This window comes from Furipterus horrens, unplaced genomic scaffold (assembly GCF_987537825.1).
Source record: "Furipterus horrens unplaced genomic scaffold, mFurHor1.1.pri manual_scaffold_6, whole genome shotgun sequence".
In the NCBI taxonomy this organism is placed as follows: Eukaryota; Metazoa; Chordata; class Mammalia; order Chiroptera; family Furipteridae; genus Furipterus; species Furipterus horrens.
Genome location: NW_028327176.1, coordinates 100,211,450 through 100,355,628, shown reverse-complemented (window position 1 = coordinate 100,355,628; position 144,179 = coordinate 100,211,450). Strand labels below are relative to the sequence as shown.

The window sequence follows — 144,179 nt, the reverse complement described above, 5'->3', positions numbered from 1 at the left end:
GACCCAAGAAATCCCATATTTGGGTAAATACCTTAGAAAATCTTTCACAAAGAAATGAGGGTAAGGTGATTATTGCATTATTAACATCTGTCAAAGCAAAGATTTGGAACCAATCTAAAAATTCATCAACTGATAATAGATGAACATAGTGTGGTATATGCATATTATCAAATACAGTGTATCAACCAAAAAGATGAAACTAGTGGCTGTGGCTGGTTGGCTAAGTTGGTTAAAGCATTGTTCAATACACAAAAAGGTAGTGGGTTTGATTCCCAGTTGGGGCACATACTTAGGTTGCGGGTTCGATCCTCAATCCATGATAGGGGCATGTAGGGGAGCCAGCCAGTGTTTCTCACATTGATAGTTCTCTTTCTCTCTTTAGTTCACAAGTATAATATAGAGTCTAAAAAGTAAAAGTAAAATGAAATACTTTATACAGTGCAATTGATTTACAACATAAAATAATACTTTATATTGTTCATTGTTTTAAAAAAATATTTTATTTATTACTTATTCTTCAGAGACAGGGGGAAGGGAGAAAGAGAGGGAGAGAAACGTCCATCTTGCCTCTCACACACACCCCTAAATGGGCACCAGGCCCACAACTCAGGCACATGCCCTGACTAGGAATTGAACCAGCGACCTTTCAGTTCACTGGCCAGCACTCAATCCACTGAGCCGTATCAGCCAGGGCATACGTTGTTCGTTGTTACACAGATGTGCGGCTAGAAGTGTGGATGGAGGAACAATATACATTAAATACATGAGCATGAGTATGATGGTGGGAGAGGAGAAGGAGAGTGACACTGAGTGTGAGAGGCAAAGATGACAGGAAAAAAAAGGTGCATGAAATTGAATTGAAAAGAGCCTCTGCAGGTAGTGCTGTCAATAATGCACCACAAATTAAGACATCTGATTTTCTCATCATTCTGATTATGTGTGCCAGAGAGCCTCAGAATATTGATGATAAAATAAGATAATACATGTGTAAGTGACTAGCAGTGCAACCATCCATGGCTAATTCTCCTTTCCTTTCTGACTACCTTAGCGCCGGAATTAGGGAGATAAATATTCAAATAGACTTCAAAAATTCTCAGAAAAATTTTAGTTTGAATTACTTTTGCAAATTTTAGGCATGAGTTACTATAATAAAAATTACTATTTATTTGTTTAAATTGGCCAGTGGCTTAGTCAGGTAGAAACCAACTGGGAGTGTAGTGATAAAAAAAAAAGTGTTTCCACCAGGCAAGGTGTCAAGGCTCATATGTATTACACACAGAAAAGGGAAATAAAAAATTCCTGGACAAAATCTGTAAGTCCTGAAATGTGTTCCAAATGGTACCATCTGTTCATAAAATTATGGAGAGGCTGTTGGAACTTTGCAGCACGGTGTTGGACTGTCTCCACAGGCCTGCCTAGGCAAAATTTTGTGGCACCGGATCGTCAAGAGACTTTCCAAGGGAAGAAGGCCACTGGAATATTTTCACTCTCCTGTCTGATTTATGCGCAATTTCCAAAGTAAAGAAAATGAGGATTTGCCCTAATAAAACATGAGCCTAAACCATACTTCCTTGTACTTGACCACCCTTTCCTTATTACTATCACCCTTTCAATTCATAATCATTTTTTGATTTTCATCTCAAGTCTAAGAAAGAGTGGAATTAGAAAGGATGCTTGATACAGACAAACCTGGGTTCAAATCTAGACTCAACTACTTACTAGCTGCATGAGTTTGGGCATAATTTTAAACCTCATTGTGCAGCAATTTTATGAATAAAACAGGGAAAGTAATACCAAACTTTCAAGTTGTGAGAATGGAAAGATTTGAGCAGATATTCAGATCAATATTTATCCCCATCTCCCTGTCCCTATTGATCTCTCCCTTCCTGGAACTTCACCGACACCTGTAGGTGCAACTTCCTGTTTTGATGATTGTAATCGGACTTCATGGTTTAAGTGTCTTATCACTGCTCCTGAGAAAGCTTGTTATAAGCTTTCTTTTCCTTCTTCAGACCTTGCCCTCACCTCTTCTCCCTACTTTCTCTCTCCTGTGCCTAAAGAATTGGTGCTACCCTCGCTGGGTAGCCCAGTGGGTTGGAGTATTATCCTCATAGGCCAAGGTTGTGGGTTTGATCCCTGGCCAGCGCACTCACAAGAAGCAACAAATGACGCATAAATAAGTAAAGCAACAAGTCGATGTTTCTCTCTCTCCCTAAAAATCAGTAAATAATTTTAAAAATTACCAACCCTTGTAGACATCCTGACTCAAGTGCTCCCAGCCCTCCTAAAGCCTCCAGGAAGATATCTCTTTCAGGTGCCAAATGTCTAGCAGGTGTGTAGGAAAGTTTATCACTGAAAAGTGAAGCAAAATGTTACTGTTGGGCAAACAATTGCAGTGCACAGGATAGTGCTAAGTATTTCTGCGTGTGTCTAGAACCTCCTTGTGGTCAACCTCACATAGGCACCAGAGGCCTTTTCCAGTGTGGTCTCTCTTTTCTCCATCCACACCCGCACCCATTGGCCCCTCCCAACTCTTCTTTCATCTCTGCACTCCACAGGGCACCCCAGGGGGGCACTTTCTGGGCCTCTGTGGCCTAAGAGTCACTAGTGGCTCCGTTTAGAAGTATCTTCACCTTCTCTGGGTGTTGCTGATAAATGCTTTAAGTTCTTCAGAGTCTTTGGAGGTGGGGGCACTTTAGAGTCATAAGCAAACAATATTTCTTTTGTCAATGGAAAATTTTGTTCAGAAAATAACTTCATTGCCTCACTCTGCTGACAAAGCCTCTATTTTTATATTGCCTTATAATAAAAATACTTCCCATTTGTTGACTGCTTAAGTCTTTGAGGTATAAACTCTTATTACCTCCGTTTTACGAATGAGGAAACTGAGGCAGACAGAGTTTTAATAAGTTGTACAAGGTCTCTATTTATTGCCTGATCTACTCTGTTTCACCACCACCACCCTGGAGTTAAAGAAGGTGGGAGAAGAAGAAATTCCCATCCTGCCTTATAAATCTTAATGTATGGAAATGCTTCCTCAGAAGTCCATCAGTCTTCCCAGTGACTCAGTGGGTGAGCGGCAATTTCCATTCTTTATCCAAACCCCTGAAGAGGATTTGAGGGGGTTAGGACTCAGCCAGCAGGGATACTTCTCCAGGCCTCTCCTGGCCTTACGTGGTTAGTGGGGAGCCCAGGAATCTTGGGAGGGGAGGGGAGCATTTTCATAAAGTTGTCAAGAAGCTTCTTCATAACCAGGGACCCGGACAATATTAACCTGAGAAGCAGGATCACAGAACTACAAGAGGTGTTAAGAAAACCCCACTGCCCTGGCTGATGTGGCTCAATGGATTGAATGCTGGCCTGCAAACCAAGAGGTCTCCAGTTTGGTTCCCAGTCAGGGCACATGCCTGGGTTGCGGGCCAGGTCCCTGGTTGGGAGCATATGAGAGGCAACCACACATTGATGTTTCTCTCCCTCTCTTCCTCTCTCTCCCTTCCCCTCTCTCTAAAAATAAAAATAAAAATAAAAATGTAACTGTGCAACATTATTAAAAAGAAAAGAAAACCCCATCTTGTCAGAAGGAAGAGGAACAAAGGAGGATGTATTATGAATCTGGCCTGTGTGCATTCCTGTGAGGAAATCCAACTCATTAGCACAGGAGCCTGACTGCATTTGCCAAAGTGCCACGAACAGGTAAGAACCAAAGGAGCCCTGCATTTAACTTAAAATACCCTGCTGGTGGTCAGTGATAGGAAAAAAAAAAGTCTGAAAATCCTCATCAGTAAAGGGTGCTTTAGGTAAAACAAAGGTAAAAGAAATATTTCAGCCACAGAGAAGCTACACTCACTTGTCTTTTTGTTTTTAAGGGACCCCAGCAAGGGGGAGCCGGATGCTGTGCCTCAGCCTCTGCAAATACAGCAGTGACTCAACTTCTCCTTATTCTGCTGCCACACAGGGAAGAGGACAAAAAATTATTTTTCCTATAATAAAGAGTCATTCTTTTCTCCAAATAAAAGGCAACACTCACAGTCTAAAAAAGATTCTTTTTCTAGTTCTTTTAAACTCAGAATCTCACATAGGCCTATAATAATACACCAAACCACAAAAGTAAATCACTTTCATCCTACAGCCCCCAATCAGAGAAAATATATAGTTTAATTGGGAAAGGAAGACATTGACAGCTAATTTCATATAAAATCCTTAAGCATGTGGATGATTCCATAGCTATATAGCCAACCCATTTCCCCAACATTCCCTGGGAAAAGAGATGCTTCCTATTTTTCTGAGTGCAGGAAACCAAGTTCCCTTGCATGGTAGGATTTACATGGAGTGTCCTCTCAGGTGTCACGTCACAGTCACAGTGGTCCCCAGGAAGCCAGTCACTCAACTAGCTCCAGGGTGACCAACTGCCAGAGTTCTTGGGCCAAAGAACTTGACCTCTTTTTAATACAATGCAATTTTCTATGAAGGGCTTATAATTTTTAAAGGAACTTAAAGTAATTAGCTTCTAGCTTTGATATAGAGGCCATTTGTTCTACACATTTAAATCAATTTACATTTCAATTTAGTTAATATTTGTTGAGTGGCTACTACAAACAAAACACTATATACATGCTTAAGAATAGCATTTCTCACTCACTGCAGGAAAATAAGATTTGAGGCCCTTTCATTTCATTTATTTATTTTTTTGTAACAGCTTTGTTGAGGTTTAATTTACATATCCATAAAATTTACCTATTTTCAGCATAGAATTCAATGATTTATAGTAAATGTGCAGAATGTTGTCACAATGAGATTTTAGAACAATTCCATCGCATCAGAAGTTTTAAATATACTGATGCCCAGGCCTTGCCCAGACTAATATAGTCAGACTTTTGGGGGTGATTCTGGTTGTGAAATGCAGCGTGTTGAGAAGCACCATTGGGAAGAATAGGAATACGACTGGGTGGCACCTGGCTCCTGCTCTCAGGAGGCTTGTAGTGTGCAGCTGTCTAATCCTCGGCAGTTGACAGTTTGAGCTGGATAATTCTTTCTTGGGAAGGGCTGGCTGTTCTGTGTCCTGTGGGATGTTCAGCAGCATCCTTGGCCTCAACCCACTAGATGTTAGTAGCACTGCGCTCCCCAAACCGTAAGGACCAAAAATATCTCCAGATATTGTTAGATGACCTCAGGGGGAAATTGCCCCCAGTGGGAAACTACTGCTTTACAGAGGTGATAAGACATGACTACAAACAAGTTGAAAACTTGACAGGGACAGAGTGATACCATGAGAGAAACCAAAAAAATGCTACAGCAATCAAAAGAAGGAGAAGAGATCTTATATGATTGAGAGTAATATAGTGGTGAGGCAGTGGGCTTTGAAGCAAGAAATAGAGCATTTTCATAAGGACATTGTCAGGCTCTGCTGTTGGTTGACTTTATGATTGTGGATGAGGTAGCTAAGTGCCATGACCCTGTTTTCTCATAGTAGCCATTCAGTAAGTGTAAGTTATATAACTTAGTATTTATCTACAAAAGAGATGATATCTTGGCAGGGGGAATAGAGGTGGTGTGCCAAGTGTTAATTCGCTCATAGTAGGCACTTGCTATAGTCTTACATTGACTGAGCATTTACTCTGCCAGGCATTGGGGTAAATGTATTATATAATATCTCCTTTCGTTCTCACTATTATCCTATTAAACAGGTACAATTATTATTCCCATGTTACAGATGAGGATAAGTCTCTAAGTTGAGGCTTAGAGAAGTTAAGAAACTTACCCAGGTCTTAGAGCTTGGTAAAGAGGGAAAATTCAAAAGGCAGATCAGTCTGACTTGAAAGCTGGGGAATTTGAGAACTATGTGATATGACAAAGCTTCTTAAAGTTGCTCTTCTTAAAATTGCTCCTCATAAGGACCACCTGGTGCATAACTAAAATGCACATCTCAGGATTCAGAAGTTCAAGGATAGGCAGTGACTCTGTATTTTCTACAAGTTCCACAAATGATTCCTATGATCAGCCAAGTTTGAGGATAATTGTTTTGGTGCTTCTCATAGATACTGGACAGATGTTAAATTAAATATAAAGTTAGCCAAAAATTCTAGTTTGGAAAATTGGGGACATGTGTGAGATTCTGACAGAAATAACAAGGAGAGAATAGCATGCATTCAAAGGCAAGAGGCTTAAATGAATGGGGGCTTGCTTAGGTATTTTAGTAACAAGAGGTAACGCTTAGTTTGCACTTAGCATATTTCATATATCATCTTATTTAATCTTCGCAAACAACTTTGTGAGACAGGTACCATGACTTTCTCATTTGCCGATGAAGAAACTGAAGTGCAAAGAGGTGAAGTAACTTGCACAAGATTCCCCAGCCAGCAAGTGGTCAAGCCAGGATTTGAAACCAGACAGCTTGCCTCCCATCCTCATAACAACCAGATTGAGGTGGTACCCAAGACTCAGGAAGTGGATGGAACTTGTCAGGCACAGCTCCTCAGTCACAGGGATTAGATTGAAATGTGAGTTTATGTATTCACAAGTCCTTATTTTTCTACTACCACACAGTTGTGTCACTTCAAATTAGGAGGTGCTTTAAATACTGTAGCTTCCTCATTATTTTAAAACCATTTACTTCATGCTCATCATTCATGCAAAATAGTCATGGTGTGTGTGCATTGGGCCAGAGCCCCAGAGCTACAGAGAAATAAGATGTGGCTGTGTTCTAGAACATCCCAATCTTGAGTGGAAACAGACACATGAACAATTATTGCCAACAGTGGGAGAGTGTGAAAAACATTTTGTCTAGAAAATAAGATGAACTAAATTCTTCCCAACAGAGCAGAAAGTTGATGAATAAGTCCTGGAAACATACTAGGGCAGAGCACTTAATTCTTCACACTAGGGCACAGGTAAGAACAGAATGAAAAGAAATTTTAAGATTAGTCAGAGGTAGGATGGAAATCGATTGAGAGCAGACAAATTGTTAGTCCAGGCAGGAAGATATGCTGGGAGCCTGGGAATAAAGCAGGAGATGCCGTGGTCCTAAATTAGGGCCATGACATGGGGAAGGGGAGGGGAGGGGAGGGGATAGAAGGGAAGGGGAGCTGGTGGAGAACATGTACCCAGCGAACATGCAGTTAATTGTTAAGTCCTTTTATGTGCTCTGTGCTGGGCATGAGGGTGCAGGCTGAATCTCAGTAATTACTCCCTAATCCAGTGGGGAGCTTCATGGACCCAGAGAAAAGAATAAAATTTCTTCATTTAGAGGTCCTTTACTGTTAGAAAGTTGTCCTTTGGCACTGCAAATGCTTTCGGGAGAGTGTCTGACATCAGGGGAGGAAATGAATGAGAGGTCAAGAAGTTTCCCAGATTTTTAATTTTGCCAAAGCCTCTTCTGACACTTTGTGAGTGAAAATTCTAACTCTGAGCAGTTCTTATTACTACAAGGATGCTATTTTCACTTCCGTGTTTGCACTAAGTAATCAGGACTCAGTTCTCTTCACCATCCTTCCTCTTCCCCTGCAGCCACAGCCTTGAAGGTCAAGCTCTGCAGTCCTAGTGAGTAAAAATCTACCCTAGATAAGGGAGGCTCTATGCCAGGATGGACTGGAGGGTTTCCCAATTTCTTAATGCAAAATGCAAGTCAGCATTCTTTTCCAAGAAGAACTCTTGGCAGATAAACTGGGCTGTCCCGTACAGAAAAGGGACGGCTCAAATACATTCCAAAGAAAAGAACCCACTGTGCAGGCAAATTCCAAAAGAAAATCACTGGAGCATCTCTTGCTGATACAATAGCCAAAAGAAGTCAGAAAGGCTTGAGGAAAGGCGAAGAAGATAGAGAATATGTAAAATGAAGTCACTGTAACCAAGATGCTGAAATTATTAACATCATGACATGAGGAAAGACTCCTTTCTTGTCTGAACCCTAACTTTTTTGAACTTGCCAGTCCTGTGTATCAATGCCTGGATACATATACATCTGGACCTCCAGATAACCCTCTAATGATTCCCTGAAGGACTCACTTATGCATCCACCATACATCCATTATCCAGACCACGGGACACGACCAGACCTCCTAGAGCCCTTCTTCCAGACCACCCAGCATCCCCTCCTGACTGCCTGACAGCTGAGTGGTAACCACCCTGGACCAACCCCAGGGTGAAAAATGCAGAACTACTGTAATACTCAAAATGTACTTTTTGCTGTAGGAACTTTTAACTTTTCTTTCTTCTTTGGAATACTTCTAGGTTTTTGCCTGTGTTTCTGAGACCCTGGAATAAGTTTTATTTGTAGGAAAGCCTCCAGACTTTTTGAATTTTTTCAATAGGCTCAACTATAACAATCTAACAGGGCTACCAAGGAAAGCAAAAAGACTAAGAAATCATCTAAAAAAGACAGCAATGGCTGCTGTTAAGGCTCCCACAAAGGTAGCACATAATATGCAAAATATTTTAAAGCCTGTGACAGCTGCTGTTCTTAAGTTGGTGGAAAACAGCAAGTTGGCAGATCAGATTTTAAAATAAAAATCTGAATATTAAAAAAAGATTCAGTCTTTAAAATTGGGTACATGTATTTACATTTTTCTTTGTTCTTTATTCTCCTTTTCCCTCCCTTGTATTTTGATTTTTTGTTTTTAAACAAATTTGTTGAATGGCTTTTATAAATTAGCCATCAGCTGGACCTTCCCTGGTCCTGAACATGTAGACATAATTATGTTGCACCCCATTCCAATGCCCGATGCAAATTCAAAGCCCACCTTAAGGTAACTGTATTTGCAGGAGGCTTACAGAGTGTTGATACAAGCTCCTGTTTTTCCTGAGTTTCTTAGCTTTCTGATGAATCACCTGGCAAAATTCTGGGTGCCATGCCTTCTTCCTGCTGAACTTTCCATTCCAAGCATGTGATATAGAATTCACTGAAGACTTAGGGAGACAGAGGGAAGGTTTACATTGCAAAAAGGCAAATATCTTCAAATTTTGGGGGAGGAGAAAGCTTTTTCTACCCTCAAGGTTCTTTTAGCTGGTCTAATAATTAAATAGACATGAGATGGGCTAGTAAGAGAAAATAAGCAAATTTAATTATATACACATGTATGGGAACTCTGCATAAATGGGAGAGCCAGAAACCCTACATACATGAGATGCTCAAAGACAGAAAGGGAAAATGAGGTATATATGACATTTTGAGCTAAGGATCACTTTGGGGTTGGAAGGCCATTGCAGGACAGTGAGAAGAGCAGATGCTTAGTAATTAGAAGTTTGTCCTGCCCCATAGATAGGTTTAAAAATGTTATCTTCCATTATCTCTTATTATAAGCAAAGCTCCTAATTCAAATTCTTCTAGGTAGTTGGCAGGGCTGGAGGTGGGGCAGAAGTTTATCTTGAGCCCACAGGACCTTGGTTGCCTTAAACTCAAAACAATCTGCATAACACAGAGGCAATTCTTGGAGCGACTCATTTTGTACAGAATCTATCACTAACAGCAAATTTCCATCGTCCTTGCCCAGATTCCCAGTTATACCAACTTCCTCCTCTTTCTCCTGCCCCTCAAAATTCTCCTCCTTGCTCTTGGAGAAAATATCCAGGTGCCAGGAGCCCATACTCCGAGACCCATTGGATATTCAAGAATTTAACAGCACAATAAGGCTCTTTACTTAACAGAATCCAGCCTTCTTAGATGGAAATTTATGGTTGTAAATAGCAGGTCTCTTTCCCTTCCAACCACTCCCATCACTTGCTGCCTCTACCATTATAGATATCTTCTCTTTAGGAGATTTTAGCCTCTTGGGAATAAGGCCTTATGAAGATATGTACAAAGTGCTGAAAAGACATCAAGAAAAGAGAGATTTGCACCCAAAGGTACTTGTGGTAATTAAGGGAAAGCTTTATGAGTGTTCATCTGTCCATCCAACCATCCATCCCTCCATCTATTGAATAAGAGCTGTTAAGTGTCAGACACTGTTCTAGCCATTGGGTATATAGTTGTGGACAAGCAGCAAGGTCTCTGCCTTATCAGTGTTTATATTCTAGTCAGGGATATGAATTTTGACACACATCTTGCAAGGAGAAAAGGCGTTCACTGCATCAGTAAGGGAATCAAGACTTTTCCAGCAGAGAGAACACAATATACAAAGGCACAGAGGCAAGGAATAGCAGGATATCTAACTAAACCCCTAAGAAACTACATATGGTTGGGTCATAGGACGTGCAGTGGGAAGGCAAAGATGGAGACATGAGACAGGGCCAGTCCTGTGCACAGCTGGGAGTCTGGGTATTATCCTGTGCTGAGGGAAAGTTTGCTAAATTGTACAATGTGTCTGCCTTCCTTTTTCCTGTCACTGTGCCCTCTCCTTCTTTCTGTTCCAGTCAGCATGTATGCCTGTCATTCCCACAAAAGAGTCAGTGGAGATGGGAGCATTAACTTATTTGAGCAGACAGGTGTCAACATTTTTTTGAGAAATGGCACCAGACCTATTACATACTCTCAAAGAATGTGATTAGAACTGGTTTGAAAGCAGCAAATCTCAGGTCCTCCTAATTCAGTCCTGACTGCTTCAGCCCATTCTACTTAGACTATATTTTTGGGTATTCTATTTTCCTATCGCCCCACTTCTCATATCCCCCAACCCCCCACTTCAGTCTCTCTCCTGTTGCCATGATTCTTGTTATGGAAAGCTACAATATTCAATAAATTTCTATAACGAGGAAGGGGTAAGTTCTTAGAATCTATCTTCCTTAATGTGGGGGGAGCTAAAGCTACAGTAATAAAAAAGATGTTTCAGTCCTCATCTCCTCACATCTTTATTAGATTCATGAAATTCCAAGGCATGATCTGGATGGGACCTTAAAGATTGTTTAATGACAGTCCTTCATTTTAGAAAAATCAGTCCTTGACTATCCCCACCAGGGGGACATTTAGCCCTGCCTGTGGTTTGTAGTTGAAATGCCAGAGGGTTGGGGTGTTTATTTTATGAGAATATGGAAGATGAAAAGTGGGCCTTGAGTTTGAAATTCAGTCATTACACTGGTCAAAATTGAGAACTTAAAATGCACCCTAGCTGTTGTGACTCAGTGTATTGAGCATGGACCTGAGAACTAAAAGGTCACAGGTTTGATTCCCAGTCAGAGCACATGCCTGGGCTGCCATCTGGGTCCACAATTAGGGGCATGAAACTGATCGATGCATTGATGTTTCTCTCCCTCTCTTTCTCCCTCCCTTCCCCTCTCTCTATAAATAAATGAATTTTTAAAGAGAGAGAGAGAGAGAGAGAGAGAGAGAGAGAGAGAGAGAGAGAAAGAACTGAAAAAGCAAAACTCAATATTAATGTGAGAAATGCTCACACTAAAACACCAGGACACAGGACTTGAGCAGCAAAGCAAGGCATTTATTCACGAGTCTGCAGAGTCAGACACACAGCCAGCCAGGAGCGTGTGAAATAGACAAAGAAAACTGGTTATACTAATGCGATTAGCTCCCCTTCCCCTCTCCTCCCTTCTCCCCCATTTCTCCATTACTGGTTAACTACTTAATTCAGGGTGTGATTAACTAAGGGTAATCTAGTTATAGGTCTATCTCCAACTTATTTGCAAAGTTATCTAGCTACATCTTTCCATTTCTCTGTGTTTGGTGACAAAAATCTTCCTCCTTTTGATCCCAGAGATATGTGTGAGGAGCTGCGGAATGTCATTTCCTCGCCCCTTTTCCATGATTCATGTGTTAATCATCTCCTGTTGGTTTGAGAATCACTGGCTTGCTTCTTTATCCCTAACATTAATAACAAAACCAAAAATTAAAAATGGAACTGGTTTCTGACCCAGATATTCCACTTCTGGGTATATATCTGAAGATATCCGAAACACTAATTCAAAAAAATATATGCACCCCTATATTCATTGCAGAGTTATTTATTGTACAATAGCTAAGATATGGAAGCAATGCAAGTGCCTATCAATAGATGAGTGGATTAAAAAGTAGTGTACATGTATACAATGGAATATAGCTGGGCCATTAAAAAGAATGAAATCTTACTATTTATGACAGTATGGGTGGACCTAGAAGGCATTATGATAAGTGAAATAAATCAGGCAGAGAAAGACAAATACCATATGATTTCACTTAATGTGGAATCTAAAGAACAATAGAAACAAACAACCAAAATAGAAATAGACTTATAGATACAGAGAACAGACTGATGGTTGCTAGAGGGGAGGAGGATTGGGGGACTGGGTGAAAAAAGTGAAGGAATTAAGGAGAAATTTGGTAGTTACAAAATAGTCACAGTAAAGTACAGTGCAGGGAATTAGACTCAATAATATTGTAGTAACTAAGTATGGGGCCAGGTGGGTACTGGCAATATTGGAGAGAACACTTTGCAAAGTACATGATTTTCTAACCATATACTGTACACCTAAAACTAATATATAATAACACTGAATGTAAACTGTAATTAAAAAATAAAATTATAAAAATGTAGCTTTTTGACAAATTTCATCATTCTGGTATATTTTTAAAAGGAGTACAAAGAGTAGGCCAGTTAAACAGGCCTGAGTTCAAATTTTGACTCTGAATTAATAGTTGTGTAACTTTAGTATATAATTACATTTCTTTACACCTGAGTTTTTTTCTGGTGTGTAAAAATAAATATAAAAATATCCAGTTCACAAGTGCATGAATTAACTAATGGAGATATATCTAGCAAGGTGAGCGCCCGTTCTCCCTCTTTCTGAACTCTCCCTTCTTCCTTCCCTCCCTCCCTCTCCCTTTCAATTTTTAAAGAAAGAGCTATATACATTCTAAAGATATTTAAAATTTTAATTAAAATGTTGACATTTTTCTAAGAAAATATTTCAGTGTTCATAGCAGGTGTCATACCAAACCACAGCAATGGGGAAAGGAGAAGATGAAAAGGTAGGAAGGAATTTAGAAAGGAAGGAAGAAAAAGGCTACAAAATATTCTTTTTCTTCTCTCCTTTTTTCTTCCCTTTCTTTCTTTTAGAATGCAAATTCCTGGAGGGTAAGTTTCCCAAATATATTTTTATCTTTATATCAACTTAAGGCAACTGTATTCCAGAAAAAAGGTTAGATGCTGCTAATCTTGAATTAAGTGTGCAAATATTTATCAAGCCTCTGTATGGACAGCTTTGTTCCAGGTTTGTATCACTCCAAGAGGGGATTACAAACATGAAAAGGAAAGATATCTGCTTTCAGGTAGCCTGCACTCTAGCTGGAGCACATATAATCTTATGAAAATGACTATAATAACTATAATGCAAAGCAGACATTCACGCATAAAAACAGCATGTGTTTAGAACTGTATAACCTAATAGTTCTTTCTATGGGTACTTGGGGTTTGTATATCTAAGCATTAGGATAGGATGGTGTGGGGCAAGGCTGGCACCTTGACTCCAGCCCTAGTCCAAACCACCATCCTCCCTAGCCTGGGCTTTATCAGTCACCTCCTAAGTGGTACCCCCATTTCCCACAGTCCATTCTCAACGCAACAGCCAGACTGATTCAGATAAAATACAATCTGATTATGAAACTGCTCAGCGACTTCCTGACTCAGTGAAAAAAGTTGTCTTAACCCTGGCTCACAGGGCCCTCCGGAACCGGTGCCCATTGTCTCTCTGGCCTTATCTCCCGCTACGCGCTGCACTTAGGTTTCTTGGGCTCCTCAAAAACAACAAGGTGCTCTTGCCCTGGGCTTTTGCAGCTGCTGTGTCTCTCAGATATGGGCATGGCTCCCTCCCTCAGATTCCTCAGATTTTTATGCAAAAAACATTTTCCTTGATTACACTATTTAAAATTGTAACCTCTCTTTTCCCACTCTGATTTGTCACTATTATACTATATTACTGCATTACTTTGCTGGGGCTGCCATAACAAAGTACCACAGACTGGGCTGATTAAGCGACAAAACTTTATTTTCTTACAGTTCTGGAGGCTGGACTCTGAGATCATGTTGTCAGCAGGGTTGGTTTCTTCTGAGGTTCCTCTCCTTGGCTTTCAGGGGTGGCCGTTCCCCCGTGTCTCCACATGGTCTTCCTTCTGTGCAAGCTTGTATCCTCCTCTCTTCCTAAGGATACCAGTTATATCAATTAGGGCCTATCCTAACGATCTCATTTGACTTCAACTATTTCTTTAAAGGACCTACTTCAAGCGCAGTCACATTATGAGCTACTGGGTGTTGGGACTTTAACATATGAATATTGGCAGGGGACACAATTCAGCTTGTTAAAAATAACTGAAGTACTTACTTTTATCTTTCTCTTAGCAAGTTTCATGAGGGTAGGAGTTGTTTTCTGTTTAGTTTATTGCCATGTACTCAGAACCATGGCTAGCACATGGTGGGTACTTGAATCAATATTTGAAATGAATAGGTAGTAAAGGAATAAAAAAGAAAACAAAAGTAATATTTCAATAGTTTGGATATGCATTAATGGGGTGGGAGGTGGCAAGAAACATAGTGAATTTAGAGAGCTGTCTTCAGCAAGGGTCAAATTCTTCTCTGTTTTTAGTTGCATAATGCTGCATTTCTCAAACGGTGTCATCCGCAAGCAGCTGAGTAGGACTTGGTGTGTGATCTTGAGCCAGTTGCTTGTCTCTCTGAAAATTTGTTTCTTCATCTGTAAAATATGGTTAAGGATTCTTGCCTCACAGGATTAATATATTTGTGGAAAGTTCTGGCATACATTAAATGCTTATACGAAAAGTTTCCAGACTGTGAAATTTTAAGTTACATACTTCTCTGGGCTCGGCAGAGACAACACTTCACGCCTGCGCTCTGGCTTCCCTATCCTTAAACTCTGTTCTCTGATATGCAAATCCTGACAGGAGAATCTGAAAAAGAAGCAATAGAATTAAGGTTGTTGTTTTTTTTCCCTTCCATTGCTTGTGAACAGATATAATTACTTTATTAGGGAGACAGTGATTTAATGCCGTAAAATGAAACTCATTTTTACAATTACTCATAACAGAAAAATTGCAGAAAATGCCAACTTGGCAACCAATAAAGGCATTTTCTTTTCTCTTTTAAAAATTGTTTACTTATTGATTTGAGAGAAGAACATCAATTTGTTGTTCCACTTATTGATGCATTCATTGGTTGATTCTTGTATGTGCCCTGACTGGGAATCAAACCCACAACCTTGGTGCATCTGGACAATGCTCTAACCAATTAAGCTACCTGGCCAGGGCAATAAAGCCATTTTCAACCCTTCCTTTTAAGAATGGTAAACAGCTCTTTATTAAAGACAGAGTTTAACTGATCTGAGGAGTAGACATATAAGTAGGATGGATTTTCAAACAACACTGTTCATAAATCAGTTAAAAGATCAATTGTGCTCATCATTTTGAATTATTTATTTAGCAATAGTTTTAGTGCTGTGAAAAGAGATAGATGGCTGGGAACTTTGCAAAGTGACACCACACTGGTGATTAATCTAAGGCATTTAAAAATTTTAGATATTTTGGTAAAATTATTTTTTGAGCAAACTTTGGGTGTTCATGTTGCTTGGGAAGTGACTTGAGATATAAACAATTACTTTAATTTATTCTATGGCATAACATGTGCAGGACATCCTAAGATCTTAATGCAGTTTTAAGTTTTAATTTCTTCAAAAGTGTATACATTACAAACACCACCAACACCACCACCAACAGCAAATCTTTTGAAAGTGTATTATTTCAAATTCTTTATTCATTTTGGTGAATTTTGAATAATTAATATTTAATTTTAATTTTTTTTGTTTTGGTTAACGTTTGCTATCTTCATTTAGAAAGACCAAAAATAAAATTAAATGTGTTATTCCAAAAAAAAAAAAATATATGTAGTAACTGTACAAAAAAGTTAAAAAATTAAAGTGATAATTTTTTTTGGTAAGTTTATAACACACATTCTTATGAAAGTACTAAAGTTTCAAATTGCACTAAGACCTTTGGGTTACCCCTTGTAAAACACTATATATAGTAAGTGCTGTGGGGAATAAAAGTGAAAAGTTTTAATTAGAAAGAAAATTTTCCTCTTGAGAAAAAGATCCTTTTGTTCCTCAGATTAGTTGCTACAGGCTAGTCATCCAAAAAAACTTAAAGCCCCTTGAAGGGGTGAGGCAGGTTGTGTGTGGGGGATGGTAAATAGGGGATTATGTGATAACATTGCCTCAATTTCCATTGTGTAAGTCAGTGACTCTGGATCCAGTTTTTCTCTGTCCATTTGTCAGAAGTTTTGCTGCTTTTATAATTTCCAGAAGCAAAAGAATGGCTCAAGAGACATACTGGTGTACCTACTCATCCAAAAATCTGCAATCAACAACCTATTATCGTGAGGCTGTCTCCTGTGTATTGACTAAACAGGTAAGCTATGAAGCCAATGGCTGGGCATGTGACCACAGGTGAGTTTCAAAATCTCTATAAACCTCAGTCTGCCCATCTTTAAAATGGGGGTGATGATTCCAATAATATATAATCAAAAAGTTTGTTGGGTGGATCAAATGTGATAATGTATATAAAGGACTTATATGGTGACTAGTTCATGGTAAATGTTCAACACATGTTGTTCTTAGCAACAAAAACCCTTGCCGTGCTATCATCATAAATAGAATCAAGTTTCTTCATTTGAAGTTAGCAAAAGGAGAAAACTATTCCTTTGTTTCTCAAAATGCCTAATTAAAAGGCAAAGTCCACTGGTATCAACAAAGTTCTACAAAACAAAGTAAAATATTTCTTCTCTAAGGATAAGAAGGTTTTTCTATGCAAAATAGTTTGAGATTTCCTAGGGCCAGACCCCAGGAAGGCTTTGGGAAATGTAGGGATGCTAGGAAGAGGAAAGATGCAAGAAGGGACTGTGCAGAGAGGGCTGGCTCAAGAAACAAGGTGGGAATTTTCAGGAAAGAGAAGGCTGTTTGTCCTAGGCACTCTTTAACTGGCATCTAGACTTTCAGAACAGCAGCATCTTATCTAGCTTCCTGTTGTGCCTAGGATCTTAACCACTGACACTGTAGTCTGTTCCTCTGATGGAAACCCAACTTCTTTAGGCCTTCCCAGATGGGCCCTCAGTTGAAACAAATCTTTATTTCCCATTTTCTATGCATTATGCATAACATGAACTATGTTTACATCTCACATAACAGTTATTCAGTCATTCAACAAATGTGCATTGCATGAGCTGTGTGTCAAGCTCTAGCTAGGCATTTTTATATGGAGTGTCAAAATCTGAACATATTTATATATTCCTAATAATATGTCTTTTCAATAATATTGCCAGCCCCTTGAAGGCAGAAGTCACCAGTGTATACTCATACTGCCTAATGTAATGCATTCAACGTAGTCCTTAGAAAATATTTGCTGAAATTGAAACCAAAAAACTGTGTGCACTGCCTGTCACTACAAGAACCAATAAGTAGAGACAAGGATTGAATCTTTATGGGCACTTTATCCAGGTGCCTGAGATTAGAGAAGACTGTGGGTTATGAACCCTCAAAAACCATCTTAACATCTCATCTCAAGCTGACCTTTTTTATATGGAGAAGGAAAGGGTAGGTATGGAGTTTGGAGAAAAGGTTAATCAGATAAGGGTTGCAGTCCTAGGGCAATTTTCCTAGTATTTCTTTATCTGCTGATTAAGAATTCTTTATCTGAGTCCATACTTCCCTCCCTGGAACACAATGGCTCAAATACCATCTCCATCACTTGCAGATCCCTGGGGCACACAGGTTGAATTGCTTGTTGACTTCCTGGAGTCACATAGGTCATGAATTCCAGTTCCTGGAATAACAACTTTCCACATGCCTTAATCAGTAAAGCCTATCAACTATGATTGAAGTTAAAAAATTTAACTCTTGAGTTCCCCTATAAAACTGAATAAAACTAAGTAGGGGTAAAATGTTAAGATGAGTCTTGACTGATGATTTCAACTGGTAGAGATTCCAGGCAGAGAAAATGGACTAAACACAATTGCTTAGTAAGAAAATGCATGCTATGCTCTAGCAATGGTGAAAAACTCATGCTCTCTATAGCTAAGGAAGTGGTGGATGATGATGCAGTAAAGGGAGGTTGAGACCATATTGTGGAAAGACTTGAATGTCAAAATGAAAATTTTATATTTCATCATCCAATCAATGGGGAGCCATTGAGGGTTCTCCATCAGCTCTGAGAAATAATCAAAGTTGTGATATAGGAAGCATCATTTGGCCATACTACATAGGAGTGTTAGAAGGGATGGAAAAGAAAGAAGTAGCCCAGTAGTCAAGCTAATTAATCAGCTAAGGAAAGATGGTAAAAACTTCAATGAGATTGCCTGTAGAAAGAAATGGAAAGACATACAAAGTAGATTCTGGGATTGGAAGGTATGGGGTGTTAGAAGGCAAAAAATGGCAGGGGATTGTTTTGAGAATCAGGCCTGTGGTCGGGAAAAATGTTTTTATTAAAAAAAAAAAAAACAGCTGGGAAAATAAAGCCTCATAACTTCTGGCTATAAAAACCAGTGGGGTTGGGGAGGCAAAAGAAACTGCCCATCTCTTAGGAGAGTTCGTTTAGAGAGTCCTAGAATGTAAGCAAGCTCACCAGCTATAGGAACCATCATCAGGGCAACAGCTAGAGGGGTGCCAGTTGCATACAGGAAGTGGGTAAAGTGACTGGAAAAGGGGTGAGCGCTGAGCAAATGGCATTGTTCCCACTCTGACTTGTCCCTCACATACAGTGCCACAAAGTGGTGAAACAGGTCACCTGCACTGATGAATAACTGAGGCTCTGCCCCTTACAACGTAACAGGTGCAGCAGCTCTACCTACTTAATACACAGAAGCAAAAACAGGAGGCTGTCCAGTTGAGGAGACAGAGAAGTGTGGCCCAAATGAAAGAACGCATCAAAACTCTAGAAAAAAAAGAACTAAACGAAAAGGAGATAGCCAACCTATCAGATGAAGAGTTCAAAACACCAGTGATAATGATGCTTACAGAAATGATCAAGTATAGCAAATGCATACGGGAAGAAATGAAGGCTACACTAAGTCAAATAAAGAAAAATCTACATGGAACCAATAGTGAAGGGAAGTATATGGGGATTCAAATCAATGATTTGGAACATAAGGAAGAAATAAACAGTCAACCAGTACAGAATGAAGAAACAGGAATTCAAAAAAACAAACAAACAAAAAAGAAACAGAGAGTGAGAGAGAGAGAATAAGAAGACTCTGGGACATCTCCAAAAGTGTCAACATCTGAATCATAGGGATGCCTGAAGGAGAAAAGAAAGAGCATGAAATTGAAAACTTATTTGAAAAAATAATGGAAAAATAAATAACTTCTCTAATTTTGCAAAGGAAATAGACATACAAGCCCAAGAAGCACAGAGCATCCCAAACAAGTTGGACCCAAAAAGGACCACACCAAGACACATCATGATTAAAATGCCAAAGTTTCAAGATAAAGAGAGAATCTTGAAAGCAGCAAGAGAAAAGAAGAGAGTTACCTACAAAGGAGTTCCCATAAGACTATCATCTTATTTCTCAAAAGAAACTTTGCAGGCAAGAAAGGACTGGTAAAAAGTATTCAAAGTGTCGAAAATCAAGGATCTACAACCAAGATTACTCTATCCAGCAAAGCTGTCATTTAGAATGGAAGGACAGATAAAGTGCTTCCCAGACAAGGTAAAACTAAAGGAATTCATCATAATCAAGCCATTATTACATGAAATGTTAAAGAGAGTGGTTTAAGAAAAAGAATATCAAAACTATGAACATTAAAATGACAATAAGCTCACAACTATCAACAATTGAATCCAAAAAACAAAAACAAACTAAGCAAAAAACTAGAACAGGAACAGAGTCATAGATGTGGAGCTCATATGGAATGTTATCAGTGGGGAGGGGAAAGGGGAAGGATGAGGGAAAAGGTGCAGGGATCAAGAAGCATAACTGGTAGGTACAAAACAGACAGGGAGATGTTAAGAACAGTAAAGGAAATGGAGAAGCCAAAGAACTTATATGCATGACCCATGGGCATGAACTAAGGGGGTGAGGGTTGCTGGGGGGAAAGGGGGGTATTGGGCAGTGAGGGGCAAAGTGGGAAAAAATGGGACAATTGTAATAGCATAATCAATAAAATATACTTAAAAAAACAAACCAGTAATAGCAAAAAGAGGTGTTGGTTCATTTAGGAAAGAAGTGGAGAATGGTAAAGCATTAGGGTTTCTTTTGTTTGTGTTACTATTTATATATTTAAGGATGAAGATACTTGTACATCTTTAAATGGGGGAAAAGAAAAGTGATATTTTCTAAGATGCAAGGAGAAAAGGAGCTGCCATTTTAGAGAAGACAGGAACAGGGAACTCAAGATCATAAAAGAAGGCGTCAGTCCTGGCAAGAAATAAAAGTAAAGAAAGAAAAAGTGAGGAAAGATAAAGAATGACTCAGACCTTTGAAGAAGGAAGTAGAGGGAGCTTTCATTGCAGAACCATGATGTCACGATTATCTGATGAAGGTGAAGGGGCCAAGGTGGGACAGGGGATTTGAGGACATTTTCTATTTTCCTTTCGAAGTAAAAGAAAAAAGCAAGAATGCCACTGAGCAGCAAGAACCAAGCTGAGGTAGGACAGCATGGAGTTTTGTTAACACAGACAGGACTTCTTTATTAACACTGGTGTGAGAAAATGGAGACAGGGCTTCTGCCCAAATTGATAAGTGCTGTAAGATGAAGATGGTAAGTCACAGGGTGAGGACTTTGGGGATGACTCTGAGACAAATGAAGTGACAGTGAGAGGAGGGATGGCAGACTGGGAGAGCAGAGAAAGGTAGATCAATCAGAAAGCATGAGGAGAATACAGGGCAGGCTCAGCAGGGCTCAAGGAGAGAGAAAAGGACAGGGTGTTTGGTCTTAGAGTCTGAAATGGCAGTCACATCTTCTTTGTCTCTGTGCCTTTGTTTGTGTAGCTTCACTGGCTCAGAAACCCAACGGATCAATTTCAATACCAATTTCCCCATTCAGAAAATATTCCATCCAACCTTCTCCGAATACTCAAACCTTCAACAGTCTTACTTTCATCTATACAGGTACAGTTTGGGCCACACTTCTTGGCATTAAATTACAGTCTGAGCCTGTCAGCTTTCATGTATGTTCATCTCATCTACCAGACTTCATCCAAAGATTCTGGAAAGCAGACAACTTACTTGATATTCTGTCTGCAACCCTGCCTCTTAGCACAGTGCTCAGCCGAAGCCTGCCCTCCGTAACTACTTGGTGACTGAGTGGATGAAAGGAGAACAGTCAGAGAGTAAGTGCGATAAACTGAGAAGCCAATGACTTAATAATTCCCAAACTAGACAAACGACTCCTCAACAGAAGCTAATTGTACTCCATGCTTCTGTTATGGGAGAAACTCCCAGAAACTCAGTTCTTCTTGCCTACGCAGTAAAGAATTACAGATCAGCAAGCCTAACAGCATGCAAGCAAAGTTTATTAGTGCTAAGTTCTAATGGGAGAGCAAAAGCCACGGTGGCAAAGCAGGGTGGCCGGAAAAAAGAGTGAGTCCTTTGTTCTGAGGACTTATATAGTTGGTGGGATGGGGGTGAGGGAGTAACATTTTGATTGACAGGTAAAGATGGTGTCAGCTTCCCTGGGGGAGAAGTGACTACCCAAACATAGGTGTGTGTGGGGTTCTGTTAGCCTGAATCCTTATCTTGCTCCAGACTCTTATTTGTTCATGTTGTATACGTAACAGGAGGCAGGCAATTAACCAAAGTTGTTTTATGGGTTTTTCTTTGGGTACTGTAGACCTCCTCCCTTTCCCTCTCCCAGGCCTTGGGACAAATACAGAGTCTCAAGGTTTTCCTTTCCCAGCTGGTGGAGATGGCACACACAGACTTCCAAGGGCTCCCCCATTCCTGCACTCTCATAGCTTTGCTTGTTGTTCAGAATGCCTGGCAGCCTTATTGAACCAGGCTCAGGACTACTAGGTCAATGAGTGAGACATGTCTTCCTTTGCTTTTAACCTCCTGTATTAAGTTCTTTGTTAAAATGTAATGGTGAGGGCCCTGCCTTTATTTCCCCTCTTGTCGTTCATTCCTAGCTGCTACCTAAACACTTCCTTCTATACCTCCCAGCATCTGCTTGGATGTCCTCCTCCCAAATTCTTCCGTCTTCAATTTTCTTTGCCTTCCTACTTCAAACAATTTGAACTCCCCCTGGCCTGGAGAAAGTGTCCCACATGAGCCAGTGAGAATCCTAGAACTTCAGTCATAGAAAGGATCATAAAAGATCACTTGGTCCATGATCATCATTTTGCACATCGGGAAGTTTAAAAGAAAACCTAAACAAATGCAGAGAAGTGCAGTGACTTGTTCAAATTCACACTGCTGGCTAATGCCAAAGCCAAGATCAGAATCAGATCTCCCAAATATTATACTTTTCTTGACACTATATTGCATCATATCAGTGTAAGCAATTTTCTATTCATCTTAATGCCAAATTCTAATGCATTTCTTAAGAAATTTTAAACTTTTCAATGTAATGTTTCTTCTCTAATTAAAATAGTTTATGAAAGATTGTCATCTCAACAAAGAGATTGGAAAAAGGGAGTTAATTTATTGAGTACATAGTAAGGGACAAGCGCTGTCCTGGGAATTTTACGTATTTTGTCCCATTTGTTCCTCATATCACCACTATGAGATAGTTCTTACTGTCTTACAAATGGAGAAACTAAAATAACTATAATAATAATAATAATAATAATAATAATAATAATAATAATAATAAAGGTTTCTCATAAAACTACCCAATTAAGTGGTACAAGAGAGATTTGATCCATATCTAGTGGCTCCCCAAACCCATTATCTTTCACTTAAATGATTAAAAGAAGTCTATTTTCTCATCAACTCTCCCATCAAGTGAGAATGATTCAGGATTCTGAGTGAAAAAGCTTATGTGGAAATGAAAATATTAGAGAGGTGGACTTCTAATGTACATGGATAATAGGCAATTCAAGGTGAGTTCCACTTTTCACAGTACTGCAGCTTCTCTCCTTCAAAGAAAGAAATTTAATCACCTCACTGTTCTTGAGAATGAGACAAAGGTGTCGCACCTTCAAAGGATTGGATATTTTAGTTTTCAAATTATCCCTCTCTTATCATCCAAGAGAAAAGGAAGCCTCTGAAACCCCGCCTGATTTGCAATTCTGTTCCCATTTGATCTTCCCCAAGACTGCTTTCTTGTCACCATGGAGACTTGATCAAACTCCTGCTCTTGCACTTAATCTTGCAACCTGCTACTGACTGGCTGATTTTCTTTCTTAGGCCAAATAACAGCAAGTTCTTAAATGAATTCTTCTCAGGAAACAGAGCTGCAGACAACTTGTTTAACTCCGGTCGAGGATATAGCACTCTGGTAACATACAAGATTAAACCTGTTACTGTTTATATAACACAGCTCAGGATGTTTGAAGTAGGACTTGGAATGAGAAAAGGTATACCAGGTGTGTTAACTATTCCACTGCTTGTCAAACTTTTCCAAGTTTGTTTCATTCAGCAAATATTTATTGAGCCAGGTAAATACCTTGACTCTCAACTAGGGAGATACGGAGATGATTAAGACATGAACTTCGGCCCCAAAGAACTCAAAATCTGCCAGGGACACAGAGAGGTAAATTAACTCCAGTATAATGTCATACATGCTATAACAGAACCACATGGGGGGAAAGGACTATTGGAAGGAACAACTAAGCCTTTTCAAATGAGGGTAGAAAAAGTGAAGAGAGGACATTAGACATTAGAAAAGGCTTCTCAACCCTGGCCTGGTGGCTCAGTTTGTTGGAGTATCATTTTGTACACCGAAAGGTTATGGGTTCCACTCCTGGTCAGGGCACATACCTAGGTTGTGTGTTACATTGCAGACCTGGGCGCACATGGGAGGCCACTCATTGGTATTTTTCTCTCATATTGATGTCTTTCTCTTTCTCTCTCCCTAAAATCAATAAAAACATATCCTCTGGTGAGGATTAAAAAAACAAAACAAAAAACAAAACACCTAAAAAGAAAAAGGTTTTTCAGATGACATACCATTTGAGTTTGGTCTTAAAGGGTGGATTCATGGGAATTCAATAAGCAGAGGAGGGGGAGTGAAAAGACAAGCACCTAACAAAGGCTTGGGAGGATAATGGGGACCAGGTAGTTGAGAAACGATGATCTAATGGGAGTAGCATATAGAGCCTGAGGTTTGTATGGATTGGCAGGCAGTGGAGAGGGAAAACTAAGCTGCAGATGAAGGAAGTCAAAGCTCTAAGTGCCACATCTGTACATGTTTACTCAACCTTGTAGCAGTGGGGAGGGTTAAATTATAAGGAGTTCTCTTAGGACTTTGGACTGCAAATTATGAATAATGAGAAAAAATTTTTGACTTTTGGCAACGGGAAGGACATGATCAGATATGGGTTCTAAAAAGTTCACTTTCTGTAGGGTGTGAAGAAGAGATTTGCCCTGCTGGTGTGCCTCAGTGGACTGAGCACTGACGTGTGAACCAAAGCGTCACCAGTTCGATTCCTTGTCAGAACACACACCTGGGTTATGGGCCAAGTCCCCACTTGGGGGCGTGTGAGAGGCAACCATGCATTGATATTTCTCTCCCTCTCTTTCTCCCTCACTTCCCCTCTTTCTAAAAATAAATAAATAAAATCTTTTTAAAAAGAATAAGAAGAGATTTATTGCCAAATTGAGAGGTCTAGGTAAAAAGAGAGGCAGGGATGCCAGTCATGAGGTTTGTGTGATCATCTAGGTAGGCGGCCTTAGGCCAGAACAGAAGGGACATAAGGGAGGGGCAAGGGGGAAAATGATAGAGATAGATTAGAATTGATTAAGATAGGATTAGCAGGTGTTAGTGACAGATCGAATGAGGTGGATGATGAATAACCAAGTCTTAGACAATGGGGCTTGTTGCCCAGAAGGCATAGGAGACCCTTCTGCTTGGCCAGAACTTTAGTTACATAGCCATACTTAAGAGCACTGGAGGCTGGGAAATGTAGTGTTTTTTATTCTGGGCAGCCACACAATCAGCTGAAAATAAGTGTGGCCCTACCCTGTGGGACAATAGCAATCTCTGCCACTCATATCTGCTCTACTTTTTAAGTTATTTTCTTATCTTTCTCTTCTCTGACACTGTGAGCTCCTCATGTTCTTATCATTGTTTCTGAAGTACCAAAGTGTGCCTGATACACAGTAGATACACAGTACATGTTGAAATGATACAAGTTCCATCCTCTTCTTCCTTCTGAGCTTGATTTCAGCTGATTCCTGCATCTTTTGCATGCTCGCATCCATTCCCATCAAACTCCTGCCATTCCTTCACAATCAGCAGGATGTTAGCCATAAAGCAGTCACTATTCAGAATGTGGACAACTGTTACTTTCATTATAGAAAGCGAATACTTACATTTTTAAAACTTACAATTTTACCAGAACTGCTAAAAGTGGGAAGGATAAATTAAAAAAAAAAAAAAAAAAAAAAAGCAAAACTCAAGGCAATATGGTAATTTTGGTGATTTCTCTAATGTGTAGATATATAAGCAGGTTTTTTAAGTAGAAAGACAGAGAAGAGTAAGAAAAGCATACCGACTAGAAAAGTACTAAGAAAGAGGTAGGAATTAACAATGACTTTGAGTCTGGAAACTAGAAGAATTGTATATAACTGGCAGAAACAGAGAAAAGCCATACTTGGGATTTGTATGAAGAGATGGGGATGTTGGAGAGTGATTTTATTGCAAATATGTAGCAAAGATAATCCTTACGCATATTGGATTTTTATCCTTTTTCAGAAAATAAACATGTCTAAGTGACCATACTGAAAATATGGCAATGATTTAATCAGTAGTTGAAGAATTTTTACAAAGTGAAATAAAAAGTATTTATAGGCTTAGTTGTTCCTTCCTCTAGTTGCTTTCCCCTGTGGGTCTGTCATAGCTTGTGTAACATTACACTACAGTTAGTTTACCTCTCTGTGTCCCTGGGCAGATTTTGAGTTCTTTGCTTTCAAAGAAAGAGGAAGGGAGAGAGAGAAACATTGATGTGAAAGAGAAGCATTGATTAGTTGCCTCCCAGAAGCACCTGGATCAAAGATCGTAGGCACCTAACCAAGAACTGAACCTGCAACCCAGGCACGTCTCCTGCTTGGGAACTGTACCCGCAGCTTTTGGTTACAGCAATGCTCCAACCAACTGAGCCACACTAGACAGGGATACATATTTTAATTTAAAGTAACAAACTCTATCTTTGTCTCTCCCCCTGTGTAACTTAAAAATTATTTTTTATTTACTTATTTACTTTTAGAAAGAGGGGAAGGGAGGGAGAGAGAGAGCAAGAGAGAAACATCAATGTGTGGTTGCCTCTTACATGCCCCCAACCAGGGACCTGGCCTGCGACCCAGGTATGTGCCCTGACTGGGAATGGAACCAGTGACCAGTGACTCTGATTTGCAGGCCAGCACTCAATCCACTGAGCCACACCAGCCAGCCCCCCCCCCCCATGTTACTTCCTAAACAAACAAACAACTTACGATGTATTGACCAGTCACTTGAGTTTTTGAAGATATAATTGAAACTGTTATATACGGAGACACAATGTATATACCTCACTCTTTTGAACTTCTAGAAATAGCTAGAGAGATTCAGGTGTAAACATTACTCTTTTCCCAAAACTCTATAGATAGTGGTAATGTTTTATAGAATGTCTTCAAATTCTACCAGATGTCTTTTATGGCTTTTCTCCCCTCCAACATTTAAGGACAATTCTCTTTACTGACAAATGTTTGAAAGACCAGATTGGAATTAATCCTCATATTAATTTTTAGCATCTTTCAAAGTGTACACAAGGGCCCAAGCACAATATATTAATAAGAAAACAAATAGTTGACACCTCTGATTACCTTCAGGAGTACTGGGTATTGAGTCTTGAAACAAAAATTGAGAAAATGTGTTTATCTTGAAGTTGAAGGGATCAAGGAAAGCTAGAATAAACCCGCAACCACAGAGCTCACAAATGAACAGTGTGGATCAGATGGCCAAAGAGCTAATTTCAGTAAAGTATGCCATGTACTGTCAGTACCTGGATGACAGAGGCCACAGTCAGAACATTCTGTATTTTCCCAGGGGAAACAAAGAAAGGGATGACAGGTCCCCTCTCACATTCAGAAATGTGGGAGATGCCAAGCATCCATGAGGAAGCTCTGGTTCTTACTTCTGAAGCAAGGTACTACCTTTCTTTCCACTCATTCACATCTCACAAAGGCATTTGGAATTCAACTAAAACATTTCATCACTTTTTTCAAAGGAAGAGTGGTGTTTCTTTTTGTTGTTGTTGTTTCTTTTTAAAATCTCTATTATAAACTGATTTAAAAACTCTGGATGCCTTATTAGGAAAATGTACCTGCCCACACATTTCAAGGATTTCCAAGGCCTCTGGAGGACCATTCACAGAGCCAACTGCACGGGCCTCTGGGTTTGGAATCCTTGGTCTGGATTTCCTTAGCTGCATTCATTAGTCCGGAAGTTTTCTAACCTCACCCCACATTAAAATCACCTGGAGAACTTTAAAAAATCCAAATGGCCACGCCACACCCAGTGCCGAGTAAATCTGAATCTCTGGAGGGACCAGGCAGCCATATACAGCATATGTTTTAAACTCTCCGGGTGATTCTAAAGCGCAGCCAAGTTTGAGAACCAACACACTGGTCTCTTTTTGGCACTCAGTTGATCTAAGTGCTATATGGTCGTTGGTTGTTTTTTTATCCTTGAGTCAGAAACAAGAGAAAGGCGTCTGTCGCAGATATAATTTACACAGAATCATCCTGGAAAAAAGGAGTATATTTCGGTCGGGGTGTGCAAGCCTTCGCGTTGCTTTCTTTGGGTCAATACGCAGCTGCAATTTTTTCGGCAAACGCCAAGGGGCACCCTCTTCCTCCTCGCTCCACCTGGAACGCCTTCCCATTTCGGATTGCACAAAGAGCCCAGCCTCTTCCCGGGTGACATCACAAAAGGCCGATCCTCCGCCCCTTCGGCGCCACCACGTGTGTCCCCACGCCCGGCAGCCACCGACTTAGTCCCTCGCCGGCGGGTCTGGGAAGCGGAGGAGGGTGGTTGGCAGTGGCTGGAGGCTTCGCTATGGGAAGTTGTTTCTTTGCTCTTTCGCGCCCAGCCCTCCTCCCTGGTTCTCCGCAGCCGCTGTCGGAGGAAAGCGCCGGGAGGCGCCGGTTGCAATCGCGGCTGTCTCTCCCCGCCCGGGTGGCCGCGCCGTTTGGCAGGTGCTGAGCACCCAGAGAGCCTCCGTCGCCGCCTCCCTCCTCTGTCCGGCCGCCCCGCTGCCCGGCTGCCGCAGTGCATATGGGGTGTTGGAGGTAGATGGGCTCCCGGCCGGGGAGGCGGCGGTGGATGCGGCGCTGGGCAGAAGCAGCCGCCGATTCCAGCTGCCGGAGAGCCACGCGCTCCCGGCGCCCCTTTGAGCCCCGGGCTCAGCCATGGGGACCTTTGCGAGCGACAGCACATCCCTCGCCTCCTGCAGCCACATCGCCAGAGCCACGATGATCGCAGGCTCCCTCCTCCTGGTGAGCGCTCGGGGGGCCGCGCCGGAGCAGCAGCAGCCGCTCTCCCGGGGAGGGGCGGGTGCCCGGGCTAGGCTGGGGTGGGGGGCAGTGCGCATGGTCGGATTGCGGGGTCGCGGGGTCCGGCCGGCTGGGTTAGGGGGCTTGCAAGGGAAGGCAACACTCCGGAGGACTCCGACGGGTCATTTGGGGGAGTCGCAGGGCTCAGCTGGGACTTGGGAATGAAGGCGAATTGTTTTCATTGCAATCGGGCTTCCCCGGAGGAGGCGCTAGAGGTGGCAGCGGGCTTCCCTAGCGTTTTAGGGCTTTCCCCCTCCTCGGTCCCCTCGTGCCCCCCTCTTCCTCCCCCCCGCCCCCCCCAGGCTCCGGCCGCTGCTCTTCCCCGGTGGTGTGGGCCCGGGGCTGAGGTGTGGGGCGCCGAGGGCTGGCCGCGGCCGGCGCTTTGTTGCAGCTGCAGTGTCATGTCTGGATGCTACCGCAGTGGGAGTGTGGTGCCGGTGCGCGCCGGACCCTGGAGACCGCCAGTGCGCCGCGCCGCGCCTGGCATTCCCCAGCACAGCGCAGGCCGCCCTTCCCCCACCGCTGCTCCTTGGCTCGGGTGGGTCCCAGTTTTGCACGCCAGAAAAAGAACCCTTAGACCCACTCTCAGGCGCCTCCAGAGCGCCGGCTCTCAGCCAGCCGGAGAGCTGGCACTTGAGTGGGGGAAGGGGGAAAGTGATCTACATAAAGGAAGATGAATTTCTCTAGTCTTATCTACCCCTCCGTATTTACCTGTGGCCAGACAGGTGACCCTGCAGGGTGGGGCAGGTTCCTTCCTCAGCACAGCAACTGCCTTCAGCTCTAAGGCGTGCCCTATACCTAATCCTCCCATCACTTACCTGGTCAAAGCCTGAAACGACCCTTGACCCAAAACTTACCCCTAACTTCTCCAGATCCCTTTCCCTTCTTTCCACATGTTAGAGGGGAGGGGGCGAGTTAGGTGGAAGAAAATTCCTTTGAGATCAAACCTTGGAGCCACCACACGCTTCCCACGCCTTCCTTTTTGTCTCTGTAGGGAAGGTGAAGAGTCTTAGCTAAAAAACCAGGGGGAGAAAAAAAAAAAAAAAGAGAGAGAGAGAGAGAGCCTAAAGGCAGGCTTACTGTCTCCTTCCGGGAAAGGGTTTAATGTCTGGCCAGCCAAGATCTGCTTAGATCCCAGCACAGCGAAGTTGCTATGGCCGGGGAATTCATCCTACAGACATTCTGGTTCCCTGTGGGAGTGAGCGTTTTGAGGGGAAGAGAGACGAAATAAAAGTTTGGTGCTGTTAGCATTTATAATGAAGCAAGTTCCAGTCTCCTTTCTGAGACTCCTTCCTGCCCATTTATAGTAACCACAAAGTTAAGACATGTACCCCTGACACAAGTGTGGTGGGTCGTGAGCAGTAGGAGGTCCTTTCAAATAGTAAACCTCGATGCACCGTCTTGGTGTGGAGAGAAACCTGGCTAAATCCATATTAGTAATCTTACTATCAGTGGAATTAACTCTTTGCTTGAGTTTCCTCCTTCTCCACCTTAGATCCAGTGTACTCCACCAGAGGCCTATGGGGTTCCATCACCACATCTGGTTACTTACTACTTTCCCCATAGAGTCCACTCCTAGATTAACTCTAAGTCATTTATCATACCTTTTAATATGAGATAGGTGCTTAAAGTAAGGTCTTGATGTAATCCAGGTGTATAGGTTGCTTTAACCAACTGAGAAAGACCCCGGCTCCTTTTCCTAAGATATTAAACTCAGTATGTAAAAGTTGTGCTCTGGACTTGTAACTGAAGACCTGAGAATTATATTTGGCTATCTCTTGAAAAAAAAAAAAAAAGAAATTTATAGTGGAGCCTAGAAGCAAGCTCAAGGTGTTAACTAAAATAGGTGTCCTTAGTCTCCTGCTAACTATAATAGAAAGGCTCTTACTCAATTCATGGAATGGCCTAGGGTTGATCCCTTTGTCCCAAAGAGTGGTTGAGAGGATTTGTTAGGAATTACTAGGGGCTGGCTAGGCTGTAACCCCCAAGCGGGACAGGAGTCAGAGTCTTTTATTTTTGCCTTGTGCCCTCTGCAAGCTCCAGTCCTCAGGACAGGTGGTCTTAAGGTATAAAATGATGATCTCGTGACATTGTTCTACGGATTTTTTATCCCATTGGATTCTTGGCTATGTAAAAATGACAGACACCAGGTCTCAGAGACCAGGCAAACCTGTCAGGTGGTTAGAACACTGCCGTTAGATTTAAAAAATAACCCAATAAAATGTACTGTTATTATACCTTTTAGTTACCCTTCTCATTTCAGATATCTCTTGTATTGTGTGGCCATTTTTGTTGTTATATTTTTGATACTTTTTCTTGTCATGACAGGCTAACTGTATGGAAGAGAACTTACTATAAGCTTTAAAAAACCTAATAAATATATATAACATATATAACATATTACACTTATGTATAATATCTATAACACATAGTATGATTATATATATGTAAATTACTTTATGTCAGGTGCTTTATATACAGTACCTTATTTACTCTCATTATTTCTGTGGAGCAGGTGCTATTCTCTCCATTTTACAGGTGAGAAAATGGAGGTGGCAAAAACTTCATTTGTCTGTCCTGGACCACACAGCTCACAAGTGACAGCACTGGGGCTGGACCCTAGAACTGCCTGACTCCTCAGCTCATGCTGTCTCCCACCCCTGTTGTCACACTGACTGTTTCACAACTCCAAATTGCTAGATAATGAAATGTAACAACAGAAAAGGCTCACTGGAGGAAAGTTGAGACTAGTGGTTTGATTTGTTGCAAAACATTAATGAAGATTGCATAAGTGCCTTTTGAAGGAGGTGTTCTTGCTGCTTGTACTTCTGTTTCTGATGAGTTGTGTCTGCATGGTATTGGAAAGTAAACCATAAACTGAAAGACAAAATATTATGTGTTCCAGGCCAAAAGTCTGGAGAGAAGATAAATGAGACCTTTAGGTTTGTGCTAGTTTTAAGGAATGCCTAGAAAGGCTTGCCTCCTATGATAGAACACACTCAGAGATATCTCTTGTTCTCAGGGACAGATAGTGTTAGCAGCAGGACAGTCAGAAGAGAAGAGAGCATGAAATTTTGAAAACTACTATTCTGCATGCATTATGCATTCCAGATAGAGGGACATTTGCTGTAAGAGCCTGTTCAGCTAAGCTGTGTGCTAGCCTAGAAAGCACCAAGTATTAGTGTTTTTCTCTGTCGTTGTGACTAGGTGTCTAGTTAGTACCTTTGCTTATCAAAATTAATTATCAGTATCTTGGCACTTGACTTTGGTTGTTTCACTAGGCAGGCATGGAGTGGTCTTGTGGGGCTGAAGTCCTGAATGGACTTGGTGGCAAGTTCAGGTACAACTTTTAATTAGAGCTGATATTACATGCAAAAGATTTTCTCCTTTTTTTATACCTTAACTTCGGAATTCTAGAGTGTAAAAGCTGGAAGGGAAACTTGGAGGGAAAAAAACCCAAACTGAATTATTTTTCATGTTAGTAAACCTACATTGAACAAATTCTCAGAGAGAGGCAGTGGGAATCCAGGGATGAATTAGGATTTGGATCTTGTCTGCAGGTACAGTTTATAAAGTATGTAATGGCTGCCTTGGCCAGTGTGGCTCAGTTGGTTGGAAAGTCAACCTGTAACCAAAAGGTTGCCAGTTCTATTCCTGGTCAGGGCATATGCCTAGGTTGTGCCTTCTGTTTGTGTATTCTGTCCATGGTTGGGGCGCTTACAGTCCCCAGCCTGGGGGCATTCAGGAGGCAGCCAGCTGATTCTTCTCTCTTGTATTGATATTTCCCTTTCTCCTTTCCTCTCTCTCTCAAAAAGCAATGAAAGAAAATGTCCTCCTGTGAATGTACTAAAAGCAACACACAAAATATGACTGATGTTAAAATCTTTAAAAACATGAAGTAAATTTGGCTATTAGTCTGAAAGTCAGAGGAAGAAAAATCTGCCAAGTTTCAGAATGACATGCATTAGCTTCAGTGGGAAAAGGGACTTATAATCAGCAGAATGGGTCACACAGGCCTGTACTGGAATGCAAGATTTCTGACTTACCCCACAAGTCTCCCTCCCATTCCTGCTGTCAAAAATGTATAGAACGTGATCAAGCTTTCTTTTTTATCTGAACTGTTTCCAAAGGTATATGGATGAGGCTGCCTCAGATCCAGTCCAAAAGGAAAAACAAACAAACAAACCTCCTGTGTAAATAAAATACACAAGCAAACTAAAGCAACAAGAAAAAATTTTTCTTGTAATGGAATGTATACTAACTTAAATTGAGAAAAAACCCGAGGCAACCAAGCAGAGATCTACCAATTGACTAGATTACATGTCAGTGTAGTTCAGTTTGGACAAAGTTTGAATTGGTAAGCACACTCTTTGGATTTGGTAAGCGCAGTTATGCCATATTTTCCGAAACAGTTTGCAGAAGGCCCCTTTCTCTGGGTATGTCCTTAATGGATAAGGGCAAGTAGATGTGAACTGCTTGGCTGACTTGACCCTAGCAGGTGGTCTGTGTACTTTCTGCATCATAAATCAGAAGGCGGAGACATTACACTTGAACTTGACACTTGACTTAGTCCCTGAAGATGAGAGGTAGGGTCTCTTTGGAGACTCCAGTAGGCAAGTTGCAAATTGGTTTTGTACTCAGCTGGCATTTTATAAAGCATGTAAACTATAATTAATTGGCTTGCTTAAGTAAACTTTATTAAATTATTTTTTGGTGATGGGAAATGGTCAGATGCATCACCAGACTTTTTGGGGGCCAATATGAATTAAGTGACTTCATTGTGGAGGCTTTGATGCTTATGTTCCAGTAAGCACTAATAATACTCGGCTGGCCTTCTTCTCCTAAGCAGGCCTGGCAAATTCTGGTGGTGCCAGGTCACTGGCAACTTCCTGGCAAACTCAGGTGCTTCTCTTCTATGGCAAGAAGAACCCGGTTTACCTCATTGCCTCTGGGCATGTGCCCGATGACCATTTGGAGCAGACTTAGTCTGGACCATCAGGTGCAGATATGGGCTGTTTGACAGAATGAAAACTGAAGCCATCGTAGGAGTCAACTTGGGCCCTAAAATTAAATCTCTATTTAGCGTTAGCTGGACACTGGGCTTTGTTGCTGCTGGAGTAGCAGCTGCTGAGCTTTGCTTCTTTAGGAATAGGGGTGAGATTGTGAATAAGTACTGGCCTTGTCCCAGTGTTTGTATTTGTCAAATAGCAAAAATAAACAGGAATCCTAAATTGGCTTGAATGGTGCCACCTGGCTTTTCTACCACCTCCTACTTCCAGCCTGAGTCCAAGAGGAGAGGAAGGAGCTGGGCAGAGGTCATAATCTGGGAGGAACCTGGCAGGTGTCAGTGAGTGTAGCTGGATTTGGGACTGTAGGGATGTGGGGGGCTCACTCGTGTTAGGCTGTTGACTGAAAGCAGCAATGCTCTCACTCCTGAGGGGGGCTAAAGGCTGATGGGAGTGGTTCATGCTCCCTGGTCTTGGAGATGACAGATGTTTGCAGTGGTGGGAAAGTTGTGCTCAGAGGGACCTCAGAGAGGGTGGGCCTGGGCAGGTTTTGGGTGGGCAGTGAGGGCACTGAGCTGTAGCCCCGTCTTCTCTTTAGAATATTTGAAAATTACGTTTAAGTGTTTGTTCTAAAAAAACAAAACCAGGAGCAGGGACTTAGGAGGCTAAGGCCTAGCAAGGTTCATTATCTGATCTTTATATAATTTTCCATTTGCTCTTCTGCCGCCAGAAGTGCCTGGTGGCGCAGTCACTTGGAGCCATTTGCAGATCTGTTGGGAGGAGGGACACGACTTTAATGGACTTAGGAGGGAGGAGAGGAATGAGCCCTTGAGTCCTGGAATCAAATGAGAGCTGCCGTGGATTCAGGAGGGCTTCAGCCCTGAGAACTCAGAGGGAAGGAATATTAGTGGCTGTTCATATTAATCATTGATATTGATATTTTTATTGAGTACTTACCATTGAATACCTTTTAAAAATGATCTCAGTTAATCTTACAATTCCATGAGGTATAGCATTAGCCCCATTTTATATGTAAGGAATGAGGCATAAGAGAAGTTATGGTGAAACAATTGGCAGCTGCTAGACAGAGAATTCAGAGCTAGGCCACTCTGGCTTTGTACACACACTGCTGTTTTGCCAAGTTGTGGGTAGGGGCCGAGCAACCTTCATTTACTGGAAATTTGTTTTCCGTAAAGGGAATGCTTTTACCCAAAAGGTGAACATTCTCTTTCCATCCGATGAGCACTTCTGCTCCATGATGGCACTTGGACTTTTAGCCCAAACAGCTGATTATAACGTATGAACAACCTGTGTGTGTGGATTGACAGGGGAGGGAGGGTGCGGAGTCATTGGCAGGCGTTTTCCTATGGTGTGACTCTGACGGGCAATGGTGCCATGGTTAAGGTGGAAAGAGACGCTGGCAAATTGAAATGTTATAAATAGGAAATGGATATTTTATTTTCCTGCTACTTGGGTCATTTTTGAAAAATATTTACTTAGTGAGTAACAGTGACACGGATTCTGCTTAGCAATGTAATTTCAACTCACTCAAACTGAGAAATTGAGGATCTTTCAGGGTTTTCTTTGCTGCCTACCTGATTATTTGTATACAATCAGTGCATGAGTTTGCATCACCGGTTGTTAGTATTGCCTTTGTTAGCTTTCATTTCGAGTCTTGTAGAAACTGGTTGAACTCCACAATTGTGGGAGGTTTATCAGACTTCCTTGTAGTGCTTCTGCACGCAGGCTTTCCAACATATCTCTTCATAGATTGTAGATACTGGGTAGAGTAAAGGAAGGCAAAGGGCAAGGGGAAATTTAATCACTGATTCTGGGAAAGAGGTTGGAACTCTGGTCTCCCAAAGAACCTTTGAGACAAGACCATTATCTGATTTCATTTTCAGTATGGCCAGGTCAGCTTCATCGGGATTAGGAGAGGCAGGAGGGTTGGGAAGAGGGGAAAAGCGTCAAAAGGCAAATGGTGACAGGTTTCCAGAATAATTTAACTGGTTGTTATTCATTCCTTGCTTTCTCCTTTTGCTTTTAGAAATCCAGGCCTTCTCTCTCTGTCCTTTTGGTCTGAATCTGGTGTTAAAACCTGTTCCAGGAAAAAATACAAAATCAGACAAGGTTTGGGTGTGCTTCTTTCCTCACTGGGAATGCTCAGGCCAAGATTGTTATTCCATTTCAACCTTCTCAAAGACCACAGACAATGTGCTTGCTATTCATCTTTGTGTTTCTGGCTCAGTGCCATGACACCTAGTAGTTAAGCAATAAATGACTGTTGAATGAGTTCCAGAAGGATGTTGCTTTAAACTAACTGTTCATTCTAGACAAGTTAGAGTGCAGTTGGATCGTGAGCTATATCTTACTACCGAGAGCTACGATTCAAGGGTATTTGAGTTATTAACAGAACATTTTAAATGTAAGCAAGTTGGCAGACTAGAAGAACTAGGGTATGGAATTCTCTTTATGTGTCTTCCCAATTCATTTCTATTCTCTGACAGTGTATGAACATTTATATATAGTTAAAACTAATGTGTATATACTTGTGTGTGTTCTGCCTTTCTTTATATTGCTATTTTCTGTTATCTTGCAGAGATTATTTTTATTTTTCTTTTATTTAATAAATATGGTGCATCTCTTCAATGTCAGACATTGCTAGACTCTGGGTATAAAATAGTAAAAGGTAGTTTGTGGTTCCTCCTTCTTGGAGTTCATAGTTTATCAGGGAAGACAAAAAGGATGATAAGTAAGAAGGACAAGACTTCAAGAGCAGAAGGAAAAGTATGCTGGAAAGAGGGAACAGCATGTGGAATGGCACAGAGGTGAGAAGGAGCCCGCATGTTCAAAGAATAGAAAGGCCATTGTGGTTGGTGCTCAGCAAATAGGGGCAGAAGTCATGTGGATTGAGGTTGAAGAAGCAGCAAGGGGCTGGATCATGCAAGACCTTTTTAAAGGTGTGAAAGCATCAGGATATCACTCAGAGTACAGTGGGCAGCAGGGTTATAACATGGCTTAAAATGGATTTTTTAAATGATCTGGAAGCTCTGTGGAGAATGGATTACATAGAGAAGCACAGAAGCAAGAGACCAGTTGGAATCTTTTTGCTGCAGTGCAGGGGAGAGATGGTGGTTCTGGGGTGGTGTCAGTGAAGATGGGGAGTAACATATTTAAAAGATTTTGGAGAGAGTTTACTGATGGTGAAAGAGGGAGGCAGGCAGGGTTGATGGAAAGCACTCATTTAGGCTGACTCCCCAGTTCCTGAGTTGAGACTATGGTGGTCTGATTACTTTGAAGGGGAAGGCTGGGGGAGGGTTGGAGTGGATTGGGAAACCTAAAGTTTGCATGGGTATTAGTTAGTTTAAGGTACCCATGATTCATGTGACTTCAAGCCTTTATGCCTACCATTTCCAATGGCCAGCTCTCTTCCGGCTAGCAGTGTGTTGTTACCAACTTACTTTTGTTGGACACTTGGATTGTTGTCATTGTTCTCCCACTGCAAGCAAGCAGCACTAATGGAGCTGTCTCTGTACAAACCAACTGCTCTTTTTCTTTTTGGGTTGTTCCCAAAAGAGAGGGGTATTTAAGGTGTATTTCCCAATGTGGAATTACTGGGTCACAGGAAACGGATGAACAGTTTTATGGCTCATGCTGCATATTTCCAGATTGTCTTGGAAAAGACTGGATTAATTTAAAGTGCCACCAGCAACCTGTAAATGTGCCTTTTACCCCACAAGCCTGCCAGCATTGGAGCTTGTCCTTTTTAATTTATTTATGCTGCTTTAATAGACGTATGGAAATGTCCTTGCTTGTTCAGATCTGCATTCCAGTAGTTGCTAGGGATGTCATAAATTTATCCATGTGATGATTACCTTTACTCCTATTACTCTTTGTCCCAACTATTGAGTGGAATTTGTGTTAACTTCATTTGCATTAATTCTTTATATTTTCAGTTATAAGTTCTTTTTAATCCTCACCCACAGATATATTTATTGATTTTAGAGAGAGAGAAGGAGGGGGAGAGAGGAAAGGAAAACATTAATATGAGAGAGAAACATTGAATGGTTGCCTCACATACGCACTTGGACCTGCAATCTAGGGATCAAACCTCTAACATCTTTTGTGCATGGGATGGTGCTCCAACCAATTGAGCTACCTGGCCAGGGCGAGTTAAAAGTTTTTATTAGCTGTATATAGCATGAATTTTTACATTCTGCTTTTATATTATTATATTTAATAACACAAAAACTTAGGTTAATATTCTTAAATCCATTTTATTTGTGTATGAGAGTATCTTCTTTTTGGGGGGGGCGGTTAGGCAGTGGGTTTATTGAGGGGAAAAAGGGGGAAAGGGGGCAAGGAGAGGCAGCTCCTGGACCAACTCAAGGGCCCGTAGGAGCAAGGGGAATGGGGAATGGGGACTCCCGGTCCTTCTTGTGGGCCCGTAGGAGTATCCCCCTCGTTTTTTTAAGTATATTTTATTGATTATGTTTTTACAGTAGTTCCAATTATTTCCCCTTTGCTCCCCTCTGCCCAGTACACCCCTTCCCTCCAGCAATCCCACCTCCCTTAGTTCATGTCCATGGGTCGTGCATGTAAGTTCTTTGGCTTCACCCTTTCCTATTATTATTCTTAACTTCCCCCTGTCTATTTTGTACCAACCGATTATGCTTCTTAATCCTTGCACCATATCCCCATTTCTCCGCCTCCCCCCTCCCAGCTGATAACCCTCCAAATGATCCCCATACCTATGATTCTGTTCCTATTCTGGTTTGCTTAGTTGGATTTTGTTTTTCCTCTTTAGATTCAGTTGTTGATAGTTGTGAGTTTGTTGTTTTAGTGTTCATAGTTTTGATCTTCTTTTTCTTAAGTAAGTCCCTTTGACATTTCATATAATAATGTCTTGGTGATGATGAACTCCTTTAACTTTACCTTGTCTGGGAAGCACTTCATCTGCCCTTCCATTCCAAATGATAGCTTTGCTGGATAGAGTAATCCTGGTTGCAGGTTGCCTTTTATCACATTGAATATTGCTTGCCAGTCCCTTCCTGCCTGCAAAGTGTCCTCTGAGAAATCAGCTGATAGTCCTGTAGGCACCCCCCTATAGGCAACTCTCTGCCTCTCTCTGCTGCCCCCAGGACCCTGTCTTTATCTTTCACCTTTGGCATCTCAATCATGATGCATCCTGGTGTGGTACCCTCTGGGTCCAGCACACCTGGGACCCTCCATGCTTCCCAGACCTGTATGTCCATCTCCTTTGCACAATTTGGGAATTTTTCCTCATTTTTTTTCAATTCTTGCTTCCTCATTCTGCACTGGGTGACTGTCTATTTTCTTCCTTATGTTCCAAATCATTGATTTGTACCCCAGTGTCCTTCCCTTCACCATTGGTTTTGTGTGGATTTTCCTTCGTTTCACTTAGCATAGCCTTCACTTCATCTCTTATGCATTTGCCATACTCAAGCAAATCTGTCAAGCCTGTGAGCATCTTTATCACCAGTGTTTGGAATTCTGCGTCTGTTAGGTTGGCTATCTCCTCATTGCTTAGTTCTCCCACTGGAACCTTGATCTGTTTCCCCTTTTGAGCCATACTTCTCTGTCTCCTCATTCTGAAAGGCTCCTGTGTTTGTTTGTCTCTGTCTTCCATGTTTGTTTGTCACTGTCTTCCAGGTAGAGCTGTCACTCCTGTTATGTTGTAAGGGGCAGAGCTTTAGGGATTTGTCAGTACAGGGCGACCTGTTTCACCATGTTGTGGTGCTATATGTGGGGGAAGGGTACGAGAGGGAACAATGCTGCCTGCCCAGCACTCGCCCCCCTTCCAGGCACTTCTCCCACTTTCGTATGGGACTGGTGTCCCTCTAGCTGCTGCCCTGGCCATTGTTCCCAGAGTGTGGGTCTGCAGATGTTCTAGAACCATGGGGCCCTTTAAACTAGTGGACTCTGCTGAGAGACCAGCAGTTTCTGCCTTCACTCTAACCCCCACTGGTCTGCATAGTCAGAAGCAATGAGGCTTGATTTTCCCTGGTGCTGGAACTATGAACTGTGAGGTCCGGTGAGGAGCTGGGGACGCTCCCCAGGTGTCCCACCTGATTTTTTAATACGTGTGACTGTGCTTTTTGCTGGCCTGCCACTGCTGCCACTGCCACCACCACACCGCGTCCTCTCCGCCCCAGCTCTGCCCCTCCTACCTGTCTGGATGAGTATTTCTTCTTTATATCTTTGCTGGACTTCCATGCAGTTTGATTTTCTGGAACTTCTGGTTGTTTCTAGTTTTGAGGTAGTTGTATTCCTTCTTAGTTGTGGAGGGAGACGCAGCATGTCTGTCTACGCCTCCATCTTGGCTGGAAGTATGAAAGTATTTTCTTTGTTATTGCTGATTTTAACAGTCAGAAATGATCTCTCTACAGATGGGCTAAATAAACTTATGTGATTGCTTTGAATTTCATATTTGTCCCAATTTTTTTACCTTTGTCCCCCTCTTCCCAGCACCCACCTTCCCTCCAGGAGTCCCACCACCATTAGTTCATGTCTATGGGTTGTGCCTGTATGTTCTTTGGCTTCATCCTTTCCTATACTATTTTTTTTTTTTTTAATTTTTAAAATTTATTTTTAGAGAGAGGAAAAGGGAGGGAGGAAGAGAGGGAGAGAGTGATTGATGTGTGGTTGCCTCTCACGCATCCCCAACTGGGGACCTGGCCCACAATCCAAGCACATGCCCTGACTGGGAATTGAACCAGCAACGCTTTGGTTTGCAGGCCGACGCTCAATCCACTGAGCTGCACCAGCCAGTATTCCCTCACTTATCATGGGTATTACGTTCTAGACACCCCCTCCCCCCGCCATAGGTGAAAATCTGTGAAGTAGGAATTTTACATTTATTTTAGTATTTATATATATTTTAAGGCTTTATAACCCCTTCCCACACACTTATAAACCATTCCCAGTCCCTTATTAACTCTTCCCACTCCTTTATTAACCTTTTTCACACTTATAAACACTACTTATGTTCTTAAACATATTCTACACTCTTAAACCTACGTAACTTTAACAACATATGTATACAGTACCACAAAATCTTGCGATATAGTGAAAAATCTGTGATAAATAATTAAATATAATATTTTTTAAATCCTTAATACAGTGAGGCCGTGATAAGTGAACCACAAAATAGAGACAGACTACTGTATTCTTAACACTGTCCCATCTATTTTGTTCCTACCAATTATGCTCCTTAATCCTTGCACCATTTCCCCATTTCTCCCCCTTCCCCCTCCAGCTGATAACCCTCCAAATCATCCCCATACCTATGATTCTGTTCATTTTCTGGTTGTATTCTTAGTTTGTTTTTGTTTTTATTTTTTAGACTCAGTTGTTGATAGTGGTGAGTTTGTTGTCATGTTAGTGTTCATAGTTTTGATCTTTTTCTTAAGTCATTCCCTTTATAATAATGACTCAGTGATGATGAATTCCTTTAGCTTTACCTTGTCTGGGAAGCACTTTATGTGCCCTTTCATTCCAAATGATAGCTTTGCTGGATAGAGTAATCTTGGTTGTAGGTTCTTGATTTTCAACACTTTGAATACTTTTTGCCAGTCCCTTCTTGCCTGCAAAATTTCTTTTGAGAAATCAGCTGATAGTCTTATGGGAACCCCTTTGTAGGTAACTCTCATCTCTTACTGCTTTTAAGAATCTATCTTTATCTTTAACCTTTGGCATTTTAATCATGATGTATCTTGGTGTGGTCCTCTTTGGATCTAGCTTGCTTGGGACTCTTTGTGCTTCCTGGACTTGTATGTCTATTTCCTTCGCCAAAGTAGGGAAGTTTTCCTTCATTATTTTTTCACATAAGCTTTCAATTTCTTGCTCTTCCTCTTCTCCTTCTGGCATCCCTATGAGTCAGATGTTGGCGCTTTTGGGGACATTCCAGATTCTTCTTAATCTCTCCTTGTTTTTTTGAATTCTTGTTTCTTTATTTTGTACTTGTTGACTATTTATTTCTTCCTTATGTTCCAGTTCATTGATTTGAACCCTGGCTTCCTTCCCTTCACTATTAGTTCTGTGTGGATTTTTCTTTATTTCACTTTAACTTTCACTTCTTCCTTTATTTTGTGGCCATACTCAATAAATTCTGTGAGCATCATTATCACCAGTGTTTTAAACTCTTCATCTGATAGGTTGGCTATCTCTGTTTTGTTTAGTTTTTCTGGGGTTCTGTCCTCTTCTTTCATTTGGGCCATATTTCTTTGCCTTCTTAATTTGGCAGTATTCCTGTGTTTGTTTCTGTGTATTGGGTAGAGCTGCTTTGACACTGTGTCTGGTAGTGTGACCTAATGTAGTAGGTGTCCTGTAGAGTCCAGTGACACCACCTTCCCTATCACCCAAGCTGGGCACTCAAGGGGCTGAGTACACCCTCTTCTTTTAGTTGAGCCTTGGTTGCTATTGACAGATCAATGGGAGAGATTTATACAGTCCAGTCAGCTGCAAGGACTGGCTGTGACCACTGACTACCAACCTCTGCTCTCCGTGGAGGATCAGCTGTGCAGGGCAGGGGCAGGGTGGTGGTTCTCTGATGTGGTCTGTAGCTGTCCACTGAGTGCACTGGCTCTGGTGCTACTTGGGTGGTGCAGGCCAAGGTCAGCCCCCACCTGTGTTTTGCCTGTGGCACCCTGGGTGAGCTATAAAGCAGTCCGGAGATGGCTGTTACTTGTGCTGGACTCGGAGATTCCCAGGTGAAGCTAAGCTGTGAATCTAAATTGGCTGCTGCTAGTGCCTGGCCTGGAACTCACTGAGGCCAGCTGTTGCCTGTTTGATAGGATTTTGGAAGTTGTGAATCATGAGCTAAGACCAGCTACTCAGTGAAAAAGCCACTTGGGTGGGCCCATAAGTTGGGTGGGGCTGAGTCTGTGGGGATCTCCAAGGTGGGTCCAACAGTGTTAGCCAGGTTGATAAGAGTCTCAGAAATGATACCAGCTTGCTGGCTTTATCTCGTTGGATATAGTTTCTTTAGTTCTGTAGTTGTTAGGCTTCCATTCAACTTAATTTCTGACAGTTCTGGCTGATGGTTGTTCTATATTTTAGTTGTAATTTTGATGTGGTTGTGCAAAGAGGGCAAGCCATGTCTGCCTACGCTGCCATCTTGATCAGATTTGTAAAAAACCATTCTTAGCTTGTGAGCCATACAAACAAGCAGTGCGTCATAATTTGTGACCCCAGTTTTAGATTATAAAGACCTTCTCCTAAGTAGGACTTCCAGTTTTCTCTCTGTGGAGGGAGTGGCTCCCTGGGGCCTGTTTGTTTAAGACATTGCTAGGCAGCAGTGATCAGAGGCTCTTTGGGATCAGAGACCATCTGTATGTAGCCACGGTTGGTAGCCATAGGTGGGATGTGGAAGACGTGACCTTCCACTTGACACAGAGCACCTACTAGTACTAGCCCTTCTCCATCTGAATGTCCGCAGCCCACTGAGTAAAAAATTGTATGTTCAAATAAGTTTGGGAAATATTGGGTTCAACTAAATCATTTTCTGCAGCCCTCCTGCCAGGGCTTGCTGGAGCCATCAACAGGCTAATATTAATTGTGCCTCTCCAGGACGGGACTGCAGTCAAGAGCATTTCCTAAACTTTTAGACCAGGTGTTGTAACCTTTACCTGTAATGCGCTACCTAGTATTTTGGCTTTGTGGGCCACATCACCTCTGTGGAAACTACTCGGCTCTGCCTTTGTAGTTCTCAGAAGCAGCCCTAAGCCATACCTAAAAGGCGTGATCGTGTCCCAATAAAACTGGATTTGTGGACACTGAAATTTGAATTTCAGAGAATTATCATGTGTCACAAAAATGTTGTTCTTTTTGTTTTTTTTCCACCCAAACTATTTAAAATGTAAATAGCATTCTTAGCTTCTGGGCTGTAAAAAAGAAAGCAGCTGGCTGAATTTTGTTCACCTATGGTTTAGACCCTAGAATCATTAACATCTTGTGGGACTAGACTAAAGAAATCACTCTGGAAATGCTTACTAATATAGTACCCCATTTGTTTAAAGTGTACTTATTGATAGTAAATCCTCTATCCTCTGTTGTATTTTCTCATTTACTATATACTAAGTTTATATTTTAAATCTGCTTCGAAATGCCCCCTTGTTTGTCTTTTATCTCATTGTTCAGTCTGCATTTTTTGTTTTGTAGAATGCTCCAAATCTAGTAAGGTATATTTTCAGAGTATAGCTTTTTATTTATTTCTTTTTCTTTAAAATTCTATTTATTTATTTTTAGAGAGAAGGGAAGGGAGGGAGAGAGAGAGAAACATTGATGAGTGAGAGATACATCAATCTATTGCCTCTTGCATGCCTCCAACTTGCCCTGGCCCACGACCCAGGCATGTGCTCTGACTGGGAATCAAACCAGCGACCTTTTGGTTTTCAGGCCAGCACTCAGTCCACTGAGCTACACCAGCAAAGGCAGTTTATAGTGTTTTAAACCTGGAGTTTTTGATACATTTTCCAGGAAGTGGATATTTGCATTTAAATTGGGACATTAGAAAGACTGTCTAATCCCAAGGGAATAAAACTAAAATACAGTACAATGATAAGTAGAAGGAGCGATAATTAAAATAACTAACATTTGTGGAGCACTACTTGTGCCATGCTTGTCTTATCTGCTCTACCTGTAGTAACAATTAATTCTGAAAACCATGTTAAAAGAGTAGGTATTATTATTATCTCCATTATACTAATGAGGAAGCAGAGACACAGGATTGAGCCCCTCGCCCAGATCCCCAGCTAGGACCTGCTGGAATGGGCCTGCTCAGCATACTCCAGGCTAAAGCAGGTTTTGTTTATACTTTCATGCTGGAATTGGTGCACTGGCTGGTGTCATTACTGTTGCCTTGGTTTGTATAAGGATTCTGTCAATCCCCTAAACCTTTACCACTCTCTTCTTAGCAAACTGGCTTCTGCACGTAGGTGAGGGTCTTCGCCTATAGAAATGTCAGTTGCAGCGGATGGAAGGAGATGAGGGTCTGTGGTTCTCAGACTGAATGCCGAGTGCACACTCTTCTGCATTGCAGGTTCCAGGCAAGACAGCATCTGGGTCAAGTCTTGCCCAATTTTTTCCCTTTTTCAAGTGTCCCCTAGGTTTGTCTCCTTCCAGTTCTATAGTCAGCACATTCTAGCTTTGGCATTCTCTGTATTTGCAGTTTTAACAACAGTCCCTGCTTTTGCCCTAGCAACAGACTTTTAAAAAAGTCAGATGGGATAGTAGGAAATAAGTGCAAGAACCAATCAAATTTATATGACATTACTGGGAACAAATCTGTCTGTGCTTTGTGGAAGCTTTTCCCTTGCAGCTTTCCTCCTCATAAGCTCTTGTTTTCCCTTCAAATCTAGAGAATTCCCAGCAGTCAGTGCCTTGCTATTACCAATTTAATGTGCTGCTCAAAATAAAATGGCCAGAAATTCTGGGGGTGTCTAGCTCTGCCTGGCTTTTTGTCTTTTGATCATCTTTTAGCATGTTTTATAGTCACTGTATCAGAAATAAATCTTGGTTATCTTATCTTTGTTATAATATCTACAGTAACTGAGATTTTTCTTAAAATACTAGTTTTATGCTATATGAACATTTTTTCTATATTAAACTCATAAAGTATTCCTGCTTGTCTGTTATGAATGCACAAAAGTTTATCACTGCTTTCAATTTTTTTCATTAAAAATGATAGCAGTTTGCCCTGACTGGTGCAGCTTAGTTGATTGGGTGTTGTCCCACAAAGTGGTTCGATCCTCTGTCAGGGCACATGCCTGGGTGGTGGTTCGGTCCTGGTTGGGGTGCATGCGGAAGGCAACTGATAGATGTTTCTCTCTCACATCGATGTTTTCCTCCGTCTTTTTCTCCCTCCTTTCCCCTTTCTAAAAAAAAAAAAAAAAAAAAAAAATTGTAAAACAATGATTGCAATTTGATAGGGAACAAGAATGACATAAATTATAAATTTTTCCCATTTGAAGGGTGAGGTCATGGAATAAAAATTGTTAAAGAAAAATTGGCATCAGTGCTCTGACATGTATTAGCATATCCGGGTGTGTCTTGCCTTCAGTCAGGTCCATCTCTGTGCCCTGAAGTAGAAGTGGCATCAGGACAGGTGTGATGTGGGTGCCCATAGAGAGTGCAGGGACCCTAGAAGCATTTGTAGCTGGTCATTTTAGAGCTACCTCTTCCCTCCTTTGAAATTTGCTTTGTCTTGGGCTCTACCTTTTAATCTACTCAGTAAATATTTATCGTTTTCCCATATCCTGTACAGTTTGGGGTGCTTCAATGATATTTGCTCTTTTATCCATTATTGTTGGTGAAGTATGTGTCCTATGGATAAATGAAAATTTCTAAATAACTAATGTTTAGACTAGGATGGAACACCAATAACCTCTGGAGAATAATGTCATGATATGGCTTATAATTCTAAGCATCAAATTAATGTAATCTTTTTAATAAAAGGAGGGGATGTTTTAAATTCATCATTACATTTACTTGTCATCTCAAGTACCATGTGAGCATAATATCTGAGAGCTAGTTATGGTTCTGTTAAAACAGGATGATATCTTGAGGGTTGTTGGAGGTGAACCTAACTATTTGCCCTTACTCTGAAGGGTGCCAGCCTATTTTATCTCTTGAGTTATTGTGGGTGCACAGTGGAGGCTTTATGGTTTTCTCACACTTGCTTTTATACCTGTGCTCATGTCCAGCAACCTCCGCTGCCACCACACTTGAGCTTGCTGCTTCTAGTTGGTTAAGGTCTGCAAATCCATTCATTCATTTAGTCTATACTTGTCAGGTATACCATGAATTGGGTACTGTCCTTGGATAGCATTAGTATGTAAAATAGACTCTATCCTTGACTTCCTGGACTTTGTGGCTCAGAGGGGAAAGAAGACACACTAAATGGAAAAATTTGTCACCACAAAATTATGAAAGTCATATGGGGGGGTGCGGGGAAGGAATGAAGGGAGACAGTGAAACCTAATTTAAGTTGAGGGAGAAGAGGTCAGGGATGGTATTTCAGAGGAGGTCCTAATATCTGAGAAAGATTTTGCATTTCCTTCTAAGTCATGTGGAATGGCATTGAGAGTTTTAAGCAGGAGATGAAAGTGTCAAACTTGGTGTGTGAATGAAACTGCCTGTCAAAAAGAGAGCCAGGAACTCTACTCATTGCTATACACTGGAAGAGGCCTGAGGCTCCTGGCCTGAGCATTTCTGTGGACTGATCAGTGAAGTACCTGCAGACATTGAAAAAAAAAAAAAAAGGCTGACTTCTGGCTTAGAGGGTGTTTTATTTATTATTTTCGTGATCTTCATTTTGAGGTGGTTGAGCAAGGGAGGAAATGCAATCTTCGTGGTTGTCCCTGACCTCGGGCTGCTTATAATCATTATGGGAAGATAAATATATACACTTATGGGGCTATCAACAAACATTACAAGACAATATGTAATTAGGCACCTAAATGACCAACCAAAACAGGAAACGTGATGAAATGTTTGCTCATCTGCTTGGAATCTGGTTGTCCAGGAAATGTTGTAAAGGCTTCGTGGAGAAGGTACAACTTGACAATCGCAGAGGCTAGAACTGAATACAACTTAGTCCAACCTGCTAATTTTACAAGCAAGTGAAACCAGGTCCAAATGATCTTAAGGCAGTATCTGGGCAAGAACATAAGTCTTGTTTTCTAAATCGTTGTCCAGCTATTCTTTCTACTTCAGATCTGGTCTTCCCACAGGCTGAAAACACATATATGGTATTAATGTCAATGCAATAGCATATTAGTGCTATGTCATATCAGTAGAAAGGAGGAGGAGTAAGGGGTTCCAAGTTGTGGGATATATGGAGACTTCTTTTGCCCTTGAAGAAAGCAGTTCTTAAAAGACTGAGAGCAACATGGATGTAGCTGTCATTTAGGATGAAAAAGAAAGAAAAGAGAAACGGGTGGGGAGCGGGAAGTGAAGGAGTAAAATGCGGAATACAGAAAAATGTGTGTATACGCTGACAGAGGGACAGGGAGGCAATCTACATGTCCTCAGTAGGAAGCGTTACTAAAATAAGGCATATCCATACTGTTGAAGAGAACATGTCTGCATGTTCTGACATGGAAAGATTTCAGTGATGCAGCATGAGAAGATGAACAAAATCAAGTCACAGAACGTGTGTATGGCCTGTCCTCTTTAGATGAAGCTTAAAGTACGTATGTGTGTAGTATGTATAAATGCTCAGGGAGGGTCTGGGACGATGTGCACCAAAATTAACAGCAACTTTCTCTAGGGATGGGTGGATTTGAGCAGATACCTAAACATTTTATTCTGTTTTTTGGTTGTTAGAATAATTACAAGAATGCTTATTATAAAACTAGTAATGAAACAAGAACAATGTTTGAACAACAAGTGCCAGGTTGGGAAGAGGTGGGGGAGGGGCTCTGACAGTGGAACTGGGCTGTTTCCAAAGTGTTTCTCAGAATCAGCGAAGACTCAAGCCAGAGGGTCTGGCCTTAGTTCAGGGGGTCCACAAGTTGGCGGAGCATCAGAATCATTTGGAAAGCTTCAAAACAAAACAAAACAAAACAAATTCCTGGCCCCATTGCAGAACCACATGATCTTAGGTGATGGGACTGAGGCTGTGGATTTTTTTAAAAAGTTTCCCAGGTAATTTTAATGCTGGATCTGAGGCCTGAGGCTTTGGTGAACCACTGATTTAGTCTCCCTTCCTCGGTACAAATGAGAGAATTGGGACTCTTCATCAGGCACGACCCAGCCTTGGGTGTTCACTTTTCAATGACTGTGTTTCCTGGGTTAGGTGTTTTGCCTAACAGTAGCTTTTAGGTATCATCTAAATTGTTTTTACAGTACATTTTATTGGGAACATTTTTAAATATTGTTTTTGAACTTGACCCCTGTCCTCCCTGCTACCGATTGCTTTACCCTTTGAATTGTCTTTGGACGTGATTTTTATATAATTTTAGTTTTCTTAGAAACCAAGAAGGTTGCCACCAGGCTAGCAAACAAAGCTCTGGTTTTAGATCATGAGTCGTCACCTGGCTAAAAGGCCTCAAGAAAATAACTTTTCTCAGGTGCCACCTGTGTCTCTGTTAAGGGCAGAGGACGTTGCCACTTCTTTCTCTGAGCAGGGTTGCAGCGAGGATGAACAGCCCAGGAGCAGTGCCCTCAGCTTTGTAGCAAGGGGATTAAATCTTCCTTCAGATGAATTCTTACTTGGAAGCCCCTAGCAAATTGGCAAATCAGAGCCTCTGTGACGCAGAGATGGGGAGCTTGGAGTCCCTCCTCCTGTTCCTGCCCTGACGTGCACCCTCCTGGCCCACAGGATAGCCCTGAGAAAGGTGCTCTCTCGAGTCCAATTTGAAAACAATTGATGTTTTCCCCCTTTCTCCTTCCATAGGTAATTTCCCCCCAAATCCAGCTGATCTGACCTCTCATATCTGCTGCCTTCTCCTCCTTCCATGACCACCACCCTTGTCCATGTCACCCCCAACTTCACCTTGGCTTTTACCTTTAAGAGGGTTTGCTCATCTACTGTACTCCCCTATCAGCTTCACTGTCCGCTCTGCAACAGAGAACTTCTTTTATTCACAAATGTGATTATATGCCTCTCTCCCCAACCTCCAACATAAACATACAGTGATTTATCATTGTATTTTGGATTAGGGTCAAATTGCAGAGCCTCTACAAGTTTTACTGTGGCCACTGTGTTGCATCTGGACATAGAGCCACACAAGCTTCTTTGTTCTTGAGCTGACCTTCCTCTGCTTCTGACTTTTGCTCTGGGGCTCCCTCTACCTAATCCCTTTCCACTAACCGTGTCCAGACTTAAGTTCTGTTCCTCCATCCTTCAGAAGTACTCCAAAACGTTTCTCTATTATCTCTGAGCTGGGAAGTACCTGCTAACCCCCTTCTCACGGGACTTTATTTCTCCTTCTCCGTGGTAATCTCGGTTCTAATTAAGTAATTACTGATGTAATTAGTTGTTTCTGTCTGTCCTCCTTTAGGAAGTAAACACCAGAAGGGCTGGAATAGAGTTCTCAAGGTTCTTATACACACATAATAGGTCTTCAATAAATATCTGTCCAATGCTTTCATAGTATCTAGTTTGTGCACACATCGCGTGTTCAGTGGTCGGCTCAGGTGAGACAGCTGAGGCCATGTTGTGTATTCGCTCTGGTTGTAGGAGCTGGAATTGCCTCTTGTAGCACAATGGTCTGTTTTTTAGAGCCTCATTGTCTTAAGTGGGTTACCTAGTATAGTGCTGTTTAAAGAGCCCTGAGTTTTGCTTTGATTAGAAACTTGACCAGTTATTCTAAATGAACAAAGAACTGGAAAAGCCACTTAATGAGTGGGGAACTGTATGGGTTCAATGAAGTTTGGAGGTGGGTTTTGTATCTTGTTCAGGGGACCTCCAGTAACTCAGTAATCATGGGACTAATGCAGAATGTAGTAGCATTCCTTACCTTTAGATTTAGAAGTGTGTACTCCAGGGAGAAAAATGAAGCGATTGGAAGCCAATGCTTAACCCCACACCCAGATACACACATCGTAAACTCATGTCCTCCTGTGCCCACTCTGCAGAGCCATGCTCTGGGGGTGTGTCTCGCTGTCTGTCTAGCCTCCCTGCACGGGTAGGAAGCCAGACTCACATCTCATAGCCCATCAGAGTGATGTTCGCCTCTGGCTAGATTGCCCATTCTGTTCTCTGATTTCATTTAATTTGCACAAGTGTAATAACCTGCCTTTGGGTTATTCACACATCTTTCAAACTTAAGAACACTGTAGCTCTCTATGACTGCTTTTACACTTAGACACTTGGAGAAGTACAGAGCAGAGCCTCTTTTGCAACCTCTTGGGCTTGGTCCTTATCGTTGGGTAGATTGGGAAAAGATATGTCTTCATGTCATTGCCAAATGGCAGTTGGGCTCCACAGGATGGTAATGAGTTTTCTTTCCTCAACCTGATGCATCTGCTATGCTTAGAAGCGGTGGCTGGGTCTGATTTTGCAAAGACAAGGGGAAAAAGAAGTGAAAAGGGGTGTTACTACAGAATTAGTTGTCAAGCAGATTGTTTTTCTTCAGAGTCCAAGATGAAGTTAATTTTGTCTTAGAGTAAAGAAAAGATGACTACAGTCTCATATACTGAAAACATTTCAATATTTTCATTTAACTGGAGGCAGCTCTGGGATAGGTAAAGGAATTTAAGGGTGATGCATTTGGTTCAAATAGTTAAATTTGAGGTAGAGGAGAATTGAATCTTGAGTTGTTTCAAGGTGCTAAGGAGACAGGAACTCTGATTATCTTGAAAAAATTTCTTGCTGTATTCTCTCAGTCACTGGTACAGAGACAAATTTAGAAGGAATTTGCCCTGTCAGGTAGCTGGTAGTTGAGGTAGCCATTATTTTTTTGACACATAACCTCTCTTCATTTTGTAGAAGACAGTGAAAACTTCCTTGTTGGACCCTCTCAATCTTTATTAATACAGAAAAATCTTTTTTAATAGGCATTCTTTTTTTAACCACTTAAAAAAAGATTTAATTTATTTACTTGTAGAGAAAGGAGAAGGGAGGGAGAAAGAGAGGGAGAGAAACATCAATGGGTGAGAGATACATCGATTGGTTGCCTCTTGCACACCTCCGCATGGGGACCTGTCCCTTAACCCAAGCATGTGCCTTGACTGGGAATTGAACCTATGATCTTTTGGTTTGCAGGCCAGCACTCAATCCACTGAGCCACACCAGCCAGGGCTAATATGCATTCTTAAACATCCCCCCACCTCCCCTACCAAGGACCTTGGGATTTAGTGCCACAAATAAAATTTTCTTTCCCCCAAGTTTTCATTCTGGAAGGTAGTACAAAATTCTGTCTAGCTGAGTGAATTTTCTGTTCGGTGAATTAAATTTGAATGCCTGTTGAGTCCTGTCTGAACCCATCTTTGTGCCTGGGCTCCTAGGTGGCTGCAGGTCCATGTTCTGTTGGCCATGGCCTTTAAAGGCTGAACAAATAGGATGTGCATCTAAAAACATCACCTTGTTGATTAAAGCACATTAAGAATGCCAAGGGCCCAACTCTGTTTTGCAAAACAAACAAACAACCCAAAAGCCAGCAAACAAAAAATACAACTTTGCGTAGATCAAACATTTGAAAAAAAAAGTCATGCCATGTCTGTAGGTTGACTCCAACTGGGTGTTACGAAAGTAGTGGCTTGAATGGATGCCATCCTACTTTCAGTTGTTTCATCCTGGTATCAAGATATAGTAACTTAACATTTGGGTCATGGAAAGGAAGATAACTATTCAGCGACTTGTTTTCTTCTTGCATTAGGATGTTTGGCTTCTATACAGCATTTTTAATTCAAGCTACAGAGTGCTTTCATGTTCATATTTTCAACTGATTTTTATAATTGAGAGGTATCCTCAGCTTCATTTTACAGATGGAAGAAAAGGAAGCTGAGGCAAATGTCAGGCAAGGAAACCAAAGCTTCCCAGCTAGTAGGTCAAGCCTGGGGCGGAATCAGAGTCTTTGTTTCCCTTTTTATTGTATAGCAGCCAGTCGGACTTTTATTAGGAACGAAAATGGTGGTGGTGGGATTGTTCCATCTTTTATTCTTTGCTCCTGTGTAACACTTTCTTGGTTATTGTTCCTCCCTCTCCTTTTTTATTTCTTTCAGCTTGGATTCCTTAGCACCGCCTCTGCTCAGCCAGATCAAAAGGCCCCAAATCTCATTGGCAAATACCACCACGTTGACCGTACCACTGGCCAGGTGCTAACCTGTGACAAGTGTCCGGCCGGAACCTATGTATCTGAGCATTGTACCAACGCAAGCCTGCGAGTCTGCAGCAGTTGCCCTGTGGGGACCTTTACCCGGCATGAGAATGGCATAGAGAAATGCCATGACTGTAGTCAGCCATGCCCATGGCCAATGGTTGAGAAATTACCTTGTGCTGCCTTGACTGACCGAGAATGCACTTGCCCACCTGGCATGTTCCAGTCTAATGCTACCTGCATTCCCCATACAGTGTGTCCTGTGGGTTGGGGTGTGCGGAAGAAAGGGACGGAGACCGAGGACGTGCGCTGTAAGCAGTGTGCTCGGGGTACCTTCTCTGATGTGCCTTCTAGTGTGATGAAATGCAAAACATACACAGACTGTCTGAGTCAGAACCTGGTGGTGATCAAGCCAGGCACCAAGGAGGCAGACAACGTCTGTGGCGCACCCCCATCCTTCTCCAGTACAGCCCCGCCTTCCCCTGGCACAGCCGTCTTTTCACGCCCTGAGCATATGGAATCTCATGAAGTCCCTTCCTCCACTGATGTTCCCAAAGGTAACTCAACCTCATGCGTTATTTGTATGAGGAGGATGTCTTCTCTATTTTGTATATCCAAAGTCATCCTTTGATGAAAGGGCTTGCATTTTGTGGCTAATTAAACTTGGCTTCTTAGGACCTTTTAGAAACATTTAGACTCAGAAGTTTTCACTTACTTACAGGGATCAGATATCTAAAAACTGGGTCACATCAAGCTAGAAAATAAGAACCCAGTAAAACAAGGACAGTGTATGGCCTTATGTAAGTCACTGAACTTCTTCTGGCCTTGGTTTCAAACTTGGCAAGTAAATGAATGATTCAGATGTTTAAGGTCACTTCTGCATTAAAAGTTTTCCATCATGGAGTTGGTCCTGGGTAGATGCAACCAGAGGGTTAGAAGAAGGAGAAAGGGAGAAAATAACATGACATCTGGAAAGGAGGGATGAATATTGGACCCAAGATAAGGCAAAGAGGGGAAAATAAGTTAGAAACTTCAGGAAACAAGCAAATTTTTTTATCACATTGAAGATAACTAGCATTCCCATCTGGAAAATAATGGTTTGTTTTTCAAGTGATTCTAACTCAGTGCCCGTCATCAGGTATCTCAGTTTTCCTCAGAATTCATTTAGAATCTCAGCCAGAATATAAAACTTAGTCCTTATTTTCAAATCCCTTTTTTTAAAAGTGGATTTTATTGATTGTATTGTTACACTAGTTCCAATTTTTTTCCCTTTGCTCTCTGTCCAGCACCCCCTCTCCCCCAGCAATCCCCCCAACCTCCAATCTATGCCCATGGGTCGTGCATACAAGTTCTCTGGCTTCACCCTTTCCTATATTATTCTTTTTAAAAATAATTAATTAATTAATTTTTTTATAACAATAAAAAATAACAATCCCCTCTCTCACACTTAAGACGTTTTATAATCTTATAAAGGACAATGGGCGAAGGTCTCGTGCTTCTCTAGCTGCTTCAAGCTGGACATGGTTGTCATCCTACCTACAAATCCCTTTTGATTGAATTTAATTTTCATGAGATGTTAGCCAACTTGAGTTGTGCTTTCTAGTGTAACATCACATGTGGTTGTATTGTACCTTTATGATAATCCTATAAGGAGGGCTTTCTTACAACCACTGTTTTGAAGGGACGAAATGGCTCAAAGACCTGACCAGGTTTTCTCAGAGGTTAATAGAAGCCAGGTCCTATTTCCTGGGACTCAAAATCTGTGGCTCTCAGAACTCACTAATGAAGACAACTCATGGAAGCTTCTCTGAAAGAAGTCCACTAAACTGCCAGGCCAAATCTTATTTAATCTATTAATAGAGTCCTCTAAGGAAGTCCTGCCTTATTCTATTCACTGACATATCTCACCAGACCTTTCTTTCACTAGTCAGACTTGGATTTGAGTTTGTGCCCTTCTCTTTATCTCAGTCATATTATCAATTTTACCATTGCACTAGAAATAGTCAAAAGGTGGGAGAGGAGGTATAAAGGGATTAAAGGACAAAGGCATTAAATTTGGACTAATTCTCTGAATAGTCAAACAATTAAGAGTTGACTAAAGTTCTGAACATACATATGTCTGCACAGGGTGTGAAGCATAGGAAAAACTGCTCTAAAGTTGAGATATTGCATCCCTGGGAATGCCCTTTGTTTTGGCATGAGGAAGTGAATCAGTTCAGCTGTTAAGTTTAGTTTTTACCTTCCACATAAATGTGCTTTGAAGATCTTTATGAAAATGTGTAGTATCATTTATTCTTAAGCTCCAAAGGTCATCTCTTCTTTAATTATCTGGACTGGTTTGGAGATGAGCAGGAAGAGGAGGGAACATATAGATCCCCAAATATAGAAAAGCTCTTCCCCCCCTCCTTACTCTTTTTTTCTAGGCATGAACTCAACAGAATCCAACTCTTCTGCCTCTGTTAGACCAAAGGTACTGAGTGGCATCCAGGAAGGGACAGTCCCTGACAACACAAGCTCAGAAACGTGGGAGGAAGGTGTGAACAAGACCCTCCCAAACCTTCAGGTAGTCAACCACCAGCAAGGTTCCCACCACAGACACATCCTGAAGCTGCTGCCGTCCATGGAGGCCACAGGGGGCGAAAAGTCCAGCACACCCATCAAAGGCGCCAAAAGGGGCCATCCCAGACAGAACATTCACAAGCATTTTGACATCAATGAGCATCTGCCCTGGATGATTGTGCTTTTCCTGCTTCTGGTGCTTGTGGTGATAGTGGTGTGCAGTATCCGCAAAAGCTCAAGGACTCTAAAAAAGGGGCCCCGGCAGGATCCCAGCACCATTGTGGAAAAGGCAGGGCTGAAGAAATCGATTGCCCCAGCCCAGACCCGGGAGAAGTGGATCTACTACTGCAATGGCCACGGTGAGCTCGCTTTCTTTTCTCCTTGCTTACAGAGAGGCCCCCTGCCTCTTTCTTCTTTCCTAGTCCCTGTTGTCGGAAGGGGTGGGAAATACCAGGTTCCTGGAATCTGTTTTGTACACCAAGTGCTATTTGATCTAGTTGTGTTTTGAGAAATGAGGTGGTCAGCATTTGATGCAGTGCCTTCAGAGAGAATAACCACTCTGCCCTTTTCTCTCCTGGCACATTTAAAGGAGCTTGTTGCAAAACGAGAGACCTGAGAGGGACCTTTAAGGACTCTATTCAGCCTTGTCATTGAACACGCGAGGAGACTGAGTTCAGAGAGCTTTGGCTGCAGCCCTGAGCCAGGCTGGTTGTTTGTTCAGGACAGATGGGACTGGCTCCCCGCTCCTCACTGGTGGAGCCCTCCTTTTACACTGCTAGGCTGCTAAGAAAATAAAAAACAACTGGTCTTAAGTTTGCCTTTTTGAACCTGAGCCTTCCTTTTAGACTCCTATATTTTTTGCCCCCCCCCCCCCTTTTTTAGGAGTCTGTTTCTGTCAGAAAAGGACGGTCTTTTAGATTATAGACACCCAAAGCTTAATATATTGGTGACTATTTGAAGTTGGGCCCCACATCTACACTGTTGTCAGTGTGTGTTGATACGGTTTGGAATATTTGTTTTTCCTTCTTTGAAAGCCAAAAATAGCTTACGGAAGTTGCCCTAGGAGCCGTTTGATGTGAAGATGGCAGTTTTCAGGCTGTGGTAGTAACTTCCCCTTTTTTAAATCCTCAAATGAGATTGCTGCCTGAAATTTTGATAATTCTAGTTAGGTGCCCTCTTGCTCCTTAACAGTAAGGTGTTAGCCTAAGTTTCTAAAAAGTGGTTTGGCTTTTGTATTGAGTCTTAAAAATGTTTATACCCTTTGGTCCAGCAATTTTTTGGAAAATCTGTTAAAAAAAATATAAACCAGAAATACTAAAAAAGAAAAGAGTTAAGCACAAAGATCTTAAACTTTTAAGTCAGCATTATGTATAATAAATTGAAATTGGAGACAATCAGAGGGACAGTTTTAAGGAAATGACTTAAGTAAATTATGGCCGATCTATAATATGGAATATTATATCAACATTAAAGATTTTATGCATTTTTTTGACTGATGGCATGGGAAAATGTTTATATTAGGTTAAAGGAAAGAAAAAACAACCAGACTACACGTGTCATATAATAGAATCCCAGTTCTCTTAAAACTTTGGAATAAGGACCAAAAGAAAATAGGCTAAAATGACAGTGATATTTCTTTAAGCCGGGTGGGATTAGATGGGATTTATGTGTGGGTTTTTTCTTCTTTGTTAGTTTTTTCCCCCAAATTTTCTAAAATAAGCATATGCTACTTTTATAATCAGAAATTTAGAAAAAATGTAAAAAACAGCAACTCATTTAGCTTCCTTTTGCTAATTTGTGTGACTGATTAAACCAAGTGAAAATCAGTTGGAGACGAACATGCTCCTGGGGATTGATAGAGCCTGCCCAGACTTGAAGAGGACTACCCCTTGCTGGCAACCTAGCTGGGGATGGAAGCCTTCAATCCTCCCTTCTTTTTAATAAAAGATCTTTTTATGTGGACATAATTTCAAACTTAATGGAAAACATTGCAAGAATAGTACAAAGAATACCTGTATAACTGTGTCCAGATGGACCTATGGCTAACATTTTGCCCTTTTGGTTTATGTGCTCTGTTTATATAAAAAATAGATTTTATAAATGATAAAATATGTATAATACAGACTTGCTTTGGTATAATATAAAATATATAGTCTATATGCACAAATATGTACATCCATAAAATAATTTTCTTGACCCTTTATGTCTACACACTTCAGTGTGTATTTCCTAACAACAAGGATATTCTTAGATAGTATATTTTTTCTCTGGTATAGGGTCTGATCTTGGGTCAAATATTTCATTAAATTGCCCATTAAGTGACCAGTTAGAACTCTTGTTCTGATATGTCTAATTAGTGGGAAGCTAGAAGAGAATATCCTGCTGGATTATGTAAATATTTGAAACTCTTCTCTCATTATTCACTTTATTAAAGGAATGACTCTATTCCTTTAGTAGTTAATTTATGAATTATGGCCAGCTGTACTTCTAAACTCTTTTGCAGTGTAGTCTTCAGGATTTTTGAGGACACAGTGAGCTGTAGAGATATACAATGACCTTAGAGATTCTTATGACCATGGTAACACTATAAATGACTATGCCTGTGTTCAAATAATACCCAGTTTTGTGAAAAGAATGGAAGTGCCAAATCAAAGCCCGCCCATACTTCTGTGAAAGCAGTATCTCAGCAAAATGCTTTTCCAGCTGAATCAAAATTCCCTAGTTCTCCCTTATTTGTTTCAGTTACCCATGATTAACAACTGGGGTCTGAAAATATTAAACGGAAAATTCCAGAAATGAACAATTCAGAAGTTCTAAGTTGTATGCCATTTTGAATAGCATGGTGAAATCTTAACTATTTTGCTCCCCCTGGCCCTGGATGTGAATCATCCCTTTGTTTGGTGTCTCCACATTGTAGACCTACCTGCTCTTTTGTCACCTAGTAGTTACCTTAGTCATCAGATTGACTGTTAGGAGTACTGTACCACAGTGCTTGTGTTCAAATAACAATTATTTTACTTAATAATGTCCCCAAACCGCAAGAATAATGATGCTGGTAATTTGGATGTGCCAATGAGAAGCTGTAATGTGCTTTCTTTAAGTGAAAAGATAAAAGCTCTTGACTTAATAAGGAAATAAAAAAAATATCCTATGCTGAGGTTGCTAAGGCTTACGGTAAGAATGAAACTTCTATCTGTGAAATCGTAAAGAAGGAAAAAGAAGTTAGTACTCATTTGCTGAGAGAGAGACCATATTTACATAACTTTTATTACAGTATATTGTTGTAATTGTTCTATTTTATTATTATTGTTAATAACCTTATTGTGCCTAATTTATAAATTAAACTTTATCACAGGTATATATAGGAAAAAACACAGTAATTATATGTAGGGTTTGATACTGTCTGCAGTTTCAGGCATCCACTGGGGGTCACAGAAAGTATTCTTTGAGGAGGAGGGACTACTGTAGTCTCATTCAGGTGACATCCCCCGTCGCCCCAGGTTTTTGCATTGGATATTTATATTTAAAGTGTTTTTCTAAAGAAGGTCATCCTCCCCCCCCCAACCCCCCCCCAAATTTCTGCCCTCAAAGGTTCAACCAAGTAAAATCCCATCACAGGGAGAGGTTCTGTTTACTAAAAACCATCCCAGGTGATCGCAGAGGCCTCTAAAAACAATATCTTGTTCTGATTGCAATAACTCTAGGCAGCAGATAATATGTATAATGAGATCTTTTTCTGGTCCTTGTCCATTTACACTGAATCATTTATGAGGATGAGTGGAGATAAAATTGCCTGGCCCTGGGCATTCTAAGAGGTCGTGTAGGACCTCATTCACACCTGCCTACCTTACGCAGAGCGTGCCGCGCTCCTGAACACCATACAGATTCTCAGCACTCTGAAGCTAGGCCATTGATTCCTGTCTTTCTTGACAACAAGAACCTCTTTATTTGGCTCTACTCACCCCTCTGCGTGCCATGGATTTATGGTTTTTAAAGTTAAACTGCAATCCTACCTTCATAGAATGCTAGTATTGGAAGCACGAGATGAGACCCTCTGTGGCTAGGAGGGTGGGAGACTGAGATGCTGTGATATTTTGTATGTTTCCCTCCTTTGTGAAGCCAGAGCCATCTTATGTTTAGTAGCTTGGGACTGGAATGTGGTTTCTTGCAATGTGTTTATTTTAGCTAAAGGCATTGGAAGTCCCTTTAGAGTTTTCATGCACAAAAATCTTTTAAAGAGTTTATTACTGGATTCAAGTGTCATCAAGATAATAAGTCTATTGCTCACTCTCAATATATGTTTTTGTTGTTTAAATGAAATGATTTCTTTCTGTAGTATAACTGTGTTATGGGGTAAGTGGGGTTCCAACATGTTTGGTTTTACTTAAAATTAAGATTAATGCGGGTTCACATTAATTGGAAGTTTACATGGGAAATGATATTTTGTCTGATTTGTTTTGTCACATAAAGCACAAAAGTAAAAGTGGTGAAACTTAGTCCCCACACAGCTGGCCATATAGTGCACTGAAGAAGTCTCAGATGATCTCAAAACAGTCTCTTCAGTCACTTCCTTATAACGAGGGAAGACAGAATTGTGGTCCAGCCCCAGCTGAGAATGGGGATGGCTGAGGACAGAACCCACTGCTGTTTTCTCATTGCTCTGCCTAACACGGGTCCTTCCTAGTGACCTTTCCTTCCTTCCTTCCTTCCTTCCTTCCTTCCTCTCCGCCCCTCTCCCTTCCCCACTTCCCTCTCTTCCACCGCTTTCCTTTATTTACCCTTACCTCTGACTATTTAGAAAAACTATGAAGTTGAGTCCCCAGCAACCTCTTGCCCTAGGGAGTCTGAAGAGAAGTTTGAGAAGCAGGTGAGCAGTCAAAACTGCCCTGAAAATACTTATGTATATATGCACAGTATTTCTGCTTGGCCATATTTCCTTTTTCTTTCAGACTTTAGGCTATGCAGAAAAGTAGGGTGAGAGACAAAGGAATTGGATTTATTTTGTTTAAACTGGCTTAGTTCCTAATTGGCACATTCTTAGTCCTGAACCGTAGGGAGACAGTAAGCATTTGACAGGGATAGTCATTCCTTCTGGTGTAGTTACTTCAAGTACATGATATGTAAGGACAGCATCTCCTTTAAATTGACCACAGAAGGGATTGTGAGAGCAGCTGGTGTACTTTCTCAAGCAGGCTGCTTTTGTACCTGCAGCAGCCAAAGGGAAAAGGACTGACTCATTCTGTAGAACTAGATTCTGAGGTTCCGTTTCTTAATTCCTTCAGCTCTTATTGTCTTGTACCGTTTAACTGTTTGTGTTTATGTGGTTTTCTCCCCACATTGCTTATAACCTCTTAGAGAGCAGACACTGGGACTTACTGTGTCCCCTGAGCGGTGCCAATAACAGGGTTCCAGGAGGGGTGGTCTCAAGCTGTGCTGGCTTATATGGCAATCACATGAGCTATTAAATTGAAAACTAAAATTAACTGAAGTTAAAAATCCAGTTCCTCAGTTGTACCAGACAAGCTTAAGTGCTCATTAGCCACATGTTGCTAGTAGTTACCATATTGGGCAGGACAGATATAGAACATTTCCATCATTGGAAGCTCTGTTGGATAACACCAGTCCAGAGCACCCATGACTTACCCACTTAACCTTTTCAAGGCTGGATTGTTTTCAAGCCATGAACCTATTGAATTTTTTCCCTTTTGACTTACAATGATATGTGGTGTTAGGGATTTAAACATATAGATCTTAAGGTGGGTTCTTTATACTAAATTGCCAAGTAGTCAAGAAGAAGAATTATTTTTTTGGAGCTAAGGAGGCTTTCAGACAGCAGTGTTGATTGCTGATATTCCTCCGTCTGAGTTACTTCTTTTAAAGTGGAACACTTTGGCCTTGAACATTGGGGAGCAGGGTGATGGGAAAAGAGAAACCCTCTAATTCAAAGGCCGAGGCACGTTAGTCAATGCTTAGGTGTTTGTGTTTAACCAGAGTGAAAATGGAATAGCCTTGTGAGTGACCTCAAGCAGAGAAGCTGTGGGAGTCCTGTGGTTGGGTCCGAGGTGGGAGGGAGGGAGGCCGTGGAGGCGATTAGTACCCCGCCTTACTGTTAGTAGTAACTGTTCCCAGTCTGCTGAAGGGAGAAGCAACAAAGCAGGACCGTTGGACAGCGAGGGAGCGAGGAAAGGGGATCAGGATTAATAACGCTTTCCTTAGTCCTGGTGTTTTTTTTTTTTTTTTTACAGTCTGGACCTGGCGTGGGCTCCGGGCAGTTTTAATTGGGGGGGTGGGTGGTGGGTGGGGGAGGAGTGCTCCCGGGACTGGCCCCTCAGGACGTCGGGTGGGGGTGGACAGGACTATGCCAAGGCTGTTTCGGGTGGGAGGCGGAAGGAGCCAGCACCCTGGACCAGGTTGTGGGGGAACCAGGCTGCAGGGGAACAGTGGCTGGGAGGTAAGGGTCGCTACTGTGCGCCCAGGTCCTTCTTGCTTGTCGTGGCGCAGCCGGCTCACGCCCTCACAGGTGTGTGTCCCCCTCGAATACATCCGAGTCCTCGGGGTCCCGCTTGGCCCCCATGAACGCACTCCAGCCCCCCGGGCCGTTGACAGCCCCTCCACTCTTCAGGCTGGGTTGCTTCTCCTGCATCTCCGACTGGCTGTCGCCGGCCACTGGCTGTCGCCGGGCCCAGAGAGGATCTGCCTCTGGCCGGCCTTAGCACGTGGGTTCTCGGTTTCGTGCAGCAGACATTTCATAACGCTTGTCCAGGTGACTTTGAGAGTATTTTATTAAAGCTGGGGACAGTGAAACAAGGAAGGGCTTGGCATAGAAGCAGCAACAGGAGAGAGCCTAGGCAGGGCTGCTTTGGCCCTCTGGAAAAAAAAGTCACAGTGACAGAAGTGAGCCAACGTAGGGTTGCTGTTGGGTCTATGAAAAGTCAGAGAAAAGGGGGCCTTGGAGACAGGTTCAGGGGGGTCAGCTCGGGATGAGCTGCGGCTGCCTATTTCTCCCCTAGTTGCAAGACTTGCAGGGGGACTATTAGAACTCAGGGAGAAAAAGCACACCTGAGAAAGGAAGGGGTAAAAAAGGCATGGGTTTGAGGATTTTAAAGGCTAGAAGTTTAGGGGAGGTCTTAGGGGAGGATTTCAATAGAATATTCATCAGCTTTGTGCTGAAAGGCCAAAATGAGATTTATTTCCCTAACTTTCTCAGTCCTTGGGTGTGGTTGGCACAAATGGTACTAATTGGATTTCTTTTAAAGTCTTTTTAAAAAGATTTTATTTATTTTTAGAGAGAGGAGAAGTGAGGGAGAAAGAGAGAGAGAAACATCAATGTGTGTTTGCCTGTAGTCCGCCCCCAACTAGGGACCTAGCCTGCAACCCAGGCATGTGCTCTGACTGGGAATTGAACCAGCGGCCCATTGGTTCGCAGGCTGGGGCTCAATCCACTGAGCCACACCAGCCAGGCACGGATTTACTTATTTATTTTTTTAATCATTTTTTAAATTGTTACTCTATTACAGTTGTCCCAATTTTCCTTCTTTGCCCTCCTCTGCCCATCCTTACCCACCCCTCCAGGGATTACTGTTATCTATCTTCATGAGTTGGGTGGTTTATGCTATTTACCCTCTGGTTGAGGAGGAGCAGTGTAACCATTTACCTTTAAGTGTCCTTGGTTAGGGAAGATAGGATTTTGTGACTTACCAGATGGCTGCAAAATGCTCTCTGTCTCAGTTTCCCTATTTCATTTGTCTTGCTTACTGGCTGTCTCACTGGGAGGCAGCACATGGCAGTGAAAGATGAGGACTGATGAGTCAGGCTGGGCTGGGTTTTGAGTATCAGTTCTAACTGCGTAACGATGCCAAGCTACTGAACCTCTCCTTAGTTTTCTCAACTGTAGTGTAGACATAACTCTTGTCTGTCTCATGAGGTTGTCCAAGAACATTGCATAAGATCATATGTAACATTCGTAATGCTGCTAGCTCAGCTTCCTTTTCTGTCTCTCCCCCCACAATAAGGTCAGGGAGTTGAACTGTACTGAAGCATTCGTGGAGAGCTGAGGTCAGGGCAGAGGGACAAACAACTATATCTAATTCGATCAAGTAGAAATCCATTAAGGGTCAAATTTAATGAGTCATATGGACCAGGAGAAATGGCTGCAGAGAAAACATCTGCCCTAGGAACTTTGGCCATAAAATGCCTTCAAGGCAGATTGACCAGTACAAAAGGAACTGAAAAATGACAGTGTGGCACAGACAGTCTGATTCTCGGCGTTCTAGGGGGTGAAAGGAACTTTGCTCGCCTGGCCTGTTCCTCTAGGATGAAGAGCACCTGCTGAGCTGGTAGTGCAGCCCCAGGAAGTGGGAAGAGGGAAGCATAGAGGGAAATGGAAACCTCAGTAAGAGAGGTGGAGTTGGGGCCCTATAGGCGAGGAGAGGAAAGGTGTGCAAAGGGAAGGACCCTGTAGGCCTGGTTTTGCTCACCTATATGAGGAAGGTCTTGAATTCAAGTATGTCTAACATCTCACTCCATTCTGAAATCTTATCCTTCAATGATGCAAAAATTGAAATGGGAAGTTGAAAACAACTCACAACCAAACACTTTCCATGTCTCAAGCTGAAACCCAAAGATAAATTTAAAGTACAGACCAGCTGTCTTGGTGGTTGAACGTCTTATTTGCATAACTTTGCTGTCCTAATCGGTATGTAAAGGCTGTTCTCTGGGAAACAATACTGATAAAGAACCAGCACATAATTTGCTTAGAGCACTTATCTAAAAGGTTCACACACTGTCCTCGAACCAAGCTATGTTTTAGACCCTGAGTTTCTGGTAATATATATTTATTTCTTCCGTCTTGCCCCCTATCCCCAACTCACTGCTTAATCAAAGCAAAATGTGGCATCATCTCACCTTACCTAGTGAACAAATAGAAACACATCTCTTCTTAACTGTTTTCTTTAGGTTTTAGTTGGTAACATCCTCGTTCCCTGTTTCGTCCTTATGAATCCCAGCAACAGGCTCAGGAGAAATGTTTCCTTTTCCTCTTGAATTATGGTTCCTCCTTTAGGATTGGTCAAGTATGGGAGAACTGGTCTTTATTGGGGACTGTGAAGGAAATGCATCTTCCAGATGATCAACTCTGTGGGCTTTGTCTTCTTCCCATACTAAACAGTAAGATGCAGTCCAATTGTAGGAATGGAGTATTGTGGTTTTTGTATAAAAGTACAAAAAATTTTGTATTAAATAAAAAAGCGCGGTTGCAGTGGTTGGGTAGGTTACAGATATTGAGTTCCTGGAAGCTGTGCCCTGGATATATTTGAACAATATCAACATAGTCTTCAGTCAGGTTTTAGGAATGACTTCAAAAAAAATTTCATCTGAATTATTAAAACTACCATATGCAGTGTTTAGAAATGAAGAACAAATGAAGTGCGTTAGGAATTCGATAATAAGTACTTCCCCCCTTCCTTGTTTTTTCTAAAGTAAGGCCACGGCGTGTTTGCTACTACCGAGATAGATCACAAGGTGATCTGGGGCTGCGAAGATGACAGAAACTGTGACTACTAATGTATTTTTCTAACCTCATAAGAAAGATTTCTGTTACTATGACATTTTCATTGTTTCGTTTTCTTCAACAAAGACGTATCGTGCTTACCAAGTGCCAGATCTGGTTCTAAGCATTTTCTAAAGATTAACTTAATTTTTGTAACATGAGGTAAGCCACTACCATCAGTTTCCCCATTTTATCAATGGGGAAAGTGAGGTTCAGAGAGTAATTTGCCCAAGATCACACAGCTAGAAAGTGAATGTACAGGTTTTAAACTTGGGCACCAGTCTGAGTCTAGATACTACCCCTTAATTCTTAGAATCTGGATTTATAAAAATCCAGAGTTTTGTATTTCCAGGTCAGAAATTTTATTTTATGTTTTTTACCACGTTTAATCAATAAAAATTTATTTCCCTTAGTAACAAAACCCAGCTTGTTCTGAAATGAAACAACTACAAAATTGTCAGCAATAGGGAGTTTTCCTCTGTAGAGGTCGCTCCAATTTCCTACTTTTTTTTTTCTGTGATCACTTGAGATGGAAAAGCCAGATATCCAATGGCTGGATGCTTTGAGAGCTATTTTTTAAAATTAAGGGCTCTTTCAAGTAAATCAGAGGTGATGGGGCCCCGCTAATCTGAACTCGGTTCTGTTGATCTTGGTTTTGTCTGTACCAGGCAGCAGCAGCAGCTAGAACCAAAGGCATCCTCCCTTCGCCAGAAGCCTCCTTGACTAAAAATTCCAGACAGTCGTCCTGTCTGTCAGCCCAAATTTCCTATGGGAAGTAGACTTGAAGTGTAAACACCAGGAAGCCGGGCTGAAGGGAGCAGATTATTCCCTCTAAGAGGCTGCTGTGTCCCAGCGCTTGCCCCCCAGGGCTGTCCCAGCCACAGTCACTTTACAACGGAAGGAATAGGTGGGCTGTTTTCACCCACACCCCACACCCCCCCACCTCTGCCTTTTCCAACTTTGCTTCCAGTAATGCCATTACCAGCAGACAGCACCTTTCTGTTTTACCTCTTCGGATGTTTGAGGAGTATTAAAGCACACAGAACTGTTGCAGGAGAAAAGCCTTATTGCAAGTAGCTTGAAAAGCATTTCCTCGCCCTGGCTTGTGTGGCTCGGTTGGTTGGAGTGTTTTCCCTTAAATGTAGGGTTGTGGGTTCAATTCCCAGTCAAGGCACATACCTAGGTTGTGGGTTTGATCCTTGGGTTTGTACGGGAGGCAACCAATAGATGCTTCTCTCTCACATCGATGTTTCTCTTCTTTCCTCTCTCTCTAAAAGCAAAGAAAGTATTCTCAGGTGAGGGTATAAATTTTTTTAAAAAGCGTTATGTCGTGCAAGCAGCTGATGTGGCCTTTGCCCTGGGGCGTTGAGGCTGCTGTTTTCCCCAGGCTCACCCACTGATGACTCCTTCCTCTAGGCTTTAGAAGGAAGGTATTTTTTAGATGTATATTTTATTCTATAATTTATCTAGCAGCCTTTGAATTTAAGGTTTTTGGGATATTAAAAAAAAAATCAGCATTTTCCCCACATAGGGCTAAAATGCAAATAAAATACTTAAAAATTAGTGTCCTTGAATCAACCTGGTCAGGTATTATGTATGCAGATTTTGCAGAGGATGAGGAATTTCTAGAATCCTGTTGCTCATATTTCACAACTAATTGGTTGTAAACATTGCAGTGTGTGTACAGAATTCCACATATTTATTAGGTGTGTTGAAGATATGTTGCATTTAAAAAAATAAGTGGGTTCAAGTTTATAAAAAATCAGACAACTCCTACTGTGTTTCATAAAATCTAAGTCACCATTGATTGTAAGACATACCATTATTTACATACCACTAAGGAAAACCCACTGCAACCAAACTGTAGAAAGGCATTGATTAAAATATGCATTCAGATGTCTTAGAGTTAGTGAAAGATGGCAATATCTTTCTCAGCCACAATCTTGCCTGTTTACTGTAGAGTATGACAACATGATTAACTGCGATTTCAAATGCCTTGTTCAGTTCTCAGCTTTTCTCTACTTAGCCCATGGGCAGCATTTGGCACCTCCTTTCGGACTCCTTGAAACACTTCCTTCCCTTGGCCTCCAGGACAAGGCATCCTCCTGGTTCTCTCCTATGGCTATTCCTTCTTCTGTTCCTTCTTCGCCTCTTTGGCTGGTTCTTCTTTGTCAACCTGCCATCCAAGCCGTAGAGAGCCCCAGGGTTCAGGACATGCAACCCTTTTCTACTTGCACACTCTTCCTCCCTTGATGGCCCATGGCTTTAAAATACCTTCTCTCTGTTGGTAATCCCCAAATGCGCATATCCAGCCTGGGTCTTGTACCTGAACTCAACATGCAGATATCCTCCCTCCTGCTTGACAGATCCAAATTCTGACAAGCACCTCACTCTTAAGACATTTAAAGCTGAATTCCAAACCATACCTCCACATCAGTCTCCCATTGCAGAAAGTGGCTGCTCCTCCAGTTGTCTGGTTGCTCAGGCCAAAATCTTAGAGTTATCCTCAACTCCTTTCCTTCTTTCTCATCCCTTATGAGATCCATTAGCAAGTCTAATCAGTTGTACCTTCCAAATATATACAGATGTTGATCATTTCTGATCATTTCTATTTCTACCACTCTGGCTCAAGCCACTGTTGTCTCTCCTGTATCATTGCTGTGGTCTCTGACTGTTTGCTCCACTTTAGTTTATTCTTGACATAAGAGCCAGAGCGATCCTGTTCAAAGGTAAGTCAGACCATGTCATTCTCTGTTCAAAATCTCCAGTGACTTTCACTATACTCAGAGTAGCAGCCTTGATGGCCCCGTGTGATCTGTATTCCCTGCCCCACCATTCTCTGAGCCTGACTCCCACTTCTTTCCCTCTGGCTCACTGGCACCAGCCTCCTGTTCCTCCTTGTTCATGCCAGCATCCTTCTCTCCTTCGCATCTGCTGTTCCCTTTTCCTGGATGTGCCTTCCCCCAGATATCTGCAGGGCTCCCTGCCTTACCTCCTTTGACTCTTGATTGGAAAGTCCAAGTGTCCATGAGGCCTTTTCTTAGATGTGGGGGAGAAGACCCTTTTCTAAAACTGAGCCCTGCCCCCTCCTCTCTATTTCTCCACTCTAATTTTCTTTTTAGCATACCTTGCTACCCAACACACTAATATTTTATTACTTATTTCCATTATTCTCCCTGCTTCACCCAGTAGAATGCAGGTTTCACAAGGTCAGGACTGTGTTTTGCTTTGCTCACTGCCATATCCCTGGTGCCTAGAATAGTGTCTGGAACAAAGTAAGTGCTCACTGCACTTTAGTTGAATGATTAAATAAATGAATAGCTTTGAACACTGGCTAAGACATGAGGAGGGAGGCATTTTTAGTTTTGTGCATTTTGTTTTCCTCTGTGGAATGAAATAAAGGACTATTAGTTTTTCTCATAGCCTTAGTCATATCTATTTCTTTCATCTGGAAAATTATCTGCCGTTTTGATAGTTTGTCATTGGTAAACATTCTGTCCATTAACTTCATAAGACCTTTGCACAGTGCTTTTTAGTATCTCATGAGATTCATCTGAGCTTACAATGATTGTCCTTTGAACTTTCAACAAAATAGAGATTATTTTTTTTAAATCCTCACCTGAGGATATATTTACTGATTTTGGAGAGGAAGAGAGTGAACGAAGCATTGTTGTGAATGAGAAACATCGATTGGTTGCCTCCTGTATATGCCTTGACTAGGGGACTGAACCTGCATCCTAGGTGTGTGTCCTGAATGGGAATTGAATGCACAACCCTTTGGTGTATGGGATGAGGCTCCAGCCAACTGAGCCATCTGGCCAAGGCAAAAGCAGTATTTTTTAACTTGGGGCAAATCAAGTTCCTAGTGCTGATAAAGCAGTTTCCTGTATGAAGTGTTGTGAGTGATCCCTGTTGATAAACCATTTTTTAACCATCCTATGATGTGCTGGTCACTGCAACAACACATATACATGTGAGACTGTCGCTTTTAGGAGCACTTACTCTTAACAGGTCAGACAGACTGTTGCCTGGATGGATGACTCATCTGCAGGAGGATTTCTCTGCAGTGGGAGAATCCAGGAGAACTTGGCTCCTGCTGAGCTCTGGTCCCTAATGTAGATGCGGTGGACCACCCTCAATGGGAAGGGGGCACCAGCAGAGGAAGAGGTTGTTGCACAAGACCTGGGTTTCTGTGCCCACTGGTGATCACTCTGTGGGTCTTCATTGTCATTATTATAGAGTCTGGAGATCTGGCAAGGCCACAGGGCAAAGCTGTGATGGGAGGTGGCTGTTCAAGTACTTAATTAATGGTTTGTTTCAAGGGTTAATGAGATGGTAAATGGTGGGGGCATTCAGGCAAGACAGGAGAGATGACAAAAAGGCTCCCATTCATTCATTCAAAGACAGTGTGCTTCTATCCTGTGCTAGGCTCTGGGAAGGCTTAGAGATAACTGATCAAAGCTGATGTGGGGCTTGAGCAGATGGTGGTCAGAAAATTACCAATGTATAGAAAGAACATTGATTCTACGAATGCTAAAGCCAGGCTTTACGTCAAACTTCCAAACTTGACCGATGTTGTTCTGTACATATATTGTGTCCATCTTTGCCCTTGTATCTGTAATTTGTAAGCTTGAGGTCAGAGCGCATGCTTACATGCGTGTGGGGGGTGGCGGCCGTCAGGGTGGTGGTAAAAGGGAACTAGTGTTGAGCTCATGTCTCCTGATTCCCACATGTGTGTCTTAAAAGGCTGCTGTGTGTGGAGCAGGCAGCACAGGGGAACTGGGGAGTCATCTGTCCATGGAGGAGGTTGTGCATTAATTACCTCCATGGGAACTTTCTCATTATTTGTCTCTCTACCTCTCTTTCTGGAAGAACAATGAGAACTGACATTACATTTAACAAGTATGGGAGATGCAGTGGGAATGCTTTGATCTTTTAAATGATGAGCATTTGGCACCATGAAAGCGCTTTTTTTAAATTAAAAAAGTTTTTTTCCATGTACCCTTTATGGGCGGAGCCGGGTTGTACAGCATGAAACCTAGAGCACTGCATCGTGGGTTACAGATGGCCTTTGTTTCCTCTGGCTCTGTCATCACTGTCCTTCATACCTCGTCCAGGGGAAGCTTTAATATGGCTCTTAACGATGGCAATCATTTCAGATATTTTACCTCCAAAAGGAAGGGAGCTCTAATACCTTCTGATTATAAAGTTCAGTTCAGGCTTTTGTAAAAAGAGGAGGGACCCTTTTTTGCCTACTGCAGCTCACATTGAGCTTAAAAAGGAAAGAGTCTCAAATTAGTGTTGTCACCTGGATAGTATACAATTCAGGGTTTTAGAATGCCCTGGAAAGCACCATTTCTTCCATAATCACCCAGCTGGTCACTTCATGACTCTCTCCCTCATGGTTCTCAAAGCCTAAAATATTTACTGTTATCCTTTATAGTACAAGTTTACTCACTTCTTCTTTTTAGGGTACCATAGTTTTAAAGAAAGTTAATACACTTGCTAGCCCTCAGAGAAAACTTCCCCAGCAACTGCTTGGTCAGTAAATAACAGGCCAGGAAGAAGCACACACACCATGGCCAAGCCTGAGTGCACTTATACTAGACTGAGTGGCCATGTCCTACGTAGGAACATAATTCCAGTGAACAACAATGCTCTTTGGCAACACTACATTCCCTATTAACCACAATAGAGGTACCTCTAACTAGCTGGGTAACTTGAACTAGACACCAACCTTTCTATATAAGATTCCTCATATAAAATTAAACACTTAAAACATTATATATCCCACATAATAACATGTGTATATATATAAAGTATATACAAATACATGTTCTATATGTGTGTTTGTGTTATATATACAGCTTAAAAAGAAATAGTAAAATAAACATCAAATAAAGTAATAAAAAGAAGACCCGTTTTCTCACCATCCAGCTTAGGAAACAGACCTTGTGAACAGCTTTGAAGTTCCTTTGTGCACCTACTGGGTAACATTCCCTTCCCTCCCCCCAGAGGTAACTATCTCAATTTGGTTTAATCATCCTACTGCTTTCCTCTCCAGTTGTATTTAGTTTTGCCTAGAACTTTTTTTTCTAAAGAAAGAACACTTTCAAAGCCCATTGAATTATGTTTCATTGGTGTCACTACAGTTTTCTCTACATTTTCTTGGTGATAAACTCTTTTTGTCTTAAAAATTCAGAAGGGCTGTCTCTCCAGCCAACATAGTAACACACAGTGGCTGCTCAGTAAATACTCCTGAAATATTCTGCAGATTTTTCTTTTCTCCTTGGTGGTAAGGTGGGGACACAGTGCATCGAACTCATGGGCTAGATCAGACTGATTTCCCTTGCTCTGCTGTAGTTTTGTGATTTATCAACTCCTACAATGGGAGGGGCCAGTGGTGTAGAACGTTGCTGACCAGGCCAGTTCATGAGAGTTGACTTGCATGTTTTCATTGTAAAAGAATAGGATAAAACCTGATTTGTAGGCTTTAAACTTAGCTTCTAGTCAATTTTAGTTTGAAGGAAAATCGCATTGTATCTAGTCTTTGTGTTTTTCTTTTTCCTTTTTTTTCTTTATTTTGTGGCTGAAAGAAAAAGTATAAACACTGGGTTGTGGAAGAAGGAGCTGTTATTAAGCTTAAGTCTTTTCAACTCTGTAATTACTCTATAAAGGCTGTGTATTTGCATCAGAAATGCATTTAATCTTAAGTTATAGTCCCCAGTATATGGAGCATTTATAATGATGGGGTACTTCCAAAAATAAATCAACTCTATAGAAAATGTTAATCAGCTCATCCCCAGGGACCATAGTGAGTGTCTCCATTGTACAAATGAGGAAATGGCCATGACAGTTAGTGGTTTGCCCAAAGCCACACTGTCACTGGCATTATGAAGATTTAAGCAGTGGACCCACATACAAGAAAACACAGTTATATTTTCATGTAAGACACTGTGGACCTTAGTCAAATTGACCTAAATTAAGGTTCAGGGACTAATAAGCCTTTTGGTGTTTGGCACAACCTACCACATCAACCTCAAGAGCTGCCTTACTCCTCAAAGTTACCTGTGGGGGTTTTGGAGGAGTCTGTTTGCTTGAAATCAAGAGCTCCGAATCTGGCTAAACATTGCTGTGAAAACTGAAAAGCAACTGGTTCAAGTATATTTTACACTGCCAAAGAAAACAGTGTGAGAAGGACAGTAATGTCTCAATTTGTGGCATTCTACTTTTACAGTTGACAAGCAAGCAGCTTCTACTAAGTTGAACTTCTTTTCGAGACTGTTTTCAAGAGGATGTTTCAGGGTGTATATGCAGCCTTCTAAATCATCTGTCTCAATAGGATTGCATGTGCAGAGGAAGGATTTAATTGAGGAACCACAAAGCCTCCATTTTCAAAGAAATTTCTGGAACTTGTGGTGCTCTTAAGCAAAAATCGATAGCTCAATTTATAAGTATTTCCCCCAATGATTGGAGCAAAAAAGTTTTTTTTCTCCCTTGGTTGACCTCTAGTTAATTGAAAAAGTCAACCATAATAAGAAGCTCCTCCTTATTCTCCTCTTTTCCTTTCTTCACTAAGCATCATTTGGGAATGTGACCCCATTTTGTTTATTGAGTAGCAAATGTTTTTAAGCTATTGTTAATCATAATAACTCTTGCATCAGGGCATGTAAGTATGACTTCATTGGAAGACATGTTATTGATTCAGAGAACGCACCCACCTGTTGTGTAAACTGCCAGAGTCCTTACTGTGAGGTTACATGCACACGACGTATAAATTTGGGCAAAGCCATTATGTAATTGCAGAGACCAGAATGACAATATATAACATTATTTGGAAATTGGGCTCCGTGCCCAACCTGCTTACCTTTTATAATATCGAGCAAATTGTAAAATTTTTCCAAGGTTTTTTTTTCCTTCTGTGCAATTGGAATGTTAATGCTTTATAAAGATGTTCAGTGAGCTAATGTCTTAATGTCTGGAAGATAATAGCTGTTGTTATTATAGTGTCATTTTGGTTGTCTCCATTATAACTGCAAGTCAACTTAAATAGATTAGAAAATTGCTTCTTGAGCATAAGTTAGAGTACAAGGAGTCAGAAGTTCTTAAGGACTGCCTCCATTGGGTTAGAACAGCTGGGTGCATTGTCAGCTGACATAATGGATGCCCCGCCCCAGAATCTGAACACTCTACCCAGACAGTGCTGGTTCAACTCACTGCAGTTTAAATCGGTGGCTTATCTTTTTCTAGATTTGTTGAAGTCGCTACTTTGTCCGGGAGCCTCTTATTTTATTTGGTTCTAGCTGTTTTTAGCAATAACAAAGGAATTACTCTGATTACTTTGTTTGGGTTTGGCTTTCAGAACATCTTTTAGGGGTGAGTTATTATACTTTCAGGATTTCTCCTATTTCTGGTTTCAAATTCAGGAATTGAAATTTGCAGGAGTTGCCTAACTTGTCCCCAGGATTTGCCAAGTGCTCATAGGAGACAAATGCAATCCTTTAACATGAAACAATAAGTGTCCTTGTTTTAGTTCATTAGAATAGAGGGGCCTTATATAAAGATCTTCCCTCACATGCTTTCATTCATTCATTATTTTTATTTTGTCTCGAATAGGTATTGACATCCTGAAGCTTGTAGCGGCCCAAGTGGGAAGCCAGTGGAAGGATATCTATCAGTTTCTGTGCAATGCCAGCGAGAGGGAGGTGGCCGCGTTCTCCAATGGGTACACGGCGGACCATGAGCGGGCCTATGCAGCTCTGCAGCACTGGACCATTCGGGGCCCCGAGGCCAGCCTCGCGCAGTTAATCAGCGCCCTGCGCCAGCACCGGCGCAACGATGTAGTGGAGAAGATTCGTGGACTGATGGAAGATACGACCCAGGTAATGCAGTCCAGGTCTTGTGTCTTTCCTCCCAACCTTTCGGTTCCTCTGCTTCAAATTTTGCCAGGTATATGTATGCAATAAGGAAAAGTAACTGACATTAAGTGTTTAGGTATACAGATACACACATGCACACACGCTTTCAAGGGCATTGGTCCTCAGTGGGTGTTCATGAGAATCATCTAGACACCTTTTTAAAAATTCTGGTACTTTGTCCCACTGTAGACCAGTCAAGTCAGAATCTCTACAGGGGACTAGGAACAAGTATTTTTCCAAGCTCTGTAAGTGATTCTAATATGCAAAGTTAAGAATTGTCATTTTGGGGGGAGGTGCTAACATCAGACTGTGCAGCCTCATCTATTCTCCTGAACAAGAAGGAAGACTTTTTTCCTAGACCCTCTCCTCTCCAGAGGATGTTTTCTTTGATGTGGCTTAGGAAGGCTCCATCTTACCCCTTGAACATGATGGTGGTGCTGGCAGCAGTTAGTAACAGGATTCAGCCTCCTTCTTGGGCTTGTTCAATCCCCACATTGGATGGGAATGGAGGGGACCTAGGTTCGGGTCGATGAGCCCAGGCTTTGGAGTCAGAAAGCACTGGATTTGAATCCTGGCTCTGCCACTTACTAGCTGGATGACCAAGGGTAAGTGACTTAAGCTTTCTATGCTTTTGTTATCTCATTTGTAAGCTGACTTTATAGGGTGAATTAAGACTAGAAATGAAGTATATAAAATACCTGACACATTGCAGGGGTTCTGCAAATGGTAGTTATAATCGTGATATAACTCATTTTACTTAGCCTTTCCTAATCATAATGTGCTTCCCTGCAAGGCCATGAATTAAGTATAAATTGGGGTATTGATTTACATTTCTCACAGACTTCTATTAAAGTTGTGGAATATATTCCCAAAGTTAAAAAAAAGGGAAGAAAAAAAAAAGAAATTCTGCCTCTGGGACTTGATAAAACCCACTTAAAATGTAAAAACCCATTCTACCTGAGAGAGCTAGTGAATTAACTCTCAAGTCGCTATTTTTTTGCACCAAATTTTGTATATCAAGGGACTCAATTTTATGTATTAAATATTTAAGAACTCTAAGTGCTTTAACTTTTCATACCAACAGTGTAGTGTTTCTTCACCTATTGAAGTAAATAGTTCAGCTGGATCTTTTATCTAAATGACTACATAGAAATATATAGGTGCTAATTGACTCTTGAAGGTGGTCTTTAAAGCTTCGGGCATATTTTTAACTTCCTTGAAATGAGGAATTTCAGAGAAAACCATTTGCTAATAGATGTAGTAGTAAACATTCAAAGGCATACAACAGGGTCCTGTGACTTTCTGAGCAACAATCTCAATATATGTAGCTACCGCTAAAACTAGGCTTCAAGTAGCTGGATTTGGAGAAAGGAGAGGGAGATGTTTAATGTCCAATTAAACAAAATGGCTGCAGTTCAAATGGAGGGAGTCCAGAGGCAGATATTGCTGTGCTTCCTTGTAGTGCAGGCTGTAAGGAAAGGACTGGAAGGGCAAGCAGCAGGCTTGAAGAAGGATTTTTAGACACTTGAGAATAAGTCACCAAATCTCTTTGATGATGCCTATAAGAAAGATGAAATGTGGATGCCATGTTAGGATTGGTTAAGTGCAATATTTAATAAGGTGGAAAGATGACTGTGATATATTGTTAAGGGAAAAAGATTACTGAACTACGTTTCATATTGCTCATTAGAAAAAGCAAATGTAGGCATGGGAAAATACAAACAGGAAAATGAAAATGCATAAATGTATGTTATTAAATCTAGGTGGTAGGTTTAGAAATGATTTTCTTTTTAAATCATTTGCTATAATAAAAATACCACTTTGGTGATTTAAATATTTTTCAGAATGACGGGACTGAAAGGGCACAAAAAGAAGGATTGGTAGGGCTTCTTTTACTATGCTAAATTGAGAAAGTTACCATCCTCATTTTAATTTAGGGAGAGCATTGATTTATGTAACTATCAATTCTTTTTTATATGGACTGCAAGAGGTTTGTGATGCTTGTTGGATCAGATTTGCTAAAAATTTACTAAAGCTTACTGAATTTTTGGTTTCTGCGAATTCATTTAATTTCTTTGTGTATACTCAGCAATCACTTAGAATTTGGACTAGTGTTTGCGGTTATATATTATTTATATATATATATTTTGGTATTGACTATAACAAAATGCCTTTTTTATGTTTCTCTGATGATTCTGTTGAGTTCCATAAAAGTTTATTGAGCAACCTCTTTATGCCAGGCCCTGTCATAGGTACTGGGTATAGTGGACCCAACATCTCCATGGAAAAGAGTGAATCATAACAAAAAACACTGGGTCAATGAATAAGAAACACACTTAGTCCCAAGTGTCAGATTCTTGTACATTTTAGTTCTTTCCTCGCTCTGTCTCCTCTAGTTAAAAAAAAAAAAAAATCTAATATCTATCTTTCATTATTTATTTGCTACGAAACAGTGTCATGAAAGCATCTTACAGCTTTCTCTTTGGTGCTAGAGTCACCTACATGTTATGATGGATGCTGAGAAGACAACATTAAGCTTCTTATTCCATGTATTAATAATGCCCATCATTGTCTAGCAACATTCTGGACCCAACTTGGGCTCTAATTTAATAGCCAACGAGCATGGATTTCTGGCTGCCAGATCTTACTAACCGCACAGTATGTAACTGTATGTTCATAGTTTATCCCCGAGATTTGTCAAGTCAAACAAGAGAATCAGAACGCGGGGGGCATAATTGAGACTGATTCTTCCCTTCTTTTGATGGATTTGTATTCTTTGTGTATTGTGGTACTTCCCCAGGAGCTAATGAACTCTTAATGTGTAAAAAATGACTGCGTGTGTGTGTGTGTTTAAAAGTGGTTAATGTTTTCTCCTGTCCATGAGCTTGAGAGTACCGATGTTATGTTCCACTCAAAGGATTAGTCCCAGTGTGCTTTTCAATGACCTCTGTCAGGAACAGCTGGTCCATTATTAACCATAGTAGCCTATTAGCCATTTTTAAATTAAACACATTCAGAGTCTGGTTTTTCTTTTAAAACATTTTTTTTATACTTAAAAAAATTACATAGTAAATTCACTTTCTGGCGTACTATTCTTTGAGTTTTTTTTTTTAAGACTTTTTTTTTTGAGCAGTTTTAGGTTTAAAACAAAATTGAGGGGGAGGTACAGAAATTTCCCACACGCCCCCAGCTCCCACACATGCATACCCTCCTCCATAATCAATATCACTCACCTGAATGGCATAACTTTTGCCAAGGATGAAGCTACATTGACACATCATAATCATCGAAAGTCTGTAGTTTACCTTAGGGTTTACTCTTGGTGTTACATATTCTATGGGTTTGGACAAATGTGTAATGACACGTATTCATCATTATAATCATACAGAATATTTTTACTGCACTCCTGACAACCACAATTTTTTTATTATCTCCATAGTTTTGCCTTTTTCAGAATATCCTGTAGCTGGAATCTGGTTTCCTTCACTTATGGTTCCTCCATGTCTTTTCATGACTTGATAGCTCAGTTGTTTTCAGCACTGAATAATATTTCATTGTCTGGATGTACCACAATTAGCCATTCACCCACTTTATCTTAGGTATGAGCTGTGGTTTTCTGAACTCTTCTTTCAGCATCTAAACTGAACACAGCCTTCCAGAATTATATCTATTCTTCCCTTCCAGGGCATGAGCATTTGGAGGAAGCAGCAAAGCGGAGGGACAGTAGTTGGAGGTTACTGGGACTTGGCCAAAGCTATTTAAAAATCAAATGAAACAAAAACCGAATGAAACATTTCATATTGTATATGATCTCTTTCTCTCTCCATTTACTTTGATTTTTTCCCTATAGATTTATTTAAAGAAAGTCTTTTATAAATATAGCATATATTTTTAATTTAAAAAAATCTATCTAATCTGTTTTTGTAATTCAATTTGGGAGTTTCAGTGTGGTTACATTTTTAATGTAATTACTTATATATTTGGGTTTAAATCTACTCTCTTATTATTTGTTTCATATTTGTCCTGTCTGCCCTCTTTTTCCCTCTCCTTTTTAAAAAAGACTTTTATTTATTTTTAGACAGAAGGGAAGGGAGGGAGAAAGAGAGAGAAATATCTATCAGTTGCCTCTTTAAAAAAAAGTTTATGTATTTATTTTTAGAGTGAGGGAAGGGAGGGAGAAAAAGAGGGAGAGAAACATCATTGTGCATGCCCCCAACTGGGGATCTGGCCTGCAGTCCAGGCATGTGCCCTGACTGGGAGTCAAACCAGCAACCTTTTGGTTTACAGGCTGGTGATCTGTCCACTGAAACACACCAGCCAGGGCTCAGTTGTCTCTTCTAGGCATCCCAACTGAGACTGAGCCCACCATCTAGGCATATGCCCTGACTGGGAATCAAACCAGTGACCTTTCGCTTTGTGGGACAGTGCCCAACCCACTGAGCCACACCGGTCAGGGCTGTCTCATTTCTTGCCTCCTTTTGTCTTAATCAAGTATTTTTAATTATTCCACTTTTCCTCTTCTGTTAGCTTGTTAGTTACACTTTTTTTTACTGTTCACTTAGTGGAGATTACAAAATGCACACTTCAATTATGAGAGACATTTTACAAATGTGTACTTCTTACTGTTTTCAAATAATACAACAGCTTCAGAAGACTAGTCCTGTTTGGTCTTCTCTTGTATTATGCCTTTGTTGTCATGAATTTTAATAGTACACATTTCTTAACCCCCAAAAGGCATAATTTTTGTGGCTTCATAGTCAGGATTCATGCTGATTTATCTGTAGATAAATATTTTCTGCTCTTCTTTATTTCTTCCTGTAACTTCATCTTCTATCTGAAATCATTTTTCTTTGGCCTAATGAATATTTCCTGTATGTTTCAAGCAATATACTGTTTTTCTTTGTCTGGAAAATGCCCACTAAGTCAATAAATTGCATTATTTGCCCTTTGTTTTTGAAGGATAGATGGAAAATAGAATTTAAGCTTGACAGTTATTTTCCTTCAGCCCTTGCATGCTTGAACAGCAAGGGAGATGATGTGATTTTATTTTTAAATTCATATTACATAACAAATAATGCATGCAATATTATAACAGTCACTTTGGTCAATGCAAAGATGAATAAGACAAGGTCAGTGCCATCAAGGTAGCTAACAGTTGAATGGAAGAAACTTACATATCTACTTTAAGGGGACGTAAATCCACAAGAGCGGGAGGAGGGGAGTACTAAAGTTACTAATCAGCCATAATGCTGCAAATGGAAGTTTAGTGCAGCAATGTGTGCCAAGTTAAATTCCTGTCCTGGCAGCAGCACCATTTCCCCATTTCTTCACCTCCCCCCTCCCAGCTGATAACCCTCCAGATGATCCCCATACCTATGATTCTATTCCTATTCTGGTTTGCTTAGTTGGATTTTGTTTTTATTTTTTAGATTCAGTTGTTGATAGTTGTGAGTTTATTGTCATTTTAGTGTTCATAATTTTGATCTTCTTTTTCTTAAGTAAGTCCCTTTGACATTTCATATAATAATGTCTTGGTGATGTTGAACTCCTTTAGCTTTACCTTGTCTGGGAAGCACTTCATCTGCCCTTCCATTCCAAATGATAGCTTTGCTGGATAGAGTAATCCTGGTTGCAGGTTGCCTTTTATCATATTGAATACTGCTTGCCAGTCCCTTCCTACCTGCAAAGTGTCCTCTGAGAAATCAGCTGACAGTCCTATAGGCACCCCCCTGTAGGCAATTCTCCACTTCTCTCTGCTGCCCTCAGGACTCTCTTTATCTTTCACCTTTGGCATCTCGGTCATGATGCGTCCTGGTGTGGTCCCCTCTGGGTCCAGCTTGCCCGGGACCCTCTGTGCTTCCCGGACCTGTATGTCCATCTCCTTCATAAAATTTGGGAAGTTTTCCTCATTTCTTTCAACTCTTGCTTCCTCATTCTGCACTGGTTGACTGTTTTTTTTCTTCCTTATGTTCCAAATCATTGATTTGAACCCCATTTTCCTTCCCTTCACCATTGGTTTTGTGTGGATTTTCCTTCGTTTCACTTAGCATAGCCTTCACTTCTTCTCTTAGGTGTTTGCTGTACTCAAGCATATCTGTCAAGCCTGCAAGCATCTTTATGACCAGTGTTTGGAATTCTGCATCTGTTAGGTTAGCTATCTCCTCATTGCTTAGTTCTCCCACTGGAACCTTGATCCATTTCCTTGATCTGTCTCCTCATTCTGACAGGCTCCTGTGGTTGTTTGCCTCTGTGTCCCAGGTAGAGCTGGCACTCCTGTTACATTGTAAGGGGCGGAGCCTTAGGGATTCGTCATTATAGGGCGACCTATTTCACCACATTGTGGCGCTGTATATGGGGGAAGGGTCTGAGAGGGAACAATGCCTTCTGCTCAGTACTCACCCCTTTTCCAGGCACCTCTCCCACTTCCACACCAGACTGCCTCCCCTCTAGCTGCTGCCCTGGCCATCGTTCCCAGAGTGGGTGGGTCTGCGGACGTTCTAGGACCATGGGGGCCCTTTAAACAAGCAGACTCTGCCGAGACCGGCAGTTTCTGCCTCCACACCAACCCCCACTGGTCTGCACAGTCAGAAGCAATGAGGCTTGATTTTCCCTGGTGCTCGGACTGTGAGCTGAGAGATCCAGTGAGGAGCTGGGAACAATCCCCAAGTGTCCCTCCTGACTTTTTAAAACATGTGACTGTGCTTTCTGCCCACCTGCTACTGCTGCCACCACCATACCGCATCCTCTCTGCCCCCGCTTCGCCCTTCCTACCTGTCTGGATGAGTATTTCTTCTTTATATCTTTGTTTGCTGGATTTCCATATACTTTGATTTTTCTGGAACTTCTAGTTGTTTCTAGTTTTGAGGTAGTTGTATTCCTTCTTAGTTGTGGAGGGAGACACAGCGTGTCTGTCTGTACCTCCATCTTGGCCGGAAGTCCTGGCTATGTACTATTAATAGCTGCCATTATTCCCCTGCTCTAGAGGTAAGAGAATGGGAGAATGTTTCTAACTAGCTCCAATTCATACACATAATAGATCTTTTAAATCCTGAGCATTAAGCGTGTTGCGTGGGGAGGTACTCCAATTCCAAGACCCTTAGATGGTTAAGTACAAGGGTGGCTATCTGGGGTTGGTGCCCAAGAACTGGAAATTCCAGCTAATTGTAAATATTTATTCCTTACTGCCTGAGTGAATGTTCCTATGCTGGCAGGGCGTTTTTTCTGGTGAAGAAACAAAGGTGGTGGTATGTGTAAAGATAACGGTCTGTTCTTTCAATAGCTGTCAGAAAAAGGGGAACAAAATTGAGCAACTGAATTTCTAGGTTTCCTTTTATGCTGTTTTATTTTCTTTTAGAAACTTTGTATATTTAGGTAGACTTAGTCAGTGCAGTCTTTCCTCTCACTCCCTTAAAGGGAGTGGACTTGTCTGTGTTTCTATTGATTCAGAATTTTCTGTTTAAAATGGCAATTTAAGTGGTTATCAGAATTAAATGAGGTAATAGCTTGTTAAACTGTGGGATGTACAAAAGTGAGGTGCTAAAGTGATGCTTAGTGGGACTTGAATTACAATATTCCTTCGTCGTTTCATTTCAAAAAAGGGAAGGAAAAGGAATCTGATGTACATTTAAAAAAATGATAATATTTAACAAAATCACAATAATTTAAAATAATATGTTATTTAGCTGTCTGCTTTGACCACAGATTCACAAATGTAAAGAATTGATGCTCCTCAGACAGGGAGTTGGGTTATCTCATCCCACCTTCCGTTCTTCGATAATATTAGGTAGATTAAAACTACACTGTAATTAACAACAAGTGGACCTGAGGCCAGTGTTCTCATTGTTATTGACTTGAATGTAGTAGAATGATTTGATTCTTGGTTAGGGTATCTTATCCTTTCCAGAAACCATATGGAACTGTACTCTCTCTGTCTCTCTTCTCTCTCTCTCTCTCTCTCTCTTTCTTTCTTTCTTTCGTTCTCTCCCTCATTCTTCCTCTTTCTCCCTCCCTCCCTCCTTTTCTACTACAGTAGAGTCTGTGTTGAAGACTGGGTGGCTTCCCTCTATATAATCAACTGGGAGATTCTGAACAGTGGGAAGAGCACTGGGCCTTCTCTTGGCAGGGACAGAACCACTGCTTCTGCCACAGAGGGAACTACAGTGACTGATTTTTTTTTTTTTTTTTTTTTTTTGCTTACCAGCTGCAGGATGCAGCTGTCCTTATCGAAGGTCTGACTGAGACCAGTTATTTTCAGAAATTTAATGTAGTGAGGATAAGTTGAGGCAAATAGCAGCTGTACATTTAACTTTTGGCATTTTGGCCTTTCAAATTTTGTCTTTGTCTTCACTTTGCTAGTTGGTCATCTCTTAGAAAATAGGGATTATTTTCCTAAGGCCTTAAGATGTTGGCTAAACATGTATGTATTTAGCCCTTGCCCCCTGTTACATTACCACAGCATGTGGGGTCATTTAAGGCTGTGTTACTCAATTTGTAGTGTGACTTCGGGCTCTGGGGAACTTCTGGGGGGATGAGAAGGAGACGTTATAAAAGGGTCGCTGACACACAGCAGCCCCAGGTACATTGAGCGGTGCTTGTGTTTAAGGTGGTCATTGTGCATAAGTAAGCAATGCCCAGGAATAAGGCCTTAGAGTTTTAATTTCATTTCAGGCTGTTCTACTTATTTTAAGGTTTCATTTAGTTAGTCAACAACCTTTTGTTGAGCACCAGCTGTGTGCCTGATACTGTGTAAAGGAGAGAGGTGGCACAATTCAGGGGCATAAGCAAACGTTACAGTAGAAGTGTTCATGAGGAAATGAAAGGTAGTATCACAAGACGGGGGTACTCAGCCCCCAAAATATACATAGAAAATGTAAGGAGGCATATATTTATCGATTTGAAAGTCATTAAAAAAAAAAAAGAACTGTGGTTTCTTCTGAGACTATATTTTCATCTTCTTCCCCTAGACTTTCCCATCTGGTTTCTGCCTGGGGAGCACCACCTGCTTTTTTACACCAAGGGCTTCTCAAACCTTTGATTCTGCAAAGAGTATCTAATTTACTTAGAACCTAGTGTTGTTTTGCTCAGTAGAAAGCTTTTCAGAAATCTTTCACTGTTCTGCAGTATTAGAAGTGTAGCAATAAGGTGCCACTTCCCATCAAGTGCTGGCATTTGAACTTTGAATCTCCAAGAACTAATAGAAAGGACTGACAAATTGAATAATTTGGTTTTGGGCTTCTGGATTCAGTTTAAATCTTGCTTTTGCCACTCACTGTGTGATTGTTACTGGACAGGGTGCCTAGCTCTGAGTGGGTCTGCCCAGGGCCAGCTGGTAGTGTATAGGTTCTTGACTTTGTAGGAAGATTTCACAAATTTGACTGTAGGCCATTGTAAGGGTATGTTTATTAAAGCTGGAACAGTGAAACAAGGAAGGGCTTAGCATAGAAGAAGCAATAGGAGAGCCTAGGCTGGTCTGCCTTAGTTCACTGGGAAGTCAGAGAAAAGGGATTAGCCTGGGACAAGCTGCAGCTGCCTGTTTATCCCCTGGTTGCAAGGCTTGGGGGTCCCTTAGAGTTTAGGAGATGCGTGCCTGTGGGGGAAGGAGATGGGGAAAGAAAGTTTGTGGGCTACTCCCCAGAGGGAGATCTCTGAGTGTTGGGTCCTTTGTCTTGTGTTTTTATCTCTCTCTTGCAGGTAGGAATCTCAGGAGAGGTCTATGGGGAGGGTTTCAGCAGACTGTTCATGTTTTCCAGGTGTGTTCTCTCAGGGTCTTGGTCTCGATTGATTATTGGTCAGCGCCAGGGCAAGGGTTCCTTAGTCATTGCAGGTGATATTGGTTTTGCTGCTTTTCTGGGCCTGGAGCTGAAATACAACTGAGGCCTAGATGTTATCTCTAGAGAGGAGAACTTCTGTATCTGGCTGAAAATTGCTCGGCCAGTGTGTTCGGCTATTTGTCTCAGTTTCCCTATTCCACTTGCCAAGGAATTTTCCCGGCTTCTTACTATCATGTCTCATGACCTTGAGTAAGTCCCATTGTGTCTCCAAACCTCAGTTTTTTCACAGTCGCCTTGTAAGTATCCGGCAAGGAATAGAGATATACGAAGATAGTGTGTGTATAAACTAGATTTAGTGAGTGTAAATACCTAGTCTTGCACTTGACTATATATAGTAGGTGCTCATTGAATCTTATGCTACAATTTGAATTCACATTTTTTTTTTTAGACTCAAGAGCAAGTAATACCACTCTACTTTTAATAATACACATTAAGGAGAAAGGGCAGCAGTGTTTGCTGAGTTATCTATTGTGTCCCAGACACCATCTGGGTGCTCTAACATCTGTGCTTATCTAGCAAGATTCATGGCCCTGTGGGGTATAAGTAGATAGTAGAATTAAAATATATTTCTGTATTTTGTTGAATGACATGTCAATTGAAAAATGTACCATTATTATATGTACCAGTAAGAAAGAAATAAAGCCCTAGGTGGTGTGACTCAGTTGGTTGGGTGTCCATTGTCCCACAAACTTAAAGGTTGCTGGTTAGATTCCCCGTTAGGGCATATGCCTGGGTTGTGGGTTTGGTCCTTGGTCAGGGTACATACTGTATGGAAGGCAACCAATGGATGTTTATCTCCTTTTCTTTGTCCCTCCCCTTCTCTCTAAAAATAAAAATACTGCCAATTACAGTTGCAAGATATTTCTCTGTTTCCGAGATATTAAAATGTGAAAAAAAATATTCATCATTATAGTTAAAACTTTAGGAATGCAAGTTATAGGAAGAAAAGGTCTGGGAAACAGATTCTTGGGATATTGCTATCAATATATTCTCCCTTCCCAACATACACATGCCTTTTTTTTAAGTAGTCTTTTAAGGATGGGATGGTTTAACACAAGCAATTTATTTAGTAAACATTAATGGAACACCTGTTTTCAAAAAAAATGTTATTGATTGATTTTGAGAGAGAGGGAGAAACATTGATTTGTTATTCCACTTATTAATGCATTCATTGGTTGCTGCTTATATGTGCCCTGACTGGGAGTTGAAAGTGCAACCCTGCATGTGGAGATGATACTTAACAAACTGGGCTACCTGGCCAGGGCCACATACCCATTAGGTTTTAGAGTCCTGTACCAGGCACTGAAGATAGTAAATGAAAAGCACATATAGGTCGGCAGCCGTCTGTCTCGAGAGACGATGGTGTAGCTTCTTAAGAGTCTATCTGCACCGCCAAGAATGGTTGTGCAGTCCAACTCGGGAATGACACGGTATCTGTCTCTTCCCGTGTTAAATCGACATCTTGCGATGATGCCGGAGTGTCCTCTCCAGTGAAGCTGAAGCTACAGAGCCTGGGCAGGGTGATATGGAGGGTCTGCTGTTGCCCATGCAGCAGACCCCCCCTCTCTTCGCAGCTGAAGGGTCCAAGGGAAAGACGGAGTCAATACAGCTTGGCTTCAGGTGCGCCGCAGGAGTTGCCGGTGTTGACTACAACGTCAAACCGCCTTAGGGACTCCGGCTCCGGATTTTCTGTCGGGGTTTACTCCCTTAGCCTTTCCCCTGAAGAGGTATGCTGCAAGGCAGCGGAGGTTTTTTGGAGTCAGAGTTTTCCTTCTCTGATGTGCCCTGACTGGAAGATCGAACCAGCGACACTTAGCTCGCAGGCCGACGCTCAATCCACTGAGCCAAACCAGCCAGGAACAAAAGCACATATACACACACAACATAAAAACAGGAAATTCTCTCTTGAGATGCTGACTTTTTAGAGGAGAGATAGGTATGTGAGTCAACCTTTAGAATATATTCTGCAAAACTGCTGTATACAGTATTTGAGGTGGGCTTTTATTTTTTTCCTGAGACATGTGTCTCAACATTCAGAAAAGGCTAAGTCTATTAGATGATGACATTTTCCAGCCCGTTAATCCACACCCTTCCTGGCTTTCTCAGAAAGTGTATTGGGAGGAAATCAGAATCAATATTGCGAAAAGAAGCTTATTTTCTTCATCAATTACCAGTACTGAAGATCATATTTTCATTTTTTTTTAAAAGCCAAAACACGTATCTGGATAAAGCTTAGTAGCTTCCAGTTTTGGCCTAGCCTCTTCACCCTGTGTGTGTAAGACTGTCTCTAGATCTGTTATAACTCAAGTGCCAATAATGCCTACACTGGTTGATGAGGAATTTCATCATGGTTAGCAGTGGTTTTATTATATACCAGTTAATGTCAACATTCCAACTGCGTATGCCTCACTATTGCCTTGAGAGAGCTGTCACTCATGATTTTCTCATGAAAACATTTTCACAGGGATTTTTTAATTTTTCCACCATGGAGCTGAATCAGGAGATGAGTTGGAATGAGCAATCATTAGAATGGCTTAACACCCAAAAACTACTAGGAAAAAAATGGGGGAAATTTTTTTTTTTTTATAATTACAACAGTAGGTAAGGCTCTTCTGAGAATCATACAAAACACAGAAACTATACAAGAAAGATTACTTAACAACTATGCAAGCTGGAAAACATGCAAATACAAAGACAAAATAACTGGAAGAAGTTGTTTGCAACATAGGGTTAATTTCCTTTAAAAATAAAGAGCCTTTACAATTTAATTAAGATACCAACAACCCCAAAGAAAAATAGGCAGTCTGTGAATAAGACAGTTCATGGAAAAGAAAATACTGAAGTCTCTGAAGGTATAAAGATTTTTAACCTTGTTCCAAGTAAGAAAAATTTACGTTGAAACCTATATTGAGATGCAACTTTAACCTCTCAGACTGGCAAAGAGGAAAAGGTGTGACCTTGAAGATTCTTGTGCTGTGAGGGAACAGAGAAAAAGAACAGCATCCATTGCTAATGGGTGTGTGCAGCAGCCCAGCACCCGTGAAGGGTCATCTGGCATTAGCTACCAAAGTGACTGTCAGTTTACCACTGACATTCCACTTCTATCAATACATCCTCCATGTATTTCCATATATGTCCTATATGTGTGCAGAATGATGCAAGTACAAGTATTCCTTGCAGCATCATTTGTAATAACAAAAGTAGAAGCATTACAAATACCCTCCAACAGAGAACTGGTCATGGAATATCCATAGAGTGGGACAGTATGAACTTCTCAAAAAGTATGACTCATCTCTCTCTGCTATGCTCAGGAACTGTTTTTAAATGGAAAAAGACAAAGTGTAGAGCAGTGGGTGCACTGTGCCACCATATTGTAAAAAATAAAAAAGAAGAGCTGGAGTAGGGTGGAGAATGTATGTACCTATTTATTTGTATAAGTGTAGACTGTTTCTGGAAGTACACAGGGAATTGGTAATAGGGTTATCACCGGGGAGGTAACTCAGTACCTGAGACCTGGAAGCCAGAGATTGAAGTTAGAGGTTAGTGAGGGAGAAGTATATTTTTCCATTATCTCTTTTGAACCTTTGGAATTGTGTACCACATATATTATAATTTTAGTGGCATGAATACATCTGATGACCTTATCAAAAAACTTGAGTCAGACTTCTGGCCAAGATGGAGTCTTAGACTGACACACACTGTCTCCCTCCACAACTAAGGACTATAACTACCACAAAACCAGAAATAACCAGAAGTTCCAGAAAAAAGAAAAACTACATGGAAGTCCAACATATGAAGTTATAAACCAGTGGTGCTCCTCCGGATGGATAGGAGGGGCGATACCGGGGCAGAGAGGTCAAGCTGTGGCTGGTGGTGGCTGCTGCGGCAACAGCAGCGGGACTGCGACAAACGCCAGGGAGCAGTCCTGGCTGCAGTCGAGACCTGTCAACTTACGATTCTAACGCTGGGAATGGAGGAAGAGGCTTCCGATTTCTCAGCGGAGAGTACCCCCGCCTCCACACAAAGCGCCGCAGTGTGGTGAGAAGGGTCGCTGGGTTGTGACAAGTGTTCAGGGCTCTGCATCTGATAGCGATAGTGTAGGAGGTGTGACAGCCCCGCCCAAGAAGGAAAGATAAACAAAACAGTCAGAATGGCAGAATTAATGATTGAAATACCAATCATGCAGCTAACCAAAAAGCAAATATGGGAATTAACCGATGAACAAATAGAAAATCTTTCTGAGGCTCAGTTCAGAGCTATAGTCATAAGGCAGCTCACAGAATTAACAAAAGATATTGAACAAAACAGGGAAGGAGACAAGTGGTGAAGAAACAAAAACCAGGGATCAAATCAACAAATCGGGACATAGGGAGGGAACAAACAGTCAACCAGTGCAGAAAGAGGAAACAAAAAGTGAGGAATATGAGGAGAGGCTCAGAAACCTCTAGGACAGCTATAAGTGAACAAATATCAGAATTACAGGGTTGCCAGAAGGTGAAGAAGAAGAACTAGAAACGGAAAAATTATGTGAAAAAATAATGAAGCAGAACTTCCCTAATTTGGGGAAGGAAATAGATTTACAGGTCCAGGAAGCACAGAGAGTTCCAGAAAAACTGGACCCAGGGAGAACCACTCCAAGACACATTATAATCAAAATGTCAAAAATTAAGGATAAAGAGAGAATCTTAAAAGCAGCAAGAGAGAAGAAGAGAATTATGTACAAAGGGTTCCCAATTAGACTATGAGCTGATTTCTCAAAGGAGACTCTGCAGGCAAGAAGGAACTGGCAAGAAATATTCAAAGTAATGAAAATCAAAAACCTACAGCCATGAATACTGTATCCAGTGACACTTCATTCAGAATAGAAGGGCAGAGAGAGTGCTTCCAGGACAAAGTAAAACTGAAGGAGTTCATTAGATCCAAACCATTGTTATGAGATGTTAAAGGGACTGGTTTAGAAGAAGGAGGATCAAAACTATGAACATTAAAATGAAAACTGCATCACAAGAACCAACAACAGAAGCTAGGGAATTGAAACAAAGGCAACTAAGTAGGCAACGAGAGTGGAAAAAGAATTATAGGTATGGGGAACATATTGGGGGGAGGTCAGCATGAAGGAGGAAGGGGGAAATGGAGGGAGATGGTACAGGAATTAAGAAACATAGTAGTAGGGAGTGGAGTAGACAGAAAGAGGTTGAGAAGAACTATATGCACAACCAATGGGCATGGACTAAGGGTGGGGAACAGCTGGAGGGAAGGGGGGGTCACTGGGTGGAGGGGAGCAGAGTGAAAGGAAATTGGGACAACTGTAACAGCATAATCAATAAAACATATTAAAAAAAAACAAAACAAAATTTGAGTCAAAGATGAGCTTGATCCTTCTGATGTCAAGGTCATGAGTTTCCTGTGAATTTACCTTCTATCCTCCACAGTGTCTTAACACATGTTTATAAGAGTCAAGCAACTGTTTTTCATGGTTAGCACTGTCCAAAGGCTTTTTGTGGAAAGGCTTCCTAATGTCTCATTCAGTGGAGTTTAGGGGAAGCCCAAGTCATTTCCAAAAGCATGATCTCCTCATGTATCCATGGGGCTGAGCTCTTATTAGGCTCAGCAGTATATTTGAACTCCAGCTATGAACCAAGGGAGCCCACCTACAAATCCTCACTTCCTTTGTTGAGTAAGTTAGCCAGTGAAGTCAGCTGAGGGCTGCAGTATTGCCATTGATGTCAGCGGCCTGGACAGCTTGCAGGCACATGTGTCAGCAGCAGGGTGGGACACACCCTTGCCCCCTCCCTCCAGAGCCAGCTGGTTCTGACCAGCTTTGGCAGCTTTGTATAGCATGACTTGTGTGATTTCCTGTGGTTTTCTCCCTGTGCATGCAGAACAGGAACAATTGTCTTGCTTAGGGCAAGGATTGGCCACTCGTGCCTTGACTTAAATGTGGGTGGATTTGTAGTCTTTGGGGTTAGGTTTTGAAATTAACTCTTAGAAATTATCAAAATTAGCAGATGACGTATATACACAAGACTATAGCATCTATGTTGATTTGGGCGCGGGTTACTTAAGGGAGAAACACAATGGCTAGCTAACCAGGGCTAGAGTTTAAATGTAGTCTGAAGTAAGGTTGCAGTTGAAACAAAATCGTTTCATTATCCTATACTCAGACAAATCTAGGGTGAATGAGGGGTGTTTTTAAAAAATAATTCCCCAGTGGTTTTGGCATTTTTCAGCTAAATTAATCCTGTGAGCCTCCTGAGGGTGGATGAATTCTGCAGGCTCTGCCCCTGGCGCCCCACTCTCCTGGGCAGCCCACAGTGTTCATTGAGTTCTGCAACCTCTGATCTAGCACAGGTGTTCCCAGGAAAGCTGAGCAAGGCATCTTGGCATTTACTCCTGTTCCAGCTTCCATCCCATGACCTCCAGTGACCCCAGGAAGGCCTAGACAGCATAAGGCAGACAATGTCTACTTGCCAGTTGATGATTTATGCAATGGAAGCACCTCCTTGCTCCCTTTCCTGTGATCTCGTTGGGCAGAAGGAAAAAGAAGGAAAGACAACAAAGGACTAAACAGTTAGAAGAATAGGAAAAGTTTGGGGAATTTTTGTTGTAATATTTGGATCTTAGCCCATCTTTTAAATTTATTTTCCTAAGTTTTAAAAATAAGACTTAAAAAACAAAGTTGAAAGCACAGTACAACCACCACCTACCTGTAAACTTACCAGCAAGATTCAATAATCATTTATATTTTATCATTTTGCTTTATCTATATGTGAGTGTATGTTTATAGTCCACATTTTCATTTCTAGGACTTCTAATAATATTTTTTTTTAAGATTTTTATTTATAATATTTTTAGAGAAGGGGGAAGGGAGAGAGAAAGACAGGGAGAGAAACATCAATGTGTGGTTCTCTCTTGCGTGCCCCCAACTGGGGACCTGGCCCGCAACCAAGGCATGTGTCCTGACTGGGAATTGAACCGGCGACCCTTTGGTTCACAGGCCGGGGCTCAATCCACTGAGCCACACCAGCCAGGGTTCAGAAGAGTAATCTTAAATCATTGTCTGGTATTGAGACAGGCTAGTAAGCTAGGACAAATGGAGTTTATAGCCATCTAATTGCAAAATCCTATCTTCCCTAACCAAGGACACTTTAGAGTAAATGGTTTTACTTCTCCCCAACCAGAGGGGAGATAGCAGAAATCCATTTAGTGCCATTTGCCAACCACACCCAACAACTAATTGAGTCAAGAATAAATCCCATTTTTACTCATCAGCACCAAGCTGTTGGACATTCTGGTGAGATCCTCCTCTAAACTCCTACCCTTTAAAACTCTAGATGAAGGAAGTAGCGCAGGTGTTCTCCCTCTGGGCTTTTCCTTTCCACCTCTTCCTCCTGGGTGAGTTACCTCACCTCTCTGCCTTTTTCTCTTCTTAAGCTTCAAGGGCCCTTCTACTACCTCTAACTTTCTAAATAAACTTTCTCTGAGAAGTTGTGCTGTTGGCTCTGAAATCTTTCTTTGCCAAACTCAAGAACGGAGGTCCAATTTTGCAACACTGCTGGTAACACTATGGTTTAGGATTTTAAAGAAACCTACCTACTTTTCCTTTTTTGGTTGTGATGGTGTATTCGTTTTATATTTTTAGGGGAGAAATAATTGTTTCTAGGTATTCTTATTTATAGATATCTAAACTTAGAATTTGAGTAGATTCAGATAAATTTTTTGAGGTAGGGCTGGTAATCCTGTTAGGGATAAAGAAGCAAGCCGTTGACTCTCAAACCAGTAGGAGACAATTAACAGATGAATCATGGAAGAGGGGCAAGGAAATGACATTCTGCAGCACCTCACACATATCTCTGGGATCAAAAGGAGGAAGATTGTTATCACCAAACACAGAGAAATGGGAAGATGTAGCTAGATAACTTTGCAAATAAGTTGGAGATAGACCTGTAACTAAATTACCCTTAGTTAATCACACCTGAGTTAAGTAGTTAATCGCATTAGATTGTGAACCTGGATTAACCAGTAATGGAGAAATGGGGTAGAGTGGAGGCAGGGCTAATCTTGTTAGTATAAGACCAGTTTTCTTTGTCTACTTTGCAAGCACATGCTCCTGGCTGGCTGTGGACCCGACTCTGCAGACTCGTGAATAAACACCTCACTTTGCTCCTCAAGTTCTGTGTGCCAGTGATTTATTGTGAGCGTTTCTCACAACCCTGAATATCTGAAATCCTGGGACCACATCAATTTGGGTAACAAAGCATTCCTTATTATCTGAATTTCTGTGAACATACTGAATAGATGCAGATATGAAGAGGTGCTTATGCGGCAGAAGGATACACTCAATTGCACATGCCCACATGGACCTATAGGAGGTCATGGAATTTCATTTGGTTGATTACACAAGCAGCTGGGAAAGTGGGGTAAAAGCGTGAGACATCGTAATCATATAGTTGTAGTTATGTATTTATTTGTGTACTAATTCCTTTGAGATAAACGTGGAAATGGGATGTGTTTTTCCAAACAGTCACTGTCTATTGGGATCTGAAGTATTTTCAAATGGAATACAGTTATTGGTTATGGTTGGAGTGAAGTGACTGTTGTTTGCAAGATCTCTCATCTTTATCTCAGGACAGTCATTCTATGGAGTGTAAGCTCTGTCACTGAGTTACAGGTCCTTGCAGACCCTGCTTCTGGCCCCTTCATTCTGGCTAAGGGGCCAGGGCAGCTCCTAATGGTCATGTGATTGCTTATATTGAGTTTATAAGGTTTGTCAATTTCTCTAAATGCATTGAATCCGGACAGGGAAGTGACGTGCCTCAGCAAAAAGGATTATTTGAAACTAGACAGACCCAATCTTGAATCCTGGTTTTGTGACCTTGCTCAGGTTACATAAACATCTTTAGAGCCTCAATTTTCTCATCTGTAAAATGGATCTAATAAAGAGCTACCTTAACAGCAAATGGATTACATATATTTGATGCTGGATCATTTTTGCACAGTATTAATAATGGCTTATTTCTTAAAGTTCCTTTTTGTTTACTGGATCTGAGTAACAAGCAGATCAACCCAGATGGGATAGCACTTAGTTTTCATTGAGTTTAGCAAGCAGGCTTTTAAAAACCGTTATTAGCCCTGGCTGGTGTGGCCCAGTAGATTGGGTGCTGGACTGCGAACCTAAAGGTCGCCGGTTCGATTCCCACTCAGGGCACATGCCTGGGAGCAGGCCAGGTCCCCACTTAGGGGAGTTGTGCGAGAGGCAACTTGAGGTTTCTCTCCCTCTTCCTTCCTCCCTTCCCCTCGCTCTAAAAATAAATAAAAATCTTTTAAAAAACCCATCATTAAAGTGATGGAAATTTTTACAAGTGTAACATAGAACTCTTGTTTCTAAGTGTTAGATGAAGTCTGGAAGGAAAGTTTAGTTGAAAGGTGACTTTTGATGTAAGTAAAACTGGTGTTCATGCTGCCTGTCATCTACCAGACCCTAAAAGCAGAGACAGGGATTGAACCTTTATGGGCGCTTTATTCGAATGGTTGGTGATCTGCTTGTACCCTAACAGACCGTCTTAAATTCCATTATAAACGGACCCTTTTTATAAGGAGAAGAAGAGTTTAGGTAAGGGATTTGGAATTCATGGAAAAGGTTAATCGGATAAAAGCTGCAGCATTCCTTCATCTATGTCCTGAGTGGTGGTCCTTGTACCCTAGGCTGTGGTCTTTGTGTCCTGGGTGGTGGCCCTTGTGTCCTGGGCAGTGCCCTGGGCAGTGGTTGTCTCACCCTGGAGGACAATGGCTCAGATACCACCTTGATTGCTTGCAGCCCTCCTGAGGCACAGAGGTGGAACTGCTTAGGGTTACCTGCAGTCAAGGTGTGGGTCCTGCCTCCAGTTCCTGCAACAATAGCTTTTTACATATGTTGATTACTAAGCTTATTAGCTATTACCTGAAACTAAAATTATCCAACATTTGAGTCCCCCATCATAAAAAGCTTTCTTCTTGAGTGTGTCAGGCATATCTGGCTGCAGAGGGAGAAAGGGGGCTCTTGGAATCTAACTGGGAAGTGCTAGGAACCAAGGGGTTAAGTTGAACCATTTTAGCAGATTGGAAAGGAGCATCCAGCCTGGGTAATTATTGCTTCATTTCAGGGGGTCACTGAGGCATCAAAGTTGTTAATTAGTTTAATGAAAAAACAGATTGTGCAATCACAGAGAGATTGTAATTAGGTAGTAATCAAAAATAACTCGGATAAACCTTAGTTGGTGTGAACCAGTTGGGAGTAGCTTAGAGAAAGGAATTTGGGGTGGGGGCCAGGGTGGCGATAGAGAATGAAACAGCAGTAGGAAGAGAAACAATAAGACATAATTTGAACAGAGCTGACCTAGTTCAACCTTTTTCCTTTAGAAATAAGGAAATCGGCCTGAGAAGGGAAGTGGTTTTTCTAAGACCACACAGCTAGTCCTTGGTATATTGCCTTTCTTGCCTTGAATTGATATTCCAGGATTTTCATGACTTTGATTTTTAGGAGTTTATGGTGGGGAACACGAATTGCATGCTGAAAAGATGGCTCTGAGGCCCGAGTTTTCACGCAACCCTGTATGCAGAGTATGTTCAGGAATGCTGTTAGTTCACAGGAGAGAAGAAAGTGGTCTCAAAATCTTGTTTCATGTGACACTGCCTTTGCCTCGGATCAAGTTTGGAAGGATTTTCCTGTACTATTCACGGCTCCACCCTTCCCAGGGTCTAGAGAAACTCTTTAGCCTTCCCCACCATATCCTTTTAGGAAGGACTAGTTTGGCTCAGTGGATTGAGCGTCGGCCTGCGAGCTAAGTGTCGCTGGTTCGATCTTCCAGTCAGGGCACATCAGAGAAGGAAAACTCTGACTCCAAAAAACCTCCGCTGCCTTGCGGCATACCTCTTCAGGGGAAAGACTAAGGGAGTAAACCCCGACAGAAAATCCGGAGCCGGAGTCCCTAAGGCGGTTTGACGTTGTAGTCAACACCGGCAACTCCTGCGGCGCACCTGAAGCCAAGCTGTATTGACTCCGTCTTTCCCTTGGACCCTTCAGCTGCGAAGAGAGGGGGGGGTCTGCTGCATGGGCAACAGCAGACCCTCCATATCACCCTGCCCAGGCTCTGTAGCTTCAGCTTCACTGGAGAGGACACTCCAGCGTCATCGCAAGATGTCGATTCAACACGGGAGGAGACAGATACCGTGTCACTCCCGAGTCGGACTGCACAGCCATTCTCGGCGGTGCAGATAGACTCTTAAGAAGCTACACCATTGTCTCTCGAGACGGACGGCTGCCGACGAGGCAATAGGCAGGTGATTTTTGGCTTGATATGAAAAGAGGAGACTTACTGTTGAGCTTTGGTTTGCGGTTGTGATTTGGTGGAGTACCCAGGGTGAGCACTCAGTTTGGGGGCTCTGGTTGAGGTAGGAGTGAGAGTTGTAAGGACACAGCTGGGAATGGCTCATTCCAAACCCGAATGCAAGGTAAATCCTTGTTCTCACAAACATGGGTACAAACCTCCGTAGCCCCGAGATGTGCGAGCTCACCCCTTTCAGTCCATATCCTGTTTACTAATCTATTTGGATGGTTCTTCATACTCGGTGGTTCAGGAAATTGGAAAGGAAAGTAGTCAGGTCAGCAGTGGAACTGCTGTAGTTGTGACTCACCTGCTGAGTCAGGTGAACCATTTACCTCTTCCTATATCAGTCTGGACTAATACCTATAGTATCTGGAAGGACTAAGTGTACTTGCATGGAAACTAATCAGGAGGACATTTGGGGCTCATTTGACCAAAATATATTACATGGTCGTGAACTTTTCACAGTAGACCCGTCTGTTTTTGGCTGATTTTTTCCTTATTATACTCCTGTTCCCTCCCCTTTTGGTCTGTCTTACTGTCTCTACCTCATTTCTCAATTGAGTCTTCCAAGCTAGCATGATTACCTCATGGCCATAAAGCGAAAGAACCATGCTTTTCAAGTTTCTCCAAAGGGGCTTCACGTATCTGGTGGATACATTTCCTTCATTAGCCAACATCTCCCAGAGGCCTTTCTTTTATCTGCTTCACTGCAAGAAGTTGTGGGGAGTGTTGCCCTTTTGTGCCTGTGAACATTTAACAAAAGTATAGAGAGGAGCGCAGCCAAGTAGATGATCTTCCAACTATCCTGTTTCTTGGCTACCGATGTAAATAAAAGAGGCTGTGGCCACAACATTTTCAAGTTAGCAGAAGGAAAATATACTTATCAGGGGTGACTGCTTTCAAAAATAACATTTATTGTTTTTCTAATTTTAAAGTTAATATGTCCCTATAGTGAATTTGGAAAGCTCAAGGAAGCATAAGGAATAAATTAAGTTACTCATTTTGTGAATGTTTTGAAAAGTTCATGCTCAAAGCTTTGGTAAGAAGATAAGACCCTCTTCTGTAGAAATCTGACATTCTTGTTTAGAATGTCTTCTCTTTTAGTATCTGAATCTTATAAGTGTTCATCATTTGCCATAAATTCAATACTGAACCGTGAACTTTCTGAATTAATAAAACAAAGAATTCATTTATTCCAAATATCCTGCTGACTCATTTCTGATTAGAGATACCACGGGTAACACAATGCTTGAGTTCCATGTGGTGTTGCAAACCAATTTTGATGGATATTGTAAATACTAAGGTAAAGGGAGGAAGGAAGTTTCTGGGATCAGTTATTTTCCGACAGGAAAAAAATGCAAATAACTTTAGAGAAATCCAGAATGCAACTATCTATTGTGTATTCTTGGTAGCTGAATAAATTTTCTAGGAAAATGATCATCATGGTCTCCAACTTGAACGGTAGTTGTTAGCTCCAGTGTGGTGGTGCTAAAATAATTCCTTAGGGACATTTTCATATTCACTTGACTCATTCTTAATTACAGGAGAACATCACTTCAGCATTCTGTCTTTCTAAGTTATGTTGGAAATCGTGTGCTTGATTTCCACCGATAGGCTCCTTTGGCAAAAGTGGGGGGAAACTTAAATACTTAAAGTTTTGAACTGAGTTCAGGAAATAGGTGGGTGGACTTCTTAGCCTGTTGGCATGTGTTTGTGGGTGGAATTTCTTTTTTAAGCAAGAACAGTGCACTATATTGACTGACCATGTCATCCAATGTAATGTCGCTGCAAACTAGAGTGTAGACAAGTGCTCTTTGTCTAACTGAGTGAATAAAAAACGTGTATTGGCTTGAATAGCCATGTGCATTTTCAGGGAGGAAGGGCACATGCCAGCGCCTTATTGAATTAAACATTTTAAAGCATATACATAAAACTTATCTGACGATCAGAAGGAGGCCACTGGCAACGTTCATTGTCCAAGCCTTACACTTGCTCTGGAAGCAGAGGCAGGGTGTGGTTGGTTGTACAGAAGAATGCAATTGGAACATTAGACATGCAGTAATCAGTGGTCTTCAGAATCTGCAGTTAGTTGCAAGAATTTCTTAGGCCTTACAGGCTGTAAAAGAGGCAGTTGTGTTTTCTTTGTGTGTTTTACAACTATTCAATGTAATGCTTTGAAATGAGGGCAAATGCTTCTTGATTGAGAACTTGAAGTTTTGTTTGACTTGTGCGAGTGAAGTCATGAGGGTTCTAATGAGCAGTGATAACAGCTCTGGGAAGAGTGCACAGCACTCCCTGCACCCTGCCCTGTGTAACTTGGCTCCCAGATTTTCATCTACGCAAGAAGAGCCAATAAAAAGATAAAGTCAATGGATTAGAAAATGCCTCAAGTATCTGCCAGAGTTCTAAAGTATAGTGTCAAATGACAGGGCCAAGTAGAGATGTCAGGATGACCTGAGATGAACCCGAGCTTTCTCCCTGTAGCTGTGTGCCTTAGTCATTTCACCTGTAAAATGGGGTGATAACACCTATCATTTCCACTATCTCCACTATACACCCGGTACAGCCATGATTATATCTCACCTAACCAAAGTAGCAGCATGCTAACTCATTCCCAGAGTGGTGTGTGTGTGTGTGTATATAACAGTAATATGATAAGTTAATAAGAACTGTAAAAAGGGGAGATTTTATCTGTAAAATATTAAATGGAACAAAAGAAAGCATCTGGAAAAAGATTTTAATTTCATTTTTTTCTCTACAGTTTTTAGGTATATAATTTTTAAAACTGTTTTATTTGTTCCCTCCCACAGCTGGAGACCGACAAACTTGCTCTCCCGATGAGCCCCAGCCCACTTAGTCCCAGCCCCATCCCCAGCCCTAACACAAAACTTGAGAATTCCACTCTCCTGACTGTGGAGCCCTCCCCGCTGGAGAAGAGCAAGGGTTTCTTCGTGGATGAGTCCGAGCCCCTCCTTCGCTGTGACTCCACATCCAGTGGCTCCTCTGCCCTGAGCAGGACGGGCTCCTTTATTACCAAAGGTACAGGCACTCTTTTTTAAAAATTATATTGTATCGATCATGCCATTACAATTGTCCTGATCTTTTTCTTCCTTTGCCCCCCTCCACCTAGCACCCCCACTCCTTCAGGCCATCACCCCACCATTGTTCATGTCCATGGGTCATGCATAGAGGTTCTTTGGCAACTCCATTTTCTATGCTCTACTTACATCCCCATGGCTATTCTGTAACTGCCTATTTGTACTTCTTAATCTGCTTACCTCTTCACCCATTCCTCTACACCCCCCTCCCATCTGGCAACTATTAAAACTCTTTCCATATCAATGATTCTTCTTGTTTGCTTAGTTTGTTTTTTAGAGTCAATTGTTGATAAATATGTTTTTATTGCCATTTTATTGTTCATAGTTTTGATCATCTCTGTTTTCTTAAGTCCTTTTAACATATCATATAATAATGGTTTGGTGATGATGAACTCCTTCAGTATTTTTCTTGTCTGGGAAGCTCTTTTTCTGCCCTGTGAATGATTCTAAGGGATAACTTTGCTGGGTAGAGCAATCTTGGCTGCAGCTCCCTGCTTTTCATGACTTTGAATATTTCTTGCCTATCCCTTCTTGCCTGCAAAGTGTCTTTTGAAAAATCAGCTGACAGTTTTATGGGAACTCCCTGTAGCTAACTAACGGCTTTCCTCTTGCTGCTTTTAGGATCCTCTCTTTAGCTTTAATCTTTGGCACTTTAATTATGATGTGTCTTGGAGTGGGCCTCTTTGCCTCCATTTTGTTTGGGACTCTGTGCTTCCTGGACTTGTATGTCTATTTCCTTCACCAAATTAGGGAAGTTTTCTTTCATTACTTTTTTCAAATAGATCACCCATTTCTTGTTCTTTCTCTTCTTCTGGCTCCCCTATGATAGGAATGTTGGACTTCTTGAAGTTGTCCCAAAGGGTGCTAATACTATCCTAATTTTTTTGGATTCTTTTTCCTTCTTGTTCTGATCGGTTGTTTTCTGGTTTCTTATGTTCCAACTCATTAATTTCATTCTTGGCTTCATTCCTACTGTGGTTTCCATGTAAATTGTTCTTTATTTCAATTAGTGTATCCTTTGTTTTTGACTGGGTCTTTTTTATGCTGTTGAGGTCCTCACTAAGTTCCTTGAGTGTCCTTATAACCAGTGTTTTGAACTCTGCACCTGCTAGATTGCTTATCTCCATTTTGTTTAGCTCTTTTTCTGGAGTTTTGATCTGTTCTTTCATTTGAGCATGTTTCTTTGACTCCCCGTTTTGGCAGCCTTTCCATGTTTGTTTCTATGTATTAGGTAGAGCTGCTATGACTCCATGTCTTGACAGCATGGCCTAATGTAATAGGTGTCTTGTAGGGTCCAGTGGTACAGCCTCCCCTATCACCCAAGCTGGGTTCTCAAGGGGCTGAGTACAGCCTTCTCTTGTAGTTGAGCCTTGGTTGCTGTTGGCAGGTCAGTGGGAGGGATTTACCCAGGCCAGGCAGCTGCAAGGACTGGCTATGACCACTGACCACCAACCTCCACCCTCTGTGCAGGATCAGCTATGCAAGGGCAGGGTGGTGGTGCTCTAATGTGGTCTGTATCTGTCCACTGAGTGTGTTGGCCTGGGGTTTTCCAGGTGATGCAGGCCAAAGTAACCCATACCTATTTTTGCCCAGTGCCACCCTTCCTGAGCTATAAAGCATCTGAGATGGCTGCTGTTTATGCTGGGCTTAGAGATTCTCAGGCAAAGCCAAGCTGTGAATCTAAGCTGTGGCTGCTGGTAGTGCTGGGCCTGGAGTTCACTAAGGCCAGCTGTTGCTTGTTTGATAGGATATAGGAAGTTGTGAAGCATGAGCCAAAACCATACATTCACATAGAAAAGCTACTGTTAACAGCTGTAAATTGGGTGGGATGGAGTCTCTGAGGATCTCCGAGGCAGGTCAAACAGTGTTAGCCAGGTTTATGGAGTCTCAGATATGGTGCCAGGTTGCCGATTCTTTGGGGACAATGACCTCTGATTGCCTTGAGGCCAGACCCTTAAGTTCCTCCCTGTATACCACTACTACCCTGGTGCTGGAGCACAGAGGGAGTGAGTCTGAGTATATGGGTCTGTGTGTGTGCTCTTTAAGAGGAACTCTTTGGGGCTCTTGAAGTTCCTTCCACATACTCAGTCCCCACTGTTTTTTGCAGCCAGAAGTTGTAGGGACTTATCTTCCTGGCTCTGGAACCCTGGGCTGGGGGACATGATGTAGGGCTGGGACTCCTCGCTCCCAAGACATCCCTCCCGAATTTTTATCCAGTACACGTGGGTGTGGGACCAGCCTGTTTAGCGTCTGTGCCCCTTGCCAGTATGGAGGGATGTGGTTTCTTTAATTCCATAGTTGTCAAACTTCCATTCAGCTTGATTTCTGATGGTTCTGAGTGATGGTTGTTCTATATTTTAGTTGATTTTGATGTGGTTGTGTGAGGAGGTGAGCCATGTCTGCCTATGCTGCCTTCTTGACTAGAAGTTCTAGACATTCTTTAAGCCTCCCCCAAAAGAGTCCTCAGGCTTTTTCCCTCACCACTTCCACAGTTCAGGAGTAGCTGAATCATTTGAATGACCTGTCCTGGAAAACCTGGCCTAGAGAACAAGATAAGGCTGGCATCTAAGAAATCATCTCTTCAGCCAGTGGGGATCCATCTAGCAAATCTTTCTAGCTCTGACTGCCTGTCTGAGAGCCCTTTATCTGTCCCTCTTTTTCCTCATGATGCTATCAATTGTGTTTCAGGAAAGGTCTGATAAAATGTAGTCTGGCAGGTTTTTGAAAATTATTTACCAGGATTGTAGAATGCAAGGATTTAAAGCATAAACCTATCTTGAGTGTCTGAAGTATAGGTTTTAGTGACTTGAATTAAAATTCGCTGTTAAGCTTACTTGTAAATAACAGTTTTTAAACAGTATGGACTGGTACTTGTGGTAAGTAATTTGCCACTTTTGGTTTTTAATAGCAGTGTGGAGAATTAACATGCACACTATTGATGACAGATTTTTGTTAGAAATTTTCTAGTTTTTTAAATTTCACTTATATTTAAGTGAAAGATGATATTTTATATATTATAAATATATTCTATTTTACATATATTTTAAATGCTTTACATATTTATGTTTATGTAAAGTATTTATATTTTGTTATGTGTTATATTTTAGAGAAAGTTTTTTATAATAATAAAAGTTACAGTTCCTCAATCCACTGTAAGATGTGGCCCAAGAAGCATAATTTTCTTATTTCTGTGCTTTTGATCTTAGAAGTTCAGTTTTAAAATATGGCGACATATTTAGAAAGTCATATAAGCAGATAACATTGACTTGGAATTTTTGAGAGGAAAGGGTGGGCTGAAATCTTTGTTTAGTAAACAAACTACTGATGGGGGTAGAGTAAAGTTTTGGGGGGGGATAGTTTTTTGTTTTGTTTTTTTTTTCAATTTTCTTTTTTAAGTATTACAGCATTCTCCTTCTGAGTTTTAGAATAATTTAGAAGAAGTCATTTAGGGTTAGGCAAATATGTTAAAAGGCAGGCACATCAACAACCCATTCAAACAGATCCTTGTCTGATCTTTATTAGGTAAATCTTGTTTTGTTATCTTATGTCCAATACAAGTAAAAACTCCCATGTTGTTTAAAATGTGCCAGAGGTTCACTCACTCACTTTGGGCTGCTGAGGTGGGGATAGGCGGGGGAGAGAGTAGCTCTCGCTCTTAGCTCTCCTACATGTTCTCCTAGTACAATCCCTTTACAGCTGTGCCCTTCCCTTTTCTCTCTTCCCTGTGCAGAAAAGAAGGACACGGTGTTGCGGCAGGTACGCCTGGACCCCTGTGACTTGCAGCCTATTTTTGATGACATGCTCCACATTCTGAATCCTGAGGAGCTGCGGGTGATTGAAGAGATTCCTCTGGCTGAGGACAAGCTGGACCGGCTTTTTGAGATTATCGGAGTCAAGAGCCAGGAAGCCAGCCAGACCCTCCTAGACTCTGTTTATGGCCATCTTCCCGACCTATTATAGAACACAAGGGATACTGCACTCTGAAAATTACTCATTTTAGTGGCAGGGTGGTTTTTTTTTGTTTTTTGTTTTTTGGGGTGTGTGTGTGTGTTTAAGAGAGTATATGGCCAGTGTTTTGAGTTCTTTTTTTCTTTTTCTTTTTCTTTTTTAACCATTCTGTGAAGTTAGTTTTTAAACCTTTTCAAGATGTAACTGTTGCAAAATACCCACCACTGAAGTTTTTTAGGTTCCATATTTTCTCTGTTTTTTTCTTCTTATGTATTTTCCAAGTTGTTCTGTGCACTTTAAATACACTTCATGTACCACAAATGCAGTGTGACTACTCCAGCGCACTGGATTGTGAGCCTCTTTAAAAGTGTAATGGCATCTTGTGAATTCTGTAAGCAGTCTTTATGTCTGAACATCCACATCTACTTTTTTATTCTTACTATTTTTTATTATTTGTCATTTATGAATTTTCTTAAGGGTTAAGGAAATGTAAGACCCCACTGAGTTACTGTAATTCAATTAGGTTTTGCATTATCTTTTTAATATGCTTTGTTGTATAGTTCATATTCATGCTGAAACTTGACCACACTGTTGCTGATTGTATGGTTTTCACCTGGACACCGTGTAGAATGCTTGATTACTTGTGCTTCTCTTACACTAATATTCTCTGGGCTGGAGACATGAAATCCTCAAGCCACCAGGACTTGCTATTTAAGTGGCTTGACACCTGGGCCACCAAAGAACTTGAACTTCACCTTTTAGGGGTTGAGCTGTTCTGGAACATATTGCTGCTCTTTGGAAGGTCACAACTGAGTGCCAGTGGCACCTTTTCCATAGGGAATTTCCCCGGCTTTGCTTTAAAGATGTCTTGTTTTTTATCCACACATAGTTGATAGGTCCAGTCTGCCCTCAAGGCCTTGGTCTTGGTGGGTTTCCTACATCATTCAGTCACTTCAATTAAAATGGCTGCAGCTGTAAGAACTCTTGTCTGATATTTGCAACTATGCTCCCATTTATAAACATACTCTCTTAATGCTCAGTTGCCAGATTCTAATGCAAAGGTGGTGTGGACTCCCTTTGTGTGGGCAGGGTTTGTGGATAGCGGTGAGGGACTGACATCAGAAAAATGCCTTCAAGTGTACTAATTTATTAATAAATATTAGGTGTTTGTTACTTGAGTGGTTTGAGTATATTTAATTCTTGCCTTGTACATGTGCTCAAGTTGTAACTCTTTGATTCGTCTCTTGGAAAAATACATATATTCTAAAAACGTCAGCAAATTAGCAAAGGTTTGCATCTGGAAAGGTACCTGGAGATTAACAGAAAAGGATGACCAAGCACCAAATGACCACGCATTTCCTAGTTCTCCTGTTTTTGAGATTGTCTCTATTTTAAGAAATGAGAATTTGGGGATGGAGCGGTGCACATGGTGAGGACTTGGAATATATTCGTTTTACTCATTTCCATCCATGAAATTTACCACGCAGAGGAGGGCCTATACAAGTCCATAGCTTCTACATGAAACCTCATTGCCCCTGAGTAATTTCTTGCTTGGCAGTAAGGCAGGATGAAATTTTATGATACAGCATATTATATTACATTACACTTGTTATATTTTATATTTCATCACATTGCTTAGCTTGGGAACCCTGGCTCAACACAATTCCAATAGCCAGACCTCAGCAATTTTGTGTTCTTCTTTCAGTGAGAAACTGGAAGTAGAGACCCTGTCTGAACACTTTGAACCCACATCAGGGACGTTACAGGGTGTTTTTATTTCATCCATTCCCACATGGGTGGTTTCTAGAGAACCAGCCTGGTTTAACTGTCTCTCAGGCTGGGTTTCCCCTCCTGTGGACAGAGGTCAGGAATTCTTCACATACACACAAAAACAAATTAGACTGGGTCATGGATGGTAGTGGAGGAGACAGGTTTTGTGTTCCCAAAGATTTCAGGACTGCCACTTATCTATTGTGGGGGTGGAAAACATAATGAATGGATGCAAAAACGTTATGGTTATTAAGTATAAATTATTCAAAGATTTGGATGCTCTTAACCATTTACATAGCTTTATGCTTTACAAAGTGCTTTATACAGTATCTTATTGAATCCTTATAACTATCCTATGATAAGTACTATTATTGTACCTACACAAAATGAAAAGTAGGCTTATGAAGGCTAAGGAACTTGCTTAAGGTCCTATAGCAGAGTTGTAGGGGTCAGACTTGAATCTGAATCCAAGACTGTTTACTCTGTTCAGGACTAGAAACCAGAACTTCTTCGTCCAACTGAAACAGGGGACAAAGTTCACAGTGATGAAATTTACCTGGGTTATAAGTAAAGCTCCATACTAACATTCAACACATAATTGTGAAAGTATAGGAATGAGGTGGTCTTGAAGACCCAGAAAAAGGGACATAGGAGTTGTGGTTAAACAGAAGCTTAATATTAAATTAACATGATACAGAGCTTTTCTAAAAACAAACAAAATGAAACCTCCTGCTGCTTGATTAAAAATATAACATTCTGATTTGAATTGATAGCCTCATTTATATAATACGTTGCTTACTTTGAAGATTTTCTCCGGTTTGAGCTCAATTTAAGGGGTGTGCTGAACTGGAAGGTTTCCAATGTGTGGGGTGGGTAGGTGGGGGTAACCAGAAGAGCAAGAAATAATCAGAAGCAATCGTTGGGGTGACCGAAGCCTAATGATGAAGACCTTATAGGCAAGGGAAAGACTATAGTCAGTTTTTTGAAGGGCTAAGGAAGAGACAGTTTTTCTTTAGAGAGTAATACTGTAGGTTAAATGCGGAGGAGCTTTTAAACAAATTAGATTGGGCTGCTTTTCAAAGGAGAGGACTCCAGCACCCGGGACAAGGTCGGCCTGCTTCGGCTCTCCACCTTTTACGGAAACAAGAGCCACCTGGGAATGAGCAGTCTGCTGTGAAGGCAGAGTCCCGGAGAGGTTTTCCCCCCACTGTTTCAAATGTTTTTATTTATTCTTTAAAATTTAATTTTTCAATTACAGTTGACATTCAGTATTTTTAGTTTGAGGTGTACAGCATAGTGGTTAGACAATCATATACTTTACAAAGTGATTCTCCTAATATTTCAAGAACCCGAAATACATAGTTATTACCATACCCAGAGGATTCAGGATGTTTGTGGTGAAGTCCAGAAGGAGCTTCCACGCTTTTTTTCTGAAAGCCCTTGTTGGGTCACACTTTGAGAAGTGCTTTAGATTCTTGCCCCTGGGGCCCCAGAACCAGTAGAATCACACCTGGGAGCTTGTCAGAAATGCATAATTGAGGCTACTTTGCTGAGCTCTTTAAACTTTAAAGAGCAAATGAAACACCTCGGGATCTTGTTAAAATGCAGATTCTGTTTCAGTTGTTGGAGGGTTGGGTATCTGGGTGATGTGGATGTTGCTGGTCTCCAGATCACACTGAGTGGCCTGAGATTAGATCTCGGTTTCACGGTTTCACGCAGAGAGTAGCGCTAATATAGAGGTTACACCAGTTCTGCATGAGAGAAGTGAAGAATTTCTGATTATCCAAAGAGATTTCCTTGGCCAGGCAATCTTGGTCAAAATCTGCAGCAGAAATTCTCAATCCTGACTACACATTGGAATGAGCAGGGGAGTTCTGGAAATCCAATGCTTAGGTCATACCCCAGACCAATCCAACTACATTAGAATCTCATGGCGTGGAACCCAGGCATCTGCATTTTAAAAAATTCTCACCCGAGGATATATATTGATTTCAGAGAGAGAGAGGAAGGGAGAGAAATGGAGAGAGAGAGAGAGAGAGAGAGACACGTCGATCGATTGCCTCCCGTATGCGCCCTGACCAGGGCGTGAGCCTGCAACCTTTTTGATGTACTGATGATGATGCTTCAACCAACTGAGCCACCTGGCCAGAGCCCTTATGCATTTTTTTTTTTTTTTTTATAGCTCCCAGGAGGTTCCAAAGTGCAGTCAGCTGGAGAACCACTGATTTAAGGGCTTGCCAAGGGAGTGCTTACCAAAAGCCTTATCCCAGATCTGATGGATAACTCTTACAGGGAGTTAACCCGAAAATCTGCCATTGTGGTTCTCCTGTAGCCAGTTCTGCTCAACTCTGGAGGCTTGCTTTAGGATGGTACTGTAAAAGCTTATGGAACTGTTAAGGGTTGATACACTACCAAGCGTATATGGGGCAACATTTTGAAGCTTAAATTGCATTGCTGAAACCACCCTCAACTAATCAATTTTTGGTTTTGAGCAGAATATTTAAGGTATGATTAGTCAGAACATTTGGGAAGTAATGTTATTGAGGTGTGATTAATCAACATTGGGAAGTGATTTATTCTGATTTATACTTATATATGTATTTGAAGTTTTCTCAATTTTCCAACAAGTGAAATAATACAATGAGTCACAAAACTGCACTGACTATATCAAAGAATCTTAGAGATTTGTAGCACCTGGGTTATTGGAGCATCAATCGCATTGTATAGTCCTGTAGATGCAATAGGTACCTATCTTGAACTTTGACTTGAGAAAAGTGTGATCTCATTTGGCAGAACTGAGGTCCTTACCTTTGGAAGGAATCTTGGATGTCATGTCTAGAGCCGGTGGCTTTTAGGTGGGAAATCAGACTATACCTGCTTGTTAATGGCACAGCCTGGTTGCCATTAGCCCCACCAGAGCTCCTTCATAATTCCAAGGTATCTCTTTTTGGCTCTTTTCTTGAAGTAAATAGAAAATAAAATTAATCATCTGAGCAGGAAGTATTAGAATTAGAAATCTAAAAAAGGTTTACATAGTCTATTTTATTTCCAAGTAGCTGCATATGGGAAACACATTTGGATGCTGGAGTCTTGTTATTTCCAAAATATAGATATTCATAAAATATATGGGATATAAGAAATGTATCAATGGATACTTCTATGAAGAGGAACAGGGTGGCCAGGAGACAGGAAGAGGGGAGAGGAAGGACATGTTTTTTTCATGATTTGTTCTTTGGAGCCTTTTAAGTTTTGCACTATGTGTATGTATTGTTGAATTTGAAAAATAAAATTATTTTTAGACTATTTCTAGGGCATCCAGTGAATGTACATCCCTGAAAACCAAGACAAGAATTACATGGACCAGATTTAAATGTTAGTAACAGCTTTGTGAGGAGCATTTTAGTACAATCTGCAAAGGGAATCAACCTCTTGTCCTGCTCTCCAGAAGTGGCATCACCACCCCCAATCTCTTTGCAATTTTATTTTATTTATTTTAGTTTACTTTAGATTTTATTTATTTTCAGAGAGAAAGGAAGGGAGGGAGAAAGTGAGAGAGAGAAAGATCAATGTGTAAGAGATACATAGAATGGTTGCCACACACGCCCCCAACTGGGGACCCGGCCCACAGCCCAGGCATTTGCCCTGACAGGGAATTGAACCGGCAACCTTTAGGTTTGCAGGCTGGCACTCAGTCCACTGAGCCGCACTGGCCAGAGTGCTTTGCAATTTTAGATCCTTTCCCTGGACTTGGCTCTGAAACAAACATTGAAGTAATGCAAAATTCAAGTGGAGAGAATTCACACTTAGAAGTTTAGAGAGGAGCATAACAGCTATTTTCTGGCCAATCTTTTTATATTTCTCAAAAAAGAAATTACTTGTAATTAGTATCCTCATGAGGAAAAAGGTCAAAGATTTCTTAGGAGTCTTTTGGTAGTTCTTCATCTCCCCAAAGGAGATGCTTCTGCACTCCATTGTCTTGCTTTGCTCACCTACTGCTTTATACACAGCAAAATGCTAAATAGAAAATCTCATGGGGAAGGAGGAAGAGGAAAATGATAGATCATTTGCAGTAGTCATGACAATTGTTTCTCATTCTCTCAGGAAGCTTAGAACAGCCAATTTCACATCAGGTTTTGTTCCATTTTGTTTAACTATAGTGTACCCAGCAACAGAAATAATCATTTTGTCACTCCACCCATCCATCTATGAAATGTTTGACCACCTACCATGGGCCAGCCACTATGCTGGGAGCTGGAAATACAAAGAATTCCGTGCAAGGTTGTAACTATCAATGGGAACGGGCCATTTGTATGTATACTGCTCTATCCTCAGTATCTGGAATAGTACTTGGAATATGGTAGGTGCTCAGGCCCTGTATGTTGAGTAAATGAATGCATGCAAATTCCTGGCCTCAGGTTCACAGCTCCATAAGGGAAACAAACACAGGAACATTATAATCAAATGTGTCTACTTGAAGTGATGGGAGTACAAAGAAGTTCTTAAGAGAATCAAACCAAATATGAATCCAGGGAAAATATTTCCAAGTTCCATAGTGTAAGCCCTCCTTCTTATAATTTTAAAGAAATTGTGTCAAAAGCAAAGAGATGATAGTTGATGTTCCACGCATTTCAAAGTTTTGGGAAGTGAGACAGGTTGAAGAAGGGGGGACGGGGGGGAACCCAGAAGGAAAACAGTTATAGTGAAGAATTACTATATAAGCAGGGAGTTCCTATGATTTATACCTTGGTTGCTCGACCATTTCACAGTGTATTGTTAACCATCTTGACCAGACATTAGGCCAATCATGTGACTGCTTGTATATAACACATATATATAATATATCGAGGTCTTCCAGAAAGTATCCCGTCATGTACTATGAAAAATAACGACATTTCTTGAAGAAGATACAAGATACAAGAAACATTGTATGTAGGACAATGATGCCTCAGTTCCCTTCAACGTAGGCACTTTGGGACCTCACACAGTTCTCCCAGTTGCAGTCAGCTGCCCCATCATATTTTCCTGAATCTCATCAACAATCTGTAATCTCTTCTCTTTCAAAGGTAATTTTAGTTTTGGGAAAAGCCAGAGGTCACAGGGTGCCAAATCTGGGCCGTAGAGGGGCTCAGTCACCTGGGTCATTTGATGTTTCATCAGAAAACTGCACAAGACATGATGCATGAGCTGGTGGTCATTGTCATGGTGAAGCTGCCAATCACTCGTTGCCCATAGCTGCGTCCTTCTGAATCGTCCAAATAGTTTCCGTGAAGGAATGTTGAAGCTTAATGCAAAATTTGATGCAGCTTCATTGTTCTACTCACTCAGTCATTTTGAGTGTAATGGCCACATGGTACACATGCTCACTCAACAAACAGTATCTACCGCCCCCACTGACTAGTACAGCGAAGTTGTCTTTGTTCATACGTGCGCACTCCAGTTGACTCTCCTTGGTTGCCAGGTTACTTGATGTCACACAAACCATTCTCGTTATGTTAACAATGACTGGACTTAGTATGTAACCTGCTGAGATTGGCTTTTTTCAGTTAACATAATTACCTTGAGATCTAACCAAATTGTTGTACATCTCAACAGTTTGTTCTTTTTACTGTTGAGTGGTATTTCCATGATAGGGGTGCGCCACAGTTTAACCATTCATACACTGAAGGCTATTTGGGCTGTTACAAGTCAAGGTTCTATGACGACCACTTGTGTACCCGTTTTTGTGTCTACATGTTTTCATTTCTTTAGGGTAAATGCCCAGGTATATGATTGCTTAGTAGTATGGTGAATATATATTTAACTAGCCCTGGCTGGTTTAGCTCAGTGGATTGAGCGTCGGCCTGCGAGCTAAGTGTCTCTGGTTCGATCTTCCAGTCAGGGTACATCAGAGAAGGAAAACTCTGACTCCAAAAAACCTCCGCTGCCTTGCGGCATACCTCTTCAGGGGAAAGGCTAAGGGAGTAAACCCCGACAGAAATTCCGGAGCCGGAGTCCCTAAGGCGGATTGACGTTGTAGTCAACACCGGCAACTCCTGCGGCGCACCTGAACCCAAGTTGTATTGACTCCGTCTTTCCCTTGGACCCTTCAGCTGCGAAGAGAGGGGGGGTCTGCTGCATGGGCAACAGCAGACCCTCCATATTACCCTGCCCAGGCTCTGTAGCTTCAGCGTCATCACAAGATGTCGATTCAACACGGGAGGAGACAGATACCGTGTCACTCCCGAGTCGGACTGCACAGCCATTCTCGGTGGTGCAGATAGACTCTTAAGAAGCTACACCATCGTCTCTCGAGACGGACGGCTGCCGACGACGATATATTTAACTTGAGGAAACTATCAACATACCATTGTATGTTCCCAGAGCATCCTTGCTAGCCCATAATATTGTTGTATTTTATTTAAAATATGTTAATTGTAATTTTATTAAAATACTTTATATTTCTATTTTAGTCATTCTAATGTGTGTAGTAATATAAAATTGAATTTATATAAAGTTTTGAACAAATGCAATTAAGAATTTGAAATTAAAAAATCCTATCTGATACTTTTATTTAATTACTAAAATTTTATTCTTTTTCTTTTTTTAAATTTTATTTTATGGTGGTGAGAATACTTAACATGACAGTGTAATTGACTATAAATACAATGATATACAGCATATTTCTAGAACTAATTCACCTTGCATAACTGAAATTTATGCCCCATTGATTAGTAATTCTCCATTTTCTTTCCTAGCCTCTGGCAACCATTATTCTACTTCTTGATTCTATAAATTTGACTATTTTAAATATTTCATATGAATGGAATTATTCAGTATTTATCTTTCAAGGACTGGCTTGTTCCACGTAGCATAATCCTGAAGATTCTTCCATGTTGTCACATACTGTGGAGTTCCTTCTTTTTTTCATAAGTGTGAACAATCTTTCATTGCATGTATATATCCGATTTTCCTTATCCATTTATCTCCAGTGATACTTAGGTTGTTTCTAAATCTTGGTTGTCGTGAATAGTGCTGCAATGAACATGGGCATCCTGGTTTCAATTCTTTTGTATATAGACCCAGAAGTGGAATCGCTGGAACACATGGTAGTTCTATTTTTAATTTTTTGTTTTCCATAGTGGTTGTACCAATTTACATTTCCACTAACAGCATACAAGTGTTCTGTTTTCTCCACATTCTCAGCAACATTTTTTATGCTTTGACTTTTGGATATTAGCCATCCTAACAGGTGTGTGGTAATATCTCACTGTGGTTTTGATTTGCATTTCTCTGATGATTAGTGATGTTTAACATCTTTTTATAAACTTGTTGGCCATTTGTATATCTTCTGAAGTGTCTATTCAACTCTTTAGCCTGTTTTTAAATTGGGTTATTAGTTTTTTTGTTTTGTTTTTACTACTGAGTTGTAAGAGTTCCTTATATAATTTTTGAAATTAACCCCTTATCAGATATATGATTTTCAAATATTTTCTCCCATTCCATTCACTCTGTTGATTGCTTTCTTTGCTGTGCAGAGCTTTTAGCTTGGCTTATAACACTTTCATCTATTTTTGCTTTGATTGTCTGTGCTTTTGGTGTCATACCCATGATATCATTGCCAAAACCAGTGGCAAGAAGCTTTCCCTCTATATTTCCTTCCAGGAGTTTTATACCTTCGGGTCTTATGATTAAATCTTTAATTCATTTTCAGTTAATTTTTATGTGTGGTGTAAGGTAAGGGTCCAATTTCATTGCGATATTTAGAAGTCTCAATGTCCCTGCTCCAATGAGGTTCGTCAGAGGAAAATTTGTTCAGGTGGCTTCAGGTCAGCATCAAAGAATATAGTTTAAATTACTTAGTATTTCCTATGTGGTATTCCAGGGAGCTTCTGGGGACATGTAGAATATTTCACAAAAATCTTCTGCAGGCCGACATATTTTTAAAAAGCTATGTACTCTGCCCCCCTCCCACCATCCCTTTAATAATACAGTGCTCATCAGTAGCATATTAAAGGACTTGAAAATCCTGTAACAAAGTAGTTCCTAAATTCACATGATCATGAAATAAACATATATCTGTATATATATATACACAGTATCTTTATTTATATATATATATATACAGTATATATATGTATATACACACATAGTATATACACATGCACACACAGTACTTTTTTTTGTGTGTGTATATATATATATATATATACACACACACAGTATTTTGTTTGTTTGTTTTTACAAATTCCTATTGTCTCATAGAATAGTAATTTTCTACAGAGGTGAGTTTAGAGGACACTGAGGTAAAGCGTAATATTGTGTCATGCTAGAAGGACCCTGAGTTTGGTTCAGAAGTCCTGGGCCCACAGCTACTGCTGGTTAAGGCTCGGAAGGCCTGAGTACCTTCAAGCCAACTATCAGAGTAAAGTAATATCCCAGTGGCTCAAGAGGCCCTAAGAATTCCAGGGAAGCACGAAGTGTAAGACGGACACTGTTACTACGGTCAGGTCAAACTCTGGGTCAGCGTCCAGACATATAAGATAGAAAATCGATACCAGAGAAAAGCAATTAGAAAGTGATAATGTGGTGCTGATAACTGAGGCAAGGCTTTGGCAGAGCCAGACATTTCACCTTCACTTTCTCCTTGGTCAGAAATCAAGCCCAGGGTATTAAGTGAGGCTTCAGGCCTGGCAGGGGCTGGGACAGACTAGGGAACTGTGGGATTATGAGCCCAGGTTGGGATGTTGAGTCAAGACAGAGACTGAAAATCCACATGGGAGCCCCGCCAGGAATATATGGTGGTAGGGTTCCAGTGGGTATGTGTTCCAAGGATCTAGAAGTTGTAGGTCACAAGGACAGTTTTCAAGACTGTATGGTTTAAAATCCAGTGGTCACTATAAGCAGAAGTAGGGTAGGAGATCAGCCAACGTCCACAGAGCTGGATGTTAGTATGAAGAAAACTAGAAGCATGTGTTGGGCAAGCAGCCTCTGAAAGATTGGAAAGAGACCCTCCTGGTGATGGTCTCAGACTGACGGGATTCAAGACACAGATTTTAGGCTGCAAGTATCAAAGAAACAGACTGTCTTCTCGAATATCATACCTATCCCTGGAGTTGGAGGCACAAGTGAGCTTGTAGATGAAGGGATGAAGGTGAGTGGATGGATGGCAGCCAAGCAATATAGTACAATCAGGGCATAGAAAACCATGGACTACAGATGTGAAAAGCAGGTGAGTGAGTCCCTGACTCATATGGAGAACATATGGGTGGAAACAAAGTCACGTTTGGATGCAGGGGAATTGGCATTGTCCTAGAACAAAGATTCTTGGTGGGATCTAAATCTAAATCTGGTAAGTATAAAACTAGATCTCAACCTTGTCAAACTGTTCCCTACATCATCCAAACAGGTGACTGAATTGTCTTGCTGAAGTTTGATTAACTTTTATTTTAGAAAAAAATGTTACACATTTAGTAGCTCCAGGTGTCTGTGGCCCAAGGAGCAGAGTATTATTATGTAAATGTAAGGAACATTAGAGGTCATTCAATCACACTTCTCACTCCAGAGCTCACTACTGCACACTTCATTGCACTTCAGATTCATGACCCCAGGAACTTAAAATAACATAAATCCCTGCAGCCCTTGAACTCCGAAACCCGTCAAGTGCAAAGTGCAGCATTTTCAACTGCCAAACAAATCTGAGCAATGGTGATAGCCAGAGCAGATATTCAATAATTCCACGGCGATGATTACCTGCAGCACTCCAATTCAGCAGCCAATTGGCAACTCTGAGTTTCATTCTGAGTTCTACACATCTAGCTCAAAGCCTCAGCTACATGATTAAACAGCTCTTGTGCCACGAAGTGAACATTTCCAAATGTATTTCCACAGGTGCGTTGCAGCTACAGTCAACCTAATAAACACAATAACCAGAATAAAATGATTTCTCTGCATTACCATCCTCCGATCCCCATTAGCATTTGTTTTGTTGCACGGAGTGAAACAAATATATAAAATAAGGTCTGGTCTAGTATCGGTTTTGAAAACAGTTTCTAAAAAATCGAATGTTTGCAGATTAAATACATGTGTATGCCTTTGATAATATTTCTCACCTGACATGTAGTTTCTGTATCAAGGAACAATTTTTGGCGGAGGAATCAGTTCTTACAGACTTTCAAAGAGATATGCTTGTTTTTTTGGAGGATATGTTCTCATCGGAGATGCTGTAGAAGTTGAAAGTGTTGCAGTGAATCCAGGTGCTTGGAGAGGCATCATGTGTCTCCTGCACATCGGGACTCCGTCTCCCACCAGCTCTACTGTAACCTGACCCCCTCAGTTCAACAGTACTGTCTTCCAGGATCTGGACTATGCTTAGTTCCATATATTTCAATGCTCATTATTCTTCCTCCTTTATTCATCATGTTTATTGGTCCAGCCACATGATACATTTTGCAGTTCCCTGAACAGGCCCCAAATTTCCCTCCCAGACCTTGCCAGGGCTGCTTCCTCCACCTGGAATGCCATTGTTGCACCTTCAACTACTTCCCTCCTCCTCCTGCATTGGTGAATTCACTCTTACTCTTCAAGACGCAGCTGTACTCACCGCCTTTCTGCCGACTCCCAGCCTCCAGTGTCTGCTAGGTGTTCTCATTTCATTTTCATTTTCTCTACTTATATGCTAGGAGCTGGGCCCAGTAAATGTTGATGGGATTAATAAAAGGAAGTTAGGAAGTTAGGAGATTGGCTAGGGAGGAAGTCGAGGCATTAAGAAGAAAGGGAGGTAGGAAGGTAAGCCAGATGTCACATGGAGCACTATAACATAGAGCATTAAATTCATAAAAAAAAAAAAAAAAAAAAGTCTCCTGCTAGCCAGGTGTTTCCAATTCAATAGGCGTTGATGAGGCAAACCCAATGAGACAATTAAAGCTAAAATTACAGGGCAACATATTCAACAGCAACGAGGAAGAGTAAAAACTGTGTAAATGTAAAGCGGAGAAGCAATTAAAATGGAGCCGAATTGGTCACTTTCTGCCCATCCTGGGAACTGGGTGTCTTGTTTCCTTTCTGTCATGCCCCATCCCTTGTTTTAGGAGAAGTAAAATTTATGTAAAATGTGTGTGTCCCTACTCCCTTTTCTTTCTTTTTGAAGTATCTGCATCAAGAAATGCTGTGGATTTTTGGATTTTGGAATTGTTCTTCAATAGTTTGGGTTTAGGCAATGAGTGAGTGGGATGTATATGAAAGAAGCTTGGCTGTGAATTGTTTATTGTTGAATCTGAGTGATGAGTCGTCGTCGTCGTCGTCGTCGGCAGCCGTCCGTCTCGAGAGACGATGGTGTAGCTTCTTAAGAGTCTCTGCACCGCCGAGAATGGCTGTGCAGTCCGACTCGGGAGTGACATGGTATCTGTCTCCTCCCGTGTTGAATCGACATCTTGTGATGACGCTGAAGCTACAGAGCCTGGGCAGGGTAATATGGAGGGTCTGCTGTTGCCCATGCAGCAGACCCCCACTCTCTTCGCAGCTGAAGGGTCCAAGGGAAAGACGGAGTCGATACAGCTTGGGTTCAGGTGCACCGCAGGAGTTGCCAGTGTTGACTACAACGTCAAACCGCCTTAGGGACTCCGGCTCCGGACTTTCTGTCGGGGTTTACTCCCTTAGCCTTTCCTCTGAAGAGGTATGCCGCAAGGCAGCGGAGGTTTTTTGGAGTCAGAGTTTTCCTTCTCTGATGTACCCTGACTGGAAGATCGAACCAGCGACACTTAGCTCGCAGGCCGACGCTCAATCCACTGAGCTAAACCAGCCAGGGCTGAGTGATGAGTATGCTGTGTTTATTAATCTATTCTACTTTTGTGTCAATTATTTATAATAAAAATGCAAAATAAATACTCTTGGAATCATGAGTTCTGCTCTGGTTAAATAATTTACCAGTCTAAATTAAATACTAAATGAATGTTATATGCCCTCATCAAAATTTAATGCACACATGAAATGTGTCAGATACTTGAAAAGGTATAAGATATTTACTATGATAAATGCAACTGTCCCTATATTTCCTGTTTCTTCCCCAACCTGAATCAGTTATTGCGGACCCTGACCCTGATTTATTTGCAGGGAGATGGTGAGTATCATCAACGGCCCCACACCTGGCTAGCAAGAGCCATCTAACAGAATTTAATGCTTCATGTTGTAGTGCTCCATGTGACATCCGGCTTACCTTCCTACCTCTCTTTCTTCTTAATGCCCTGACTTCTTCCCTGACCAATCTCTTATTTTACTACTTTTTTTTTATTAATCTTGTCATCATTTACCAAGCTTAGCTTCTCTCACTGGATGCCAATGAGGGTCATTTACATATTAAATATCAACCAAATATGGGGATACTTACACTGCCATGCTATATCCCTTATATGGTTATACTTACCTACTATCTTTAGATAAGTAAGGTAGGGCACAGAGAGGTTAAATAACGTGTTCAGTTCACACAACAAGTTAGGGATAGACTGATGATAGAACCTCAGGGTATCATCCCTGACTGGTGTGACTCAGTGGATTGAGCGTTGTTCTTGCAGACAAAAAGGTCCCGGTTTGATTCCTAGTCAAGACACATACCTGGGTTGCAGGCCAGGTTCCTGACTGGGGGCGCACAAGGAGTAACTGATCGATGTTTCTCTTACATCGATGTTTCTTTCCCTTTCAAATTCCTCCCTTTCCCTTTCTCTGAAAGTAAATAATTAAAATATTGAAAAAAAGAAACTTAGGGTGTCAGACCCCCAAACCAATACAGTTAATCACTAAGAACACCCAAGTCAGCCCTATAATGCCTTGGTTTCTGCATCCACTATATTTGTTCTGATACCTTTCCATTCTCAAATACTGGCTTCAGGGACAGCTTTCTCATTCACCTCCCATTTAGAGGTTCATTTTCTTCTCTCTTTATTGTATACCTCATGCTGGATTGCCTTAGGCTAAATATGATTACCATTAGTTCTCAAATATACCTTTTTTCACAAAGCTATATTATTTTTGGTTCTGGAGTCTTTGGAATTGCCAGTTAGGAGATATGGTGATATAATGGCAAAGGGAAAGGAAGAGAGGAAGTAGACGCATCAGTTGCTCTCTTAAGAAGTTACTGTTGCCTCTTCCTCTTTCTGGAGACAGCTCATCAAAGAAGTAGAGAAGGCTAATGAAACTAATAGCTAATGGTTTGTGAGCCAATAGATTCTAATGCTGAACACTTTATATTAGTTTTCTTAAATTTTAGAACAACCCAGTGGGGTAGGCACGGTTATCTCCATTTTGCTGATGAGGTGCTATGATAATAGAAGTTAAGGTCTTACCTCAGGCCACGCAGCTGGTAGGCATCAGAGGAGAGATTTGCACCAGGGCTGCTCTGGACAGCTGTGCACATTGGGAATGCCTTTTCCAATGGGCACAAATGAGCCATATAAACTAGTGATGGCCCAATGGGAATCCAGGCCCAGCTGACTCCAGAGTCCCAGCATTAAATTTTGATTTTGCTGCCCAGGTATAAGCCTGGGTTTTCTTTGCTTTTCTTTCTTCCTTCCTTCCTTTCTAAATTTTACTTATTGAATTTAGAAACAGAGAGGAAGAGAAAGAGAGAAGATTTGTTGTTGTTCCACTTACTCATGTGTTTGTTGGTTGCTTCTTGTATGTGCCCCTACCAGGAATCAAACCTGAAACCTTGGCATATCAGGATGATGCTCCAACCAATTGAGCTACCTGGCTAGGGCTAAGCCTGGGCTTTCTACAATGCACACATTCTTCACTCCCTGATGTGCATTGGATTGCTACAATGACATTTTGAGAGATTAATATGGATTAGTAAAGAAGAACAATTCATCGAAGAAGTAAGCCTGAACAATACCTTGGTGAGTAGGCAGATTATCTTTAGGCAGAAGGAGAAGACAGAATTTCTTGGGGGAAGAGAAAAGGAAAAAAAGGCAGCAGAGTTAGGAATGAGCATTGAGGGTGCAGGGAAGAGTAAGGACACAGACCAGATTAAGTCAGGTGTGTAGATGAGGGAAGGGATCAAAGGATGGGAAGTGAGGCAGGACTGGACTGGGGTGCCTAGAATGGAGAAGAGCAGTTTAGACTTGAAGCAGGAGACCATGTGGAGCCAGAAGCATGATCCGATCCAGGGAGGGGTGAGATGAAAGCATTTTTCAGGAGGATTAGGCTGGCTGAGACACAAGATGCTTTGGTTTTAGACAGGTTCAGACCAATGGTAGACAAGAAGTCTCAAAGGCACTCTCATATCATGAGGTTGGGCCCAGCTTTGGTTTCAAGTTGCAGTTACAGCAGCATCCTTAGGAAAAATGGAATTATCTAAGGGACCTGTCTGCTTCTGGGACTCACCCTAACACCAGCTTTGCTTCTATGCTACGGTAAACTAAAGGACTCAAGAGGCTGGAGTTTTCTGAGGTAACCCCCAGAGCCTGCCTGGTCTGCCTCTCCTCCCCTGCCAAGAGGAGAAATGCTTTGTTAAACTTGGCCCGGGGCCTTTGCAGTCATATATCCACGGCTGACTCTTTGGCTCACCTTGGTTTCTCTTTGGCTCACCTCATCTGCCCCTCCTGTGGGGCCTTTTCTCCCACCTGTTCATACATTGCACTTACTTAAACTTTCTCCATATCTCTCTGGTTTCTTTACATGGAGTCTCTGAGGAGAAATTCCACTGCCAGCCCAAGCAGCAAAGTTTGGAAAGACAGTATGTGCAGCCAAGACTTGGATGGTGACTTAATGAGAGGGTAAGCCTTATTATTGCTGCTCTCTCACCAGCGCTGTTTTACAGGTAACAGAGAAGTCTCTTGGCAGGCACGGGTGCCCCATCTTGTGACAGGTCAGGAGCAGGGCTTGAGCTGTGGTTTCTGCTCAGCGATAGCCTGGTCCAAGCTCTGCACCATCTCCAGGCCTTGCTTCTCCACGGGCACCATAGGGGCTTGGGCTTCTCACTCTTGTGCTCCTCTCCAGCTCCAGCCTTCAGGGGTTCCTGAGGACCTTCCCATTCTCAATATGTTGGGTGGGTTAGACTCCTGGTTCTTACCAGGACCATGGCTACCCATTGAGGGCACATGGAAACAATGGCCAAGTAGGAGCCACTCCTGCAAACAACGTTCATGCACACAACTCACACACACTCATACACACAACTTTTTTTTTTATATAACTCTGATCCCTCTCTCTCCAGAGAGAATGAATTTGAATTAATTTCCTTCAAGAAGCTTCAGTGAATGTATTGCCTTTGTCCTTGTCACTAAAATTCTGCTGCACCATGTTAAGGCCCTTGGCTGAGACAAAGCCAAGAGAAATTCTACATGTTTAATGTACTCCCTAAGTCACACGATGTGCTGGTTCCTCTGCCCTGTCCCACTTCCTTGAACTTCCAGATCCCTTTGTCTGCTATTCTTGCCTCACAACAGCAATAGTCAACCAGAGATAGACAAGCAGGGTACTTGAGGTCCTTAGTGCTTTCTCAGAGCATCAGAGGCCAGGGTTTCAGCTGGAAGGATGACTTCAGTCTGGTTAAGGGGGTCAGTAATGAACCCTACTGAGAGGTTTATGTTTAAACTACCCATGAGAAAAGAGGTTTTCAGTGACACAGACTCTTTAGGAAGTTGAGGGGCTGATACGTGCAGGGAAGGTTTCCAGGGGGTGTGTGTTCAGTGGAGATGTAAAGGACTAGGAGGATTTGGGTGAATGCGATGGACACGCAGAGATTTCTCAGGAGAACATGGGCCAATATGCATGTGAGAAATAGAACGGACACAAGTCTGGACTTGCCTGTCTGAGGCAGTTTCATGGGCAGTGGTGTTAGAGAGAGAGAAGGAGGCTTGAGTCAAAGCCACTGGGGATGAACAAAAGAGCTGGCACCTGGAAAGGCTGGGCAGGTTGCGTGTGTGTGTGTGTGTGTGTGTGCGTGCATGTGCATGTGTGTGTGTGTGTGAGAGAGAGAGAGAGAGATTGAGAGCGAGAGAACACCTTGAGGAGGGAAGGGAGAAATGACAGTGTGGTGCCTTATTGTTGGTGCTAGCTAAAAGTCAGTACTTAATAAATGCCACTGCAATGAACTGAAGGGGAGAGCAAAAATCAAGAGCTGTACTGGCACTACCATTTTCTCTCTCTCTCTCTCTTTCTTTCTTTCTTGATTTTATTTATTTATTTTTAGAGAGTAGAGAAGGAAGGGAGAGGGCGGGGGCAGAGAGAAACATTGGTGTGAGAGAGAAATATCAATCAGTTGCCCCTTGTACTAGGCCCAACTGACGACCTGGCCTGCAATCTAGGTATGTGCCCTGACTTTGCGGGATGATGCTCAGCCACCTAGCCACATCAGCTAGGCTACATTTCCTTTCTTGTTGTCAAACTCTTCACCAGCCAGATCAACACCATCTAGTCAGCTCTGCAGCAATAGAAATGCTGGCAAAATGAGGGAGCAGTTTGGCAGTAAATTTCTTTGGGGATCATTCTGCTCTTTCTTGTCCTTAGATTCAGCTGTTCTTCCTAGTCTTGCATTTATTAACTTTGTTTCACACTGAGGCAATAAAAATTACCCATAACCCTGGGTCTGCCAGCCTATTAGCACGGATCCTAGAGAGTATGACTGGTTCCATATTAAACTGTCACTACTACTAAAGTCACACAAAGGTCTCTTGAGACCGAGCCAGCACTGCTGTGGTCACTGATGAATGAAAGGTGACATATCCCGTCTTCCTCAAGGAGCTGAGCTTTCACTCCTGTTAAACAAGCAACCAGTTAATCAAATAAATACTAATTGAATGTCTATTATGATATTCAATATTTGGATTCTAACTCTGACTTGAGCTTGGACCTGCCCTTGTTTTAGAATCACTTGGTTTCTCTAAAATCTTTTTATTTCTGCCTTTGAAAACCAAAGAAAGAGCTCTGTCCTAAGTGCTCATGGGAAAAGTGGAGAAATGGGATAATTAAGAATTAGTACAGAAAATTCTTTCAGTTATTGAGTTCTCTAGTGATTTTGTAGTACATGGATATTTTCCCTCTTATTTTAAAGACATGAAATACTTCTGGTAAAGATGAAGCATAGGTAAACACAGTTTTCTTCCTTGCACAACCACATCAGAATTGTAACTAAAATATAGAACAACCATCACTCAGAACCATCAGAAATAAAGTTGAATGGAAGTCTGACAACTATAGAATTAAAGAAACCACATCCATCCAGACTGGTGGAGGGGCAGAGACATGGAATGGGCTGGTCCCACACCCATGTGTAGTGAATAAAAATTGGGAGGCATATCTCAGGAATGAGGAGTCCTAGTCCCCACCAGGCCCCCCAGCCCAGGGTTCCAGTGCCAAGAAGATAAGTCCTTTTAACTTCTGGCTGCAAAAACCACTAGGGATTGAGTTGGTGGAAGAAACTTCTGCAGACCCAAGCAGTTCCTCTTAAAGAACCCACACATGGACTTACTCAGACTCACTCCCTCTGAGATCCAGTACCAGGGTAGCAGCTTGAAAGACACTAGTGACATACAGGGAGGAACTAAAATGTCTGACACCAAGGCAGGAGCTGGGGGACAGCTTTCTCTAAGACAGAAAGGCAGATCCTGACTGGTGTGGCTCAGTGGATTGAGCGCCAGCCTGTGAACCGAAGGTCACCAGTTTGATTTCCGGTTGGGGCACATGTCTGGGTTGCAGTTTGGGTCCGCATGAGAGGCAACCACACATTGATGTTCCTCTCCCTTTCTTTCTCCCTCCCTTCCCTTGTCTCTAAGAAATGGATGAATAAAATCTTTTTAAAAATTAATAGTCAGAACTGGATATATTGTGTAAAACAAAATAAACTGTGTGTGTGTGTGTGTATATATATATATATATATATATATATATATATATATATATATATATATATAAAGGGCAGAAAGGAAGGTACAGGCCATTGTTTCTTTTGTGAACCCTGCCCCCCACAGAGCCACAGAGCTGACAGGCAGGTGCTATATTTGAGACATGGAGGGTGTAGGTTGGTAGTCAGTGGTCACAGCCAGTCCTTGCAGCTGACCGGCCTTGGTAAATATCTCCCTCTGACCTGCCAACAGCAACCAAGGCTCAATTACAAGAGGAGGGTGTACTCAGTCCACACAAAGGGCACACCTTGAATACCCAGCTTGGGTGATAGGGGAGATTGTGCCACTGGACCCTACAGGACAACTACTACATTAGGACATGCTACCAAGACACAGAGTCAAAGCAGCTCTACCTAATACATAGAAAAAAAACACAGGGAGGCTGCCAAAATGAAGAGACAAAGAAATATGGCCGAAATGAAAGAACAGATCAAAACTCCAGAAAAAGATCTAAACAAAATGGAGATAAGCAATCTAGCAGATGATGAGTTCAAACATTGGTTATAAGGATGCTTAAGGAACTTAGTGAGGACCTCAACAGGACAAAAAATATCCAGTCAGAAATACAGGATGCACTAATTAAAATAAAGAATTATATACATGAAAACAACAGTAGAGTGGATGAAGCTGAGAATCAGAATAAAACAACCAATCAGAACAACAAAAAGGAAAAAGAATTAAAAAAAGGAGGATAGTATAAGTAATCTCCAGGACAATTTAAAGTGTTCCAACATTTGAATTATAGGGGTGCCAGAAGGAGAAGAGAAGGAGCAAGAAATGGGAAACCTATTTGAAACAATAATGAAAGAAAACTTCCCTAATTTGGTGAAGGAAATAAACATGCAAGTCCAGGAAGCACAGAGTCCCAAACAAGATGGATGCAAAGAGACCCACTCCAAGACACAACATAATTAAAATGTCAAAGGCTAAAGGTAAAGAGAAAATCTTAAAAGCAGCAAGAGAAAAGCCGTTAGTTAGCTACAGGGGAGTTCCCATAAGACTGTCAGCTGATTTCTTCTAAGACACTTCATAGGCTAGAAGGGATTGGCAGGAAATATTCAAAGTCATAAAGAGCAGGGAACTAAAGCCAAGATTGCTTTACTCAGCAAAGCTATCCTTTAGAATCACAGGACAGAAAAAGAGCTTCCCAGGCAAGAAAAAACTAAAGGAGTTCCTCGCATCACCAAACCATTATTGTATGTTATGTTAAAGGGACTTATTTAAAAAAGAGAAGAATATCAAAACTATGAACAATAAAATGGCAATAAATACATATCTATCAACAATTGAATCTAAAAAACAAACTAAGAAAACAAGAACAGAGACAGAATCATGGACATGGAGAGTATTTTGATGGTTGCCAGATGGGAGTGGGGTGTAGGAGAATGGGTGAAGAGGTGAGGAGACTAAGAAGTACAAATAGGTAGTTACAGAATAGCCATGGGGATGTAAGGTACAGTATAGGAAAAGGAGTAGCCAAAGAACTTACATGCACAACCCAAGGACGTGAACAAAAGTGTGGGGATTGCCAGAGGGAGTGGGAGGTGATGTGTGGAGGGTGGCAAAGGGGGAAATATCAGGACAACTGTAATAGCATAATCAATAAAATACAATCAAGAAAACATAAAGACATGAAACATTGCATACCAATAGAAAAGAATCTAGTTTGTCATTTAACATTTAGCCATAGTTGCTTCAGGGTTTTTTCTTTTTTAATCCTCACCTGAAAGAGAGGGGAAGGGAGAGCAGGAAAGAGTGAGAGAGAAGCATTGATGTAGGAGAGAAACATTGATTAGTTGTCCCTTGCATACACTCCAACTAGGGACCCAACCTGCAACCCAGGTATGCCCCTGACCGGGAGTCCAATCTGCAGACTTTCAGTTTATGGGATAATGCTCCAACCAACTGTTCCGCACCAGGCAGGGCCAGAGTTTTGGTTTTCAAGAAATGGAACACTGTACTTTAATACCAATTCTATGATGTCAGTCCGGAAAAAGTTCAGCCATTGTTAATATAACAAGGACAGTTTGAGCAATATCAATGTAACCTAGCAGCCAAAAAGACTGGACTGGGCCATTTGGAATTAGGCTTGGCTCCACTCTGCCCATGTTAAGTAAAAACAAGGCTACAAAGAGGGAGAAAATTTCAGCTCCCTCCCAGATTGTAAAACATTCTATATTCTCTTCCTGGAGACCTGGGAGCTGCTAAATCCTGGGAAAAGTTGGGCCTGCTTCTCAGTGCAGAGAAAAAAGTGGCATTTTAAACTCAAGCTGATTTTCTGCCCCTTTGCCTGATGAAACAAAAAGTCCTTCTAGAAGAAGCTTGCTTTTCTTTCCCTATATTTTTGAAATGCAAATACCTGCTCTTCTTCAAGAACTCTTGTCGAGGCCATCTTTTAAAATACAAATATTGGGGACTTCAGGCCAAGATGGAGGCCTAGATAGACATGTTGCATCTCCCTCCACAACTAAGAAGGAATACAACTACCTCAAAACCAGAGACAACCAGAAGTTCCAGAAAATAGAGCTGCATGAAAGTCCAACAAATAAAGAAATAAAGAAGAAATACTCATCCAGACAGGTAGAAGGGGCGGAGCCGGGATGGAGAGGACATGGTGTGGTGGTGGCAGCAGCGGCAGCAGTGGCAGGCCAGTGGAAAGTGCAGTCACGCATTTAAAAAATTAGGGAGGTACACCTGGAGAGCGCTCCCAGCATCATACCAGACTGCACAGCTCACAGTCTCAGCACCGAGGAAAATAAAGTCTCATTGTTTCTGACTATATAAACCAGTGGGGGTGGGGGCAGAGGAAGAAACTGCTGGTCTCTCAATAGAGTCTATTTATTTAAAGGGCTCCCACGGTCCTAGAACATCTGTAGACCCACCCACTCTGGGAGTGATGGCCAGTGCAACAGCTAGAGAGGCACCAGTCCATACAGAAGTGGGAGGAGTGCCTGTGAAGGGGGTGAGTGCTGAGCAAGCAGTATTGCTTCCTCTCAGACCCTTCCCCCATATACAGTGCCACAACATGGTGAAATGGGTTTCCTGTTGAGGAATACCTAAGGCTCCACCCCTTACAACATAACAGAAGAGTGACAGCTCTACCTAAGACACAGAGGCAAACAAACACAGGAGGCTGTCAAGATGAGGAGACAGAGAAGTATGGCCCAAAAGAGGGAACGGATCAATGTTCCAGTGGCAAACTAAGCAGTGAGGAGATAGCCAACTTAACAGATGAGGAGGTAGCCAATCTAACAGACGTAGAGTTCAAAACACTGGTGGTAAAGATGCTCACAGGCTTGACAGATATGCTTAAGTATGGCAAATGCTTAAGGGAAGAAATGAAGGCTATGCTAATAAAACAAAGGAAAATTCATACAAAACCAAAGGTGAAGGGAAAGACACTGGGGTTCAAATCAGTAATTTGGAATATAAGGAAGAAAAAAAGAGTCAACCAGTACAAAATGAGGAAACAAGAATTTTAAAAAATGAGGAGAGGCATAGGAACCTCTGGGACAACTTTAAACATGCCAATATTTGAATCACAGGGGTGCCAGAAGGAGAAAAAGAAGAGCAAGATATTGAAAGCTTATGTGAAAAAATAATGAAGGAAAACTTCCCAAATCTGATGAAAGAAATAGACATACAAGTTCAGGAAGCACAAAGAGTCCCAAACAAGCTAGACCCAAGGAGGACCACACCAAGACATATCATAATTAAAATGTCAAAGGTTTAAGATAAAGAGAGACTCTTAAGACCAGCAAGAGAAAAGCAGAGTTACCAACAAAGGGGCATGTATAAGATGATCAGTTGATTTCTCAAAAGAAACTTTGCAGGCAAGAATGAACTGGCAAGAAGTATTCAAAGTGACGAAAAGCAAGGACCCACAACCAAGATTACTCTATCCAGCAAAGCTATCATTTAAAATGGAAGGACAGATAAAGTGCTTCCCAGACACAATAAAGCTAAAGGAGTTCATCGTCACCAAGCCATTATTATATAAAATGTCAAAGGGACTTACTTAAGAAAAAGAAGATCAAAATTATAAACATTAAAATGACAAGAAACTCACAACTATCAACAACTGAATCTAAAATATAATAACAAAATCCAATTAAGCAAACCAGAATAGGAACAGAATCATAGGTATGGGGATCATTTGGAGGGTTTTCAACTGGAAGGGGAAAGGGGGAGAAATGGGGAAATGATGCAGGGATTAAGAAGCATAATTGATCGGTAAAAATAGACAGGTAGAAGTTAGGAATAATATAGGAAAGGGTGAAGCCAAAGAACTTATATTCATGACTATGGACATGAACTAATAGATAGGATTGCTGGAGAGAAGGGGGGTACTGGGCAGAGGGGAGCAAAGGGAAAAAAATGGGAGTACAGTAACAACATAATCAATAAAATATACTTAAAAAATAGATAAGTAAAATACAAAAAAAAAGAATGGACTGGAATGCGCATGAATAAACAATGATGACTTCACCATAACTAGTTTGTGGGGGCAGTAGATGCTGTTGAGTGAGCATGTGTGGCCATCACATTCAAAATGAGCAAAAAGAGCAATGGATCTTTATCATATTTTGCATTAAGCTTGAACATTTCTCCGCAGAAACTTCAGATGATTCAGAGGGCCAACAGCTATGGGCAACTGATGATTGGCAGCTTCATTATGACAATATGTCCCCTTATGCAACCTGTCTCATGCAGAGTTTTTGGCAAAACATCAAATCACCCTGCTGACTCAGCCCCCCTATAGCCCAGATTTGGCGCCCTGTGACTTCTGGCTTTTCCCCAAACTAAAATCACCTTTGAAAGAGAAGAGATTTCAGATCATTGATAAGATTCAGGAAAGTACAATGGGGCAGCTCATGGTGATTGGGAGAACTATGTGAGGTCCGAAGGTGCCTGCCTTGAAGGAGAATGAAACATCATTGTCCTATGCACGGTGTTTCTTGTACTGTATGTTCTTCAATAAATGTCTCTGTCTTTCATACCCCTGGACAGACCTCATCTTCTGTGGCCTAGGGATGAATTGGATACCACTGTGCTTTGTGTTTTAAAGCTGGGTCTTCAGAAGGGGCGAGGTAACAGAAGCTCACAAAAGAATTATGAAAAATATTGAAAATAGAAATTCTAAAATATTTTAAAACTGAAGTTTATCAATTGTACAAATTAAATAGAGTTTAAGTTGATTTCATTTTCTTAACTACTAAAATGTTTGAATGTTTTTGAAAGTCCTTCTCTCTACAACATAATAAATCCATCCATCAGTCTAGCTATTGTCCTTGCCCTCTTCAAATGAGCCATATCCAAATGATCATCAGTCACTTAGAATTTAAGAATATGACTCATTCTTTTGGTTTCAGTACTTAGAAATCCAAAAGTTCAATGTCACTTTCTGTTTTGGCTTGGTTTAACAATTTCCTAGGTTGTTCTTTAGAAAAGGGAGATATGCGTGAATAGTTAACTCAACCTCATTAATGAGTTGCTACTTGAATGCTTTGAGTTTAAAAAGTCGAGTGGCTTGTTTCACTTGAATGAGAAAGTTGGTTTGTAGAGTATTCATTTATGTACAGGACCAATCTGATAATGATTTTAAAAATTTAGAATATGTAAAACATGTGAATAATTGCAGAAATATTTTGAGAGGTTAAAGATGACTCTACAAATCCTAATATTTTTCATTCTCATTTTATTTTATTTTATTTTTTAAATTAAATGTATTGTGGTAACATCAGTTAATAAAATTATATAGGTTTCAAGTGTACAATTCTATGATACATCATTTATATATTGCATTGTGTGTTCACCACCCAGAGTCAGATCTTCTTCTATTCCAGTGTATTGGACCCCCTTTACCCTTCACTCCCCTTCCTTCTCTCTGGTAACCACCATACTATTGTCTGTGTCTATGCGTTTTTGTTTGTTTTCTTGTTTGTTTATTTGTTGCTTTAAGTTTTGTATCCCACATATGAGTAACATTTTATGGTTGTCAACACTTTGATAGCTTACTTGGTAGCATCAAAGGTTCTCATTTTAAAAAACCATTGTCTCCAAGGACAAAACTCATGTTATACATAGCATGTGCTTACCTCATTGCAAGATAGAGGACAGTCAGTCAAGTTTAATTTGGTTGACAATAGTGCCCACAGCCCTTATTGTGAGCTAGGAGAAATTCAAAGATTATTGATACACGGCTAGTTTATCATAAGGTTGTATATCAAGGATAAATTCCCAGAAGTGGAAGACAGATCTTTGAAAAGATATATTGGTTGAATAATGGCAGTTACCAGAGAGACAAGAGAAAGGAAAAAGACCTCAGGGCAGCACATAAGGGGGCCTTGAAGAAATCCCACCTTTTTGGTAGAGGAACACAAAACCAGCAAAGAACAAATGAAAATATTTTTTTTCAACAAGGAATAGGTAATCACACTCAAATATGTTGTGGCCAGAGTCTTTAGCATGTGCAAATGTAACTTGGAAGTTGGTAGATGGCAGGGCAAAGATGAAGAGATGATGATGATTAGAAATGGATTTCAAAACAGGAGATATTTTTTAGTTTAGGAGGTAAAAAATAATGCAAAGATGATCTGGAAGCAAATGGAACAGAAGGTAGTGAGAATATGCTCCCTTGACTTTGAGATATAGGAGAAATGAGGAAGGATGGCAACTCTACTGAGAGGGTGAAAAGTTGGTTAAAGGAAAAGTTAGGTTTTCAGAAGTGAAAGGAAATGGAAGGAGGAGGAAAAGGTGGAAGTGTTCAGGGCAAAGGTCCAAAGTCCAAAGGAATTTACAGTATTGACAATTGAATGAGTTCCTAAGGGGACAGCAGAAAGGTTTAACCCATCAATAAATCTCAGTGAGTCAAGTAACCCTAGCACCGCAGGGTGTCTCATCAGCTATCTGCCACAGGGATGTAAGTTATGGGTCTCTAAACTTTTATCACAGCTAATTATGTGTTTCATAAAGATGATCGTTAATTAGTCATTAGTATTCCTGATTTTTGTTCTTTTAGAAAACCACTTTCCCAATATTTTATTTAAATGGGCTCACTATTTTCTTATCCTCATTCTAACCAATAATATCCTTAAAATCACTAGTTCATATTTATATTTTATACACTGTGAATTTAATACTTAACTGTTTGAATGCAAAAAGTTTATACAGGTGATTATGGGATCTGACACCTGGAAACTTGAGTCAAATCTCATCGCCACCACTTACTAGCCATGTGACCTTGGGCAGCTTACTTAAACTCTGTGCCTCAGTTGTCTCTTACGTAAACTGAAGATGTCCCTGGATGCTCCTGCCCACTATGGTCTCCTCCTTCTCTCAAACTTCTTAGTAGTTTTTTCTATCTTATTTTCTGTATAACTTATTTGTTCCTTGTCATATATTACCTTCACTCTTTATCACTCCACAAAAATTACTGAGCATTTACTATGTACTAATCACTGAGGGTGCATAATGATAACGACCCAGGCCCCTTTCAAGGAGCTCATAGCCTACTTTAGAAGGAACTGATAGACTGGCAAACTGCCCACTATAGTATAGATAGTACCTTTAACATAAACCTCAGAGAGTAGCTGTGATCATAGGGGAGTGCTACCAGAGCAGTGATGCTTGAATTCAGACTCAGAGAATGAGTGAGGATCAACTTCATAGATGTGAAGGGTAGGATGTAGGCAAAGGGAGTAGACTATGGGATTGCAATGCACTGAGGTTGGAGGGCACAGTGCATTCAGAAAACTCTAAGTGGTTTCCAAGGGTTGGAGCACAGAGCAGGGAAAAAGGTCAGAGCAAGCAGAATTGGATTATGAGGAGTCTTATAAGCCATATTAAACACCCAGACTTTACAAATAGAAAAAGGTGAAAACCACAGATTCTAGAACTGTATTTATAGGGTTCAAATCCTTCTCATGCTACATACTAGCTGGTATCCTTGGGTAATGAACAAAATTCACTATACTTCAGTTTCACCCTCTGTAAAATGTAAATAATACAAGTAATTATACATTCACTTCCTATAAGTTACTATATGTAAAGTGCTTAAAACAATGTCTAGTGCATGGTAACTGTTATAAAATGATTATAATCGGTTATGGAGGAATCATCGAGGGACACTGTGAGGGGGAAACATGATCAAATTTGACTCATAGCAAGATAACTCTGAGAAGAACATAGAGGATGAATTAGAAGGTCATGAAAACTGGAGGTAGGAAAATGATAGGAGGAAACTGCAATAATTTAGCAATGAAGTGTTAAGAGTGTTCGAGAGGCAGATGGAAGAGGAGCAGATATAAATAAATTAAGAAGAAGGCATCATAAGACTTGCTGGTCCATCTAATGGGAAGTGTGGGGGTAAAGGAGAAGGAGGAGTTAGTGCTCAGTGTTCTGCTGTGAACACTTGGATTTCTATTTGTGCCACTGACCAAAATAGGAAAAATTACGGGTTTTGGGGTTCATGTAGACCTGGGGACCAATCTCACTTTTATTGAGTAAATCATGAAACCTCAGCTAAGTTATTGGACCAGGTTGAGGTTTGATGTCTCCCCCTAGAAAACGGGGTTGCTAAAATCAACCTTGCAGAGTCTCAAGGGCGGAAATGGGACCTACACAGTGCCTGACACTCACATAACAAGCACTCAGTGAAACAGAGCAATGATGATGTGTTGGGGCTGGAATGTGCTAACTCCCAGATCCCAGAGGAACATCCTTGAGGACAGAACATCTCCCCAAATAGACAAAGACATCCTGGACTGTGTCCCTTACAGCAATTACCAAGAGTTATAGTTTTAACATGGAAACCCTCATGGCATTCTTATTTTGATTTGCTAGTTCACTTCATAGGACCTGGGACTTGCTTAAACTCCAAAGCTTACCTGGATTCATTGGCAAGAAAGAAGCTGCTTAGATTTGGGCAAGTGGGTACTGGAAAAGGATGAGAAATAGCAGAGAAGGGAGAGTAATACTCCTAGTGCCCTAAGGAGTGACGGTTCGGTAAATAGAAGGAATGTCCCTATCTGTAGTTATGACTCAAGGTGCCCTTCTTCCCTGGCTGGGACTTATCAGAGAAGCAGGATCTTGGTTCACAGTTCAAATTTCAGCCCAAAGAATTTCAAGAAAAGCACTCTCTCCTTAGCTCTGGTAGATAAAAGAAAAGTGGATACAATGCTTCCTATCAGTGGACTGGATGGTTGCTGTCCTCCCCGAGTGTGGAAAGTTTCTCCCCATGCCTAGAAAGTTTTTGAGTTCCTAGTGAGCCCTCATGGTTGAAGCAGTAATGAACTTCAAAAGCAGTGCATGGAGGTCTCTGATGTTTGTTGAATGGTATTTGGTGAATTATAAGGAGCCCCATTTCCAGTTCAAGCTCAGGGCAGGTCCTGGATTTCAAGCAAAAAAGGGGTGAGACTCTTCTGGAAACTGTGGACTGCCAGGTTAATCAGATAAAAACCAAAAGGGAATTTTCTGAGGCTATTTCAAAGTTTTTACTATGAACAGCTGAGAAGCCTGTATTTGAGTGTGAACTTTTCCTTTGACTCCTGGCCTGCATGTTGCCTTTAGGATAAACACGAACTACTTTCATGACTTCTTTCTGAAGTAGAAGAGCCTGCTGAGGGTCTCCATTGCCTGAATTCCTGAAAAGAGAACGTGGTATAGGCTCTTTACAGCTTTCAGGAGCTGGATTTCAACATATAATGAGTTGATCTATTTTCATTTTATTTTGTATATTAATAACATACGCCATAAGGTTAAATCAATACTAATCAACAATATTTAATTATAAATTAGATTCAAATCAAGATCTGACTGAACATTACTGGATATCTATAACAAGCTATGTCATTTCATACATGTCATCACATTTAATCATATTACTCTTCATAATAAACTAGTAAGATAGGTATTATTTAATCCTGTTCTAAAATGAAGAAACATTAAGGTCACTTAGCTAATACCTTACTCAAACTGTAACCATAGGAAAACACTTCAAAAACATTATTTTCATAGAGTGAAACTCTTCTATTCATGAGCTAATGCAGAAAAATTTACAGATAATGTATATTTAAAATCATAAGTTAAGGGTAGCGAGATGAACTGCAAACTAGTTGAGGCCTTAAGCTTGGTCTTGTTTTTCTTTTTCTTTTTTTTGTCAGGTCCCAACATGAACAGAGATTTAATATATGTTTGTGGAACAACATGAACAAATAATAACGATTTCCTCAGGCCTTGGATAAATGCATACATTTGCAGGAAGTAGCAGAGTTCCAGACCGGGAAGAGATCTTAGAAGCACCTGTACCAGCGGTTCCCACACTGAAAATGCAGCATCAGAATCCTCTGTGTCCCAGCCTCCCAGAGTTTCTGGTCCATAAGTCCTGGTCCATGTTATCTGATCCAGGGGCCAGCAACATGATTTGAAAATCATTGATTGGCAGCAACAATAATTAATATTAAGAGCTTATTATGTGCCAGGCACTGTACTAAGTGCATTACTTACGCCATTTAATTCTCATAATAAGTCTAAGGATGGTGACATTATAATCATCCCTACTTTATTTATAAGAAAAAGGAGAGACAGAGAAGCTAAGCATTTTGCCCAGCGTCACCTATCTAACACGGGGTGGAACCAGGGTCACAAACTCAGGCAGTCTGATGCTAGAGGCAGCACTCTCACTCTGTTATAGGACCTCGCGGGGTGAACGGCCCCTTGCAGCCATCCAGAGGAAAACATGAAGGTTCACAAGAAGTGACTCACTCACAGTCATGCAGTGAATAGGAAGGAGCATGAGAAGGAGGACACAGCGTTCCTCATCAAGCATCTTATAGTCTGCCTTCTGTTGACATAGAACACTGAGGGTGGGCAAGGGCTCAGTCCCTCTTCCAGTTTGGATTCCTAAGGCCATCACCTTCTAACCAGTTTGAGTGGGACAGATGTCCATACAGTGTTCTGATGTTTTAATACATTCTCCTGTTTACGCACTATTTCATCTGATTAAGGGAGGTGGTGGTTACTAGGGAGGACAGAGTAGGGGGTGATGGATGAGTCATGAGGCCGCAGGCCAAGCCCCAGAAAATGAAGGGGTTAATCAGGCTGATGGATAGCTAAACAGTGGGTGGAAGGAAATGTGTCCACGTGTCTTGGCAAATCCTCAGTTATGTCCCTACTGACACTTAGAAAATCCACCTCTTGGGGACTTTAGGTCACTGGACTTTGACCTCCCAAGTCTCCCAGGGATGCTGGGAAGGGAAATTAAGAATGTTTGGTTAGCAGAGGACTGGGCCTTGTAGGGCTCATAAGATCCAAAATTCAGTTCCCCAGATGCTCTATCCTTAGATGTGCTTTACCCATTGCCCCAGAGTGTGTCCTCTCCTGAGCCAGCTATTGGGCAACTGTTTACCAAGAGAAGCTGTGCGCTGCAGGGGACAGAACACTGGCCTTGGCCCAAGTCCACTGACAGCTTCATGCGCTGGAGCAGAACTATTATCTTCCAGAGCTGTGTTCCTCATCTATAAAAGCAGGATAATGGCCTCCCCCGAATAATCCTGATCCCTGGAAACTATGTTACCTTAAATGGCAAAAATGGATTTGCAGATGTGATTAAAGGTCTGCAGCTGGGTAGATTATTCTTTATTAATCAGGGGGGTCCAATGTGATCATGAGTCCTTATAAGTGAAAGAGGCAGGAGAGTCAGAGCCAGAGAAGGAACTATGACCACCAAAGCAGAGGTCAGAGCAATATGATTGCTGTCTTTAAAGATGGAATGGGATCACCAGCCTAGAAATACAGGTGGTGTCTATAAACTGGAGAAGGCAAGGGGCTGATTCTCCCCTAGAGCTTCCAGAAGGAGCATAGCCCAGCCAACACCTTGATTTTAGTCTCTAAGACCATTTTGGACTCTGATTGCCAGAAATGTAAGGTAATATATATTTGCATTGTCTTAAGCCACTAAGTGTGTGATAATTTGTTACAGTAGCAGTAGGAAACTAATGTAGGAGGCAAATAATAACCACCCTGTCTACCTCTTAGGGCTGTTATGAGAGTCCAGTGAGATCATTTATGTGGTTCTACTTTCTTTTTTTAAAAATTTTATTTATTCATTTCTAGAGAAAGAGAAGAAGAGAAACAATGATTTGAGAGAGAAACATCTATCGGTTTCTTCTTGCCCTGACTGGGAATTGAACCAGTGACTACTTGGTTCACAGGCCTGCGCTCAACCCACTGAAGCACACCAGCCAGGGCTATGTGGTTCCACTTTCAATACTGTAACCCATCATTCATATATAAGACCATCATTATCACTTGAGACAGGAAGCATGGGCAGATAAGCACAGTAGTGTCACCGTAAATATTTAATAACCAGTTCTTGGGAGCAGGGCGGGGTGAGAAGAACACTGATTTGTAGCATTTACCTATTTCCATGATACAAATACTTTCCCCATGGCCTATTTCAAGCTACAATGTGAAGTCACTGAACCAGAAGTTGGGAAAAGATATACAAATCAGATCTCTCCACTGTGAGGCAGCTCCAACACACCATCACAAGAAGCTCAAACCCAGCCTCATGACAAGACAAACTGTGTGGAGAATGTTCATTCCAATGGCTCTCAAGATAATCCTCACACAGGAAGGCCAGAACATTACTGTAAGCCCAGAAATTACACGAGGAAAGCAGTCTTCTTTCAGAATCTGCACTGAGATGGGGTTTGTAATTTTCAGAATGAGAGTATAGTTATTCTCTGCCTTGAATAAAGACAGATCAAGGAGGTGGCCAAAAGGTAAAAACTTCTATTTGTAAATCCTGAGGATGTTCTGTATAGTATGATAACTATAGTTAGTGATACTGTATTGTACATTTAAAAATTGCTATGAAAGATCCTTAAAATTATCATCATGAGAAAATAATTATAATTGTGTGAGGTGATGGATGTTAACCAAACTTATTGTGGTCATTGACCAATGTATACATTTATCAAATTATTATATTGTACACTTCAGACTAATACAGTACAATGTTATATGTCAATTATATCTCAAAAAAACCCAAGTAGTGAATGGAATCCTTACCTAGCCTCAGGAAGAATTCAAGTTTGGTTGAAGAAAGAGTCTCTTAAATGCAAGGACTGTCCTTATGAGGACAAGTTTCTATAGAGGAAACAAATTTGGAGACCTGGGATGTGTCGCTCCTTGCTTGGGGTGGCAGGGAGATTCCACCCAGCAGGAAGATCAGACACATACTTTGTTCCAGTGCTGGGCTCGAGCAAAGGTGTTATAGCAAGTAGACATGGTCCCTGTCCTTCAAGAGCTCATGGCACAGGCCAGTATTTCTTAGACATCAGTCATTTGTGTCTCATACTGACATCGTCTGTGTAATATTTGACCTATACTTATACTTAACACAATTTTCAAGTTGAATATTTTAAAGTTTCTTTCTTTAAAAATATCCTGACCCAAGGACATACTTATTGACGAGAGAGAGAGAGAGAGAGAGACAGAGAGAGAGAGAGAGAGACAGAGAGAGAGGGGTCAATGTGAATGTGAGAGAGAAACATGGATCAGTTGCCTCCTGGATGCTTCCAGATAGGGGATCAACCCTGCAGCCCAGGTATGTGCCCTGACAGGGGATTGAACCTGCAACCTTTTGGTGTACAGGATGACTCTCCAACGAAATGAGACATCTGGCTGGGGCTCAAGTTGAAAATTTTAAATATAAAATACTAGAATTGGATTTGGCTGGATATACAAGAAAGCCAACCACAGTGGCCTAACCAATCTTGGGAATTGGTTTTCATGGAATAAAGAGGCTACAGTTAAGAAATGCAGCACAAGGGCAGCTACTCAGGAAAACAGCCTCTCTCTTCCTTCTCTACCATCCTTAGCAACTTCAGGATCCAAAGCGTCTGTTCCTTTTCCAGCCATTTCACTTAGTTTCCAGGCGGGAGATGGAATATGGCTATGGAAGGGGAAAATTGGTAAAAAATGAAGGGAAAAGGCACCTGCCAGCTGTTTGACTGACCCTTTTTATCAGGAAAATAATAATTTTCCCCAAATTTCTATCCAATAGACTTTTGCTTACATTTCATTGGCCAGAATTTGGCCACATGCCACCTGTAGGTACAAGAGTCTGAGGAGATAAATATTTTTAACTGGGAACATGGCTACCTGAGTAAAAGTTGGGTTCTGTGGATAAAAGAAAAGGATGAGATAGTCTAGACAACTAGCAAAATTCTATCACAACATCTATCTATTCAGTCTTACTTAAGAAGTATGTCTACAATCATGTGCATATTGGGCCAGTTGGGCTAATACATGTTAAAATATGAAACAAAAGTTAAAAAACAAAACACATAGCTATGAAGAATTTAAATATCAAAATATGGAAACAGGACTGTTACTACCAGAGTTTTTCTGGAGAGCTTTATGGGGTGTCGAATTTGCTGAAGTCCCTTCTTAGCCCACAGGGCTTACTCAGGCTCCAGTGAGAGATGATTTGTAAGGATTCTGGGCTGTAGAATCAGGGAGCAGGCATCTAAAAAAAATATTTTTAAGTTCAGGTATAACATACAATAAAATATATTGGTCTTAAGTGTACTGTTTGATGAGCTTTAACAAGTGTATACCCTCTGAAACCAACATCTCAATCAAAATATGATTCTTTCCATCACCCTGGAGAATTACTTCATGTCCCTTTCTAGTCAACCATTCTTCCACCCTGGGGGAAAGCTATTATTCTGATGTCTATCCCCATAAATTAGTTTTATGGTATCTTTGAGCCACATTCAGTGTGGTCAAAGTAAAAAATTTTAAGTGAACTTACTCATAATTACAGAAGAAATTTGCCCACTTTTCACAGATGCACAGTACCTGCCAAATGGCAGATACGGATGATAACAGCAGTAGCTTTTGTTGTGCTAGTGTCCAGGGCTGTCCTTTCTTTGGCCAGAAAAGGTCTCACGCTGTGCACTGCCTGAAAGACTCTGCTCCCCCAGTGCACATCATTCACAAATCTCTTCAACCATGAGATCATGGGTATGATTATAAATTGGCCCTAACTGTCTCCAGAACTTCAGATGCATGCGTACACTGGGCGAGTGCCTATGTGGTGAGTGATTTGCTCTTCAGGATGAGGTACTTTGGGGACACACAGCCCTGAGAAACCAGGTACTCTCCAGTGAGTCAATGGTAACTGATGATACACAATGCATGTTTATCCACTTTTACTGCCTGCCCCCCACCCCAGGCCCCACTCCAAAATCTCAGCCAACCTCACCCTCCAAAGGTAGAACTGGTTGAGAAGATGTATTTTGCAAACAAGATAAGGTTAGAACAACTGTTGCTATGACCCAGCACTCATCAAGAAAGCATTTTCAGAGTCAGCACAATCAGCAGCTTGTTATACTGCTTTTCTTTTTCTTGCTGACTTACAGTGAAGATGCACACTTCTAAAGCCTTTTTTGTTTGTTTGTTTGTAAAAACAAGAACAAAATGGATGTGGTGCCTGGAACACTAATAGCTGGCTGAAGCTGAATGCATCTCTGGTGAATAAAATGCCACAGGCCTCTTTGGTTCCCAGTCACACTAAGTTACATGTGCTGGGGATGCCCACAAAGGGTGTGGGCTTGGGGTGGTGGGGTCAGCATCTGGCCAGCTGATCAGCTTTGTGACCCCTGCCTCTCTGCTCATCTTCAGTCCCAAATGTTTCTGGAGTCCCTCTGTTAATTATGGCTTGGGCATGTAGTGTCCTCAAAAGTTGTGTCTTTCCTCATTATTTTTAAGTTATTCTTAATTAAGCCCATAGGACTCAGCCTGGCATTCTAGTCCCTGGATAGTGTGTTCTCAACCAACTGTTGTCACTGGCTTCTACCCTGTGCAGACCTCATTCTTCTGTAATTAGTAGAATTTGATAGGCATGGACTCTGGAGACAGAAAATGCTGGGTTCTAATTCAGCTCAATTCATTATTCTTAGCTAGATCAGCTATAACTTTACCCCACCTTCACATCCTTGCTCACACCATTATTGTAGCCTGAAATGCAACCTTTCCTCTGTCACATATAGGCAAATTCTATTTACCTTCTAAGGTCAAGTGCAATCCTAATTACATGATTAGGTATAATCTTTCCTTATGAGTTATCACAACATTCCCTCCGTTTGCCATTTTTCATATCTTAGTTTTAATTATTCCTAGAACTCTTCTGCATTTTTACCTAGAATGTCTGTCATAAAATCTATTACACAATAGGGTTGCCAGAAAAAATACAGGACACCCAGTTAAGTTTGAGTTTCAGATGAACCGTATATAAATTTATTTACTATAACTATGGTCCAAATATTGTATGGAAAATACTTAGACTAAAATTTTTCTATTATTTATCTGAAGTTAAAATTTAACTGAGCACTCTGTATTGTGTGTACTGAGTGTGTATGTGTGTAACAGGGGAATAAATAAGTCATTTTGGCATCTCCTAATTATCCAGGCACAGTTGAATGGGTAGCCATCAGAAAAACCACTCAAATCGGACATGTATTTATTGTTACCGGGCAATATGCAAAGAATGCCCCCACTCACTGTAATTGTGCCTCAATGCTGTAACAGACACTGTGTTACATACCTGGCTTACATCGTCCCGTTGAAAATCACAAGAGCTCTATGAGTTAGATGTTCTCATTTCAATTTTGTGGATGAGGAAACAGAATGAGGAGATTACTAAATTGCTCTAAGGCCACAAGACTGGTAATTTACAGCTGCAATTCAAACTCAGTTTTCTAACATCAGCCCTCAGGCTCTTACTCCAATGCCAGTGGTTCTTCCCCCTGGCTGCACATTAGAATCAACCCAGGGAGCTTTTCCAGTGTTGTGATATCTAGATTCCAACCCCAGACAGGCTGATTTAATTATTTTTTACAATCATCGCAATTATATTGCTGTCCCATTCACTAGGACAGAAAACAAAAGGATCCAATGCAATCTAATTTGATTTCCCATAGTCCCTACTTATGGACCTTGGGCCTTACAACTTTCCTATCATGCATACTCCGGAGTGTTTGTCTCAGTTGCTGTGATTGATCCTAGGTATATATATATGCTCTGAATAACTGTGGACATGTGGGTACCACTGCTCAGAAGTACCAAAGCAGAAACAACAGCATGTCCTGCTCTCCTGCTGTCCAAAAAGAACTCTTTATAAAGAGTGTCTTCGTGATCCCCTTCCCAGCCCCACGTTTGCTTTCTTTAGGAATCTTCTGCTGCATGTCACTCAGTTTTCAGAGACATGTTTCATCTCTGATGATCTTTACTCAATGGAATACTTCCCCTTTCTCTAGCCAGGATGGAGGCAGGGTAAGGCTATGTGATTTGCTGTCCTTGCTCAATTGAATTTGTTTTGTTGTTTGTTTCCATTTTAGTCTAGAAATTTTGAGGATGGTATTTACGTTTTTTATCTTCACAATACCTGAGAGAGTCTTCCCCACAAATAAAATTTTCATGTGCTGTTAATGATTGACATTTGCAGTTGGGCTTTGTTTCAATATCATTGACCTACTTATTAAGACTGTGATCTTTGACCAATTTTATTTCAGGGATTTCAGTTTTTTTCATTGTTAAATGAGGCATAATAAAACCTACCACTCATGATTTCCATGAAAATTCATTTACTAAACACAATTGGTATGTTAATGTGTTTAATATGTCTCCTCTAGTAAAACTGTAAGCTCTTCTGGGCACCAAGTCTGTTTTGATTACCACTGTATATCTGGTGCCTAGAATTGTGGTGGGAGTTAGCAGATGCTTAGTAAATATGGATTGCTGGAATGTTGACCATTGAGTGGGTTTGGGAGTCAGACATGCTGGTTCTGAACTTCTGTGCACTACTTAGAAGCTGTGTATTTGTGACCTCTAGCAAGTTGTTTGACTTCTCTGACCCTTCATTCCTACATTTGTAAAATATTAATAATAACAAAAATCATTATGATCATCATATGATTGTTGTGAAGATTAAATATATGCATATAAAGAAATTAATTCAGTGCCTGACACATAGAAGATTTTTACAAGTGCTAATAAGGATGATAATGTTATCTAGAAATACTGATTTGTGCAATAATATTGTCAGGAATCAGAAATATATTCCAAAATTAAGAGCTACTTAATACAGCCCTGGCTGGTATGGCTCAGTTGGTTGGAGCCTTGGTCTTATAACTGAAATGTTGTGGGTTTGATTCCCAGTCAGGGCACAGGCCTGGGTTGTGGGTTTGATCCCTGGTTCCAACACTGACAACAGTGGCAATCCCTGATCTCGGTGTGTATGATCCCTGGCCTGGGTGCCTACGGAAGAGACCTGATCGGTATTCTTCGATTACATCAATGTTTCTCTCTCTCCTTTTCTCTCTCCCTTCCTTTCTCTCCAAAAGCAATGAAAAGTGTCTTCAGATTAAAAAACACACACCCACACAAAACACCTGCTTTCAAAAATAATAGCTGTTTAGCTCCAAAGAGGCAAATTAATGGAATAGATTTTACCTTTATATATTTTCACTTTCTTTCTCTGTATTTTCCAGTTGTGGCTTTCTCCTTATGAAGAAGAAAAGAAACAAGTCAATTTTCATGCTCATGCATGAGTGACTTGAAGGGTTATTCTAAGGGGGGCGGGGAGTATAATTACATTTTAAAAGAGGGTCCAAAGTAAGACTCATTGGCATATTCAAGACCTGTGCATTTTATTATATGCATATAACTCATTAAAAACGAAACTGTAAACAAATATTGAACTCCAATTAATAGTGAGCATGCTGCAGAATTTGGGGTTGAAGTGCACTGATGTCTGCAATGTACTCTGAAATGCATCAAAATATATGATGCAGCCCTTGCTGTTGTGGCTCATTGGGCTGAGCTTTGTCCTGCAAACTGAAAGGTCACTGGTTGGATTCCCAGTCGGGGCACATGCCTGGATTGTGGTCCAGGTCTCTGGTTGGGGGCATGCAAGAGGCAACCGATAGATGTTTCTCTCTTGCATAAATGTTTCTCTCCCTCTCCTCTCCCTCCTTTCCCCTCTCTCTAAAGGTAAATAAATAAAATGTTTAAAAAATAAAGTGCATTGATGGATATTAGATGCTTAGATATGTGAGAAAGCAAATATAGCAAAAATGCTCATTGTAGAATCTAGGGCTTAGAGGGGTTTACTCATAGTTTTATCAATATTTCTTCACATTTGACATATAGAAATTATTATTTTGTTCTCCTAAAATATTCAGAACTATTATTATTTTTCATAATAAAATGATGAGGGGGGGGAGAAATTGGGGGACCCTAGAGAAAGTTAACACCTAAAAGCAAGGTGGACTTATTCATGTTGGATTTCAGGCATGTGGTACTTGTTAGCATATATATTTTTAGAAGACTTCCCTGATTTTCTTTTAATCATAGCCTGTGGGAACCTCCAACACTACCCCTGTAAAATGTGGACCAACATAAAGAAAAACAAGGTCTGAGGTGGACAGATGGTAACGAAAGAACACATGGAAACTGGAAGACAGCAGCAGGCTATCTATCCCTAGGCACTTTGGAGATCCCGGCCATGCAGGACAACATGAGGCTCTGGTCCCTGGCTTTTAGACCTTGTATCATGCCTATTATTGACCATGTGGGTGAAATGTATGATGAATAACTTACCACTTGGTAGAGAATTATGAACAAAAGTACATGTAGGTCCCTGCTTTTTAAAGGTATTTATGACCCGGAATGGGTTTTTGGAACGATACTTTTTTTCTTGTTGTGGAAAGTCAAAATAAGAAATATGATAAGTCTGAGAATATGTGTCAACTTCCCACAAGTTCGAATGGTTTGAAAATTTGGTTACAAAATAAATATAGGTTTTAGGTTTATATACATATAAATAATCAAGAACATGGCCTGGTACTTAGTCTAAGGAAGCATGAGTATCTTCTCTTGGCCATAGGTGGTTGTCTATGGGGTCTTTGCAGACTTTATAAAGAAGATGGAAAGGAGCACCCACACTATTGTACATCCAAACAAAAGGGCTATACTTCCATCATTAGCGAATTCAAGTGGCTGTTGTGAGGCCCATTTGTTTGACTTTTTCTTCCACTTGCACAAATGGAAACACCCTGCAGGGTTTATTAAAAGCAGATGTATTAAATACTAACACTGAAAACTGGTTTAACCAGGAAACACGAACATTAAAACACCCAAAAAAAGGAGACAATGATCAGGGATCAGGGAGAGAGTTATGTGGCAACCTGCAGGAATCCTAGCCAGAAAAAGACTATCCAAATCAGGGTGATAGCCAGGTACCATCAGCCACAGAGAGAAGAGAGCAAATGTCACTAACTTCTTCACCATTGTTCAGGAAACAGAACCAGCTTTCTGCCTGGGTTCTTCCATGCCTCCTTGATGATCTCAGGACTGCGAGCAGCAGAGCCCAGGGGCTTGTGCTTTGGGACAGGCTGCAGCTGGCCAGACAACATCCCTTTGTATTGTGAAGTGCTCAGGGCCCTGCTAGCACAGAGAACACCCCTGTGTATGCTCCACAGGTCTCCTCTGGGTGGATTAATTACAAAAATGTGCCCCTTCCTCTGGGCTGGCACAAGATTTGGGGAGGAGAGTGGTGGCTGGATTTCAACCCACGTCACTCTCAGCTGGGACCCTTTTGTGGAAGGCACACACTCTAACTGCACATGGTGGCCCTGGGAAGCTTCCACTACAGGGGTTTCACCCATGAAGAAGCTAAGTCCCAGAAGAGTAAATCATCTTATTTAAGGCTATGACCTAAATCAAAAAAGCCCTTTCTTGGGAGATAAACTATTCCTAAAGTGGGCCTTCATCAGCCTCGTTGAATAGAGCATGCTCTCCACATGGAAGTCCTCAGCCAGGTTCTAGGATGTGGGCTTCACAGATGCCTTGACGTTTCAAACCTAATTTTGGAGGTGGGCAGTGTGTGCTCTGTGCTGCCTGAGTACTATAGCAGCGAACAGGAGGGAATGAACAATCACTCATTTCTGGTTCAACTAGAGAAGGCTGCACTAAGAACGTAAGTCTTGAGTTGAATGAGGAAGGAGTAGGTCTTAGAAAATTGGGAAGACCCAGCAGGATTGCAATGTGGAGAAAACGGTGTGAGCAATGGTGCAGAGAGAGGTTTCGCTCAGTGGCCCCAGTCCCTTCGTGCCCACAGGCCACCCACTCCGGCTCCCCGTTCACAACAGGCCTCTCTCAGGAGCTGTCTTGATTGCAGACCACAGCACTCTACAACAGAACTTGCCCATCCCATGTCCTAGGCACCCAGGCACTGCTTGCTGAGGGGTGATAACCAGTTATACAAGAGAATCTTGTATTAATGTTAACCCATCCACATAACAGAGATACAAATGAGGAATTTCTGGGCATGTTGCCATAAAATATTTCTAAAACTTTTGGAATTACAGATCGATCAGGAAGAGTTTATACTTGATATCTATTCCTATGTAATAAATTCTCCCAAACTTAGCAGCTTTAAACAATAAGCATTTAACAGTTTTTCAAGGTCAGGAATTCAGGAGCTGCATAGCTGACTAGGTCTGGCTTGAGGTGTCCTTGAGGTTGTAATCAAGAGATTGGCCAGGTCTGTGTCATCCGAAGCCTTGACTGGGCCCGAAGGACCTGCTTCTAAGCTCACGCGCATGGCTATGGTCAGGAGGCCTCGGTTTCGTGGGTCTCTCCTTAAGTGAGCTCACAACAGAGTGGCTGGCTTCCCCCAGAATGAGTGATTGAAGAGAGAAAGTGCACACAGGAGGCTCAGTCTTGGACAACGCGTCACTCTGCTGTATTTTATTGGTCACTCAGACCCTCCCTCATACATCATGAAAGAGAATTCTAGTAGGGAACCCTCTCAAATGCTGGTACCATTGAATTTGTATTTTGAGGAGACTAGAGCTTTTAAAACACATAACAGAGGTAACATGTGACCTGGATATCCTTAAAAGTTTTCTTATTTAAGACACCTAAAAACTCTGAATTAAATATTAAAGAAACATATTTTTAAGTACATCACTATGCTAACTGGAAAGTAAGAACCAAAATAAATAAACAATTACGGAAGTATAAATTCAGAGAGATAAGTGTTTAAGCTGAAAGCTCCCCTGGGGTATCTGTCTACCTCCAAGTGACTCTGAGAATTGGTTTTAATATCTGCATGGCAAATGTGAGATAAAGCTTAGGGGAAGGTGAGAGGTCAGATCAGAGACCCTCTCATAAGTTACTTTGGACCCCAAAGGATATCTCTCCAGTGACAATTTAGACTAGAAATTCTGCAACTTCATTTCCCCACTGAAGAGGAGCAAAAGGAAACTTGCCTGTCTTAACCTTGGCTCTAAATAGCAGGAGGAAAAGTCTGAGAATTTATAACCACAGGTTAACCTTTATGGAGGCTTGCAGCCAAATTAACATTCTCAGTGCGGTTTAAAAACCTCCAGTGGATAATTTGTTTTAATGTGGCCTGGAGTTGGTAGCACTCTTAGTCTAGAAATAAATCATATCCTCACTAAAGAAATCAACTTGATTACAGGTCTCAAAGACTCTCAGGTAGACAGTTCCGTTAAACAGATTTCACAATTGAAAAAAGAATCCCAGTTCACGTGAGGAAACAAGGCATTATGGAGAGAACCGGCAAAAACAATAGACAGAAGACAGGGTGACAAACACTTCAAATATCCAGTTATTGCTAATGGAATAAATTTAAGTATATTTAATACGCTTAACAAAGAAAAATGTTATCATGGATGAGTGAAAAAAATAAGACTATCAAAAATGGCTAGGCCTATCTGACAATCAAATAGGACCTTCAGAAATGAAAATCAAAATTAATAAAAGTAA

At 41.3% G+C, this 144,179-nt stretch overlaps 1 protein-coding gene across 1 annotated transcript; it reads left to right on the top strand.

Annotated features, from left to right (window-relative positions):
- Positions 1 to 28,014: 28,014 nt before the first annotated feature.
- On the top strand, positions 28,015 to 102,840 carry TNFRSF21 (TNF receptor superfamily member 21). The gene is made up of 6 exons (XM_090282556.1): positions 28,015 to 28,550; positions 52,307 to 52,958; positions 54,825 to 55,319; positions 73,124 to 73,389; positions 97,432 to 97,660; positions 101,450 to 102,840. Exons 1-6 carry the CDS (start codon positions 28,464 to 28,466, stop codon positions 101,677 to 101,679), a joined length of 1,959 nt encoding a protein of 652 aa, XP_090138682.1. The 5' UTR covers positions 28,015 to 28,463; the 3' UTR covers positions 101,680 to 102,840.
- The last annotated feature ends 41,339 nt before the right edge of the window (positions 102,841 to 144,179 follow it).

What these genes read in the sequence shown, in the direction of transcription:
- TNFRSF21 (XM_090282556.1), top strand. Translation starts at nt 28,464, where the DNA reads ATGGGGACCTTTGCGAGCGACAGCACATCCCTCGCCTCCTGCAGCCAC. An exon ending in TCGCAGGCTCCCTCCTCCTG is followed by an intron (nt 28,551 to 52,306) that starts GTGAGCGCTCGG and finishes TATTTCTTTCAG; the next exon opens with CTTGGATTCCTTAGCACCGC. An exon ending in GGGCTCCTTTATTACCAAAG is followed by an intron (nt 97,661 to 101,449) that starts GTACAGGCACTC and finishes TTCCCTGTGCAG; the next exon opens with AAAAGAAGGACACGGTGTTG.